The sequence below is a fragment of the Cotesia glomerata genome, linkage group LG6 (genome assembly GCF_020080835.1).
Source record: "Cotesia glomerata isolate CgM1 linkage group LG6, MPM_Cglom_v2.3, whole genome shotgun sequence".
Taxonomy (NCBI): Eukaryota; Metazoa; Arthropoda; class Insecta; order Hymenoptera; family Braconidae; genus Cotesia; species Cotesia glomerata.
Genome location: NC_058163.1, coordinates 529,007 through 643,854, shown reverse-complemented (window position 1 = coordinate 643,854; position 114,848 = coordinate 529,007). Strand labels below are relative to the sequence as shown.

Genomic DNA, 114,848 nt, shown 5'->3' with positions numbered 1-114,848 from the left:
TTTACATTCAATAAATATTTATTTGGGAGGAAAGTACATCTATTAATAATTAATAAGTATTTATTAATAGTTAACAAATATTTATTAACAGTTAATAAATATTTTGTTGAGTGAATTTGTTTGGCTTGCAATGTCATATGATATCAAGATTATTTATAAATAAAAATCATCTTTATAAATTGTTTGGATTAATTATATTACATTATAATAACGTTTATTGTTAAATAGCAAATTCTATTACAGCTCATAATTACCTTTTATATTTTTAAATGTTAAAAAGGTTAATTTATTTAATGAATTGAATTATTATCTTGAATTTCAGCTTGGGTTATAAAAAGTGTCAAAAGAAAATTGCTATTTTTGCTATTTATTTTAAATAAATATTTGTTAACAGTTAACAAATATTCATTAAACATGAATGAATATTTATTAACAGTTAATAAATTGTACTTCATAAATTATTTATTAACTGTTAATAAAGATTTATTATCATTCAACAAATCGTGTTTTAGTAAATAATTTAGTAACTGTTAATAAATCTATGTTATTAAGAGAATAAGAAAAGTTTTTTGACCAGTGCATTTATGATAAAATGGGTTTTTATGGTTAAATTTGGTATTTTTATTTATTTATTTATTTATTGTTATTTGGCCATGGAGTCTAGGCTCCTTGCGGCCATCACAGATACAATTATTTAATACAAAAAGTATATGGTATAAATTTATAATCATATATAAAATATAAAAAGTAAAAAGTAAAAAGTAAATAATAATGCACTATCATCATCACATCATTACACATTTATCAATCATTTATCAATCAATCAGTTATTCTTTTAAATTCGACAGATAGAAATTAAAGCATCAACTCCGAAATTCCTTAAAAATACATTCATTTGTACAGTCTATTGGTAGTTTATTCCACGCCCTTATTGCGCTAACAATAAACGACTTATCATATTTAACACTATTACAGTTAGAAAGTACTAATAAGTCTTGTCTATCATCGCCTCTCCGGAATCTAGGTTCAATTGTAAGTAATTCCCTATGAAATAGAGGCATCTGACGCATTTTAATTGCCTTGTAAATCAAGCAGCAATAAAAGAATTCACGTCTAGTTTTAAGTGTAAGCTAGCCTAAATCACGGTAATACGGAGTAACATGTTCGTATCTGTTTATTTTAAAAATATAGCACACACAGGAATTTAACTTTCTTTGCATTTTAAGCTGTTGTTGTGCAGTTATATCGCTATAAACTGCAGCACAGTAATCAAAGATAGGCCGTATTAAAGTGATAACAAGTTTTTTCCTTGCGCGTAAATTAAAAATGTTACCATACATTTTTAATTGTGCAAGAGTTCTCATACATCTATAACATACATCATTTACTTGTTCAGACCATGATAATCTATCATCTAAGATTACTCCTAGGTATTTTACTGATTTAGAGAAGTTAATTTCTATGGAATTTATCTTAATTTTAGGCGCTAAATTACGTAATTCATCGTCAACTTTAAATACACTTCCAAAAATTGCTGCTTTTGTTTTACAGGCATTTAATTTTAGACCATTTTTGTCACACCAATTATTAATTAATTTAATTTCATCATTGAGAGTAATAACAGAGTATGGAATTTCGTTAAGTTTACATTTCAAATATATTACTAGATCGTCCGCATAAAATAAATGATTGCATTGTTTAAGAAGTGAACCTAAATCCGATACATATAAAGAATATAATAATGGGCCAAGTACACTGCCTTGAGGTACGCCATTTAAAATATCATTCCAGTTTGATTTATCATTAGTATTATTATTAATAACAGCCTGAAGTCTGCCTTTTAAATATGACACAATCCAATTTAAGGTATTGTTGGAAATACCCAAGTAACATGTGCTTGAGCCAGATTTTGGTGCCAGCATCTTGAGCAAAACCCCTAGTTGCTAGTGTCCTTTTCTACATATGGGTCTTGCTCAAGTTTATTTAAAAAGACATGGTTCAAGATTTATATATAACTAGCTCAAGACATCTTGTGCAAGAATATGAGACAATTCTAAAGCAAGGTGCATTGAAAAACTTTCTGACGCATTTTTTGTACCAGAAACTCACAACAAAGACTTACCCATGACTTGCTCAAGATTTGCTCAAGATCCGTAATTCTCAGAAATCCACTGATTCTATAGTAAATATAGGAGGGGTAGAATGATGCGAACGGTCATTCGAAAACATTACATCTTGAGCAAATCTTGAGCAACTCTTGCACAAGTATATTTAGCATGCTTCTGGTGTCAGTCTTTCTCAAGACTTGAGCTATAATCTGGCCCAAAGTTCTTGTACAAGGCTTGTCAATTGAATTTGTTACAAGTATCTGGAGCAAGACCCATAGGTAGAAAAAGACACACTGATAGAAGGATTTGTTTATAGTTAAAAATATTTATTAATATTTAACAAATCATTTATTAGAGACCACTTTTTAGTCCTTAACAAATATTTCTTAGTATTTAAAAAGATTTATTAATATTTAATAAATGAATATCTGATTTATTAAATACAAACAAATCATTTTAAATACTAAGAAATATTTGTTTGATACTAAAAAATGGTCTCTAATAAATGATTTGTTAACTATTAACAAATATTTTTTTAATACAAATAAATCCTTCTATCAGTGCACTAACAACTATCGAAATTAAGACCAGATTTGCTCAAGCCTTGAAAAAGATTGCTATATCGTTAATGTCAGATAATATAAGAAATGCCATGCAGGTACTTAAATGAAAGGTCTCGATGAGTGTAACATCGAAATGAGTTTATATCTTGAAAAATGTCAATAGTTAAGAAATGACCTTGTACCTTGTGAACTATTGACATTTTTAAAGATATAAGCTCATCCCGATGCTACACTCATCGAGACCTTTCATTTGAGTACCTACATCAATTTTTCATATATTTATATATTTTATATATTTCACAAAAATACCATATATATAAAATATATAAAAAATACCATGTAGGTACTTAAATGAAAGGTCTCGATATGTATAACATTAAAATGCGTTTATGTCTTAAAAAATGTCAATATTCAAGAAATGACATTGTATATTGTAAAATATTGACATTTTTAAAGATATAAGCTCATCCCGACATTACACTTATCAAGACCTTTCATTTGAGTACCCACATCAATTTTTGATATATATATATAAATATATGAAAAATGTAAAAATATGAAATGTATATGAAAAATATATCAAAAATGCATGTGAGTACTCAAATTAAAGCTCTTGATGAGCGTAACATTAAAATGAGCTTATATTTTGAAAAATGTCAATAATTAAAAAATGACCTTGTATCTTGTGAACTATTGACATTTTTAAAGATATAAGCTCATCCCGACATTACACTCTTCGAGACCTTTTATTTGAGTACCCACATCAATTTTTCATATATTTTATATATTTATATATATTATATACACTGTATATATGAAAAATGTATCAAAAATGCATGTAGGTACTCAAATGAAAGCTCTTGATGAGCTTAACATTGAAATGAGCTTATATTTTGAAAAATGTCAATAATTAAAAAATGACCTTGTATTTTGTGAACTATTGACATTTTCAAAGATATAAGCTCATCCCGACATTACACTTATCGAGACCTTTCATTTGAGTACCCACATCAATTTTTCATATATTTTATATATATTATACAAATAAATATATAAAAAATATATCAAAAATGCATGTGGGTACTCAAATGAAAACTCTTGATTAGTGTAACATCAGAATGAGCTTATATCTTTAAAAACATCAATATTTAAGAGAGTACAGTGCAATTAAACAAAATTTATTTAATAAAGCAAAATTTTATTAATTAATGATACACAAGTTCTAGCAGTCACGTAGTGACTGCAAAATTCCTAGTATTTATTAAATCCTGATTGAAAAATCATTTATTAACAGTTAATAAATTTTATTAAATATAAACAAATCCTTCTATCAGTGCAATTAAATAATTATCCAGTTAAATAAGATTTTACGTGAACCTCATTCATTTCATGAACATGGTCTATCAGTTCTTGAGTAACAAAATCGACGATAATAATAGTAAGAGTCTTTGGTTCGCTGCCAGGATATAAACGATTGACCTTGTGATTAAGCGGCTCGACGCATTCATTATTAAAATCATACCCGCCGTACTTAGCCTGCGTGCTAAAGTAACGAGACTTGTCATAAATGCTCAGGTCATAAATGTAACAAGTGTACTCTTGATTAAGGCTCTTTGCAATGAACCTAAGGTACCTGATGAACTTATTGTCAATCACCGACATACTTGAGTCATACCCTGAAGAGTCTTTATCTTTGAAGTAAGAGCACCTGGAGAAAAGCTCGAAGAGACAGCTAATGAAGGATATGTCGTTGGTGGCCAGCAGAATTTTTCCTCTGACTTTGTCAAGAGTGTCTGCGAGGGTCCAGTTCCTCGTCAAGCGCCACCCGATGTTTTCCGTTAAGTACTTAGCAAGGATATCGCAATTCTGAGGGTGCAGATCGTCCAGAGGAGACATGTACTCTTGTCTCAATATCAAAATGATGAACTCTCGAGGATGCTTGGCCAGAAATTTGTTGATTAGATGGATTACGTCCATGAAGATCCAATGCAAGGATGTGCTGCCGGAGTATAGTGCGAAATAATCGAATAATGTTCTGACTCCGATATCAAAAACTCGGACTCCGGACTCCATCTGCTTCGTTAGGGGCATTTCTTGGGTCTGCGCTTCTGGGTTTGGTGTTATGGAGGACATTGAATTGTGAGTACCTTTGGTTGAAAAAAAAAAAAGTTTATATATATATATATATATATATATAATTTAGCAATTTTTTCAAGAGTTTGTTGAAGTAAAATATTATATTAAATAATCTATAAGTATTTAAAAATGATTCATCTCTAGATGGGTGATTCTCAGTAAAGACGTCTTAAATCTGTACAAAATTGTCCGACCAAATTATTTTTGATTTTATTAGAAAAAAAATTAACAAGGGCTACAAAACTATCAGCTTAATCATAATAAATAAACAGCCGAATTAATTTTTGCTTTTTCGATATTTGTGTATCTTTTTCCATATAACATCACAGGGGACTGTTTTTTTTTTTTATCAAATTGAGAAAAATCAAGCAAACTATTTCAATGCATTCAACTTTTCAAGTTCTCAATGAATGTTTACATTAATTAGAATAATATTAAGACTTATGGATCCAATTTTATAAATAAATTATAAATAAAAATAGTCGCCAGGGGACTGAGTTTTGAAGTGGCCCAGACACATATTTCCAGCACAAACGGTGCTTTGACACTAAATAAAATGCCGATAAAGCGCTAACAGCCCTATGGTTATTAACTCAAGGCTAGTTAGGTCCTTATAAACCTTACAAAGGGTAAAATAACACGCTGGATTTTTTTTTGGCTTTGAACCTCTGGCAGGGGACTGTTCTTTAAATGCCTGGGTCAAACTTTGGTTTAATGAATTTAATGAAACAAATTAATTTTCGGTACTTTTTATTGAAGAAGATTGTTAGTTAACTCATTAAGTTTATAAACATTATGGACCAAATTATATATTATGGATGAATAACTTAAAATTTAATCTTAAAGCTTTAATTTTGGGAATGAGACAGCCCAGGGGACTGTTATTTTGGTGGCTTACCAATTTATAGCAAAAAAACCAAAATTTATTCCATTTTAGTTTTCAATGCTCCAAATAGAAATGTTTTTTTACTTTCGTAATAAATTTTTTTTAGTAATAAAGTAACAATTTTTCTAATAAAAAAATGCCTGGGACAGCAAAAAACATCCTTACAGAGAATCACCCATATATAAAATATATAAAAAATTCCATGTGGGTACTTAAATGAAAGATCTCAATGAGTGTAACATTAAAAAGAGTTTATATCTTCAAAAATGTAAATAATTAAGAAATGACATTGTAAGATACAAGCTCATCCCGATGTTACAATTATTAAGAGCTTTCATTTGAGTACCCACATGTATTTTCATATATACATATATATATATATATAATATATATAAATATATGAAAAATTGATGTGGGTACTCAAATGAAAGGTCTCGATGAGTGTAATGTCGGGATGAGCTTATATCTTTAAAAATGTCATTAGTTGATAAGATAAAAGGTCATTTCTTAATTATTGACATTTTTCAAGATATAAACTCATTTTGATGTTACACCCATCAAAACCTTTCCTTTGAGTACCCACATTAATTTTTCATATATTCTATATATTTATATATTTCATAAATCCAATAAATATAAAATATATAAAAAATGCAATGTAGGTACGGAAGAAAGGGGTCAATTGAACCACTCATATTTTAAAAATCGAAAAAATGCTTCATACTCTTAGAATTAGATTCTAATATGTTAAACTCGAATATGATCAAAATTTTAAATCATTGCGATGAATAAATTTTAAAAAATTGAGATTTTTTTATTTTTAGGCATGTAAACTTTTTTTTCGGCTGGTGACAAATTGTTTAATAATATTTCAATTTTTGAATTAATTGATAAAGTTTGAATTGTAGTAGTTGTATATACTTATACTTTATAATCCTCAACTTTGTTTATAGTGATATAATAATTTTTTTATTTATTATTTACTATTAATTGTTATAAAATTATATGGGGTAAATTGAACCAGCAGTCCGGGGACGATTGAACCATACGGAGAAGCATGGGACATGCGCGCGCATCTTGACTCTACGTGAAAAATACTCAGGGAAATAACCTAACAATTTGATGAACTAAATTTATAATGAAAATTATTTTTAAATTGATTTTTAATTTATTTAATATAATATCTGTGCATTAAAAATGTCCAATAGTAATATTAGCAAGTAACAATTAATATATTATTTATTAAAAGTTAGGGTTTGAGTTTTAAATATTATTGGTTGAATTGCCCCCGAGCGGGGGTCAATTGAACCATTCGACGCGTTTGGATATTAATAATTTTTAAAAATTCACATTTTTTATCGACTAATTTATTGATAATGATAGGAGACTTAACCATTCCAAGAAATAAATTATCATTTAGTTTTAATTCGAATAATAAAAAATTGCTAAACTTTTTTTGGTTCAATTGACCGCCTTCACCCCTATATATTTCATAATTTTGCTCTCCAATAAATTTCTATATATTTCAATATTTATTTAGCTTAGCGCGTTTACATCATCAACGTACCTGTAAATGAACAGTGTCCAATTTCCATTGTATCTGGCAGATTTGTTAAAATATTCGCGCGATCTTGATGTGGAAGGTATTCATATTCGTCACATTCAGGTCTTGTGGGTCCACCACCACAAGAATTTACCCCCGATAATTCGTAATTAACAATTAAAAAAATTACAAGTAGTTTGTACATGTTGAAAAGGTGTGACTCAAATTTACTAAAAGCGTCTACAGTATCAAAAAACCGGATTTTCAAAACATTTATATACTTTTAATTACCGACATTGTTAAGATAACAACTGACACAGTTAAACATTTCTTTATTACTTTTCCTTAATGTACCTTAACCAATTAATGGTACCACTGTTGTAATTAATATTAGATTTTTTTCCTTCAAACGCACTAAAGTAATAAAAATCTATTTTTTATTAGAGCAAGTTTGGATTTATAACCAAATAATGAATTTTCTTCGTTATAGAAAAATAATTTTTTACTTAAAAAAACATCGAAATGAGTTTATATCTTTAATAATGTCAATATTTAAAAAAGTACAGTGCAATTTAACAAAATTAATTATTCAATAACGCAGAATTTTATTTATTCACAGTTAACACGGCAGTCATGTAGTGACTGCAAGGTTACTAATTAAAAAATATCTTATTTGTTCTCCTCACCAGCTATCCCTCAATCCACAAAATAATTAAATAAAATTTAATTAATCATTAGTAGCATTAATGAGAAATTAAAGATATGTGACCACTAAAACACATCTTTGACGTTAGTAGTTTAATTTTCATTAATTTATCTATAGCAAGTTACATTTAATTAACTTTTAAAAAAAACATAGTCGTTAAAAGTATCATTACAGAGATTTAATTAGATCAAATCAGTTAATGAAATACTTATTATTATCATTAACTAAAAAAAAAAATCTAAAATTACGTTTTAAATTAATTTCTAATAAATTCTATTTGTACTTTTTGAAAAAAAGTTATAAAAATATAAAAAAATTTTTCATAACACTCATTTCGAAATTTTTTTATAACGAGCTACTTTTTTAATTTCCCGCTAAGGAAATCGAAGATTTTCAAAAATCGGGAAGTTATTGTTTTCACCCCGTTTTACAAAAATCAAGTTTTCATCAGACGTTTGAAGGTCACAGGAAGCTTCCCTGACTATCTCCGCGAGGTTGTCACTATGTCTGTGTGTGTGTGTGTGTGTGTGTGTGTGTGTGTGTGTGTGTGTGTGTGTGTGTGTGTGTGTGTGTGTGTGTGTGTGTGTGACTATGTGACTCGCTTATAACTTTTGAACGACTGAACCAATCGGATAAACTAAACGGCGTTCTAAAGAGTTCCATCAAACTTAGATTTCTTGAGAATTTGAACCGATTCGGACCGATAGATTTTGAGAAATTTTGAAAAATCTCAAAAAAATAAGAAAAAAATCATTTTTGAAAGTAGTTTTTTTGGAATATCTTTTAAACGGCTCTATCGATCAACTTCAAAAACTAATCCGCCCTTAAGCTTGAAAAACCACGCCGATCGTCGCTAATTCGGTCAAAATTGGTTGATTCGTTCGAGAGATATCGTGATCGAAAGAAAACCGAAAAAAGTGTTTTTTTGACATAACTTCGTCATTTCTTTTTGAATCGTTTTTGATGATATAGAATAATTTCAGAGCTTAAAAAACCGCTTCGATCACCGCCAAAAACGTGGAAATCGGTTGATTGGTTCGAGAGATATCCTCGATAAAATATTTGGAAACAAGTGTTTTTTTAACATAACTCCGACATTTTTTGGAATAACTTTTAAACGACTGCACTGATCGATTTCAAAAACTAATCAGCTATTAGCATGAAAAAATTACGTCGATCGCTGTCAAGCCGGTCAAAATTGGTCAATTCGTTCAAGAAATATCATGAACGAAAGAAAACCAAAAAAAGTGTTTTTCTGGAATTACTCCAAATTTCCTAGTTTTATCAAATCAAACTTGAAGATTCGTCATGAAACTAAAAAAATTGCGTCAAATACTGCCAGCCGCGTGAAAATCGGTTGATTCATTTAAAAGTTAGTGCGGTTTGAAAATTTAAAAAATATTGTTCTATGATACTTCTACCAGACTTTTGAGCTCGAAGAGCTCAAAAAATCATTATTGCAGTTTTATGCACCTAGGTATGGAATTAGCGGGAAGTTGCACGGATGGCCTTCAGGGTCTACCGTTTTTCTAATTTTTAACTTCCCGCTAAGAAAATTGAAAATTTTCAAAAATCGGGAAGTTATTGGTTTCACCTCGTTTTTCGAAAATCGAGTTTTCAACGTATGTTGACGTTTTGAGGTCCTAGGAAGCCTCCCCGAATGTTTCGGCGATGATGTCCGTACGTCAGTGTGTGTGTGTGTGTGTGTGGATGTATGTAAACCTCTCATAACTTTTGAACGGCTTGACCGATTCGATCGCGGTTGGTGCCATTCGAAAGGGCTTGTCCAAACTTAAATTTTGAATGTAATGTGGAACGATTCGGACCCGTAGATTTTGAGAAATCGCAAGAAAAGTACAAAAAAAAATTTTTTTAAATGGAGTTTTTTTGGAATAATTTTTAAACGGCTTTACTGATAAATTCCAAAAACTAATCAGCTTTTAACATAAAAAAACCACGTCGATCGCCATCAGTCCGGTCAAAATCGATTGATTCGTTCGTGAGTTATCGTTGATGAAAGAAAAAAAACTGAAAAAAGTGTTTTTTCGGAATTACTCCGAAATTTTTTGTTCTATCAATTTAAACTTGAAGATTCTTTATGAAGCTTAAAAAATTACGTCGAATGATACCAATCGCGTGAAAATCGGTTTATTCATTCAAAACTTATTGCGATTTGAAAATTCAAAAAATAGTGTTCTATCAAACTTTTAAGCTCGAAGAGCTCAAAAGCATACAAAAGCTATTTTTTTGAGCTCGAAGAGCTCAAAATAACACACAAATTGTATTTATGAGCTCGAAGAGCTCAAAAACGTCATAAGTGCAATTTCAAGCGTTTAGGTATAGATTGGCGGGAAGTTTAGATTGGCGGGAAGTTGCAGGGATGGCCTTCAGGGTCAACCGTTTTCTTAATTTTTTTTTTGTTAAATTAAGGGGGGAAATACGTGTACAGGCTTAAAAAAATTCAATTTTTTTTTTCATAAACCGCTTGTAAAACTATTCAAAAATATAGATTTAAAATTTCAGGTAAAAATTCCTATTCGTTCAAAAGTTCTAAGCGATTTAGTAATTACTTTAATACTATTTTACATAAACTTTTTCTGTCACTTTTTTTTCAAACGCGTTTCTCTCGAAACGAGTCTTTTCAAAACTGTGTGCAGTCTAGCTCAAAGAGTTTTAAACCAATCATTTTGCGATATGGCTTATAATTTTCTTTATACAATTACCTTGAATATGAACCTCAATCGAAAATGATATTTTTATTTAAACTATTTTATTTTAATAAACAATGTGTGAAAAATTGTTAAAAAATCACGAATTAATTTCACAGCCCGCTAAAAAATGCAAATTTTTACTTTTTTTTTTTAAATAGAGGTTCATATGGAAGATACACATATAAATGAAGTAATTTTTCTGTGCCATTGATTTCAAATAAAAATTATGGCTTCCATACTGCACACAGACTGCTAAGTCGGATGACAACCTACGATGTGTATCAGCTGATATCTCCGCTATTTGTTAACTTATATTGTTGTTTAATACGAAAAAATACTCATAAATATATGTATAAAGTAATCTGATAGTTTCTATAAATAATATTAATTTTTTATACCTTAAAAAAATTAATGAAAATCAGCATGAAAACGGCCTACACGTATTTCCCCCCTTAATTAATGACATTAATGTCCGATTTTTTAAGCTTCTTATCACAATTGATAAAAACAATTTATTTCTCAATAGTGGGGCACTTTGATTGGAGCATATAAACAGTTAGTAGTCATTAAATATCATTTTAAAATTTATATTAAAGTTTTTAAGTTTCACTCAACATTAAACTAGTATCAAAGTAAGATTAAAAAAAAAATGGATTTTTTTCAATTTATAAAAATTTTAACAATGCTAATATTAATAACAAAACCGGAAAAAATAATTGCAACTACTCCGGAATTGAATAAAATTACTACTGCAATAATGACGTTAATTAATCACTTAGACGAAGTGATTAATCATCCACGACCAATCACAAACAACGACAGTAACCGCGAAAAAATATTGGAGTCGTTTAATAAAATTTACAAGTGGTGCAAAAATTTTGATGATTCGTCGATTAACCGTCTGGGTAATGTCTTCAAGTCGAAAATTAATTGGTATGATCAGGCCGAAAGCTTGAAAACCCAATTAAATGATGTAGATGCTAAAATGGAAAAAACAAGTGCGATTTTTTTTGACATTTTCGAGCTTATTGAAATTAAATTTCATAATCAGTTTATGAGCTATCTTATGGATTATGATGGATGCAATCCTGATATAATTGATCGGTTCATTGGGAATATTCTTGATAATAAAAATTATCAGGATATGATTGATTTGATTAAAAATTCAATTACTTTGACTTCTGGGGTTGAGAGGAATGATAATGAAAATATTTTTGGAATTATTGTCGCTCAACTGCAAAGAAACGTAAGTATTATATATTATTATTTCAAATATAATGAAAATAATAATAATTTTAAAAAATAAAATTTTTATTATTATTATTTTTAAAAGATAATAATAAATAAAATTTTTCGTTATTAAGAAGGTCCTTTCGCCATCAATGTTAAGTAAAAAATATTAGATTATGCTTAAAATTAAGTTTTATCTAATAGTTAAAGTCCTTATTTATCCACTAGTGAAGTTTAATTTATTCTTCACCGTGGAAATTTTTGAAAAAAAAAATTTCTGAAAATATTAGTATTTTTTCCGAGTCTTACGAGAAAGTCAGACCTTAACAACTTTCTCGAATTATGGCATTAACCACCGATTAGATGGGATAAAAAAAAAACTCAAAATAAGGATTTCGAAATATTCAGGTTTGATTTTTTGCAATAAAATATATAGGTTGCCGTGAAATTTATGGAGAAATTAAAATTATAAAATCACAGAAAATTTTTGAGTAACCTACATTTAAATGGCGTCAGAACATTTGGAAACGTTGTGTAGCGCTTGAGATTCAGAACATTCATGCCTGGGACAGCAAAAAACATCCTTACAGAGAATCACCCATATATGAAAAATATATCAAAAATGCATGTGGGTACTCAAATAAATGGTCTCGATGAGCATAATATCAGGATGAGCTTATATCTTCAAAAATGTCAATAATTAAAGAATGACTTTGTATTTTGTCTACTGATGATATTTTTAACGATATAAGCTCATCCTGAAGTTACACTTATCGAGACCTTGCATTTGAATACCCACACGAATTTTTTTATATATTTTATATATATATATATATATATATATATATATATATATATATATATATATATATATATATATATATATATATATATATTAGGGTGTGTCAATTTTAGGCGACTTTTTTTTTTCAACGAAAAAACAGGCTGAAAACTTGCATGAAGGTGAGAACAGAAGCCTGTTCAAAGCGGAGCTCTTAATATTAATATTTAGAGGTGTCTGTCCCGAATTTTTCATTTCCCATTTAAAAAACATAGGAAAAAAAATTCTTTTTTTTTGTTTATTTTTCTAGCTCGGCATACGCACCTCATATATATAAGTCAAAAGCATATTATTGTAGAGAATTCAACGCTCTACAAAAAAGGTCTCTTACACTTTTATCATAAAGACAGCCGTTCTAGAGTTATTCAGACGTAAACTTCTAAATGTATAAAATTTTGATTATTCAAGTATCAAACTGATACAAATTAATTTATTACTGTCTTAAAAGTTATTTTTATATGTAGAATTGGTTCTGATGCGCTAACATTTTCATAAAGCTTAAAAAAAAATTACTCATGTATCAAATTTTTTTCTTCTTTATTTCATTTACTGTAAGAAAATTATTATTATGATTATTATTAATGATATACATTATTATTAATGATTATTCGTTAATTTATTCAAGAATTATTGCACTTCGAAAGTTCAAAAAATAGTGTTTTATGAAACTTTTATCAGACTTTTGACGAAGAGCTCAAAAACCTCATAAGTGCAATTTTAAGCGCTTAGATATGGAATTAGCGGAAGTTGCAGGGATGGCCTTTAGGGTCAACCGTTTTCCAGATTTTTTTGTGATAAATGAGCGTTATGAGACGTGCACTTTTCTGATTTTCCAAACTTATCTTTTCTCTCCGTGTAGAGTAATAAATTGTTAATTCCGTGAAACTTTTCAAAAATTTAATTCATTCAACTCGGATCATGATTTTCTTACAGTAAATGAAATAAAGAAGAAAAAAATTTGATACATGAGTAATTTTTTTTTAGCTTTATGAAAATATTAGCGCATCAGAACCAATTATCCATATAAAAATAATTTTTAAGACAGTAATAAATTAATTTGTATCAGTTTAATACTTGAATAATCAAAATTTTATACATTTAGAAGTTTACGTCTGAATAACGTTAGAACGGCTGTCTTTATGATAAAAGTGTAAGAGACCTTTTTTGTAGAGCGTTAAATTCTCTACAAGAATATGCTATGGACTTATATATATGAGGTGCGTATGCCGAGCTAGAAAAATAAACAAAAAAAAGAATTTTTTTTCCTATGTTATTTAAATGGGAAATGAAAAATTAGGGACAGACACCTCTAAATATTAATATTAAGAGCTCCGCTTTGAACAGGCTTCTGTTCTCACCTTCATGCAAGTTTTCAGCCTGTTTTTTCGTTGAAAAAAAAGTCGCCTAAAATTGACACACCCTAATATATATATATATATATATATATATAAAATATATGATATATATATTTCATATATGAAAAATTTCGTGTGCATACTCAAATAAAAGGCCTCGATGAGCGTAACATCAGGATGGGCTTATATATTAAAAAATGTCAATAACTAAGAAATGATATTGTTTTTTGTCTGCTGATGATATTTTTAACGATACACGCTCATCCTAGAATTACACTTATCGAGATCTTTCATTTGAAAACCCACGCGAATTTTTTATATATTTTATACACGGAGAAAAAAGTATTGCTATTATAGTGATCCAGTGGATCGTGAACGTAGTATTGTGATTAGCTCAAAACAGTATCGTCATTTTCACGATATTATAACCTGATATACTCTATACTTCGGATTTTTATATTAACTTTCCATGGTATAGTGAATATGTCAAAACGTATTGCGATCATAAAGAAACGTTTCCTTACTACGGCGAAACGGATCGTGATTATCACGATCCACGACGCCTTCAGCGCCACCACGCATAACCAAGTCTGAAACTCTTACGATTAGATTTGTTTACAATTTTGGTGATGAAATAATGATAATTACATAAATTAGTTAATTAATATTAACAGCGATACGGATGATTGGGTTGTTGATAAATTACTCGAGTGGAATCTTGAAAAATTTGTGTCGATTTTTGAAGGCTAGTAAAGAAATAAATCTTCCTATGTTAACTGTGTTAATGTTGTGTCCGTGGTTATTGTATATAATTCTACTGCGTTGATAAGGAGAAACAATATACATTAAATATTGCATTAAATAAATAAAATTTTTGTTTTAATAAAAGTCTTTTTTAGCATAAATGATTTGATCCCATACTATTTTATACAAAAAAATATAATTGTATGGAGTACGTTAAGTAATAAAGGAGTAAAAATTCCATTAAAAAATTTTTTTCTTATGACAAAAATATTTGCTTCTTTTAAATGAATATTTCGATAATACAAATTTCTAGGCTAATAATATTTGTAAAAATAAAAAAAAAAAGTTATATAAGATAAAATCCAACTGCTGTAAGTCATTATTTAAAAATTTTTAAACCTAACTCAATTCTTGACTGTGATAATCTACACAAAAATTTTAAACTACAAACTAATCAAGCTACAATAGGAATTTTTATTTTTGTTAATAACAATAATATACCAAAAAACTAAAAAAACAATAATCTGCAATAAAATATAATTAACATTTAATTAAAGATAACTTAATCATCTATAAACCATAGAAATAATTCCGTTACGAAATGATTGAATTGAAAAAATAATTGAAAACCCAGCGTCTCTTTTTTTTTTCAATTTTATTTTTATTTATTTATTTATTTTTCAATTCTAATGTATTATTTTATTTAGTTCACAGTATATCGATTAACACATATAAATGAACACGTACATAATCTATAGATAGGAATTTGTGTTACGATGAACAAAGAAACACAACAAAAGTAAGGTGAGGACAATAGCCAGCAATAATAAACCGCTGTACCGCTGTACCAGTGCGGTTACGCACCAACCGTTGATCAAATAACTCTCATTCAGCCATTTTTTATTTATTATCCCTTACAAATGCATTTTACATTTTACAAAAATGCAAACCGAAATGTAGCGTTGTTTTCTTGATTTTCAAAATTTCAACGATTAATGCCTCATATACTATTTATTTTTTAATTTAAGGAATTTTTATAGGTTTTTTATTTTAATTTATCGACTATTGACTACTACAGTTGTTGTGACTCAACTGGAGCGGAAGGACTTACTTAAATAATGAATTTTGTTAAATTGCACTGTACTTTCTCAACTATTGAGAATTTTAAAGATTTAAACTCATCTTGACGTTAAAATCATAAAGAGCTTTCATTTGAGTACCCACATGCATTTTTTATATATTTTTCATATATACATATATATGGGTGATTCTCTGTAAGGATGTTTTTTGCTGTCCCAGTCATTTTTTTATTAGAAAAATTGTTATTTTGTTACTAAAGAAAAATTATTACGAAAGTAAAAAAACATTTCTATTTGGAGCATTGAAAACTAAAATGGAATAAATTTTGGTTTTTTTGCTATAAATTTGTAAACCACCGAAATAACAGTCCCTTGGGCTGTCCCATTCCCAACATTAAAACTTTAAGATTAAATTTTAAGTTATTCGTTCATAATATATAATTTGGTCCATAATGTTTATAAACTTAATTAGTTAACTAACAATCTTCTTCAATAAAAAGTACCGAAAATTAATTTGTTTTATTAAATTCATTAAACCAAAGTTTGTCCCAGGCATTTTAAGAACAGTCCCCTGCCAGAGGTTCAAAGCCAAAAAAAAATCCAGCGTGTTATTTTACCTTTTGTAAGGTTTATAAGGATCTAACTAGCCTTGAGTTAATAACCATAGGGCTGTTAGCGCTTTATCGGCATTTTATTTAGTGTCAAAGTATCGTTTGTGCTGGAAAAATGTGTCTGGGCCACTTGAAAACTCAGTCCCCTGGCAGCTATTTTTATTTATAACTTATTTATAAAATTGGATCCTTAAGTCTTAATATTATTCTAATTAATGTAAACATTCATTGAGAACTTGAAAAGTTGAATGCATTGAAATAGTTTGCTTGATTTTTCTCAATTTGATAAAAAAAAAACAGTCCCCTGTGATGTTATATGGAAAAAGATACACAAATATCGAAAAAGCAAAAGTAATTCGGCTGTTTATTTATTATGATTAAGCTGATAGATTTGTAGCCCCTGTTAATTTTTTTTTCTAATAAAATCAAAAATAATTTGGTCGGATAATTTTGTACAGATTTAAGACGTCCATACAGAGAATCACCCATTTATAATATATATAAATATATTAAAAATTGATGTAAGTACTCAAATGAAAGGTCCAATGAGTATAATAACGGTGTGAGTTTATATCTTTAAAAATGTCAATAGTTCAGAAGATACAAGGTTATTTCTTAATTATTGACATTTTTTCAGTTATAAACTCATTTCGATGTTCCACTCATCGAGACCTGTCATTTAAGTACCCATATGATATTTTTTTATATATTTTATATATATGGTATTTGTGAAATATATAAATATATCAAATATATGAAAAATTGATGTGGGTATTCAAATGAAAGGTCTTGATGAGTGTAATGTCAGGATGAGCTTATATCTTTAAAAATGTTAATAGTTCACAAGATACAATGTCATTTCTTAATTATTGACATTTTTTAGAATATAAACTCATCCTGATTTTACACTCATGGAGTCCTTTTATTTAAGTACCCACATGACATTTTTCATATATTTCATATAAATGGTATTTGTGAAATATATAAATATATCAAATATATGAAAAATTGATGTGGGTATTTAAATGAAAGGTCTTGATGAGTGTAATGTCAGGATGAGCTTATATCTTTAAAAATGTTAATAGTTCACAAGATACAATGTCATTTCTTAATTATTGACATTTTTTAGAATATAAACTCATCCTGATTTTACACTCATGGATTCCTTTCATTTAAGTACCCACATGACATTTTTCATATATTTCATATAAATGGTATTTGTGAAATATATAAATATATCAAATATATGAAAAATTGATGTGGGTATTCAAATGAAAGGTCTTGATGAGTGTAACATCAGGATGAAGTTATATCTTCAAAAATGTCAATAGTTCTCAAGATACAAGGCTATTTCTTAATCTGGAGAGAAAATTTTGCTCATTCTCTTTATAATATAGATAATAATAAAAATAATGTTTAATAATAATTTTTCTAGTCAAAGACATTTCTTACCTGCGATGACACACCAGCGTTCGAACAATTTTACAATTTTTACGAAAGAGTTTTGGCAACAACCAGTAAAGCATATGCAATTTTTATTTGCACTTTTAAATTCCGTGAATTAAGATCGTTTAATTTCAGTAAGTAATTAAATAATAAAATTATATTTATGTAAATATTAAAAATGTAATTATTAATTTTATTATTTTTTAGATTTATTCGAAAGAGAACAACATGTTGTTTTGGAATCTTTCAAAAGGTCACTTAAAGAAATTACTAAGTCAGCTAAATACTATTTAGAAACAATTGACAATCCTATTTACAAATCATACAAAAATTGCGATCCTGAAAGCTGGAAAGAAGGTACAATAATTAAAAGAAACTTTAAATTTAATTTAAGGTTAAACATATAAACAGTCAACGAAAATTAGGGCCTTAATTTTTTTCCTATTATTATTATTAAAAATAAAATAATAAAAAAAAAATATTTTCTCGTAGGTGAAAATTACATTCGAGTGAAAAATTATGTAACTCATTACGAACCATCAATTACATGGGATGTAAATAATGGTATGGTAAATGTGACCGATGCTGACCCGGAATATGAATGCAATACTGTTCGCGCTTATTGGGACCCTAAAAATCCAACCGGAGTTGTTTACAGTATGGCGTGTCCTTATGTGAGTATTTAAATATGTAAAAACAAAAATAATAATGACACTGAAGTTAACTGATATAAAAAGTTTTTTTATAATTTTATGGCAATTAAATTATTATAAAAAAAATTAAATAAAAAAATTTCACATGTGAAAATAAAATAAAATTGAAAGTGTAAATTTTTTAAAACATTTTTTTATTGTAATTTATTTTTTATAAAAATTAAAAAAATTAACAGCTGTCAGCTAACTTCAGTATTATAAATAATAAATTTATAAATATTAACTTACCTTTAATAAATAGGCTTTTGATCACAATTATTCGAAAGAGAAATTCTGTCCCAACGCCAACAGAGATTACGTTTTACCGGCACACAATCACATGTCTTCAGCGTGTATTGGAAACAAAGACAACAAGCTTCAAAAGTTGTGCGCATGCGGACTATCTTCAGACATTTGGGACAGTGTTAATACACTGAGTTTGAGGCAATTTTTGACAGACAGCACGAAAAATCAGTAAGTTTATAAATAATCCGAACAAAAACAGTTTCACTGTAAAAAATCGCGCCAAGTCCACGTTCATAAGACTTTGAAGAAAAAAAATTTTTTTTTCTTTACAAAAAGATATAAAATCAAAATATTAAAAAATCCAAGTAACCGATATGATTGTATATAATTTTCGGAAATTAAAAAACATTTTGTTGTAAATTTAAAAATTAAAGAAATAATTTTGGAACGTATTTAGTGTGCGTGGTTGCAAAATATTTTACTTTTTATGAAATTCGTAAAATCTATCTACTAAGACTGAAAAAAAATTTGACATACACAATGACGCACACCAAGTACGTTCCAAAATTATTTCTTTAATTTTTAAATTTACAACAAAATGTTTTTAATTTCCGAAAATTATATACAATCATATCGGTTACTTGGATTTTTAATATTTTGATTTTATATCTTTTTGTAAAGAAAAAAAATTTTTTCTTCAAAGTCTTATGAACGTGGACTTGGCGCGATTTTTACAGTGAAACTGTTTTTTGTTCGGATTTTAGTATTTTTGTAATTATAATAAAATTGACAATTCGTACCAACTTAAATCTCGCGTTGGCTGCATTTTTCATAACAAACTATCCTCTTGAAGCTACAGTTTATGTAGAAATAATTCCAGCGTACCCTGGCGAGTGTAGGTGCAAGCTGTGAAATATCTTTTTCTAACTGTAGTTTCTTATCTATAGAAGGATTACCATGGATTCTCGAATTATTTAGTCTGTGGCATGTCACTTTTTCCATAAGAAAAAAGTCAGGATCTAAAAATCTGGGTCGCTATAGTTTGTGCCAGTGAATTTAATTAATTTTAAATAGAATTTATTATTTTCAAAGACCATTATTAATTAATATCGATAATATAATATATAACGTATTATTATAGAGTATCATTGAAGAAAAAAAAGGTCTGTAGAATGAATAAAATTTTGCAACCTGAAAATATCGTTCTGCTTACGGTAAACACACTCGGTATTCTGGCGCTCCGTTTACAACGGATTTGAACGGAACTTGGCGCCAGATTCTACTGAATCTGTGGATTATTATTTTCTCCTATTTATTGAAATTGAAGTTTGATTAGTATCGAAATAACTCGAAAATATGGAACCTGATTCCTCATTGGTTCAGAATTAGAGCGCGCGCAATTTGAATTTCTAGTAATTATGAAATTAAGTTAGTCGACATCTAAAAATTCTTAGAATTTTTTCTATTAAAAAAAAATTATAAAAAAAAAAAATTTCATTTATTAAGAGCTTAAAGAACTGTAAGAATAAGGTAAAAGCCCCTATTATTGACATGTTGTTTTATTTTATTGATTATTTAATCAATTTTATGATTAAATCACAATAAACATTGCTTTTTATCAATTTTTAGAAATTTTTTAGTAGGAAAAAAGTAAAATTTTATGCCTGGGTATCAATTATAAACTGTAAAAAAATTTTATTTTTCCGAGTAGACCACTACGGCTAGTTTGTTTAAAATTTCTTAACAATGTCACTAACAGAGAGTGTATTTTAAATAGCAAATTTTTCTATATAATTCTGATATAAGCCTATCATCCAAAATTATTTTAGGTTATTTAAATTCTAAATAGTCTTAGATTTATTGTTATAAACTGATAAATCTTAATTATGATTTAAAAATAGCGGTTGTCAATAGTAGATACATAAAAATTAACATGTGTCTACTAGCGACAGCCTACAATTTTAATAATCTTAACCTTTTTAACATACATAGCGGATTTGTTTACATGTTGTCTCGCGTAATTTTATAATACAAAAAAGAATTGTCTGAATAATAGGGTTGACACCTGTCAATAATAGGTTCATGGGTGTCAATAGTTGGCTCCGATACCATTTCACCGTGTCAATAATACCTACACTTGAGTTGCTGACTTCAAATTAATATATTTGTCATTTAATTAGCGACTATTTAAGTATAAAAATTAAAATTCACAAGTTGATGAATCAAAAAAAGCGTCTAATACAAAAAAAAATTAGTCAGATTAATTTGAATACGGTTAAAAAATTCAAACGTTCGCCGTCACTCTTATAGTGTCAATAATGGGGGCTCTTACCTTAATCAAAAAAATTAGGACAACGGTTGACCCAAAAGGCCATCCCTGGAACTTCCCGCCAATTCTATATTTTTACGCTTGAAATTGCAGTTATGACGTTTTTGAGCTCTTCAAACTTAAGAATACAATTTGTATGTTATTTTGAGCTCTCCGAGTTCAAAGGGATTCCTGTTCTGTGCTTTTGAGATCTTCGAGCTCAAAAGTCTGATAAAAATTTGATAAAACACTATTTTTTGAATTTTCAAATTGCAATAACTTTTGAACGAATCAACCGATTTTCACGTGGTTGGCGAAATTCGACGCAATTTTTTTTAGCCACATAAAGAATTTTTGAGTTTGAATTGATCGAACTAGAAATTTTAGAATAATTCCGAAAAAAAAAAAAAACACTTTTTTTCGGTTTTCTTTCGTTCACGATATCTTTCAAACAAATTAACCAATTTTGACCAACTTGGCGGAAATCGACGTAGTTTTTTGATGTCCAAAGCTGAGTAGTTTTTGAAATTGATCGGCAAAGCCGTTCGAAAGTGATTTCCGAAAAACCACATTTGAAAAAAAATTTTTTTCTGGTTTTTTTGAGATTTTTCAAAATCTACTTGTCCAAATCAGTCCAAATTGTATTCAAAATCTAAATTTGGCCAAGCCCTTTCGAATAAAACCAACCACGATGAAATCGGTTAAGCCGTTCAAAAGTTATAACCGGTCGAGATCTGATGAAAACTCGATTTTTGCAAAACGGTATAAAACCAATAACTTCAATAACAAAAAATTTGATTTGTAAGAGTAGTTTTAAAAAAGTTTGGAAAATCTAAAAGTGCACGCTTCATAATCTTGTTTTTCACAACAAAATTGATTAAAGTAAAATATAAGAAGCAAGATAATAAAAAACAGAACACTTTGCTATGAATTAGTAGCGCCATAATTTTAAAATGAGAAAAAAAAATACTATAATAAAATATATAGATAGATAAACCAAAAAATACACAATCATATATTAGTTTTTTATAAATAATAATTTAACGACAGTGAATTGAACGCTTATATTAATTGAGAAAGTCCGTCGTGTGTTTTTTTATTGTTATTATTTATTGTGATAAACAAAATAATTGTTATTGAAATATATTTTCTGTGCCTGACAAATTATTTGACTTGATATAAGTGCGATAAAAATAAAAAAAAATCAATTTCAGTTTCGAGAAAACTGCTTTTTGTGAAATGTCAAAAGTAGAACACTATCTTAACGCTTCGCTTATGAGGCGTGCAAAAATATTTTATTGTTTTAGTTAAATATAAATAAAAAATGTCGGCTAATTTATAGCTCTATAATTATAAAAAATTAATAAAAATGTTTTTTTTTTAAATAGAGTAATCGTCGGAGTTAGGTTTGTTGTTAAAAACGGAATCATAACCTTAGAAATAAAACAAGGAACAATGGTTAATGGCGCTGTTGATCAAGGAACAGTATTTTGGAACACTAGTTTCGGTTTCGCAGATGAACCGCCAGATGTCGTTAGACTTGATTACGGAATGAAGGCAATTAACCTCGATACAATTGAGGTTTCCGCACATGAATTTGTTACAGGAATTAAATTTGAAGTGCTAACTGATAATCACATTACAATTGCAATTCGTGGATCGACAATGAACAAAGATGACAGAGTTTTTGCGTCAGTTCATGATGAGTGGCACTATCCTCCCGCGAAGGATTCCGAAAATGCCAGGTAACATTTTACGAAAAATTACACATTTATTTGATAATTAATGAACCTTTTTTTCAGGCACAATTTTAAATTGGATGACTTTAAAAATCCAGCTGAGTCATCATTTAGCAACAACGAATTAAGCCGATCAGGACAGCATTACGTTCGACTAACTGGTGGAGTTTACTCTAGATTATTCAATAATTTTGCAGTAATCCCTTTTATCGACTCACGAGCTGTTGTCTCGTCTCCTCCGGCGCCGTTCGGAGGATTAGGTTTGTTGTACAAAGGACAGCCAGGATACGGAGGATTTATAGCATTTAAATATATTTTGTCTAAGTACAATCTTAATGTCGACGAAAGAATTCTTTCTATTAATTGAAATATTTAATTACTGTATTCTTCCATTAGTAAACAATTAGCTTAATGATATTTTATTTAATTGTTACTAATTAAATTTAGTTATTTAATTTGCAGGTCATTTATTATTCTCTAACAAAAAAAATTATTTGTGGTACTAAACTCTTTGCTCTATTTAGAATTTTATTAAAATTTTTAATACTTCCTGAAAATTAGTAAATTCAATCTACGTAGTCTAATAATTACAAAAATTAAAAAAGAGGTTTCTGGTATTTTAATAAAATAATTAGGTATTAAAATTATAATTTTTACATGAATGGAGATTCCACCAACCGGTATTTGGTTAGGAATTTAATGCAATTAACGATTTTAAAAAAATTTTATTTTCATTGAATTTGATTGAAAAAATAATAAGCTAAAGATTAAAACAATAAAAAAAGTAGCTTTCCGAACGTATTACGGAGATATTTTATATTTTTTACGAAAAATCACTCGGAACTTGCGTTCTTCAAAGTCTTGTATTTGACTTGGCAACACCGCTTGCGCCGTTACTCATGCGCATAAGTAACCGCGGTTTTTTAAATGCTAGAACATCTTAGTAATTGTAGTTAGACAGTAAACATAAATAAATTTGAAGGTTAAGGACACTCTTTTTGTGTTGTCAAGTGTATATCGGTAATTCAGAGTGCTATATTTTTTATTAGTCTATTAAATGTTAATAATTATTTAATGAGTAAATTTATCGGAAATTTTCTCAAAAATGTTATTAGTTAATTTGAAAATTAATTTTAAGATAACAAAAGTATTTCTACGTATTATTTTTTTATAGACATTCTTTACACGAGGAGAGTACTTGGATCTCCTTATTGCACTGTACTTTCTTAATTAATTAAATATTGACGTTTTTAGAAATATAAGCTCATCTTGACGTTACACTCATCAAGAGCTTTGATTTAAGGTAGTACCTCCGCGACAATCCAGATCAAAAAATTTTGACTCATTATCCATGTTATACGTATCGACAGAGCTAAGGTTGTGAGGTTAAGATTTTTTAACGTTACTGTACTCGTCACTACTATATTCTCTATACATATACACACACTACGGTTTCCAGTGACTAGCGGCTGTTTTGTACCCCCTCTCCTAAAAATAATCCTCTAAAAGTGAAATTGATTTTAATTAATCTCGAAAACTACATGGTAAAAAATTTTCCTTTTTTTTTTAATTGTTCGAAATATCATATTCTTCAATCTACTAGTTTTTTGATAAAGCCTTGAAATTCTTTTCGATGGAAAAAATTAAAAATACTGTCATTTTTCCCCCACGCTTCTCCTATGTTACATGTACAAAAATGTCATTTTCAATTGCAATTATCTCGAGCTTGGTGTGGTAAATCGTCTTCAAATTTTAACAGCATATGTATTATGTATTTAATGACTTATATTCAAAGTTTCGAGGATTTATTGAAATATTGCTTTCATAACCGTACTACCTTAAGTACCCACATGCATTTTTGATATATTTTTCATATATACAATGCCTTTCAAGGATTCGTACCGGTCAAGAATTTTACGGAAAATGGAAACATCAAAATTTGGTCAACTCTAAATAAAGAAATCACTAAGTAAAAAATTTATATAAATATTATATTAGAAATAATAAAAAATTATTTGTCTAAATAAGGATAATTCAAAATTTCGATAATAATAATAAAGGTAGTAATGTAAAAATTTAGTTACCAAAAAAATTGGAATTATTTTCAAAAAGATAAGCATAAAATTATAAAATTTAACAATAAGATATCTATGAACTTAGACAAATCATAAAACAAACAAGTAAAATGACAGATATTTAAAAAAATGGAGAAGAATAAATTTAGACAAGTCAATAAAAAGACAATTGAAAATTTAGAAATATAAAAAAATTGACAGTTTTAATTATTCGTAAACTTAAAAAATAGCCATCTCTAAATATGGACCAGTAAATTTAGATATCTTTAATTTTGGACATCTCTAAATATTTACAAATATAAATTTTTACAATTCATAACAAAGACGATTAAAAACATAGTAATCATACAAAATAAGTACTAAGAAATTTAAAATACAAAAGATAGCTAAAAATTAATTAATTTTCCTGTGACCGCTGCTCCAGGAAGTTGTAAAGTTATTTGCGATCGATTGTCCTGTAATTTGAAAAACCGACAGAGATTTTACTCTGTCTAAAAGAGATTTTCTAAAAGACAATCGATCAAAAATAACCTACAACTTCCTGGAGCAGCGGTCACAGGAGCTGTTGGCAGTTTCGGGTCCTCGGAAATATTTTTTACTAAGATTAGAAGCAAAATCTTGGTGTGTTTTAAAAATAACAGGACAATTGATCGCAAATAACTTTATAACTTCCTGGAGCAGCGGTCACAGGAAAATTAATTAATTTTTAGCTATCTTTTGTATTTTAAATTTCTTGAGTGCTTGTATGTTTGCACAATAACTTTGTGGTAACTAAGAATGTAAGGCTATGACAGTAAGACTCTAGAGGTCCCAAATATGGTCAGAGATGGACACAGGCTGGTAAAGATTTTAGAACACTTCTCCGATTACTGTCGTGTTTGTTTTATGAACTGTCTATTTTTATAGATATGCTTAGACAAATTGTTTAATGGTACCGAACAGCTCATTAAAATGAATTACTTGACGACTACTGTACAATTGGTAATATAGAGGCCACGGTGTGCAGCCATTTTCCGTATATTTACTATAGAGCACGAATAATCGACAGAGGCCCATGTTTACATGTGACCGGTGAGCATTATATAATATATATTTTTAAAATATAAGCTCATCCCAAAGTTACACTTATCAAGGGCTTTCATTTGAGAACCCACATGCATTTTTGATATATTTTTCATATATTCATATATATATATACAGTGTATTACAGTAGTACAGTGTAGTACAGAGCGGACGTTATTTTTTCTATCCGATTGCTGGTGGCTTTTTGTCTATTATTTTGCTTATTGTCTGACTTTGGGTTGTTTATTGTTGAAGTGTGGATTATTGTGAGTATTTTGTGATATTAATCTCTACTGTGGAGAGTGTAGTTCTTCAGTTTTAATTAAAACATTTATTGCGTTTTTTTGGATTGAGGTTGTGTTTTCTGCGGGGCACGTTTTCTCTTGCTGCTTATTGACTGAATTGTGCTGCCATCTAGCGGTGTCTGTTGCAATGACTGCTTATTGTGTGATCTGTGTTCGCGGTATTACCGACGTGTCAGCTTTGATTCAAACTAAGGCTGAATGTAAGCATTATTATCATGACTCTTGTGTAAAAGTTCGTTGTAATTTGCCGAGTAAGTCGCTAGCTGCTGCGAAGATTGTAAACAAGTGTCCGGTCTGTGTTCCGGATGTCTTTGACATTTTGAATAAGATTAATGAGCGACTGAGCAGTGTTGAGAAGATTGACGTGATGAGCAAGAAGCTTGAGGGTATCAATGTTGATGAGATCAATGAGATCAGTGCTAAGCTCGAGCAAATTGATAAGATTGGCGACATCGGCATGAAAGTGGATGGGATGGTGGCTAAGGTTGATGGTTTCGTGAAGTCTATTGCGTCAGTCGAGGGAAAGATTGATCATTTGAGTCTTGAGTGTAACTCGCTGAAGATTACAGTTAAAGAGCTTCAGGAGCGCATGATTGAAGTTGAAAAGGGCCAGCCTGGTCTCTCTGCTGACCTTGCTGAAGAGATTAGGGGTGCTGCGCAGAGGGTGTGCGATGGTAGTCTTGAGTTGAGAACGCTGCAGCTTGAATCTCAATTGCTAGCTGATGAGATTACAATTGGTGGGCTTCCAAAGGGGCGCGGTGAAAGACTTGTGGACACATTTATGTCATTTACCACTGCTATTGGAGTTCAGGTTGCTGAGAGAGATGTGGTTAAACTGGAGCGGCTTGGAAGGGCTGGTGCTATGAATCGCAATGTACGCGTTAAGTTCGGCAGTCAGAGGTTTGTTGATGAGGTTATGAAGAGTGTAAGGAGTAATCCTGTGAAGCTGGGTGCTGTAATGCCTAAAGCGCAAGTTCCCTGATGCTCTTGTGTATGTTCATAGGCGTTATCCTTCTTCTCTTTACAAGATTCGTGCTGATGTGCGTAAGGTTTATCCTAGATCCAGGCTAGAGTGTCTGGATTTCTTTTGCGTGTGTTAACGTCCGGTATGCGGAAGATAAGCCTCCAGTGAAGCTGTTACCTTCAACGGGAGTAGGTCCTTTGCGGGGTCTGCTTGATTAGCAGCGAGTTGCTCCCTCGGTATCATCATCATCATCACCTGGAGGCGTGTCTGACATTGTGGTTGGCACTCTGCGACCTCTGTTTAATAAAAAGTGTTTGAGAGTGTGTCATGTTAATGCTCAATCGTTAAGGAATGAGCGTCATCTAGAGATTTTTAAAGAATATTTTCGTGGGAATAAGTATGATGTTATTGCTGTGTCTGAGACTTGGTCAAATCATTTAATATCTGATGATATGGTGTTCCTGCCGTCGTTTGTGCTTCATCGTCATGACCGGTGCCTGCGGAGCGGTGGTGGAGTTGCTCTCTATGTCAGGGATGACCTGATGTCTAAGTGTGTATAATAGGAGGAGTGATGTAAGGGAGGATTATTTACGCCTGCCTAGATCTAATTGTCGGATATTTGAGAACTCTTTTCTTATCCGCGGGATACGCATTTGGAATGCGCTACCCCCAGAAGTAACTAAAGCTGAAAATTATGAACTGTTTTGTAGTGCGTGCTATAATTGTTATTTGCTAAAGTATTAATTTATGATATTGAGCTTCGATTGTCATTATTGTATGCTGCTGTGCCTTGAGTGATATTGAATGATATTAGTTTTGCTTAACTGTGCTATTACCAGGTTTTCTGGCAACTTGTCTCATATCTACCACGATTATAATTTATAATTTATAATTCACGTTATTATTTCATTATAATATGTTATTATTTTATTATTTTCAATTTATGTAATTACATGCTCTGTATTTTACACTGATTATAATGTATAATTATGATGGTCCTGAGGGAGCTAAGGCTCTAGGGTCAATAAAGTTTATTATCTATCTATTATCTATATAAAATATATGAAAAATTGATGTGGGTACTCAAATGACAGGTCTCGGTGAGTGTAATGTCGAGATGAGCTTATATCTTAAAAAAAGTCATTAGTTGACAAAATACAATGTAATTTCTTAATTACTGACATTTTTTAAGATATAAACTCATCCCAATGTTACACTCATCGAGACCTTTCATTTAAGTTCCCACATCAATTTTTCATATATTTATATATATTATATATTCCACATATACCATATATATAAAATATATGAAAAATTGATGTGGGTACTCAAATGAAAGGTCTCGATGAGTGTAACATCAAGATGAGCTTATATCTTTAAAAATGACAATATTTCATAAGATACTTAAGCATCTGCAAGTCTATAAAGCTAACATTAATTATTAAATCAAAAAAATTTGTTGCTATATTAAAAATTTTATTACTTTAAAAGTTCAAATTTTATTTAAAGAAAAGGTCATTATTTTCATTAATAAGTAATATCCGTCAAAGGATATCATAAAAAACATCCGGTTAATTTTTTATCAAAGATAATTTACTGTCCAATAACTCCAAAAAGTGATTGATTAAAAGATAAATAAACTGTTAATTAAAATCATTAAAAAGATAATTTGGAAATTCCCTAGTGTGATAAATTTAGAAGTCGACTAATTAATTAAAAAAAAATTAGGAAAACGGTTGACCCTAAAGGCCATCCCTGCAACTTCCCGCTCATTTCGTACTTAAGCGCACAAACCTACACTCATTACATTTTTGAGCTCTTCGAGCTCAAAAATATAATTTTCGTATCATTTTGAGCTCTCCGAACTCAAAAATCTGCTAGAAGTAGTTGAATAAAACACTATTTTTTGAATGTTCATACCGCAATAACTTTTGAATGAATGAACCGATTTTTACGTGGTTGGTGGCATTTAACGCAGTTTTTGAAGCCTTGTAAAGAACTTTTAAGTTTAAATTGATCGAACAAGGAATTTCAAAGTAATTCCCAAAAAACGATTTTTTCGAATTTTTTCGTTAACGATAACTCACGAACGAATTAACCGATTTCGACCGGGCTAGCGGCAATCGATGTGTTTTTTTAATGTTAAGAGCTGATTAGTTTTTGGAATTGATCGATCAAGCCGTTTAAAAGTTATTCCAAAAAAACCACATTTGAAAAAATTTTTTTTTGCAGTTTTTTTGAGATTTCTCAAAATCTACTGGTTCGAATCGATCAAAATTATGGTCGAAATCTAAGTTTAGTCAAGCCCTTTCGAATGGTGCCAACTGCGATGAAATCGGTCAAGCCGTTCAAAAGTTATGAGAGGTTTGCATACGGCCGTACAAACACACACACACACACACACACACACACACACACACACACACACACAGACGTACGGACATCATCGCGGGAACATTCGGGGAGACTTCCTAGGACCTCAAAACGTTAACATCCGTTGAAAACTCGATTTTCGAAAAACGGGGTGAAACCAATAACTTCCCGATTTTTGAAAATTTTCAATTTTCTTAGCGGGAAGTTAAAAAATTAGAAGTGTAATTAAAGCGTTATTGCTTCATGTCTACGAACTGAAAAATAGAAGTCTGTTGCACTTTTGAGTTTCAGTTCACAAAATGAAGAATATAATAATATTAATGGTGTTAATAAAAGTTACTACAGTTTACTCTTGTTCGAGTAAATCTGCACCAACTTGTGAAGAACAAAAGTACAAGAATTACGAAGAAAGAAATACAATTTTAACAAATCTTTCTAGTTCATTAAAAATGAATCGCATTGCAATGATAGGAACTCGTCAGTCAATGTCATTTTTATGCGGAAATAGTCAAAATAAAACCCAAGAATTGGACATAATGTTTCAAATTAAACACGGAGTTCGCGTAATTGAAATAAATGTCGAGCCGCGAAATAATACTTTTGCAATTTATTCTGGATCATTATTTATTCCTCAATTATTTGATGATTTGTTGGAAAAATTGGACGCTTTTTTGAGCCGTTTCTTCAAAGAATTTTTTATTTTGATAATGAATGACGAAAATTACTACGAAAATGAAGTAGAATTTTGAAGACCCAATTGGTGTAAATCGAGGAAAAATTCTACTGGCTACCTACGGAAGATCTTTTGAAGGTTGTGCTATTAATTTGGGAACTGTGTGCATGATTGAAAACTCTAAAGCGACATCTGTGGCGGAAAAGTGGCAGAACATTGTCGATTTTCAGGAAAAATGCTACCTAGAGCACAGTAATTGCTTTATTTATGATCTAAGTGTTCAAATTGACAAAGGAATTCGCGCTAATTCCAAATACAGAGGGTGTGCTGTTGATTAACACTGTTGAGCCAATTAATTACAAAATGGCCGGGTTTTTCCATCCTACCAAAGCAGGCATGTTTGTTATAATGGCTGACTTTCCTGATCAAGAATTGATAGATCAAGTTAACGACAGCAATAATAGAACTTTGGACTCGCTTTATTATTGGGAATCTGTTAAGAGAAAGTTTTTGAACAAATATGCTGACAAAAAAAATAATTTGGTGAAGAAACATAATATAATAAAATAATTTTTATTGCATTCAGAAACCAATTGAACCAAAAAAAGTTTAGCAATTTTTTATTCGAATTAAAACTAAATATTAATTTTTTTTGGAATGGTTAAGTCTACTATCATTATCAATAAATTAGTCAATAAACAGTGTGAATTTTTAAAAATGATTAATATCCAAACGCGTCTACTGGTTCAATTGACCCCGCTCAGGGGCAATTCAACCACTGCTTGGGGTCAATTCAACCAATAATTTTTAAAAATCAAACCCTAACTTTTAATAAATAATTTATTAATTGTTACTTGCTAATATTACTATTGCACATTTTTAATGCACAGATATTATATTAAATAAATTAAAAATCAATTTAAAAATAATTTTCATTATAAATTCAGTTCATCAAATTGTTAGGTTATTCCCCTGAGTATTTTCCACGTAGAGTCAAGATGCGCGCGCATGTCCCATGCTTCTCCGTATGGTTCAATCGTCCCCGGGACTGCTGGTTCAATTGACCCCATATAATTTTATAACAATCAATAGTAAATAATAAATAAATAAACTATTATATCACGATAAACAAGGTTGAGGATTATAAAGTATAAGTATATACAACTACTACAATTCAAACTTTGTCAATTAATTCAAAAATCGAAATATTATTATTTTATTTATTTATTATTTAATTCCAATGCCAAGGCCAGTATAGCCAGATGGCAAAAGTATACAAGAAGAGTTACAATAAAAGTACACGTATGACTAATGAAAATATAAAATTTTAAAAATATAAGATATTAAGAATTGATCCTTTATCTTTACTTTACTTTGGAATACAATTATGACAAATACAAGAAAAAAAAATAAATTTGGGTATAAAAATTTAGCATTAAAAATTTAAGAGTTAAATTCAGTGGTACAAATTATACAAATTATAGAAGGTGATAATCTGAGATGATCTAGAACGATACAGTCATGTAACAGAAATGTGTAAATGAATATCAAAGGTTTGAAAATTAGGATTCATTGTCTCCTTTAAAAGTTTGAAATTAAGATTCATTATCTCGTTCACGTTTCATGAAGAATTCGAAAGTACTAGTTTTAAGAATTTAAGCTAAGTGAATTTGTGACTTCAAATGGTAATTCCCTCCAAATTCGGATCACAGAAACTACGAAGGAATGTTCAAAAGTAGTAGTTAAGAAGTTAGGCATTTTAAAAGACACATTGATTTGTTTATCAGCAATTCTTTCCGATCTTCTAATATCTGTGGATTCTTCAACGAAGAGACTTCTAAGGAACTTTGGTTCACCTGATTTTAGAAGTTTGTAGATGAAGCACGCTAACGAGTACATTCGTTTAGATTTAACCGTGAGCTAGTTTAATGAATGCCTGTAGGGAGTGATATGCTCATCTCGTCTTAAATTAAAGATGAATCTGATGGTGTTGTTTATAAGACGATGAAGTTTGTAGTCTAGACTTTTGGATAAGTCAATCAAAACTATGGAACAGTATTCAACAATTGGAATTATGGTAGTCATGACTAGTAGTTTACGCGTTGAAGTAGAGAGTATGTTTCTTCTGTGTTTAAGACAATTTAATGTACCATAGACCTTACGAGTTATGTGAGCCACATGGATATCCCAAGAGAGATTATTAGTTAGGTGTATGCACAAATGTTTGGTTGAGTTTACATAAGGTATAATATTACCGTCAATGATAATTTGAGGCAAATCCCAGTTGTTCAGATTTCTTAGTTTTTTATTACTCCCTAGTATCATAACTTTAGTTTTATGAAAATATACTTCAAAACTGACTTCCTATGCCCAGTCAACTACCGCATTACCATCAGACATAAGTTTGTTTGCTGCACCATTCAATTGAGAATGCTTAAAATGAAGATAAGCATATTTGTCGTCAGCAAAGAGTCCATGCTTCGAGTATTGTAGCCATTTAGTCACTCCATTCATAACAATTAGAAAGAGGATCGGTCCTAGGATAGATCCTTGAGGAACACCAGAGCTATTATTGATGAAATTGGATGGAGAGTTGTCCAGGTTAAGCGTTGATTGCGACCTATCAGTGAGATAAGATTGAAACCAATGAATCACCTCAATTGAGAAACCCATTTCATACCCATTATTAAACAATTTGTCACCAGCCGAAAAAAAAATTTACATGCCTAAAAATAAAGAAAATCTCTATTTTTTACAATTTATTAATCGCAATGATTTCAAATTTTGATCATATGCGAGTTTAACATTAGAATCTAATTCTAAGAGTATGAACCATTTTTCAATTTTTTCGATTTTTTAAGTCGAGTGGTTCAATTGACCTTCTTCTCCCCTATAAAAGTTGTAAACAAATTGACAAAAATCTACATTTTGAATACAACACCAACAAAAAGTCGAAATGTCGCAATCATAACATGATTTTCTCTTATTAAGTCCAATTACCTGATCTATTTCTAATTATCAAATTTTACATATAATTTTCTTTATTTACGCGATCAATCACCTCTTGCATAACATAATCCACAATTACAACATTAAGCTCCTTTGAATTACTTTTAGGATTCTTAGCTGACCTCTACTCAGCGAAAGGAATATTCCTACCTAATTTCAAGTCTTTAGGTCTTATAGATCCAGAGATATCGTGATGAGTGACTATATCTATAGAAAGTCTCCTATATATATATATATATATATATATATATATATATATATATATATATATATATATATATATATATATATATATATATATATATATTGAAACACTAAATTTTGCTTAATTTAAAATTTAATTATTTAGACCATTAAATCTCGCGGATAAGAAATAATCGCCTAAACTTCTAAAAATTAGGATTCGCTGCTCTGGGATATTCCGCTCCCGTGAACCAATGAATGTCTTTGTCTTTAGAGGATTTTATTGGTTTGAGACAGAAGTTCTCACGCGTGCCAGTCAATTTATTTTAATTACTTACAAATTTTAACTGCAACGATGACCCTTCGTCTTTGATTGACCCTTTGGCAGGTTGTAGATAGATAGTCGTAGTAAGTAGATCGGTGAATAGTGGTAGTTTAGTAATAGTGTATAGCGGTGATAACAATAAACTTAACTTTATTTCACAAAATAAGCACTTTTAATATAAACTTATGGTATTTCGGTTAGGTAACTTAACAAAATATTTATAGGGATAGAATAATTAAACTTAGTGTTATAAATGATTGAACAATAGTAATAAACGTGGTAAATAATCACCTAATGCAAAAATAGTAAAATTAATAGAAGTAATATAAAATATTAAATTAAATAGTAAACTTTTAGATAAATTGAGATTTTGGTGAGTAGTCACCTAATAGCAGTAATAGTGGTAATAGTAGTAAAAATGACTAAGAAATATTTTGCGTGGTGGTTGACACCGGGGGATAGATCGAAGTGTCGATCATCGCTCAAGTTTTGAGGTTCGTAGCTGATTTTTCCCTCCTCGTGTCGTCTTGTGACGTCACGGGGCTACACATTAATTTAGCTAGTGTCGGTAACGAAAATTTTGGGTGGTAGTTCGCCAGGCTGGTAACATCGGGACATTTTGTAGTGTCTCAATATAACTATATACACACATATATATATATATACAAATATTATATACGTGACTAAATAAAGTAGTCAGTACTTGTCTCGGATAGCTTAACTGGTAGAGCCCTTGGCGCGTAACCGAGAGATCTGGGTTCGATTCCCAGTCTGGGCTGTCTGATTATTTTTTCAATTACGGAAAAATTCCCACTGAGTAGGTCCCTCCTTTCCCCTATCCGTTCTTTCCCAACTCCCTTAAAATTTGCTTTAATATGGCATATATGCAATATAAATTTGCATAAATATATATATATATATATATATATGATATATGAAAAATTCATGTGGGTACTCAAATGAAAGCTCTTGATGAGTGTAACGTCAAAATGAGCCTATATCTTTAAAAACGTCAATATTTAAAAAAGTACAGTTCAATTTAACAAAATTAATTGTTTAATTCGGTGTGTCTCTGAATTTGTGTGTTTCCACCGTCGGTTGAAATTTATTTTATTGTTACAAATTTATCTTTAGAAAGTTACATTTAATTATCTTTGAAAAAAACAAAGTTGTTAAAAGTATCATTATAGTTTGTTAATTAAATAAGATCAGTTAATGAAATACTTATTATTATTATCATTAATTAAAAAAAAAATCTAAAATTATGTTTTCAATTAATTTCTAATAAATTTTATTTGTACTTTTTCAAAAAAAGTTTTAAAAATATAAAAAAATTTTTCATAACACTTAGTTCGAAATTTTTTTATAATGAGCTACTTGGTTTTTGTTAAATTAATTAATAACATTAATATCGGATTTCTTAAGCTTCTTATCACAATCGATAAAAAAAAATTTATTTCACAATAGTGGGGTACTTTTATTGGAGCATATAAAAAGTTATTAGTTATTAAATGTTATTTTAAAATCTATATTAAAGTTTTTAAGTTTCACTCAACATCCAACTTGTATTAAAGTAAGATTTAAAAAAAAAATGGATTTTTTTCAATTTATAAAAATTTTAACAATGCTAATATTAATAACAAAACCGGAAAAAATAATTGCAACTACTCCGGAATTGAATAAAATTACTACTGCGATAATGACGTTAATTAATCACTTAGACGAAGTGATTAATCATCCACGACCAATCACAAACAACGACAGAAACCGCGAAAAAATATTGGAGTCGTTTAATAAAATTTACAAGTGGTGCAAAAATTTGGATAATTCGACGATTAACCATCTGGGTAATGTCTTCAAGCCGCAAATTAATTGGTATGATCAGGTGGAAAGCTTGAAAGCCAAAGTAAATAATAGGGATAATAAAAAGGAAAAAGAAGATGCGATTTTTTTTGATATTTTGGAGCTTATTGAAACTAAATTTCATAGTCAATTTATGGACTATCTTATGGATTATGATGGATGCAATCCTGATACAATTGATCGGTTCATTGGAAATATTCTTGATAATAAAAATTATCAGGATATGATTGATTTGATTAATAGATTTATTACTTTGTCTTCTGGGGTTGAGAGGAATGATATTGAAAATATTTTTGGAATTATTGTCGCTCAACTGCAAAGAAACGTAAGTATTATATATTATTATTTAAAATATAATGAAAATAATAATAATTTTAAAAAATAAAATTTTTATTATTATTATTTTTAAAAGATAATAATAAATAAAATTTTTCGTTATTAAGAAGGTCCTTTCGCCATCAATGTTAAGTAAAAAATATTAGATTATGCTTAAAATTAAGTTTTATCTAATAGTTAAAGTCCTTATTTATCCACTAGTGAAGTTTAATTTATTCTTCACCGTGGAAATTTTTGAAAAAAAAAATTTCTAAAAATATTAGTATTTTTTCCGAGTCTTACGAGAAAGTCAGACCTTAACAACTTTCTCGAATTATGGCATTAACTACCGATTAGATGGGATAAAAAAAAAAACTCAAAATAAGGATTTCGAAATATTCAGGTTTGATTTTTTGCAATAAAATATGTAGGTTTCTGTGAAATTTATGGAGGAATTAAAATTATAAAATCACAGAAAATTTTTGAGTAACCTACATTTAAATGGCGTCAGAACATTTGGAAACGTTACGTAGCGCTTGAGCTTCAGACCATTCATGCCTGGGACAGCAAAAAACATCCTTACAGAGAATCACCCATATATGAAAAATATATCAAAAATGCATGTGGGTACTCAAATAAATGGTCTCGATGAGCATAATATCAAGATGAGCTTATATCTTCAAAAATGTCAATAATTAAAGAATGACTTTGTATTTTGTCTACTGATGATATTTTTAACGATATAAGCTCATCCTGAAGTTACACTTATCGAGACCTTGCATTTGAATACCTACACGAATTTTTTTATATTTATATATATATATATATATATATATATATATATATATATATATATATATACTGCTATATATAGAGCTATATATATATATATATATCTATCTATATATATATATATATATATATATATATATATATATATATATATATATATATATATAATATATATATATAAAATATATGATATATACATTTCATATATGAAAAAATTCGTGTGCATACTCAAATAAAAGGCCTCGATGTGCATAACAACTTATTAATTAATTTATTGTTAACAAATTTTCATATTCCATAATTGAAAAATAAAACAATAATTAAAAAATACTAGCATTCTTGCCATGAGACATTAGTATGGTATGGTTTTATAGCGAAAAATTTTTAATTAATTTATTTATTTACATTGACTGCAAAAACTTAAACATGGTTAAGGTTATATTGTGCAAATGCAAATGTAAACCGAAATATAGCGTTGCCAAATCACGGACTAGCCATATTAAAGCAAATTTTAAGGGAGTTGGGAAAGAACGGATAGGGGAAAGGGGGGACCTACTCAGTGGGAATTCTTCTGTAATTGAAAAAATAATCAGACAGCCCAGACTGGGAATCGAACCCAGATCTCTCGGTTACGCGCCAAGGGCTCTACCAGTTAAGCTATCCGAGACAAGTACTGACTACTTTATTCAGTCACGTGTATAGTTACTAACAGCTGATTTACAAGAGTCAAATTAATTTCTGTATTTAACTATTTTTTTTCTTGATTTTCAAAATTTCAACGATTAATGCCTCATATACTATTTATTTTGTAATTTTAGGAATTTTTTATTTTAATTTATCGAATATTGACTACTACAGTTGTTGTGACTCAACTGGAGCAAAAGGACTTCCTTAAATAATGAATTTTGTTAAATTGCACTGTACTTTCTCAACTATTGAGAATTTTAAAAATATAAACTCATCTTGACGTTAAAATTATAAAGAGCTTTCATTTGAGTAACCACATGCATTTTTTATATATTTTACCAGAATTTAATTTGCGCCTCATATTTATTGTCGTGATATATTTGTGTTGTTTATGTATATTATATTCACTTTTAACCAATCAGAATGAGAATAAATATTTTCAACCAATCACATCACGAATAAATTGGTTTCACATACATTTCATCTCAATTTTATTATGGGATATATATACATATTATAACGGGGTTTTGCCTGACTCGGGGATTTACCAAGCCCGGCTCACCGTTTTATTGAAAATTTTGGCTTACTAAAAAAAGAATTATTGTTAAAAAAGGGCGCCAGGAGAATGATCTCCAACTAATGACTACTGCGACTTCGGCTAGCTCTTACCTCTTCCTCAGGGTGGCGGGCCATGCTGAAATACTCGTCAAAAAATAGGACAGTTAAACTAAACGAAAATTCTTAAAAATTACTCGAAAAAATTTAGAAGAATTTAACAGAAAAAATAACAATTTATTTAACAAAATATACGTCGGAGGTCGATATTAACTTTTAACAAAATTATTAAAACGTCGTAACAACGTTTCTTTTAATTTTAAACCAAAGTTAAAACGTCGTCCACGTCAATTTTATTTCTCACACTCCGCATTCATACATCGGCAATCTCACTATGTAATAACAGCATTACAAAAAAAATAATCGTAAAGCGTTGAATCCTCGCGTATTATTTTGTTAATCAAAATATTTTACAAAATTACAACGTGGACTCGAAACGCTGGATGCAACACTGGACAAGAACGTCGGCTTACCAAGCAATTGAGCGTCCTTCATCGGCTAGCAGCTCGGAAAAGCTTCGTTCGGTCGACTCGATATCCCCGCGGAGGTGTCACTATGTATGTATATAGCGTATGTATGTATGTGTGTGTGTGTGTGTGTGTGTGTGTGTGTGTGTGTGTGTGTGTGTATGTAAACCTCTCATAACTTTTGAATGGCTCGACCGATTCGATCGCGGTTGGCGCCATTCGGAAGGGCTTGTCTAAACTTAGATTTTGGATATGATTTAGACCGATTTGAAACGATAGATTTCGAGAAATCTGAAAAAAACTGTAAAAAAATTTTTTCAAAAATGGTTTTTTTGAAATAACTTTCGAACGGCTTTATCGATCAACTTTAAAAACAAATCAGCTTTTAACCTCGAAAAACTTCGTCGATCATTGCTAATCCAGTCAAAATCGGTTGATTCATTCGAGAGATGTCGCGCAGAAAAGAAAAACCAAAAAAGTGTTTTTTCGGAATTACTCCGAAATTTCTCGTTTGATCAATTTAAACTTAAAGATTTTTTGAAAGGCTTAAAAAACTGCGTCGAATGCCGCCAACCGCGTAGAAATCGTTTTTTTCATTCAAAAGTTATTGTGGTTTGAACACTCAAAAAATAGTGTTTTATGAAACTTTCATTAGACTTTTGAGCTCGAAGAGCTTAAAAGCATAGAAATGTTATCTGTTTAAGCTCGAGGAGCTCAAAACAGCACATAAATGGTATTTTTAAGCTCGAAGAGCGCTCGAAAACGGCATAAGTGCAATTTTAAGCATCCAGGTATGGAATTAGCAGGAAGTTGCAGGGATGGCCTTCAGGGTCAACCGTTTTTCCTAATTTTTTCTAATAAAATCAAAAATAATTTTGTCGGATAATTTTGTACAGATTTAAGACGTCCTTACAGAGAATTACCCATGTATAATATATATATAAATAATATATATATATATTCATTTACTGTAAGAAAATTATTATTATGATTATTATTAATGATATACATTATTATTAATGATTATTCGTTAATTTATTCAAGAATTATTGCACTTTGAAAGTTCAAAAAATAGTGTTCTATGAAACTTTTATCAGACTTTTGACTTGAAGAGCTCAAAAACCTCATAAGTGCAATTTTAAGCGCTTAGATATGGAATTAGCGGAAGTTGCAGGGATGGCCTTTAGGGTCAACCGTTTTCCAGATTTTTTTGTGATAAATGAGCGTTATGAGACGTGCACTTTTCTGATTTTCCAAACTTATCTTTTCTCTCCGTGTAGAGTAATAAATTGTTAATTCCGTGAAACTTTTCAAAAATTTAATTCATTCAACTCGGATCATGATTTTCTTACAGTAAATGAAATAAAGAAGAAAAAAATTTGATACATGAGTAATTTTTTTTTAGCTTTATGAAAATATTAGCGCATCAGAACCAATTATCCATATAAAAATAATTTGTAAGACAGTAATAAATTAATTTGTATCAGTTTGATACTTGAATAATCAAAATTTTATATATTTAGAAGTTTACGTCTGAATAACTTTAGAACGGCTGTCTTTATGATAAAAGTGTAGGAGACCTTTTTTGTAGAGCGTTAAATTCTCTACAATAATATGCTATTGACTTATATATATGAGGTGCATATGCCGAGCTAGAAAAATAAACAAAAAAAAAAATTTTTTTTCCTATGTTATTTAAATGGGAAATGAAAAATTAGGGACAGACACCTCTAAATATTAATATTAAGAGCTCCGCTTTGAACAGGCTTCTGTTCTCACCTTCATGCAAGTTTTCAGCCTGTTTTTTTGTTAAAAAAAAAAGTCGCCTAAAATTGATACACCCTAATATATAAATATATGAAAAATTGATGTAGGTACTCAAATGAAAGGTCTTAATGAGTATAATAACGGTGTGAGTTTATATCTTTAAAAATGTCAATAGTTCAGAAAATACAAGGTTATTTCTTAATTATTGACATTTTTTCAGATATAAACTCATTTTGATGTTACACTCAACGAGACCTTTCATTTAAGTACCCACATGATATTTTCATATATTTCATATAAATGGTATTTGTGAAATATATAAATATATAAAATATATGAAAAATTGATGTGGGTACTCAAATGAAAGGTCTCGATGATTATAATGTCGGAGTGAGCTTATATCTTAAAAAATGTCAATAGTTCTCAAGATACAAGGTTATTTCTTAATCTGGAGATACAATTTTTCTTATTCTCTTTATAATATAGATAATAATAAAAATAATGTTTAATAAAAATTTTTCTAGTCAAATACATTTGTTACCTGCGATGACAAACCAGCGTTCGAACAATTTCACAATTTTTACGAACGAGTTTTAGTAACAACCACTAAAGCATACATAATGTTTAGTTTAACTTTTAAATTCCGTCAATTAATATTGTCAAATTTCAGTAAGCAATTAAATAATAAAATTATATTTATGTAAATATTAAAAATGTAATTACTAATTTTATTATTTTTTAGATTTATTCGAAAGAGAACAACATGTTGTTTTTGAATATTTCAAAATTTCACTTAAAGAAATTACTAAGTCAGCTAAATACTATTTAGAAACAATTGACAATCCTATTTACAAATCATACAAAAATTGCGATCCTGAAAGCTGGAAAGAAGGTACAATAATTAAAAGAAACTTTAAATTTAATTTAAGGTTAAACATATAAACATTCAACGAAAATTGGGGCCTTAATTTTTTTCCTATTATTATTATTAAAAATAAAATAATAAAAAAAAAATATTTTCTCGTAGGTGAAAATTACATTCGAGTGAAAAATTATGTAACTCATTACGAACCATCAATTACATGGGATGTAAATAATGGTATGGTAAATATGACCGATGCTGACCCGGAATATGAATGCAATACTGTTCGCGCTTATTGGGACCCTAAAAATCCAACCGGAGTTGTTTACAGTATGGCGTGTCCTTATGTGAGTATTTAAATATGTAAAAACAAAAATAATAATGACACTGAAGTTAACTGATATAAAAAGTTTTTTTATAATTTTATGGCAATTAAATTATTATAAAAACAATTAAATAAAAAAATTTCACATGTGAAAATAAAATAAAATTGAAAGTGTAAATTTTTTAAAACATTTTTTTATTGTAATTTATTTTTTATAAAAATTAAAAAAATTAACAGCTGTCAGCTAACTTCAGTATTATAAATAATAAATTTATAAATATTAACTTACCTTTAATAAACAGACTTTTGAACACAATTCTTCGAAAGAGAGATTCTGTCCCACCGCCAACAGAGACTACGTTTCACCGGCACACAATCACATGTCTTCAGCGTGTATTGGAAACAAAGACAACAAGCTTCAAAAGTTGTGCGCATGCGGACTATCTTCAGACATTTGGGACAGTGTTAATAAACTGAGTTTGAGGCCTTTTGTGACAGACAGCACGAAAAATCAGTAAGTTTATAAATAATTATTATTTTCTCCTATTTATTAAAATTGAAGTTAGGTTAGTATCGAAATAACTCGAAAATATGGAACCTGATTCCTCATTGGTTCAGAATTAGAGCGCGCGCAATTTGAATTTCTAGTAATTATGAAATTAAGTTAGCCAACATCTAAAAATTACTAGAATTTTTTCTATTGAAAAAATTATAACAAAAAAGAAAAATTTCATTTATTAAGAGCTTAAAAAACTGGAAGAATAATTTAAAAAATAATTAGGAAAACGGTTGACCCTAAAGGCCATCCTTGCAATTTCCCGCCAATTTTATAACTTTACGCTTAAAATTACACTTATGACATTTTTGAGCTCTTCGAGCTCAAAAAAATACAAATTGTGTATTATTTTGAGCTTTCCGAGCTTAAAGAAATAGCTTTTGTATACTTTTGAGCTCTTCGAGCTCGAAAATCTGATAGAAGTTTGATAAAACGATATTTTTCAAATTTTCAAATCGCAATAACTTTTGAACGAATCAACCGATTTTCACGTGGTTGGGGACATTCGACGCAGTTTTTGAGCTACATAATAAATTTTTGAGTTTAAATTGATCGAACTAAAAATTTCAGAGTAATTTAAAAAAAAAACACTTTTTTTCGGTTTTCTTTCGTTCACGATATTTCTCGAAAAAATTAACCAATTTTGACCAACTTGGCGGCAATTGACGTAGTTTTTTAATGTCCAAAGCTGAGTAGTTTTTGAAATTGATCAGCAATGCCGTTCAAAAGTGATTTCCGAAAAACCACATTTAAAAAAAAATTTTTTTCTGGTTTTTTTGAGATTTCTCAAAATCAACTCGTCCAAATCCGTACAAATTGTATTTAAAATCTAAATTTGGCCAAGCCCTTTCGAATGAAACTAATAAAAAACAGAACACTGCTATGAATTAGTAGCGCCATAATTTTAAGATGAAGAAAAAAAATACTATAATAAAATATATAGATAGATAAATCAAAAAATACACAATCATATATTAGTTTTTTATGAATAATAATTTAACGACAGTGAATTGAACGCTTATATTAATTGAGAAAGTCCGTCGTGTGTTTTTTTATTGTTATTATTTATTGTGATGAACAAAATAATTGTTATTGAAATATATTTTCTGTGCCTGACAAATTATTTGACTTGATATAAGTGCGATAAAAATAAAAAAAAATCAATTTCAGTTTCGAGAAAACTGCTTTTTGTGAAATGTCAAAAGTAGAACACTATCTTAACGCTTCGCTTATGAGGCGTGCAAAAATATTTTATTGTTTTAGTTAAATATAAATAAAAAATGTCGGCTAATTTATAGCTCTATAATTATAAAAAATTAATAAAAATGTTTTTTTTTTTAAATAGAGTAATCGTCGGAGTTAGGTTTGTTGTTAAAAACGGAATCATAGCCTTAGAAATAAAACAAGGAACAATGGTTAATGGCGCTGTTGATCAAAGTACAGTATTTTGGAAGACTAGTTTCGATTTCGCAGATGAACCGTCAGATGTCGTTAGACTTGATTACGGAATGAAGGCAATTAACCTCGATACAATTGAACTTTTCGAGAGGGATGTTGTTACAGGAATTAAATTTGAAGTGCTATCTAATAATCACATTACAATTAAAATTCGTGGATCGACAATACAAAAAGATGACAGAGTTTTTGCGTTAGGTCATGATGAGTGGCACTATCCTCCCGCGAAGAGTTCCGAAGATGACAGGTAATATTTTACGAAAAATTACACATTTATTTGATAATTAATGAATCTTTATTTCAGGTATGCATTTAAATTGGAAGATTTTAAAAATCCAACTGAGTCATCGCTTAAAAACAACGAATTAAGCCGATCAGGACAGAATTACGTTCGACTAACTGTTGGAGTTTACTCTAGATTATTCAATAATTTTGCAGTAATCCCTTTTATCGACTCACGGGCTGTTGTTTCGTCTCCTCCGGCGCCGTTCGGAGGATTAGGTTTGTTATACAAAGGACAGCCAGGATACGGAGGATTTATAGCGTTTAAATATATTTTGTCTAAGTACAATCTTAATGTCGACGAAAGAATTCTTTATATTAATTGATGATTAATTAATTAATTAATTAATATTTAGTTACTATATTCTTCCATTAATAAACAGTTAGCTTAATTATATTTTATTTAATTGTTACTAATCAAATTTAGTTATTTAATTTGCAGGTCATTTATTATTCTAACAAAAAAAATTTATTTGTCGTACTAAACTCTTTGCTCTATTTAGAATTTTATTAAAATTTTTAATAATTAGGTTTTAAAATTGTAATTTTTACATGAATGGAGATTCCACCAGCCGTCATGCGGTTAGTAATTTAATGCAATTAACGATTTTAAAAAAATTTTATTTTCATTGAATTTGATTGAAAAAATAATAAGCTAAAGATTAAAACAATAATAAAAGCAGCTTTCCGAACGTATTACGGAGATTCTTTTTTTCAATTTTTCGAGCAAACCGCCAAAAGTAGGAAGAAAAAAAGGACTGACTCATAAAAAAAAGTTATTCAACCAATATTTAATGAATTTGCAGCCATTTTTATACCGGAAAACGTAAGAAATTGATAAATACTAACTTCATTTTTTCTATTTATTACCATTATATTTCCCTACACTAAGAACTTTTTTAAAATTAGTATGATTTCTTACTCATAATGAATACAAAAACAACACATGAATTCATAAAAAAGCAACAAAAATTTAATCAAAATATACAGAAGATTAAGTTATTATGTAAAATGCTTGAAATGTGATAAACATCTAAATAGTTATAAAAAACAAGTTAATAAATTTCAAATAATTACTACTGTTATTGAAAACACATCAAGATTTTAAAGCTGAATATAGTTTTTTTGGCGCACGTTGGAAAGTCTTTTCTACATTGTTGAACCATTAATAATAAATATTGTTTCTGAAAATTAATAAATTTTTTGTTCCTTCAACTTTTACAAGTAGTCCCTCGCGGTTTTGATAATGCCGTAAAAATACCGTAATTTTTCGGCATTTATGTTCATGCCGTATATAGTTGAATATAGTTGTTTTGGCCAGTTTTTATACTGTAGTTATCCAGTATATATACTGCACTTATCCTGTACAGTTACCAAAAATATACTATACAATTACCGCATTAATGCCCAAATTTTACCCAAAAAATTCCAAATAATTACCGTAGTAATACAGTAATTTTCTGACATAATGGACAATTATTAAAGATTTAGTTTTATTTTAAGTTCACTTCTATGTTAGAAATGAATAAAATGAAAAATTTCAAATTTTGCTTTTTATTCTCCATCGCTACTTTGCAAAAACGAATACTGTTTTTGAATAAAAAATATGTAGAATATTATTTTTTAATTAGGTATTTAGCAGTAATTAATATAAAATAATACATATGTTAAGTAAATATATTCTAATTTTAATTTCAATTTTTAATTTCTCACTTAGAAAATTGCAAATTTTCTAAAATCAAAAAGTTATATTGTTTCACATATATAATTATATTATTTAATTTTAAATATGCTTATCGTAAGATGGACGGTGTGGCTTAATGTATATAGAATAAGCAAAAAAACAATATGGTATAGACCGGGTAGCTCAAATGGTAGAGTAGCCGACATGTCTTCGGAAGGTTCTGGGTTCGAATCCCAGTCCGAGCTATCTAATAATTTTTTCTCGCATATTCTATAAACTCACATTAAGATTATCCTCTCTACATTCCTTTCTCAATCCTTTCCTACCAATATCCTGTTACGTGAATGTGGAACGCTTCACGTAATAATTACCGTAACTCCTATTCTTTCCCGCTTCACAGCATTATTTATATTTGTAAAAATGCTTGCCGTAAGATGGACGGTGTGGCTTAATGTATATAGAATAAGCGAATGGAAATTTAGTATAGAGCGGATAGCTCAAATGGTAGAGTAGCCGACATGTCTTCGGAAGGTTCTGGGTTCGAATCCCAGTCCGAGCGTTATTTAATTTGACACCATTTTTTAAATATGATTTTAATACAGTCATTTTACCGCCTTATTACCGTAAATATGCCGCATTTTCAGTGTAAATGTTTCGCATTTTTACGGTAAATGTTCCGTAATTTTTCGATAAAAAAACTGACCAAAACAACCGAAAAAATTCTGAAAAAATACCGTATTAATACTGTATAATTGCGACATTTTTTCGGCATTTACAAAACCGCTAGGGATCCCAAAAAGAGTTTTTTTTTTTTTTTTATAAAGGGTTTTTTTTGCGCGGAGTACAAAGAAAATATCTATATTAATGACATTAAAGTTAGCCCACATTTTTAATTTAAAAATTTTAAATTTTAAATTAAAAATTACCGTAATAATACAGTAATTTTCTGACATAATGGACAATTATTAAAGATTTAGTTTTATTTTTAGTTCACTTCTATGTTAGAAATGAATAAAATGAAAAATTTCAAATTTTGCTTTTTATTCTCCATCGCTACTTTTCAAAAACGAATACTGTTTTTGAATAAAAAATATGTAGAATATTATTTTTTAATTAGGTATTTAGCAGTAATTAATATAAAATAATACATATGTTAAGTAAATATATTCTAATTTTAATTTCAATTTTTAATTTCTCACTTAGAAAATTGCAAATTTTCTAAAATCGAAAAGTTATATTGTTTCACATATATAATTATATTATTTAATTTTAAATATGCTTATCGTAAGATGGACGGTGTGGCTTAATGTATATAGAATAAGCAAAAAAACAATATGGTATAGACTGGGTAGCTCAAATGGTAGAGTAGCTGACATGTTCCCAGGAGGTTCTGGGTTCGAATCCCAGTCCGAGCGTTATTTACTTTGACACCATTTTTTAAATATGGTTTTAATACAGTCATTTTACCGCCTTATTACCGTAAATATGCCGCATTTTCAGCGTAAATGTTTCGCATTTTTACGGTAAATGTTCCGTAATTTTTCGATAAAAAAAAACTGACCAAAACAACCGAAAAAATGCTGAAAAAATACCTCATTAATACTGTATAATTGCGACATTTTTTCGGCATTTACAAAACCGCTAGGGGTATATTTATAAATTGAATTAAAGTTCAAATTTACCAGTATTTACACTAGTAGTGTCAAAGCACATCCCTACTATATTGTCAGTAATATTCCACTCATTTAACGCTTCAAAAATAACTTCAGCTTCATTAGCTTAGTAGATTCATCTGAAGCAGGTCCACCGAGTAATTGTTCCACATCCATTCCGGAAACAACAATAGGAAGTCTTTCGACTTTTTTTCATTGGTTGATTTGAAAGTTCCGGAAGTAACTTACCGTCCCAGTGTACGATGAGATTTTCTGCAGTTTCCTCTATCCCGTCTTTCAAATTCCCAGCAACTGTTTTTCTGAATTTTAATCGAGCATTGCGATTAGTCGTGTAACTGATATTATAATTGTCAATATCTAATCCAAGACTAGTAATGACAGCAGAAATAATATGAATTGCACTCTGATTACTGGTTTTAGTGCGATCCAGTACTGCTACTAGAACTTCCGTCATAACATCAACCTTACGTTTCCTTTTAGCTTGTGGAAGCTCATCTTCGTAATCTGACAAAGGTCGTTTTTCAGATTGATTTGATGATTGGCTTCCTTCATTAGACATTGAGAACTGCGATAATTTTTGACTCAGACCTACAAAAAAATAAATGCATATTAATTATAAAATAGTAGATTACGATCTCTTAAGAAATGATTTGTTACCATTTGTCTTACCATAACTCGAAGAGTCGATGATTATTTTTAAAAGGTTGGAACTCCCAACTGATTTTTAGTAGATTTCATAGAAATCTAACTATTGCATTGGTCCTCATGACGGAACTTTTGAAAAATTTTGATATATTTCGACTCAGCTCGTCAAGCGGATTCAGAAAATGCATATGATTCAAAAGTTTATATATGTATGTATTTATATATATATATATATATATATATATATATGCATATATATGCTATATATATATATATATATATATATATATATATATATATACGATATAATCGGCATTGTCTCTTCTCTAACTTCCGTAATTCTATACGGATCTCACTAAAACGTAACATACATATTTTTAGGACGATTTCCGAGGTTAAGTTCTAAGATGAGCCAAATCTATCGATTAGTTTAGAAATGAGAGCAATTCAAAAATTTTCAAAAATCGCAAAAAATTTTCACTTTTACCTTATTTCCGTGCAATAACAATGGAACGCGACATCCTATCGGATTTCTGCAAATTGCATTTGAAAGTTTATTTAATAAGCTTCAATTTGTGTACTTATTTATTTCTCCAAATTAAATAGTTTAGGAATAATAGCAATTCAAAAATTTTCAAAAATCGCAAAAATTTTCACTTTCACCGTATTTTTTAAATTTACATCCTGATCAGTGGATATCTGACAAAAGTTACAATACGTGCCTCAAAATTTTAAAAAATTTACACGTTGTTAATGATACTGCGGAACGGGCGGTCCAATTGATGGAGTCCTACAATAAAAGCTTAACTGCTGATGAAGAGCAGAAACAGTACTTATTGCAAGTTGTAGCTATGCACAGGAGAAAATTTCCAAATGCTAACAAGCAGACGTTAATGTTACCATTTTTAGATAAATGAAAAAATGAAATTTTTTGTAATTATAACGATTTATTAATAATAATTTGACTTAGATTATTATATTGAAACGAGTCAATACTTTAATTAAAAATTTTAATGCTCAAAAATGTACAATAAAATTAAATTATTCATGTAAGAGTAATAAATTGAGAATTAAATGGAATTTAATGTGTATATTTTTAAATGTTACCGTTTAACGGGCTATAACTTCGAAAATAGTGGTTCTACAGTCTTCGTCCAAAGAGATATTTTTGTAGAGAATTTAATTTCCTACGGAAGCCGTTAGAAGGTTTTTCGAAAAAAAAAATTTTTAATAACGAAAAGTCCACTTGGAACAAAAAAAAATTTTTCCTGTGTTATTTAAATGGGAAATCGAATTTTTTGATAAACTAAGCCGCTATTGGACTTAAAACCTTTAACTCAGCGGCATAATTTTTATTTTCTATATACTACCAGATTTTCTGGTATAGCAGTAAAAAAAAAAATATCGCCTAAAAATGACACACCCTAATATATATATTTATATATAATATATATAAATATATGAAAAATTGATGTAGGTACTCAAATGAAAGGTCTCGATGAGCGTAACATCGGAATGAGCTTATATCTTTGAAAATGTCAATAGTTCACAAGATACAATGTAATTTCTTAATTATTGACATTCTTCAAAATATAAACTCATTTCGATGTTACACTCATCGAGACCTTTCATATACTCACATGACATTTTCACATATTTTATATATATAGTATTTATGAAATATATAAATATATAAAATATATGAAAAATTGATGTGGGTACTCAAATGAAAGGTCTTGATGAGTGTAACATCGGGATGAGCTTATATCTTAAAAAAAGTCATGAGTTGACAAAATACAATGTAATTTCTTAATTATTGACATTTTTTAAGATATAAACTCATCCCGATGTTATACTCATCGAGACCTTTCATTTAAGTTCCCACATCAATTTTTCATATATTTATATATATTATATATTCCACAAATACCATATATATAAAATATATGAAAAATTGATGTGGGTACTCAAATGAAAGGTCTCGATGAGCGTAACATCGGAATGAGCTTATATCTTTGAAAATGTCAATAGTTCACAAGATACAATGTAATTTCTTAATTATTGACATTCTTCAAAATATAAACTCATTTCGATGTTACACTCATCGAGACCTTTCATATAAGTACTCACATGACATTTTTCACATATTTTATATATATAGTATTTATGAAATATATAAATATATAAAATATATGAAAAATTGATGTGGGTACTCAAATGAAAGGTCTTGATGAGTGTAACATCGGGATGAGCTTATATCTTAAAAAAAGTCATGAGTTGACAAAATACAATGTAATTTCTTAATTATTGACATTTTTTAAGATATAAACTCATCCCGATGTTACACTCATCGAGACCTTTCATTTAAGTTCCCACATCAATTTTTCATATATTTATATATATTATATATTCCACAAATACCATATATATAAAATATATGAAAAATTGATGTGGGTACTCAAATGAAAGGTCTCGATGAGCGTAACATCGGAATGAGCTTATATCTTTGAAAATGTCAATAGTTCACAAGATACAAGGTAATTTCTTAATTATTGACATTTTTCAAAATATAAACTCATTTCGATGTTACACTCATCGAGACCTTTCATATAAGTACTCACATGGCATTTTTCACATATTTTATATATATAGTATTTATGAAATATATAAATATATAAAATATATGAAAAATTGATGTGGGTACTCAAATGAAAGGTCTCGATGAGTGTAACATCAAGATGAGCTTATATCTTTAAAAATGTCAATATTTCACAAGATACTTAAGCATCTGCAGGTCTATAAAGCTATCATTAATTATTAAATCAAAAAAATTTGTTGCTCTATTAAAAATTTTATTACTTTAAAAGTTCAAATTTTATTTAAAGAAAAGGTCATTATTCTTATTAATAAGTAATATCCGTCAAAGGATATCATAAAAAGCGTCCGGTTAATTTTTTATCAAAGATAATATCCTATCGAATAACTCCAAAAAGCCATTAATTAAAAGATAAATAACTCATTAATGAAAACCATTAAAAGGATATTTTAGAAATTCCCGAGCGTAAAAAATTTAGAAATCGACTAATCAATTAAAAAATAATTAAAAGTGTAATTAAAGCAATATTGCTCTATTTATACGAAGTGGAAGTTAGAAGTCTGTTACACTTTTAAGTTTCAATTGAAAGTTTAAAAAAATGAAGAATCTAATAATATTAATGGTGTTAATGGTAAAAGTTGCAATAGTTTACTCTTGTCCGAGTAAACCTGTGAAACCTTGTGTAGAAAAAAAGTCCGAGAATTACGAAGAAAGAAATACAGTTTTTACAAATCTTTCTGGTTCATTAAAAATGAATCGCATTGCAATAATGGGAACTCGTCATTCAATGTCATTTTTATGCGGAAATGATCAAAATAAAACCCAAGAATTTGACATAACGTTTCAAATTACACACGGAATTCGCCTTATTGAAATAAATGTCGAGCCGCAAAATAATACTTTTGCAATTTATTCTGGATCATCATTTATTCCGCGATTATTTGATGATTTGATGGAAAAATTGAACGCTTATTTGATCCATTTCTTCAAAGAATTTATTATTTTGGTATTGAATGACGAAAATTACCACGAAAATGAAATAGAAGGTTATTATTGCCGGATAATTGAGTGGTATATCCAAAATAACGCAAATATCGGCTGGAGAATGATAAAAGACTGGAGTTTTGAAGACCCAATTGGTGTAAATCGAGGAAAAATTCTACTGGCTACCTACGGAAGAGCTTTTGAAGGTTGTGCTGTTAATTTGAGAACTGAGTGCATGATTGAAAACTCTAAAGCGACATCTGTGGCGGAAAAGTGGCAGAACATTGTCGATTTTCAGGAAAAATGTTACCTAAAGCACAGTAATTGCTTCATTTATGATCTAAGTGTTCAAACAGACAAAGGAATTCGCGCTAATTCAAAATACGGAGGGTATGCTGTTGATAAAAAATTTAGTATAGAACCCTGTGTAGAGCCGATTAATTACAGAATGGCCAGGTTTTTCTATCCTACCAAAGCGGGCATGTTTATTGTAATGGCTGACTTTCCTATTCAAGAATTGATAGATCGAGTTAACAACAGCAATAATAGAACTTTGGACTCGCTTTATTATTGGGAATCTGTTAAGAAAAAGTTTTTCTACAAATATGCGGACAAAAAAAAAAATTTGGTGTAGAAACATTCTTGAGCCAAGAAAAATTCAAAATTGTATACTTGATTCAAGAAAGTTTTTTGTGCATAAGTAGTAATTTTAAATTGTAATATAATAAAATAATTTTTATTGCATTCAGAAACCAATTGAACCAAAAAAAGTTTAGCAATTTTTTTTTCGAATTAAAACTAAATATTAATTTTTTTTGGAATGGTTAAGTCTACTATCATTATCAATAAATTAGTCAATAAACAATGTGAATTTTTAAAAATTATTAATATCCAAACGCGCCTACTGGTTCAATTGACCCCCGCTTGGGGGCAATTCAACCACTGCTTGAGGTCAATTCAACCAATAATATTTAAAAATCAAACCCTAACTATTAATAAATAATATATTAATTGTTACTTGCTAATATTACTATTGCAAATTTTTAATGCACAGATATTATATTAAATAAATTAAAAATCAATTTAAAAATAATTTTCATTATAAATTCAGTTCATCAAATTGTTAGGTTATTTCCCTGAGTATTTTTCACGTAGTCAAGATGCGCGCGCATGTCCCATGCTTCTCCGTATGGTTCAATCGTCCCCGGGACTGCTGGTTCAATTGACCCCATATAATTTTATAACAATTAATAGTAAATAATAAATAAATAAACTATTATATCACGATAAACAAGGTTGAGGATTATAAAGTATAAGTATATGGGGCATTCCACGCCAAATCGACCACTTTTGAACCCGACCCCTTTAGATTTTGCTGAAACTTTTCCATCCTTTTCTACCCTTTGGAAAACATTTTTGAGAATTTTTTCAAATTTTTTTGTCCAACCTCAAAAAAGTTATGAATTTTTCAAAAAAATGGCTTTTTTATTTTCAAATAGCCATAACTTTTTTAGAAATTAACTTTTGGGTACCTTTTTTTTTTAAAAAATTTTTGTTTTTGAATGAACTTTTCGAAAAAATATACGAAAAAAATTTAACATGATCAATTATATAAAATAATCGGTTTTTTTTAAGTACAATCGTCATTTTTTCGAAGTCCGCCATTTTCTTTTTTTTTTTTTTTTCTCAAAAAAAACTTCAATTTATTTGACAACTATCCCCGCTAATCCCGAGCAGGGCTGATTTTTTTTTATTTATTTAAAAAAAAATTTTGTTTAATTTTAAAAAATGAAAATTTTTTTTTCATAAATACTATTTATATAACAATAAAAATGTTATTTAATGGTTCTGAGGTATTATAATTTCTATTTATTATCTTAATCTTCGATTATAATGACTGAAATTCAAATTTTGGCGCGTCAATAGGATCGATAAACTAGGGTATGGCAATCACAGACTTACCTATAGCCAGTTTAGTAGATACACGTGATTATGTTTCGATTCAAAAATCTATAGTGTTCCTCTATATTGAAATCTAGAACATAACCTATAAATCTTTTTTGCGTTTTAGTGTCAAATAAAAAATTGTTGTCATTACATTTGATAAATAAAAAAATTTCTCAAGTTTATGAACATGTTCCTGATTCACTCTTTGTGGAAGTGTTAATTATTTTGATTTTACTAATCTCCATTTAGTGGAATAATTTCATTGAAACATCATGGCGTCGATGAAGCAATTTGATCGATGTTGTAATCCTTTTGGGCTGGAGTCTCATTGTAAAAAAATTGGTTTGCGTCCAGCGACTGACATTATGAAAGAAATGTTCGGATTGAGTAATTAATATTTATTATGCAGTTCATGTCGAAAAGAAGCTTATAAGGTAGTTAAACAACAAACAAATACTCGTGATGATCCTAATGTTGATTCAAATGATCACGAAGGCAACTCTAGTGACAGTAATGAAAACGATGATCATTTTGATAGCGATAGTAATACAACTGCCACAGATCTACCATTATCATTATCATTCCGTAAGGTTTTTAAATTATTTATACGTTTCTTAATTGAATACATTTTGAGTTATTACATGTTTTTATTATTTTTTAAGGTTCTATGTCATTTGATAACGAACCAAAAAATTCACAACCAAGCTCGGCATCTAAAGTTAGCGCTGCAACTCAGTTACCTGTAATAAATCATGCATTACAGCTGTTAAATCAATCACCAATCCCATCAAGGAAATTAAATGACAATCAATTTTTAAACAACAAAATAAATCAGATATCTGACAGCTTGAAAAAGGTTTTACTCTCTTCAACTGATGAAGACCCGGTCGATGATGATGGTGAAAATTTTCGTGCTTTAATAAAATTACTGCAAGACAAATTTAACGATAAAGAAACGGAAAAATCATTGAAAATACAGATTTTAACATTATTACCTGAACAATGGAGTGAAAGACGTATTTCTGAAACTATGAATACATCGAGACATATGTCAAGGGTAGCAAAAGCGTTGGTTGAAGAAAAAGGTCTACTTTCAGTACCTGAATCAAAATTAGGTATATATAGCATTAAATTGATGTCTTAAACACAACTGAAGACTCACTTACTCAACATCTTTTTTTATAGGGAGAAAAATTGCAGATCAAGTGAAATTGAAAGTTGAAAATTTTTATAATGATGATGAGTACAGTGCTCCGATGCCAGGTATGAAAGATTTTGTTTCAGTTCGAAATGATGATGGTAATCGAGTACCCGTCCAAAAAGACTTGTCCTGTCTAACTTAAAAGAATTATACCAATGTTTTCGGGAAATAAACGCTGCAGAGAAAATTGGATTTTCGAGATTTGCTTCTCTGCGACCTAAACATTGTGTGTTAGCAGGGGCAAGTGGAACACATACCATCTGTGTCTGTACGATCCATCAAAACGTTAAGTTAATGATGCTTGGTAATTATCAAATTCATTAACAGTTATAAATGTGTGAATTTTTATTTAACTAAATCACAAATGTTTCAGGTGCGAATATTCATTCTCTAACAAGAAATACAGATATATCCATTGCATACTGTAGTGATTGTTTGAGTTTGATTGTATGTAAATCTCCATCGTTTCTATGTTATTTGGGTAGATGTGAAAACTGTCCAGGGGTAGATGAGTTGAGTAACCTTTTACTGGCATGTTTTGAAAATCACGAAATTGAGAATATTACATATAAGTATTGGATATCTAAACCGAGAAACAGTTTAGAAACTATTATTAAGCCTATAGAAGAATTTGTTGAAGATTTTTGTACTGAATTGAAAACTCTTCTACCTCACTCATTTATTGCTAAAGAACAAGCAAAAGTTTTGGAAACATTGAGAGAAACATTAGAACCAAATGAATTTATCATTATTTGTGATTTTGCAGAAAATTACGCGTTCGTAGTGCAAAATGCGGCATCTGGTTTTCACTGGAACAATAATCAAGCAACAATTTTCCCAGTAGTGATTTATTATAAAGTAAATGGCGAACTTGAACACAAAAGTTTAGTAATTATTTCAGATTGTAATAATCATGATGCCGTTGCCGTACATGTTTTTATCAAATTAATAACTGACTATGTGAAAAGCCTTCCTGAACGTTGTAACAAAATTTATTATTTTTCTGACGGGGCTCCTCAACAATTTAAAAACTTTAAAAACTTCGTAAATTTATATTATCACGAAGAGGATTTCGACATTCCTGCTGAATGGCATTTTTTTGCGACAGCCCATGGCAAAGGTCCATGTGATGGTATTGTTGGTACCATTAAACGATATGCAGCAAGAGCAAGTCTCCAACTTGCGGTTGAAAAACAAATAACAACGCCTGAAGAACTCTTTGAATGGACTTCTGATCCGGACAACTTGCCAAACATCATAACTAAGTTTTCCCCAGAAGAGGATTATAAAACAGCAGTAAATGATTTAAATGAAAGATTTTTAAAAACAAAACCGATCACAGGAACTCAACAATTACACTGTATAATTCCAGACAAAAATGGTTGTTTGTACATTAAAAAATTTTCAAATTCCAACGAGTACAAAATTTGTAAAATATTTAAACGCCAGAGACGTAATTAATAAATTGTTGAATAATTTTTCAGTCATTGAAAATTTACTTTATTAATCATTAATCCTAGTCAAAAAAATAGAAAATTAATATAATAAATAGAAGGTTGGCAATAGCCTAATCGGCTCGGTACCTGCATTTCGAAAGAGTGGGACCAGGGTTCGATTCCGGCACGCACCAATATTTTTCAATGATTATAAACTAAGAATATGTGCGTTTCATTGCCAGCCTCTGTACCGGTCGGGTTTTCTGTGGTTTTCCCATATAGTTATGGAGGTAAAATATCATTATAGAAGTACCTCCATACTATTTAAGACCGTAATGCAAATGCAGGTACTGATTATCCGAACAAAAACAGTTTCACTGTAAAAAAATCGCGCCAAGTCCACGTTCATAAGACTATTAAGAAAAAAAAATTTGTTTTTTTCTTTACAAAAATATATAAAATAAAAAAATTAAAAAATCCAAGTAACCGATATGATTGTTTATGATTTTCGGAAATTAAAAAAAATTTTGTTACAAATTTAAAAATTAAAAAAAAAGTTTGGAACGTATTTAGTGTGCGCGGTTGCAAAATTTAAAAAAATTTTAATACACAATGACGCACACCAAGTACGTTCCAAAATTTTTTTCTTAATTTTTAAATTTATAACAAAATTTTTTTTAATTTCCGAAAATCATAAACAATCATATCGGTTACTTGGATTTTTTAATTTTTTTATTTTATATATTTTTATAAAGAAAAAAACAAATTTTTTTTTCTTAATAGTCTTATGAACGTGGACTTGGCGCGATTTTTTTTACAGTGAAACTGTTTTTGTTCGGATTTTAGTATTTTTTGTAATTATAATAAAAATTTACAATTAGTACCAACTTAATTAAATCTCGCGTTGGTTGCATTTTTTATAGCAAACTATCCCCTTGAAACTACAGTTTGTGTAAAAATAATTCCAGCGCACCCTGGCGGGTGTAGATGCAAGCTGTGAAATATCTATTTTTCACTGTAGTTTCCCATCTAATGAAGGATTACTATGCATTCTCGAATTATTTAGTCTGTGGCAGATCACTTTGCCCATCGAAAAAAAAGTCAGGATCGAAATTTTTGCGTTGCTATAGTTTGTGCTGATTAAATTTAATAATTTCAAGTAGATTAATTGTTATAAGTGAATATAATTAATTTATAACAGTAAAATAAAGTATGAATTACTGTTATAATATACAATTTAGGAAAAAAAAGTACCGTAGAATTAAATAAAATTTTGCAACCTCAAAATACCGTTCTGCTTACAGTAAACACAGTCGGTAGTCTGGCGCTCCGTTTACAGCAGATTTGAACGGAACTTGGCGCCAGATTCTACCGAATCTGTGGATAACGCGTAAGTCGGCCACAGTCGCAGCACATGTGTGTCGGGCATGAAAGAAAAAATCCCGACATGCAGGGGGGTGGGGACGAAAAAGTGGTTGAGAGTTATAATGACGGGGTTGAGAGACTATATAGCGGAGAAAAAAGTGGAGAGACAATAATTCCCCACCCTCCCTTGTAAAACACTCTACAGTGATACAAGTAAAACCATCCTCAATTATAACCTCAATTATAATAAATAGAGATTGTAATACCTCAGAACCATTAAATAACATTTTTATTGTTTTATAAATAGTATTTATGAAAAAAAAATTTTCATTTTTTAAAATTAAACAAAATTTTTTTTTTAATTAATAAATAAAATATAAAAAAAAAATCGGCCCTGCTCGGGATTAGCGGGGATAGTTGTCAAATAAATTGAAGTTTTTTTTGAGAAAAAAAAAAAAAAAGAAAATGGCGGACTTCGAAAAAATGACGACTGTACTTAAAAAAACCGATTATTTTATATAATTGATCATGTTAAATTTTTTTCGTATATTTTTTCGAAAAGTTCATTCAAAAACAAAAATTTTTAAAAAAAAAAGGTACCCAAAAGTTAATTTCTAAAAAAGTTATGGCTATTTGAAAATAAAAAAGCCATTTTTTTGAAAAATTCATAACTTTTTTGAGGTTGGACAAAAAAATTTGAAAAAATTCTCAAAAATGTTTTCCAAAGGGTAGAAAAGGATGGAAAAGTTTCAGCAAAATCTAAAGGGGTCGGGTTCAAAAGTGGTCGATTTGGCGTGGAATGCCCCATATACAACTACTACAATTCAAACTTTATCAATTAATTCAAAAATTGGAATATTATTAAACAATTTGTCACCAGCTGAAAAAAAAGTTTACATACCTAAAAATAAATAAAATCTGTATTTTGCAAAATTTATTAATCGCAATTATTTCAAATTTTTATCATATGTGAGTTTAACATTAGAATCTAATTCTAAGAGCATGAACTATTTTTTCAATTTTTTCGATTTTCTAAGTCGAGTGGTTCAATTGATCTTCTTCTCCCCTATAAAAGTTGTAAACAAATTGACATAAATCTACAATTTGAATACAACACCAACAAAAAGTCGAAATGTCGCAATCATAACATGATTTTCTCTTATTAAGTCCAATTACCTGATCTATTTCTAATTATCAAATTTTACATATAATTTTCTTTATTTACGCGATCAATCACCTCTTGCATAACATAATCCACAATTACAACATTAAGCTCCTTTGAATTACTTTTAGGATAATATTTCCAAATTTTGAAATTAATTGGTTTTACGCATTCTGCGCTATTTACAACTCCAGTATGAAACCCGCCATATTTTGATACATTTCTAACCGGAAAATGATCAGATTTAACACTCAAATCATAGATATTGCATTGATACTCATCATTGAAGCTGTTATTAACCATTTCCAGATAATCCGCCCATTCAAGATTGACATAAGTGTCTAAATTGTCGCTATTAATTTTAACATAGTTGAGATTATCGAATCTTGAGCAGGTTTTCAAGGAAAATGTACAGTTTTCTAACAATCTATCTTCGCTAGCAAGCAATATTTTTCCTCGATGCATTCCAAGAGTGTCATTCAATCCCCAATCGGTTACCAAACCGGATCCTCTGTTATTACTTTCCCGGTAATCATTTATCAAATTACACAGATTAGATTTGCTATAACTAAACATACGTTTCAATTTTATAATTACTAATTCAAGCCTATTATAGCTCAAAAATAAATTAATATCGAAGATAAATTCGCCGAAAGTCTTGTCGATAGCAATATGTCCGATAGATACCATTATTATATCAAAATTTTGGTAAAGAGTAATATCCAGGAAACGCACACCAGAATCTAGTTGAGTTTTTATATTAATCTCTTGTCTTTTGTAATTGTCATTGTTATCAATTAATAAATAAGAATTTGATTCTCGAGTGCCTACTATTGACAATTCTCCAATTCTTCTATCGTCTGGCAATTCAGACATGAAATTTCCACTTTTATTGTACTCCTTGAAGAATTTTTGAGCACATAACACTGAAGGTATAAATCCTGGAACTGCGGGTGGTCTTGGACGCTCAGGTTCTGATTTAGAACAACTTTCCACGGATATTTGGGTCAATGTTAGACAAATTAGTAATTTGATCATTTTAGTTTGACTTTAATTTGTTTAATGACTTAGGAAGTATTTACTTCACTTTTTAAATGGTTTAAAACGGAAATTGTTGATATTAAATATAATTATTAATTGTGGTATGATTTACAACGGGTTTTTATGCCGCTCAATTGGCCCCTTAAATTGAATTAATTAAAACAATAAACCAGAGTTATAAAATTTATAATCAAAAAATACTGACATTACAATATTTAATATATTTAATAATGGAGAACATTTAAAATACAATTAAATTGTATTTTTTATTTGAAGTTTATTTGCAGTAAGAATAAAAAATTTAATTGTATTTGAAATTACCCATAGATAAAAATAATCGGTATTTAATATTGTGAAAAATTTAAAGTTAAAATAAAAAGTTTCAATTTAATGATGTGATAGGAAATACAAATAAAAAATAATCGATGATCAAATTACTTTAATAAAATTATAATTTATAATTCTATTTTACAATTCGATAACGTATTAATATTTTTCATTTTTATCCATCATAATATAGGAACTATTTCCATAAAAGAATGGAATAGTTCCAATAAGTTTGTGTGAATAGTTTATACATTATTATCGAAATTATTCTTAAAAAAGTATAGGAAGATTCTTATACTATAATCTATATTATGAATAGAGAAGACCAATTTTGTATCCGGAATTTGTGCCTTTTCAAGGTTTCATGTCATTCTCAACGATAGTTGATTTCTATTAATAAGTATTGAGGCTGGACTCGAAAATGCTCTAGCTCAAGCTGCATAATTAAGAAATGACGGTGTATCTTGTGAACTATTGACACCCTTAAAGATATAAGCTCATCCCGATGTTACACTCACTAATACCTTTCACTTAAGTACCCACATCATTTTTTCATATACTAGAATTTGAATTTGCGCGCGCAAGCGCGCGCCTGACTGTAGCATTTGCATATATTTTCATGCTTATGATATATTCGACCAATCACGTTACGAATAGTTTGATGCCACATACATTTCATCTCAATTTTATATTAGGATTTATATATATTATATATATTGAGACACTGCAAAATGTCCCGATTTTATCAGCCTGGCGAACTACCACCCGAAATTTCCGTTACCGACACTAGCTAAATTAATGTGTAGCCCCCGTGACGTCACAAGACGACAGGAGGAGGGGAAAATCAGCTACGAGCCTCAAAACCTGAGCATTGATCGACACTTCGATCTATCTCCCGGTGTCAACCACCACGTTTGATATTTCTTAGTCAATTTACTACTATACCGCTATTATCACTACCTACTAAAATTCTATTAATAGTTTAATACTAATTATCAGAAATATTTTATATTACTTCTATTAATTTTATTATTCTTGCATTAGGTGATTATTCACCACGTTTATTACTATTGTTCAATTATTTATAACACTAAGTTTAATTATTCTATCCCTATAAATATTTTGTTAAATTACGTAACCGAAATGCCACAAGTTTATATTAAAAGTGCTTATTTTGTGTAATAAAGTTAAGTTTATTGTTATCACCGCTATACACTATTACTAAACTACCGCTATTCACCTATCTATTTACTACGACTATCTATCTACAACCTGCCAAAGGGTCAATCAAAGACGAAGGGTCATCGTTGCAGTTAAAATTTGTAAGTAAGTAAAATAAATTAACTGGCACGCGTGAGAACTTCTGTCTCAAACTAATAAAATCATCTAAAGACAAAGACACTCATTGGTTCACGGGAGCGGAATATCCCAGAGCAGCGTATCCTAATTTTTAGAAGTTTAGGCGATTATTTCTTATCCGCGAGGTTTAATGGTCTGAATAATTAAATTTTTAAACTAAACAAAGAAAAATTTAGTGTTTCAATATATATATATTAGGGTGTGTCAATTTTAGGCGACTTTTTTTTTTCAACAAAAAAACAGGCTGAAAACTTGCATGAAGGTGAGAACAGAAGCCCGTTCAAAGCGGAGCTCTTAATATTAATATTTAGAGGTGTCTGTCCCTAATTTTTCATTTCCCATTTAAATAACATAGGAAAAAAAATTCTTTTTTTTGTTTATTTTTCTAGCTCGGCATACGCACCTCATATATATAAGTCAATAGCATATTATTGTAGAGAATTTAACGCTCTACAAAAAAGGTCTCTTACACTTTTATCATAACGACAGCCGTTCTAAAGTTATTCAGACGTAAACTTCTAAATATATAAAATTTTGATTATTCAAGTATCAAACTGATACAAATTAATTTATTACTGTCTTACAAATTATTTTTATATGGATAATTGGTTCTGATGCGCTAATATTTTCATAAAGCTAAAAAAAAATTACTCATGTATCAAATTTTTTTCTTCTTTATTTCATTTACTGTAAGAAAATCATGATCCGAGTTGAATGAATTAAATTTTTGAAAAGTTTCACGGAATTAACAATTTATTACTCTACACGGAGAGAAAAGATAAGTTTGGAAAATCAGAAAAGTGCACGTCTCATAACGCTCATTTATCACAAAAAAATCTGGAAAACGGTTGACCCTAAAGGCCATCCCTGCAACTTCCGCTAATTCCATATCTAAGCGCTTAAAATTGCACTTATGAGGTTTTTGAGCTCTTCAAGTCAAAAGTCTGATAAAAGTTTCATAGAACACTATTTTTTGAACTTTCAAAGTGCAATAATTCTTGAATAAATTAACGAATAATCATTAATAATAATGTATATCATTAATAATAATCATAATAATAATTTTCTTACAGTAAATGAAATAAAGAAGAAAAAAATTTGATACATGAGTAATTTTTTTTTAAGCTTTATGAAAATGTTAGCGCATCAGAACCAATTCTACATATAAAAATAACTTTTAAGACAGTAATAAATTAATTTGTATCAGTTTGATACTTGAATAATCAAAATTTTATACATTTAGAAGTTTACGTCTGAATAACTTTAGAACGGCTGTCTTTATGATAAAAGTGTAAGAGACCTTTTTTGTAGAGCGTTGAATTCTCTACAATAATATGCTATTGACTTATATATATGAAGTGCGTATGCCGAGCTAGAAAAATAAACAAAAAAAAGAATTTTTTTTCCTATCCTAATATAAAATTGAGATGAAATGTATGTGGCATCAAACTATTCGTAACGTGATTGGTCGAATATATCATAAGCATGAAAATATAGACAAATGCTATACTCAGGCGCGCGCTTGCGCGCGCAAAATTCAATTCTAGTGTTATTTAAATGGGAAATGAAAAATTAGGGACAGACACCTCTAAATATTGATATTAAGAGCTCCGCTTTGAACATGCTTCTGTTCTCACCTTCATGCAAGTTTTCAGCCTGTTTTTTCGTTGAAAAAAAAAAGTCGCCTACAATTGACACACCCTAATATATATATAAAATATATCAAAAATGCATGTGGGTACTCTCATGAAGGCTCTTAATGAGTATATCATCGAGATGAGTTTATATATCTAAACATGTCAATAGTTAAGAAAGTACAGTGCAATTTAATATGTCATTATTTAATAAAGCATACTTAATTTTACTTATTTTTAAATCGCAATTTTCGGTAGTCACATAGTGACTGCAGGTTGCTAGTAAAACTATTAATTGACATAATAGAAAAGGTTTTTCTCATGATATTAAAAAACTTTTGTGAAGCTTCTGAGGCGGTAAATTTTTTTATGTACACTCAAGTATGGAGTTCTAAAAAAAAAATAAATTGAATTAAAATAAATTTCGATAACGGCTACTGATGTCAAGTATTATGAAAGCATTTTTTAAATATTTGTTTTCCTTAATTATTCAGGCCAGTAATATTTGATATTGGTAAATTCGTAAAATACAAATAAAAAGTTACTAGTATTTTATTTGTTACTAAATAAAAAATAATGTTATACTTAATAATGGCAAGAATTCTAAGTAACAATAAGATATATTTTTTATTTTTCTTTTTTTTAATTACTAATTCAAGTAATACTTAGTAATGAAGAAGGAATGCGTTAAAAAAAGTACTCAATATTTGCAACTCTGGTGTAACATCGGGATGAGCTTATATCTTTAAGGGTGTCAATATTTCACAAGATACACCGTCATTTCTTAATTATGCAGCTTGAGCTAGAGCATTTTCGAGTCCAGCCTCAATACTTATTAATAGAAATCAACTATCGTTGAGAATGACATGAAACCTTGAAAAGGCACAAATTCCGGATACAAAATTGTTCTTCTCCATTCATAATATAGATTATAGTATAAGAATCTTCCTATACTTTTTTTAAGAATAATTTCGATAATAATGTATAAACTATTCACACAAACTTATTGGAACTATTCCATTCTTTTATGGAAATAGTTCCTATATTATGATGGATAAAAATGAAAAATATTAATACGTTATCGAATTGTAAAATAGAATTATAAATTATAATTTTATTAAAGTAATTTGATCATCGATTATTTTTTATTTGTATTTCCTATCACATCATTAAATTGAAACTTTTTATTTTTACTTTAAATTTGTCTCAGTATTAAATACCGATTATTTCTATTTATGGGTAATTTCAAATACAATTAAATTTTTTATTCTTACTGCAAATAAACTTCAATTAAAAAATACAATTTAATTGTATTTTAAATGTTCTCCATTATTAAATATATTAAATATTGTTATGTCAGTATTTTTTAATTAGAAATTTTATAACTCTGTGTTACACTCACTAATACCTTTCATTTAAGTACCCACATCATTTTTTCATATATTTATATGTATTATATATATGTGTATATGAAAAATATATCAAAATGCATGTGGGTACTCAAATGAAAGCTCTTGATGAGTGTAACATCATAACGAGCTTATATCTATAAAAATGTCAATAGTTAAGAAAATACAGTGCAATTTAATTAATAAAAATAATTAAGAAATGACCTTGTATCTTGTAAACTATTGACTTTTTAAAGATATAAGCTCATCCCAACATTACACTCATCGAGACCTTTCATTTGAGTACTCACATCAATTTTTCATATATTTATATATATTATATATATATATATATATATATATATATATATATATATATATATATATATATATATATGAAAAATATATCAAAATGCATGTGGGTACTCAAATGAAAGCTCTTGATGAGTGTAACATCATAACGAGCTTATATCTATAAAAATGTCACTAGTTAAAAAAGTACAGTGTAATTTAAAAAATATCCTGTGAAATATTGCCATTTTCTAGGATATAAGCTCACCCCGACATTACACTTATCGAGACCTTTCATTTGAGTACCCACATCATTTATTTATATATATATATATATATATATATATCATTAGCTAGCAATGAAATTTTAAAATATTTTCACGACTAATAAATTTAATTCCCAAAAATTCGAACTAAAAACCGACGCCTAAATTTATTCAAAACTAATCACGAGTTTAATACTCAACATTAAATAAATTTTTAGGAACAATATCGACGCATAAATTTATTTTAATTCAACTCGTAATTTATTTCTTCAATATAAAATAATTCTTATTAAAAATCATCAATTAATTTTAACTAAAAATACCCGGACTTAATAATCCACGTTGTTAATTAAATCCTAAGAATTTTACCAACGACGATATTAAATTAGTAATTAAATTTTCCATAACTTAAGTTCAATATAAAAATGACCGCGTGGAATTTTCCGATTCAATAAATAATTAATGAACAATTATTTCAATATAAAATAAATTAACGAAAATTTATCCACGGGTAATTCAATCTTAATTGCGCCAAAATTTAATAAAAGCAATTCTCAATAAAATAATTTTAAATAATTATTTCCTTGTAACAAATAATATTAATTAATAATAATTCAATTGTTCTTAATAATTTGTCGAAAAAATTAATTGCCAGGAATTTGCGCGCTCAAAATGGACGCCGATGTTCGTTAGTGCGTAGTAGACTTTGACCTTGGGTACACGTTAACTGCTTTGTAAAATTCGACCGACGCTTGCCTGATCCGTGAGAAGACAAAGGAACTTTCTCGAAAAATTTAATTCTCGGTTTTATTTTATTAAATAAAATAGTTGCTGTAATTTTTATAAATGTATTATATTTTTCTGGTGTCTATGCACAGGTGCTACTTGCACCTCTATAGAATGTTTTACCAGAAGTAAATAAATAAAATAAATAAATAATATTTTTTTAATTATAGTAAAGGAAAATTTTCAACTAATTACATACACTGGCCACTTACACCAGGAAAATAAGCTTTAATAGTTTGTACAGATATTTTATTATCTTTTACAGGTAATTTAACTGTAGCCTTTCCATCAGAAACTCTAAAATAATTCATTTTAAAGTTAAGGTTGGCAATAGCCTAATCGGCTCGGTACCTGCATTTCGAAAGAGTGGGACCAGGGTTCGATTCCGGCGCGCACCAATATTTTTCAATGATTATAAACTAAGAATATGTGCGTTTCATTGCCAGCCTCTGTACCGGTCGGGTTTTCTGTGGTTTTCCCGTATAGTTATGGAGGTAAAATGTCATTATAGAAGTACCTCCATACTATTTAAGACCGTAATGCAAATGCAGGTACTGATTATAACGCGTAAGTCGGCCACAGTCGCAGCACATGTGTGTCGGGCATGAAAGAAAAAATCCCGACATGCAGGGGGGTGGGGACGAAAAAGTGGTTGAGAGTTATAATGACGGGGTTGAGAGATTATATTGCGGAGAAAAAAGTGGAGAGACAATAATTCCCCACCCTCCCTTGTAAAACACTCTACAGTGATACAAGTAAAAACCATCCTCCTCCTCCTCCTCATTTTAAAGTTTTTTTTATTTATTAATTAGGTGCCAATTCATTTATTATACTTTAATTGTTGATGTTTTTGTTTTGCATCTGCACACATGTACGTAATGACTGAGAAATGACGCCATTTTGTCCCTATTTTGGATCCACAAGTAACAAGTGCACAAGCTCGAAGTGCACTAGTGACTTTTTTACTAGTTACTTTTATACTTATGGGTAGTATTCATGTAAACAATAAGCGAGTGTAGCGCCACTTTCTTATAAGTCATCGATGAGCCAACCAGGCTTCCGTAGTTTTGAGCTAGTCACGATACTTCGTTCACGATCCACTGGATCGCTATAATAGGGACCGAGCATTAACTGTAGAGGCAGCACATCAGTCGGAAGTGGCGCGCCCTGGTGTTTAACAAAAGCACTAAATGGACAAAAAGTATTACAATAGCTTATGTGTTTTTTTACTTAGTAATAGAGAAAATAATAAAATAAACTTTTTGACCAATATTAATCGGTCGTATTTGAAGCAAAAATAATTCAGAAAGTTAAAAAAAAACTTTAGGCCATGTATATTAAATGTGTTAAAAGAAATTCAGCATTATTAAGTCAAATAGCTATGTAAACATAGCCTCCAAAGTTCAATTCTGCCTCTAAACACGTCATATGCCTGTCATTTTTCTCTGGAGTACCACTAGTACTGAGCGAAAAATAATAAAATTTCACAAGTTTGTCAATTTGACGGTTCTGACTTGATATATTTATATATGTCGTGATATATCAAAACTCTATAGTTGAAAAAATTTCGAACAATTTATTAATTTATTTAAATAAAAAATAAATCAACATTAAATCACATGTAAGAGTTTAAAATTTTTGCCCATTAGCTTACAATTTCTATCACCAGTTGGCGTGACAGTCTAGACGCTCGGTCCCTATAGCAATACTTTTTTCTCCGTGCATTTATCTTATAAGATTAATTTATAATAATGTAAAATCCGGAGACACGATAGTGTCTCGCGCCAAGTACACGTCCAATATATGGCGTGAGACAACGTGTCTCTATTCTCTCATCATATGTCAACATAACCTCCTCACATATTTAGCTCTATATTTTTTTATTATTGCTAAGACACTAACACTTGACATCATTGTTAATAAGTTTCTTTTTACCAATTATGCATGTATTACAAAAAATTTTTGGATCTTAACAATTATTTAATATATCGCCAGTTTGAAAACTTTTGCTTGCGCCTGTTTTCGATTCTACGAGAGATTTTACAAATTTAGGGCGAATTTTCTTATTTCCAAGTTGGCACCACTTAACCCTGTTATTCTACCATCTAAGTAGTTAATATACTAAGTACTGAACTTAGCGCCGATATAAGTAGTTGGTCTTTAGTTTAACATTTCAATATATGACAGTAGGTGGAGCCACAAAATCATTACCGCTATATTTTAGATGTCACATTGGTTAGTCACGCGCGTCATTTAAAGTATTGTAGTAATTTTGTTTGTAATTAAATTATTACAAAAATTCATGCATAAAGAATCAGCTGAATTACTTGAGAAGTACATATTTGGAATTTTAAAATATTTATAAAATATTTGATTATGTCACTTAATATACTCTTTACAAAAAAAAGATATATCCCACAAAAAACAGTTTCACTGTAAACCGCCGCGCCAAGTACACGTCCAACTATTGTTACAAACTATAATAATTCAATTTTTACAAAAAACTATTGAATCGAAAAAAAAAAAACGAAGTACAAAAAATTTTTTAGATTAAAAAAACATTAGACAGTAAATACTAAGGAAAAAAATTTAGTGTACTTGGTGTGCTATACAATTCACACTACAAGTATCAATTTTAAAAACTGTGGATAATAAAAGTATTCGAATGATGCTCACCAAATACATTTTTGTGGTTTTTTTGGAATATCTTTTAAGGTAGTACCCTCGCCAGAGTCGTTTTCTTAGGATTTTTTTTTAACTTCGGCAGATTAATATTCATATAATTCTGCGTCGATTGGCGCAATTTGAAAATTTTTGACCATTCAGTTTCAGAGATATTTAATTTCAAAGTTTGAGTTTTGAACGCTCTTTTACATTGCGGTATACGGGATATCGAAAAGTTTACCTACAAACATTTTTATATCTCAGAAACTTTTCTTAGGATTCTTTTAAAAAACTAGAGTAACGTTAACTAACAACTAAACAATTTTTTAAAAATAATTTCATTGATAATTACCACACAGTTTAAGAGATATTTATTAATAAGTAATGAAAAATTTACCAGACTTTAGCCGAGGAGGGATACGTTAATAAAACTGTGGCAACAACGCAAGTTTTGTGAGCCGCGAAAAAATATGAGACGCGCATGCGCTGAAAAATTTGAAAAGTTTAATTTACTTTAAGTGTAACATTATAGTTATTAATTTTATTTATTTAAAAAAGTAACAATGATTATTTTATGAAAATAAGTATTTTTCTATATTTATAAAAATTCAAAAGTTAATAAGTTGAATATAATAATATATATTAATCTTTCATAAGTTATAAAAATAATAGTCAGATGAAATAATAAAAAATACTAAAATTTAAAATCCGTAAATACATCAACATAAAAATTCAATTACTGATTTTTCTGAAAAACAAAACAATATTGTCAATTATTTTTTCTATTTGTTATTTGCATATTTGCTAGTGATTTCTGTCGTTATTCAAGAACTTTTTTTTATGAATCGTCCTTTATAAGTCAATTTTTCAGACATTGTAATTATATTTCCGAATAAATGTAAAACAGAGGTTAATCTACAGTTAGTCCAAAACACTACAGTATAACCACTATAAAATATCTTAACGCTCACGCAGTGTTGCCAGACTTTTCAAACGATCAGTTTCTCGTTTGTGATTGGCTAAAATAAGTACATAAACAGCAAAAAGTTTTAGGCTTGTCAATAATGACTCTAAAGTATATGTACCATACACTCTAGCACAAACTTTTGACGACGGAAGTCGCGAGGGTACTACCTTAAACGGCTTTACCGATCGATTCCAAAAACTAATTAGCTCTCAACCTTGAAAAACCACGTCGATCGCCGCCAATCCGGTCAAAATCGGTTGATTCGTTCGAGAGATCGTAAACGAAAGAAAACCGAAAAAAGTGTTTTTTCGGAGTTACTCCGAAATTTTTAGTTTGACCAATTGAAACTTAGAAATTCTTTATGAGGCTTAAAAAACTGCGTATAATGCCGCCAACCGCGTAAAAATCGGTTCATTCATTCAAAAGTTATTGCGGTTTGAAAATTCAAAAAATAGTGTTCTATGAAACTTCTATCAGACTTTTGAGCTCAAAGAGCTCAAAAGCATACAAAAAGTATCATTTTGAGCTCGAAGAGCTCAAAACAACACACAGATTGTATTTTTGAGCTCGAAGAGCTCAAAAAAAACGGCCATGTATTAACGGAATCAGTGAGAAGTTGCAGGGATGGCCTTTAGGGTCAACCGTTTTTCTAATTTTTCTTTTTTTTTTATGATCGTAAAATCTATTTTTAATAATCTTCAAAGCCATTATTTATAATAATAATTTAAAATTGTATTTTTAAAAATAAAAATGTACATCGGTTACTTGGAAATGAAAAGTATCAAGAGTCGTCGTCCTTCATCTGGTCCATTATCCGCTTGCGCTCTTCAGCTCGTTTCAAATTATTTAAAACTGAATTTTCAAAATCAGCATCTAATTTATTGAAAATATCTGGAGCTGAAGAGAAACTTAATGCGGAGCTTGGCTGAGAAGTTGGTCGCTGTCTGATAGATGAGTTTGTAGTTGATGAATCAGCTGGGGTGGAATTATTGGATTTAGACTCCCAGAGGCCACTGAGAGTCAGGGGATTTTTGGTGTATCCTGTTTCTATTTGAACTGCCATTTTAGCTGCTTCGCTGTCCTTGAACTCAGCTAGTGCGCGTCCTTTTTTTGTTAGCATCGCGATGGCAACAATGTCTCCATACTAAAAAATTTTAGAAACATAAATAAAATTTTGTTATATTGAATAATGAATTATGTTAAATTGTACTGTACTTTCTTAACTATTGACATTTTTAATGATATAAGCTCATCTTGATGTTACATTTATTAAGAGCTTTCATTTGAGTACGCACATGTGGTTTTGATATATTTTCATATATTCATATATATAATATATATTTTTTAACCATATAAGCTCTTCCCGATGTTACACTCATCAAGAGCTTTCATTTGAGTACCCACATGCATTTTTGATATATTTTTCAGATATACATATATATATATATATTTATATATATAAATATATAAATATATAAAATATATGAAAAATTGATGTGGGTACTTAAATGAAAGATCTTGGTGAGTGTAACATCGGGATGAGCTTATATCTTTAAAAATATGATCGGTTGACAAAATACAATGTGATTTCTTAATTATTGACATTTTTAATGATATAAGCTCATCTTGATGTTACACTTATCAAGAGCTTTCATTTGAGTACCCACATGCATTTTGGTATATTTTTCATATATACATATATATATACATATAAATATATGAAAAATTGATGTAGGTACTCAAATGAAAGGTCTCGATGAGTGTAATATCGGGGTGAGTTTATATCTTTAAAAATGTCAATATTTCACAAGATACAATATAATTTCTTAATGATTGACATTTTTAATGATATAAGCTCATCTTGATGTTACAGTCATCAAGAGCTTTCATTTGAATACCCTAAATACATTTATTTATTTATTTATTTTGTATAAGGTAAAAGCCCCAATATATGATCATATACTGATACATGATCATATATTGGGGCTTTTACGTTACATAGTATTTGTGAAATATATAAATATATGAAAAATTGATGTGGGTACTCAAATGAAAGGTCTTGATGAGTGTAACATCAGAATGAGCTTATATTTTAAAAAATATCAATATTTCACAAGATACAAGGTCATTTCTTAAATATTGACATTTTTTAAGATATAAACTCATTTCGATGTTATACTCATCGAGACCTTTTATTTGAGTACCCACATGCATTTTCATATATTTTTCATATATACATATATATAAATATATAAAATATATGAAAAATTGATGTGGGTACTCAAATGAAAGGTCTCAATGAATGTAACATCAGGATGAGCTTATATCATTAAAAATGTCAATATTTCACAAGATACAAGGTCATTTCTTAATTATGTATCTAGAGAAAAAATTTTTCTTATTCTCTTAATAATAAAGATTACCTTCGACAAAATTTGCTGAAGATTGCTCTCATTGTACCCTCCATTATCAGGATCATTTTTTTCAGCCTTCCACCTGATATTAACTCTAGTGTCATTGACACCCACCGGCTTACTTCCATGAACTTGCTCGTAAATTTGCTTGTTCATCAAATCAATCTCCTCCTGAACTTGTCTCGAGCCCTCTTTTTTCAATCTCTCAACTTCTGCTTTAAAAACTTCCTCATCTGTCTTGAAACTCTGCTGTTTATTCAATTGCGACAGTCGATAAGCTTCTTCACGAGCTTCTAAATCTTCTTTCAATTTTCTGCGCTTTGAATCAAGCTTTGCATTGTTTATTTTTGCTTGAATTTTTGCGTTTAATATTCTGTCATACGCTGCCTGTTAAATTAATAAATAAATAAATAAATTAATTAATTAATAAATAAATTAATAAATAAATTAATAAATAAATTATTTAATAAATTAATTAATTAAGTAATTAATAAATTAATTAATTAACTAATTAATTTATAAATTAATTAATTAACTAATTAATTTATAAATTAATTAATTAACTAATTAATTATTCAAACAATTAAAAAATTACTTAATTAATAAATAAATTAATTAATTAATTAAAAAATTAATTAATTCATTGATAAATTAACTTATTAATTAATAAATTGATTAATTTATAAATTAAGTAATTAATTAATAAATTAATTTATTTATAAATCAACTAATTAATTAATTAATTAATTTATAAATAAATTAATTAATTAATAAACAAATTAATTTATTTATAAATTGATAGATTAATTTATAAATAAATAAATTTATTTATAAATTAATTAATTACCTAATAAATTAATTAACTAATTAATTTATAAATTAATTAATTAACTAATTAATTTATAAATTAATTAATTAACTAATTAATTATTCAAACAATTAAAAAATTACTTAATTAATAAATAAATTAATTAATTAATTAACAAATTAATTAATTAATTAACAAATTAATTAATTAATTGATAAATTAACTTATTAATTAATAAATTGATTAATTTATAAATTAAGTAATTAATTAATAAATTAATTTATTTATAAATTAACTAATTAATTAATTAATTTATAAATAAATAAATAAATTAATTAATAATTAATTTTATATATTTAAATATTTACCTTCGCTGATTTGTCAATTAAAATTTCCAAAATTCTTGACAATCGATGAAATGATTTTGCTGCTGATGGATTGTTTGGATTTTTGTCCGGGTGACATGATAGCGCTTTTTTACGGTAAGCTGTTTTTATCTAAAAAAAAAATAAATTAGTTAATTTTACATGTTAATTAATTTAACAAATATATAATAATTTTTTTAACAAATAAAATTATAGTAAAAAAAATTGACATGTAAAAATTTAAAAAAATTAAAAATGCAATTTTATAAAAATAATTTATGAAAGAAAATTAAAAAATCATTAATGGATTACTCAAAAATAAATTAATTTTACAAGTTAATTAATTTAGAAGATATTTAATCATTTCTTTAACAAATAAAATTATAGCCAAAATAATTGACATGTAAAAATTTAAAAAAATTAAAAATGCAATTTTTTAAAAATTATTAAGTGATTACTAATTTTAATGTTAAAAATTAATTAAGCAGATATTGATTTAGTTTTTATTATTTTTATAAAAAATAAATGTCAAAAAAAATTGACAGAAATTTAAAAAAATGAATTTTTTTTTTAAATAATTTTTTGGAACAAATTTGTTTGTAAAAAAATTAAAAAATAATCAAGTGACTGTTAATTTTAATGTCATTAATTTAACAATTAATTATCTAACAATAAAAATAAAATTTTAGTAAATTTGAGGTTAGAAAAAACAAATAATAATAATTATTTAATTACTTACCTCTTTTTCAGTTGCAGAGGACTCAATTTCAAGCTCTCCGTACAAATCAACATTCATTAAATCCTCTTCCATTATTTAGATTAATTTTTTTACACCAATAATTTTTAATTTAATAATTATAGTTGTCGCAACAAGAGAGTGTAAATATATCACGTTTCAATAATATCAACAAACGTTTTGAAACGATAATAAATATTTACTTGCTTAATAGTTTCAGCGTAAAAACTCCAGATGGCGCAGGTGTTAAATTTTGACAGGTAATATAGATGAAAATTAAGTTAGCCGACATTTAAAAAGTTTTAGAATTTTTTTTTCATTGAAAAAAATATTACATAAAAATAAAAAAAAAAAAATTTAATTTGTAAAAAACTTGAAAAACTTTAAGTGCATTTTTTTTAAAATATTTTTTAATTTTAATTTAATAAATAAAAAAAAATTTTTAAATTAAAAATGTCGGCTAACTTTAATGTCATTAATATAGATATTTTCTTTGTACTCCGCGTGAAAAAAAAAAAAAAAAAAACTCTTTTTGGGATCCCTAGCGGTTTTGTAAATGCCGAAAAAATATCGCAATTATACAGTATTAATGCGGTATTTTTTCAGCATTTTTTCGGTTGTTTTGGTCAGTTTTTTTATCGAAAAATTACGGAACATTTACCGTAAAAATGCGAAACATTTACGCTGAAAATGCGGCATATTTACGGTAATAAGGCGGTAAAATGACTGTATTAAAATCATATTTAGAAAATGGTGTCAAATTAAATAACGCTCGGACTGGGATTCGAACCCAGAACATTCCGAAGACATGTCGGCTACTCTACCATTTGAGCTATCCGGTCTATACTAAATTTCCATTCGCTTATTCTATATACATTAAGCCACACCGTCCATCTTACGGCAAGCATTTTTACAAATGTAAATAATGCTGTGAAGCGGGAAAGAATGAGAGTTACGGTAATTATTACGTGAAGCGTTCCACATTCACGTAACAGGATATTGGTAGGAAAGGATTGAGAAAGGAATGTGGAGAGGATAATCTTAATGTGAGTTTATAGAATATGTGAGAAAAAATTATTAGATAGCTCGGACTGGGATTCGAACCCAGAACCTTCCGAAGACATGTCGGCTACTCTACCATTTGAGCTACCCGGTCTATACCATATTGTTTTTTTGCTTATTCTATATACATTAAGCCACACCGTCCATCTTACGATAAGCATATTTAAAATTAAATAATATAATTATATATGTGAAACAATATAACTTTTCGATTTTAGAAAATTTGCAATTTTCTAAGTGAGAAATTAAAAATTGAAATTAAAATTAGAATATATTTACTTAACATATGTATTATTTTATATTAATTACTGCTAAATACCTAATTAAAAAATAATATTCTACATATTTTTTATTCAAAAACAGTATTCGTTTTTGCAAAGTAGCGATGGAGAATAAAAAGCAAAATTTGAAATTTTTCATTTTATTCATTTCTAACATAGAAGTGAACTAAAAATAAAACTAAATCTTTAATAATTGTCCATTATGTCAGAAAATTACTGTATTATTACGGTAATTATTTGGAATTTTTTGGGTAAAATTTGGGCATTAATGCGGTAATTGTATAGTATATTTTTGGTAACTGTACAGCATAAGTACAGTATATGTACTGGATAACTACAGTATAAAAACTGGCCAAAACAACTATAGTTTAACCGCATCATTACCGAATTATAACGGTAAATATATGGCATGAGCATAAATGCCGAAAAATTACGGTATTTTTACGGCATTCTTAAAACCGCGAGAGATGTGTCAAAAGTGTCAAAATCCGAATTTTAAACTTTAAAACTGTTAATAAATTTATCATTTCTAATGATTATTCCTATTATATTTAGTAAAAATTTAAATTGCGCACTCTGTGATGCGCATTAATTCTAAACCAATGAGGAATCAGTTTCCATTCTTTAGATATTAGTATATCAATTTTATATACTTAATACGAATACGAATCGGCTTTGCTCACTTTCATACGCACAATTGTGTTCAAGGTCTTGTAAAATTGTAAGATTAAAATATTATTTTCACATTTTTAAATATTAAACTGATAATTATGATGTAATATAAAAATTTATACATTGATAAATTTTCTAAATGACAGTGCGCTCTTTTTACAAAAGAAATTAATAAATTTCGAGTATAAAAAACTAATGAATTATAAATTTTAGATTAAAAAGCTTGTAATTATTTCGGCAATTTTTATTGATAGGATTTATAATTCATATATTTTGAGCGGTATAATTACAATGAATTTTTAAAATTTGGATCAGTTGGTATTCATAATTGTAGTTAAAAAACAAAAAGAGTACAGTAAGTGAACAATTGTAAGTATAAATTATTTTTTTTTTTATTAATACTTATGAATGACTATAAAAATAAAAAGCCGACATCTGAAAATTTTTATTATTTTTTTTTGTTGAAAAAATTATTACAAAAAAATCAAAAGAAAAATTTTAAATGTAAAAAATTTGAAAAATTGAATTATTAAACAAAATCCAAAAATTAAATAAATATTAAATAGTAACAGTATTTTTAATCACAGGATCAAGTGTTAAGGATTACAAAATTTAAAAGAAGAAATAACTGCATATTAGAGTGGTCCAAAAAAAACATTTTTATTTTTTTTTTCAACTGCTGTCTTAAAAACTACTCTAAGGTAAAAAAAAAATTCTCTCCAAAGCGCAGCTTGATATCTCAATTCTTCATGAAGCTCAATGAATTTTTATTTTCCCATTTAAATAACAAGTAAAAAAAATTTTATTTATGTTTTCATTCGGTAAAACTACGAAAAAAAATTTTTTTTTGTATTTTTCGTCAATTATTCTTGTAGGAAATTTAATTCTCTACAAAAAAGTACTGAGGTAGTTTTTTCGTAATCCTAACAAGTAAAAAGTTATTAAGCTTTAAATACTCGCAATAAAAGAAAATTTAATCAGATATGATTTTAGAATCCACGTTGTATCACATTTTCTGTTTCAAAGTATTTGATTATGTAATTTATATTTTTTTCTTAAAAACATGGTATACAGTCTGATATCGGTAATTCAGTCTTGACCAGTGACAACAAATGACGATTGAATTTATCAGTTTGTTTATTTGAACCACATGTAAAATGCACTGAAGGAGATTACCAGACTTTGTAAATACTCTAACCACTGCTTAAAAAAATTAAACTAGATAATTTACTTTTAGCACTCTCTTGCGGCCTACATGAAGATATATAGTAAATTAAATTTTTTGTTGATAATTAGTTTTAATAATTATGTCTTATAAGTAATATAAACTAAAATAAAAAATAACCAAAAAATTAAATAAGTCTTATAGATTATATTGGTTGTATATTTATTAGCAATTTCTTTATAGTCAAGCTTATCCCATAATAAAATTGAGATGAAATGTATGTGGCATCAAACTATTCGTAACGTGATTGGTCGAATGTATCATAAGCATGAAAATATATGCAAACTCTATAGTCAGGCGCGCGCTTGCGCGCGCAAATTGAAATTCTAGTCCACTCTTATAATTTAGATGAAAAATATGAAAATATACACAATTAGACAAACTATTCGTAACGTGATTGGTCAAATATATCATAAGTATGAAAATATAGATAATTCCATAATAAATTCACACGCGCGCTTGCGCGCGCAACGTATACTAGTTTACTTAAATATGTGATGACTCCTGAGATAAGGCAGTTTTACGAACGAACTCTACCTGTTTATTTATCATTTTTCTTTCAAAGATTAAATTTAAAAATAAGAGAATCAATTCACGAAGGACTTCTATTTACGTTCTCCTGCAAAGTTTCATGATTTTTCATTCGGTCAAAAAGTGTCCCAGCATCGTGTTCAAAATTTAAATATTCACCTGTCCTACATGTTCTTAAATAAAAAAATTAAATTCAGTACACATCCGGAAGGACTAGCTTGCTCTTGATTCAGATTCCGTAATGAAATTCAAGTTCAATTTTAAAAAATCATTGCTCATAGGAAAAAATATCCAAATTGTAATGAGAAAAATTATTCATAATTCACAGTTAATACTTCACCAAAAGACATGTGTTAATTATATTAGAAACAGTCTAGTTTGATAAATTTTGAAATAAATACATGCAGTTACCAAAAAAGTTTTCGAAAAGATGCTTTGAAACTATCTTCGTTCAAATTTTCTTTTGTGCGAGTATTTAAAGCTCAATAACTTTTTACTCGTTAAGATAACGAAAAAACTACCTCAGTACTTTTTTGTAGAGAATTAAATTTCCTACAAGAATAATTGACGAAAAATGCATAAAAAAATTTTTTTCGTAATTTTACCGGATGAAAACGTAAATAAAATTTTTTTACGTGTTATTTACATGGGAAAATAAAAATTCATTGAGCTTCATGAAGAATTGAGATATCAAGCTGCGCTTTGAAGGGAATTTTTTTTATACCTTAGAAAAGCTTTTAAGATGATAGGCAAAAAACTTTTGTTTTTTGGACCACTCTACTGCATATATATTAAATGCACAAGGGATATAACAAAATTATATGATACTGAAGTTAGCGCTTATTTGATTAAAAAAAAAAAATTATTTTTAAAAACTCTTATTTATAATTTTTTAGAGTTTCTAAAGATGAAATTTTTTTAATAAATTTTTCTTGCTATAATTTATTTGTTAAAAAAATTATAAAAATTATCAGATGTTTCTCAATTTCAATATCATAAAATTATTCATCAAATTTATCCGTCAGGTCATGCTAAGCTGCCTGAATGATTAATAATAACAAATCGTCAGAGTTAAATAAAACACTTGAAATTTGTATAAACTAAACTTTTAAAAATGATTATTGCATTATCATATATCGTTACATCAATATTATTATCTGGTGTGTTATTATTGATTATCGCACACTTTTACTACCACAATCGAAATCAAGGACGTCTTTGTAATTTGATTCCTGGACCTAAATTCTATCCTATAATCGGCAATGCTTTGGACGTAACAATACATCCTGGTAAAATAAATTTTTTTTTTTATTTTATAAATATGACAATTAATTTAACAATTTTTTTAGATTTTTCTAATAAATTGTCTTAAAAAAAATTTATCAAAAATTCCGCTAGTAGAAATTTAAAAAAATTACAAAAATTTTAAGAAAATATTTTTTTATAACAATAAAAATTTAAATAATTTTATTTATTACATTTTTAGAAGATACTTGGAATTTTTTACGGCGTACATCAATTAATTTTTATCCTGTGTGGAAAGTTTGGTTCGGATTTTCGCCTGTTGTAAACATACGTCATCCCGATGATATCGAAGTAAATATCTTTATAGATAAATTTTATTAATTATTAATTTTATTTTTAAACTATTAAAGATTTTGCTATGCAGCAGTAAGCATATAGAAAAAAGTATGTTTTATGATTTACTACATCCTTGGTTGCACGATGGATTGTTGACTAGTACAGGTAAATAATAAATTAGGGGGCGTCCATAAATTACGTGAGGCATTTTTGAGAATTTTTTAACCCCCCCCCCTCCCCCCTTGATAAGATTTCGTAAGATTTTCCTCAACTCCCTCTCCCCTCCCCTAATTTCACGCGAGATTATTCAAAATTTATGTTTTGGCTGTAAACGGGTTGGATTATTGAGAAAAAAAGTGCCATTCGGCTACACCCGACATGGATAGGTAGATTTCTTATTTGAATATTGAAAAAAACACGTTATTAAAAGGCCGTAATGTCCTAAAATTTATTTTTTATTATATTTTTGCAAACAACGATATGAGACTGACTACAGCAAATAGATATTTAAAGACATCTACCTAAAAAATAGGATTTTTACACGCTTTATATTAGCTTCACTTGTATGTCAGTTTGTATGTCAGTTTGTCAGTATGTCAGTAACTCTCCGTGGGTAATCTGCGCGCCTGCGGCCTTCCTTGGTTCTGGTAGCCGTTTCTCAGGCTCGCTCTCCGAAATCGAACTCTGATTCCCCGTATTTATAATATTTATAAATAATTATTTTTTTATTAGCTTCACTTGTATGTCAGTATGTCAGTATGTCAGTATGTAACTCTCCGTGGGTAATTTGCGCGCCTGAATATTTTTGATAATCAACAAATAATAGTTTAAAAAAAGTAAAAAATCACGCTTTTATAAATAAACCAAACTAAAAAGTAAAAAATAAATAATAGTTTAAAAAAACTAAAAACACGCTTTTTATAGAAAACCAAACTAAAAAATAGAAAATAAATTTTAATTAAGAATAGTGTTAAAAATTTCAATAAATATAAATTAATAATAGTGTAAATAAAAAAAATGTATTTTATTTTAAAAAAAGCGTGGGGTGCTTTTTAAGATATTATCAAAATGATAATCACTCTACTCATATCTGTCAATAAAATATTTATAACTATTGACACCATGCACCTCACGCTTTTTTTAAAATAAAATACATTTTTTTTATTTACACTATTATTAATTTATATTTATTGAAATTTTTAACACTATTCTTAATTTAAATTTATTTTCTATTTTTTAGTTTGATTTTCTATAAAAAGCGTGTTTTTAGTTTTTTTAAACTATTATTTATTTACATATAAAAGTCATTTGATGATAAAAGCTAAAATTTAATTTATTATTGATTTTTTTTTAATTTTCTCAACTACGAAATAAATTGAAAAAAGTATTAAAAGTCGACGAACAATAGTTTAAATTGAAGATAATTAAACATATTATGACAAAATTGTATTAAAATTACGACATGAGACCGGCTACCACCGATAGATTTCTAAAGAAATCTATAACTAAAAAATTAGTGACTCCTATCGATCAATAATCAAATTAAACAATCGAGCGCTACTTTGCTGCTCTGCAGGGTTCAGACAAATACGACAAACACTATTGTATCAAATTTGGCCATATTTTATTATAGAAATACTTTTTCACGCAATTTTACACTGTTTTCTGCTAGAGAAAAAATTACGTGATATTTGTTAAGATCCCCCCCCCCTTCCCCCTAAGTGAGATTTGGTAAGATTTAGCATGATCCACTCCCCCCCCCCCTAGAACACCTCACGTAGTTAATGGACGCCCCCTTACCCAGTTAAGAATTTAAATGCTAACAAGTATGTATTTATTTTGTATCTGGGGTACCAAGGAGAAAAATGGAGAAGCCGAAGAAAAGTATTGACTCCAGCATTTCACCTGCATAATCTTAAAGAGTATATGGATTGCTTTACTAATCATACAAATCGCTTGATCAAAAATCTGAAATTAGAATCGGGTTCTGATGGAGTCATTAAAGAACTTTTACCATTAGTTACAACATTTACTCTTCATACAATAGTTGGTATGTTTATTTATAAATTAATCAGATGATTTTTAATAAGTTTGAAAATAATTTGTTTTTACTGTAATTAGAATCAACGATGGGCGTTGTAATTGAAGAAAATGACATGAATCAGTACAAAAATTCACTCTATGAATTTGGAGAAATATTAGTTTATAGGTGAAGATTTACCGTTATAATTCTGAAATAATACGATATTTCTTTGGTTATATTACCCAGTTTTTTTTATCATAGTTACGCAGCATTTCTACTGTACTTTTGCTGCAAATTTACTAGAATAATACGATGAAATTACCGTAAAACTCCAGAATTTTTACCGTAAAAAATTTTTCACGTGACGAATGCAAAAAGGGCGCATGGCAAAGTATGCGCTCTTTTAGCTTTGCAAAGCTAAAAGGGCGCATAATATTTTTTTAATCACCAATCGACTAATTGACATATTCTTCGGCGAAAAATCAAGCATTGATTTCCTAAAGCTAAAAGGGCGTATGTCTCTAATTATGCGCCCTTTTAGCTTTAGGAATTTGAAAATTTTATGACCTAAAGCTAAAAGGGCTTATAAATTTTTTTTCTAAATAATTCATTAAAATGCTCATTTTTAGCCTTAAAAAAATTAGGAAAACGGTTGACCCTGAAGGCCATCCCTGCAACTTCCCGCTAATTCCATACCTGGATGCTTAAAATTGCACTTATGCCGTTTTTGAGCGCTCTTCGAGCTCAAAAATACAGTTTATGTGTTGTTTTGAGCTCTCCGAGCTCAAATAGATAACATTTCTATGCTTTTGAGCTCTTCGAGCTTAGAAGTCTAATAAAAGTTTGATAAAACACTATTTTTTGAGTTTTTAAGCCGCAATAACTTTTGAATGAATGAACCGATTTTTACGCGGTTGGCGGCATTCGACGAAGTTCTTTAAGCTTTTTAAAAAATCTTTAAGTTAAAATTGATCAAACTAGAAATTTCGAAGTAATTCCGAAAAAACACTTTTTTGGGTTTTCTTTCCTGCACGATATCTCTCGAATGAATCAACCGATTTTGACCGGATTAGCAGCGATCGACGTGTTTTTTCAAGGTTAAGAGCTGATTAGTTTTTAGAGTTGATCGATAAAGCCGTTCGAAAGTTATTTCAAAAAAACCACTTTTGAAAAAAAATTTTTTTACAGTTTTTTTTAGATTTCTCGAAATCTATCGGTCCAAATTATTTCCAAAATCTAAGTTTGGACAAGCCCTTTTGAATGGCGCCAACCGCTATCGAATCGGTCAAGCCATTCAAAAGTTATGAGAGGTTTACATACTTACATACATACACACACACATACATACATACATACATACATACATACATACAGACATAGTGACACCCTCGCGGGGATAGTCAGGGAAGCTTCCTGTGACCTTAAAACGTCGAGATCTGATGAAAACTCGATTTTTGTAAAACGGGGTAAAACCAATAACTTCCCGATTTTTGAAAATCTGAGATTTTCTTAGCGGGAAGTTAAAAACGGTAGATTCACACGAAAGAGCCATATTAAAGCAAATTTTAAGGGAGTTGGGAAAGAACGGATAGGGGAAAGGGGGGACCTACTCAGTGGGAATTTTTCCGTCATTGAAAAAATAATCAGACAGCCCAGACTGGGAATCGAACCCAGATCTCTCGATTACGCGCCAAGGGCTCTACCAGTTAAGCTATCCGAGACAAGTACTGAATACTTTATTCAGTCACGTATATAAGACCCACCGAGCAAACAACGCCACCGTCCATCTTACGGTAAAGAGCCATATTAAAGTAGTTTAATATGGAGATTCACTATATTCTAACTCAACATACGCTCTTTCAAAATTACAATTAAAAATATTTTTAAAAAATTGCAAAATATGCGTGATTGTATTAATTTATTTTTTATTTGAAAATTATTTCAATCCCATTAGTTTTCGATTAATTTAACTATCCATTGCTTGTATAAAAACAGTTAAAAATTATTATTTTTTCAATATTGTTTAAGTACTTAAAAACAGCCGATCCCCTCTTTTTCTCGCGTCGCACTCACTGCAAGAAACGGTACTATCCTCGGTGCATTCATGATTATAAAGCTATTGAAATTTTATGTTTTTCTTTTAAACAAATGAGAATTTTGAAAAAAACACCCTGCTATACGAAATAGATAATTAAAAAATCTATTACGTAGCAGAGCGTTTTTTTCAAAATTCTTCTATGTCTAGAAGAGAAATATAAAGCTGCAATCGTACGCGAAAAGAACAAGATGACACTGGATATCATCCCGAATTATACTGAGTAAAAAAAATTTCAGATAGTAGTTAGTATAATCCAGATTACAATGAGTATAATCCAGATATCACGCAGTATAATTTGGATTTTTCTAGCTACTATCTGAAATTTTTTTTCACCACAAATAATACTGAGTATAATCTAGGATGATACCCAGTGTCATCTTGTTCTTTCCGTGTAGGGACCAGCTGTTAAGAAATTTTTTTTTCTTCATAAAACTTTTTTATTTTATGTCTTGTGAAGCTATTTATCAAAATGTTTTATAAAAACTTAAATTTTTTTTTATGTGCCCTTTTAGCTTTAGGCACTACTTTTCTAAAAGCTAAAAGGGCGCATGTCTTGAATTTACGCCCTTTTAGCTTTAGTATACTCGAATTTTTTTTTTTTACAGATCTTTGTGTTTCGAGTGATTTATTTATTTATTTATTTATTTATTACTTGAAAACATCTCAACAGCCCGAAGGCCAATTACAGAGAATTCTGATTTACAATATGTAATACAAGAGGCGCGTTAACGGTTAGCAAAATACTTAACAATTATTGAGTTATTCAATAATAACAGAAACTTACATAGAATTTCAAAGAAATTTTAATACATTAATACACTAATGCTGGATGAAATTATTACATAATATAAGATATAATTTACATTATTATTAATATAAAGATATAATTTACAAACCTAATTGTTTTAGTGATACTATTTTCATCTAGTGTTAACTACCAGTGATGCAAGGGCACTGGGACTAATTGATGAAGAAGACTCAAGCAGGTCAAAATTATTACTTTGACGTACAATAATGTTACATGCATTAATCATTTCAAGAAGAATGAGAAAAAAAAATTTTTTTTATGCGCCCTTTTAGCATGAATCCCTACTAACCTGTAGCTATGCGCCCTTTTTGCATTAGTCACGCGTTATGAATTAATTATAATATTGCTATAATTTTACAATAATAAAATCGTATTTCTACGGTAAAAATACCGAAGTTATACTGCAATTTTGCCGGGTTTATACTGATGTAATTAAAAAATTTCAAAAAATTAGTATTTTTTGTTCATTGCTGCATTGAAGTCATATCAATTAAAATGTGCAGACTATAAAATTTTCATGTTTATTCCATTAATTCTTACGTTTTTCATTCTAATCAAAGAATTATTGGAAGTAAAACGTAGAAATTGTAGGATTTTTCAAGTTCGGCGATGAGTAAATAAGTATACAGTAAATATGCGATACAATTATGGTTTTAATGCTGTTTAATATACCGTAATTTTCCTATTGTATTGTCGTAAATATTGTTAATTTATTTCGTTATTTTTTTGTAATAATTCGGCAAAAAAACTGGCTACAACTGAAGTATTACAGTAAATATACAGCATTTATATCGTATAAATATCGAACCTTTGCGACATTTCCAAAACCGCAAGGGAATCGTATTTAAAAAAAAAATTATTTTTAATAATTATTGTAATGATTCGCAGATCTTTTAGACCATGGTTACAAAATGATTTCATTTTTGGATTCACATCTAGAGGTCGAGAATATGACAGACTTTTGAAGAAACTTCATAACTTCACTAAAAAAGCATGTTTTTTTTTATAATACTGAAGTTTTTAATTTTTTTCATTAATTAAATTAGAACAAAAAAATATTTTTTAAAAATTGCACTTACAGTTTTTAAAGTTTTTTATAAATGAAAATTTTTTTTTAATTCTTAAATGTCAGTTAACTTAATTTTTATCATTCCATTTTATTTTTTTATTGAATTAGATAATTGAGGAACGTAAACAGTATCATGAAGAAACTGAAGGACAATATTTAGAAAATTTTATGACGGAAAATAAAACAGATTTTGAACCTATTCAAAAAAGTAATAAGACTAAACAAAAAAGACTTGCTTTTTTGGATCTTTTACTTTCAGTTGTAAAACAAAAAACAGGTGTTGATGAACGAGGAATTAAAGAAGAAGTTGATACTTTTGTTTTTGAGGTGAAAAAAAAAATTCATTTTTAAAATATGACAAAATGTCTTCATTTAATTAATTTAATTAATTTTTAGGGTCACGATACTACTTCAGCAGCATTATTATTTGTTATTTTGTTATTGGCTGAATATCAGGATATACAAGTTAAAAAAAAATAATTAAATATTTATAAAAATTAAGTTAGCCGACAATTAAAAATTAAAAAAATTTTTCATTTAAAAAATGATTACAAAAGTATAAAAAAAAATTTTTCATTTAATTTAAAAAAAAATTAAAAACGTCGGCTAACTTTCGTATTATTATTTTATTTTAATTAGATTTAATTATTTTTTTGTTATACAGAATCGAGTAAGAGCTGAAGTAGAAGAAGTATTAATTGAGAATAATGGAGAAGCAAATTTTAATGATCTTCAACGTTTAACTTACTTGGAATGTTGTATTAAAGAGTCATTAAGGCTTTATCCCACTGTCCCAACTATATCGAGAAAAACTCAAGAAGATTTAGTATTAAGTAAAAATCTAGTTTACAAAAAAAAATTATTAGTAATTATTTACAAGTGGGTCCTACTATTTTAATTTTTATTTTTTTGAAAATTTTGATGTTTTTTTTTTGAAAAATATATAAAAAAATGAACGGTTAAAAAAAAAATTGATTACCACAATTTTAACAAATTTTCAAAAAAATTTATAATTTTTTAGAAAATTGTGATATTCAAATTTATTTATTTAAATTTATTTTCTTTTCAAAAAAATTATATTAAAAACATAAAAAAAAGTTTGGAAAATCCAAAAGTGCACGCCTCATAACGCTCATTCATTTTTTAAGAAAAAATAAATTGTGTAACTGATAAAAAAAAGAAAATTATAATTAAGTAATTTCTTACAGAGTATTTTTTTTTTTTTTTTAATATCAGCGCCCTTTTTTCTTGTTATATGCGCACGCAGTCTAAAAAAATCTAGCTTTATCAAGTGGCGCCATAGTTTTCACGTGACAAATAAGAAAAATTCGTTTGTCTTTGTACGGTTATATCGTAAGAAATTTTAATAAAAATTCAATTTAAAAAAAAAATACGTAAACTAGGCTACTGATATGAAATACGGACCCAGTTCATCGCATTCGTAAACTAATAAAAAAAGTCCGGTCTTGAAATATCAATTTGTTCGGGAGTAATCATTGGTACATCCAAAATGGGGTGACATCCGGACGTCCACGTAAAATTTTTTTCAAAACCTTTTTTTTTCAAAATAGCTACATGAAATGATTTTAGAAAGTAAAAGATGGTTTAATTTAAGTGTTTTCTCCGTGTACATCTACTTATGTTATTGTATAAGTGTAATATGGTTGTAATAGAGGCATTTAAAGATCAAAAAATTACTTGACCTTGACGAGTCGAGTATAAAGCACAACCTCACGCGCTTCGCGCTATGAGGCGTGCAACAGATAAAATAGAAATTTTATCCAAAAACATGAGAGCCAAAATTTTTTTCAATTTTTGATGGCAAAAAGGATATCAAAATATTAATTTTAAAACAAGCAGAATAAAAAATATAATAATTATAAAACAAGCAGAATAAAAAAAATTAAAAAATGTTAATTTTTCATCTAAATATCGTGAAAAATAGTTTTGACTACTTTAAAATAATTACCAAATTATTAAGTATGAATAGTTTATTTAAAAATTTATTAATTGTTTCAGAGCACTGTATTGTACCAAAAGAAACAATTTTAAATGTCCAGATATTTGATACTCACCGTGATGCTAATTTTCGGCCACGTCCGAATGTTTTTGACCCAGATAGATTTTTGCCGGAAAATTCAGTTACCAGGCACCCTTTTTCATTTATTCCATTTAGCGCTGGTTCGCGCAATTGCATTGGTAAATTTTATTTACCCAATATCTGCTTTAAAAATATATTTAATGGTTAATTAATAAAAATGGTTTATTATTTTTTCAGGCCAAAAATTTGCAATGCTTGAATTGAAAACATTCATGGCTGGTCTACTTTACAACTTTTATTTAGAACCTCAAGAAACTACCGCGGATTTGAGATTGATTCCTGATCTTGTGATAAGACCGGCTCATCCAGTTTATGTTAAGTTTGTGCCAATAAATAGATAGTGGTTAATTAAATATTAAACGTGAATATAATCATTTTAATTATCAGATTATATTTACAGAATATATTTTTTTTAATTTTATTGTAAAAAAACAATTATTAAAATGCTATTAAAATTTACTTTTAATTTTTTTTTGTCATAATTTTTTAATGTCATTTTGAATTATGTTACAATTATCAAGACATTGAAACCAAAATTTCAATTTTTAAATTTAACTAAAAATTATAAAACTAAATTTTGACATTTAATTTGATGAATAATTAATTTTTTTTTAATTAAAAATTGTTTTTTTTAATTAAAAAAACTAAAAACACGCTTTTTATAGAAAACCAAACTAAAAAATAGAAAATAAATTTAAATTAAGAATAGTGTTAAAAATTTCAATAAATATAAATTAATAATAGTGTAAATAAAAAAAATGTATTTTATTTTAAAAAAAGCGTGAGGTGCATGGTGTCAATAGTTATAAATATTTTATTGACAGATATGAGTAGAGTGATTATCATTTTGATAATATCTTAAAAGCACCCACGCTTTTTAAAATAAAAATACATTTTATTTACACTATTATTAATTTATATTTATTGAAATTTTTAACACTATTCTTAATTTAAATTTATTTTCTATTTTTAGTTTGGTTTTCTATAAAAAGCGTGTTTTTAGTTTTTTAAACTATTATTTATTTTTACTTTTAGTTTGGTTTATTTATAAAAGCGTGATTTTTATTTTTTTAAACTATTATTTGTTGATTATCAAAAATATTCAGGCGCGCAAATTACCCACGGAGAGTTACATACTGACATACTGACATACTGACATACAAGTGAAGCTAATAAAAAATAATTATTTATAAATATTATAAATACGGGGAATCAGAGTTCGATTTCGGAGAGCGAGCCTGAGAAACGGCTACCAGAACCAAGGAAGGCCGCAGGCGCGCAGATTACCCACGGAGAGTTACTGACATACTGACAAACTGACTAACAAACAAACTGACATACAAGTGAAGCTAATATAAAGCGTGTAATTAGCGGGAAGTTGCAGGGATGGCCTTCAGGGTCAACCGTTTTTCTAATTTTTTTTTTTAATTTTCAAAATTTCAACGATTAATGCCTTATATACTATTTATTTTTTAATTTTAGGAATTTTTATGGGTTTTGTATTTTAATTTATTGAAAATTTACTACTACAGTTGTTATGACTCAACTGGAGCGAAAGGACTTCCTTAATAGTCTTATGAACGTGGACTTGGCGCGATTTTTTTACAGTGAAACTGTTTTTGCTCGGATTTTCATAACTTCAGTAGTCCACTCTTATAATTTAGATGAAAAATATGAAAATATACACAATAAGACAAACTATTCGTAACGTGATTGGTCAAATATATCATAAGCATGAAAATATATGCAAATGCTACAGTCAGGCGCGCGCTTGCGCGCGCAAATTCAAATTCTAGTATTTTCTTAAACTTGAATGAATTTAGTTAAACTAAACTCCGCAAGGCGGCAGCACTTACCGGAAAAATAAAAATAAAAAATGTACTTACATGTGTATTAATTACGTGTGTGCGTAGTAAATGTATTGACATATAGATAACGTGTATATAGAAATAGATTTTTATATTTAATAATAATAACTGACGCCTGCGCTCTAAAAAAAGTATCCCTGGCATAGGTATCTTGATGCAGATATATCTATATGTGTAACTGATCAATTTCATCAACTTCACTGAAATATCACCTGATTACATAGTAAACATTCAAACAAATTATTAAAAATGGTAATTATATTATTTATTATATTGTTTTTATTTTATTTTTGTCAATAATTTAATTCTATTCTTTTTAATTTAATTTTCAATCTGTCACTTGTAATAATCGATTGGAGCACTTAAATAAAACCACTTGATTATTATTTTTTTATTTGTTTCATAAAACTAAATATTTTACTATACTAGCTTAAGTGTTATATTTATTTTTTATTTTATTAAAATAATTTTTTTTTTTTTATTTATTTTTCAGGGAAACGAAAGTTCTTTGCCGATGGAACTTTGTTCAAATTGTAAGTATGGTTATATTTATTATTATTGTCATTATTATTATTATTATTTTTGTTTAAATTATTAGTAATTATTTAATCAAGATAAAATTTAAATTAAATAATTTTTAATACACAAAAAAAATTATTTATTTATTTTTTTAATTATTTTTATTAAAATTTAATTTAATAATTTTTTTATTTTTTTTTTTTAGTAAATAAAAATAAAAAATAAAATTAATATTGATTTTTTTTAATTGAAATAAAATTTTAATTTAATAATTTTTAATACAAAAATAAATTTTATTTATTTTGTTAAAAAATAATTTTTATCAAAAATAACTTTTTAAAAATTAAATTAAATTGAAAAAAATTTTTTTTTAGTAAATAAAAATAAAAAATAAAATTTTGATTGAATAATTTTTAATACAAAAAAAATTTTATTTATTTTGTTAAATAATTATTTTTATTAAAAATAATTTTTTTTTAATTCAATTTAATAATTTTTTTTTTTTGTAAATAAAAATAAAAAATTAAATTAATATTGATTTTTTTTTAATTGAAATAAAATTTTAATTTAATAATTTTTAATAAAAAAAAATTTTATTTATTTTTTTTTTTAAATTATTTTTATTAAAAATAATTTTTTAAAAATTTAATTTGATTATTTTTTAGTAAATGAAAATAAAAAATAGAATTAATATTGATTTTTTTTTAATTGAATAATTTTTAATACAAAAAAAATTTTATTTATTTTGTTAAAAAATAATTTTTATTAAAAATAATTTTTTTTTAATTTAATTTAATAATTCTTTAATAAATAAAATTAATATTGATTTTTTTTTTAGTTGATGCTGATGAAATCAGACGATTAGGAAAAAGATTTCGCAAATTAGATCTGGACAACAGCGGAGCGTTGAGTATTGATGAGTTTATGTCGTTACCAGAATTGCAACAAAATCCATTGGTACAAAGAGTAATTGATATTTTTGATGCTGATGGTAACGGTGAAGTTGACTTTAAAGAGTTTATTCAAGGCGTTTCACAGTTCAGTGTTAAGGTAATTTTATTTTTTTTTTTACTGGGAAAAAGCTAGGGCGAAAAGTTATTAATAACTTTGGGCGACAATAAAAATATTTGTTTTTTAATAGAAATTTATACGATGTCGATGACTACTGTTTTTTTACTGGTTGACTTTAATAAATTTATTTGTTTTGTGCCTTTGAAAAATTAATATTTTGCTTTATTAATTAAATAATGAATTTTGGTAAATTGCACTGTACTTTCTTAAATATTGATGATTTTAAAGATATAAGCTCATCTTGATGTTATACTCATCAAGAGCTTTCATTTGAGTACCCACATGCATTTTTGATATATTTTTTATATATACATATATATATAATATATATTTTAAAGATATAAGGTCGTTCTGATGTTATACTCATCAAGAGCTTTCATTTGAGTACCCACATGCATTTTTGATATATTTTTCATATATCCATATATATAATATATATAAATATATAAAATATATGAAAAATTAATGTGGGTACTCAAATGGAAGGTATCGATGAGTGTAACCTCGGGATGAGCTTATATCTTTAAAAATGTCAATAGTTCACAAGATACAAGGTCATTTCTTAATTATGTATCAAGAGACAAAGCATTTTCGAATGCAGCCTCAGTAGGCTGCATTCATAGAATTAAAGAATAATTTTAATAATTTAATTTTTTTATTAGCAACTTTGCAGTCACTACGTGACTGCCAAGTCTTGTAAACTATAAAAAAAGAAAATTTTGCGTTATTAAACAATGATTTTTGTTAAATTGCACTGTACTTTCTTAAATATTGACGCTTTTAAAGATATAAGCTCATCTTGATGTTACACTCATCAAGAGCTTTTATTTGAGTACCCACATGCATTTTTGATATATTTTTCATATATACATATATATAAATAGATAAAATATATGAAAAATTGATGTGGGTACTCAAATGAAAGGTCTCGATGAGTGTAACATTGAGATGAGCTTATATCATTAAAAATGTCAATAGTTCACAAGATACAAGGTCGTTTCTTAATTATTGACATTTTTCGAGGTATAAACTCATTTTGATGTTACACTCATTGAGACTTTTCATTTAAATACCCACGTGGCATTTTTTATATATTTTATATACATGGTATATATGAAATATATAAATGCATAAAATATATGAAAAATTGATGTGGGTACTCAAATGAAAGGTCTCGATGAGTGTAACATTGAGATGAGCTTATATCATTAAAAATGTCAATAGTTCACAAGATACAAGGTCATTTCTTAATTATTGACATTTTTCAAGATATAAACTCATTTTGATGTTACACTCATTGAGACCTTTCATTTAAGTACCCACATGACATTTTTTATATATTTTATATATATGGTATATATGAAATATATAAATGCATAAAATATATGAAAAATTGATGTGGGTACTCAAACGAAAGGTCTCGATGAGTGTAACATTGAGATGAGCTTATATCTTTAAAAATGTCAATAGTTCACAAGATACAAGGTCATTTCTTAATTATTGACATTTTTCAAGGTATAAACTCATTTTGATGTTACACTCATTGAGACCTTTCATTTAAGTACCCACATGACATTTTTTATATATTTTATATGTATGGTATATATGAAATATATAAATATATAAAATATATGAAAAATTGATGTGGGTACTCAAATGAAAGGTCTCGATGAGTGTAACATTGAGATGAGCTTATATCTTAAAAAATGTCAATAGTTCACAAGATACAAGGCCATTTCTCAATAATTCATTATAATTTAATTACTATAAAACTATAAAAAATATATGTTTGTTAAATTCAGTATCATACAATTAAATATAATTAAAATTGAAAATTTTAATAAAAATTTACTTAGCTATTTAATTTTTGAATTGTTCCTCTAAAACCACGTTTAAATTTTTAATTAAAAAAATTAATTATTTCGAAAAATGAATATAGAAAAATATTAATTTGAAATCAATTATCATAATCCTAATTATCAATTAGGCTATCGCTCCTGTAATTTATGACATTCAATAAAAATTCATGTGGGCATACAAATTTATCAAACATTGGTGTAAATTTATCTTTAATCTAAAATTTAAGTTTCAAGAAATGTATTATTTTTAATTTGATTTATAAATACCTTGCAACTAAATGAAAAGTCCTTTTTTAATGTCACGCAATATAAAGCCATAATTTTTATCGATTATTTTATAACCGATGAAATAAAAATCAGGTCAACTGCACATGCGTTTTTTTTTTTTTTTTTTTTTTTATAAAAAAAAAATGATAAATAAAATTTTTTATTTTACATATAATTAAAATAATAAAAACCAATTTATATCTTATTATAATTTCAGGGTGACAAAGAAAGTAAACTGAGATTTGCATTCAGAATTTATGACATGGATAATGATGGATTCATAAGTAATGGTGAACTGTTTCAAGTTCTCAAGATGATGGTCGGTAATAATTTAAAGGACACTCAGCTTCAGCAAATTGTTGATAAGACAATTCTGTTTGCTGATAAAGATGAAGATGGAAAAATAAGTTTTGAGGAATTTTGCTCGGTAAGATTTATTTTACGTTAAAATTTTTGTCTTCTATTTTTATAAATAATTTTTTTCCAAAAAATTATTTTACAAAAATAAATTGACTAATTATTTATATTTTTTAACAGGTTGTTGGTAATACTGATATACATAAGAAAATGGTCGTCGACGTATAATTAATTAAACTAATTTTAAAATGTAAAAAAATCTATCTTCGACATCATTATTGCATAATTACTTAAAAAAAATTTTACAATTTCACTCCATCTAATATTAATTATAAAAGGAAGCTAAGATCTTATTAAAGTAATAATTGTTCATTATTTTATGATATATATACATATATCGCGTTACTAAAACCATAAGGGCGTATAAAAAATTTTTTTTTGCTCCAATCAATGTAAAAATATTGAAAACATTAACATCTATAGAAAAAACGAAAAAAAAAAAATTTTTTTTGTGATACGCCCTTATGGTTTTAAGAAAACATTTTTCTAAAACCATAAGGGCGTATCCTGTTTTTTCGGTTTATTATCAATTATAGGTCGGAGTAAGAAAAAAAATTGCAAAGGTGATAGAAATTATCACTCCACAACTCAATTTATATCAACAAATATTTATTTGAGTGAAAAAACGAATGAAAAATTAAGAAAGAATAAATTCATAACAACTTGAGAACAATCGGTATGTCTTCAAGTTAATAAAATTAGCCTCAAAGTTTTTCAAAATTGATTTTTTTACTTCAGATCTATTTACAATTAACAAAAGAGTTTTGTAAGCCATTTAGAACTGTAATTTTAAAAAAGTCATTCAAAAAGAACTTTGTTCTTGAGAATTGTTATGATTCTTCAATACCAATATCTTGAAGCAAGTTTGATGATCTAAATCATTTTTTTTGCCCTCCGGGTGGAAAGTGGCAACTTTCGTCCCGCTGCGCTAATAGTATATTACACACCTGTGGCAAGAAAATGAGAAATGTCTCAGAACACATATATGTTGCCCGAGGCGAAGTCGAGGTCGACATATATGTGATCTGAGATATTTATTATTTTCCTGCCATAGGTTTGTATACTATTTTTTTGCCCTCCGGGCAGAAAGTGACAACTTTCGTCCCGCTGCGCTAAACTAAGTTGCCGCTTTCCGCCTTCGTCGGACAAAAAAATAGTATACACTCCTCGGGAAGTAAATAAGAAAGCCTCAGATCACATGTTTGTTGACCTCGGCTTCGCCTCGGCCAACAATTACATGTGATCTGAGACATTTCTTACTTTACTTCCCTAGGTGTGTAATATACTATTTCTGTCCGACAGAGGCGGAAAGCGGCAATTTCGTTTAGCGCAGCGGGCCGAAAGTTGCCACTTTCCGCCTGGAGGGCAGAAAACAAAGTTGCCGCTTTCCGCCTTCGTCGAGCAAAATAGTATATTACACACCTAGGGAAGTAAAGTAAGAAATGTCTCAGATCACATGTAATTGTTGTCCGAGGCGAAGCCGAGGTCAACAAACATGTGATCTGAGGCTTTCTTATTTACTTCCCGAGGAGTGTATACTATTTTTTTGTCCGACGAAGGCGGAAAGCGGCAACTTAGTTTAGCGCAGCGGGACAAAAGTTGCCACTTTCCGCCCGGAGGGCAAAAAAAATAGTATACACTCCACGGGAAGTAAATAAGAAAGCCTCAGATCACATGTTTGTTGACCTCGGCTTCGCCTCGGACAACAATTACATGTGATCTGAGACATTTCTTACTTTACTTCCCTAGGTGTGTAATATACTATTGTACATCAGGCACTGTCCCACAAAATATCATCGGTATTATCAAAGTTTAATTTTCAGCCATGGTCATAGTTTATAAATTTTTTCGTCATTATCTAGTTAAAAAAAAAATTAAGAAATCTTTTTTTTACTTTTATAATCTTAGACACAGATAATCCTGACGATGGAGATGGAATTGGAGTAATACTCTGATGAATTTATTTTTCCTTAATTTTTTATTAGTTTTCTCACTTAAATAAATATTTGTTGACATAAATCAAGTTGTGGAGTGATATTCTATTACCTTTGCAATTTTTTTTCTTACTCTGACCCATAATTGATAATAAACCGAAAAAACAGGATACGCCCTTATGGTTTTAGAAAAATGTTTTCTTAAAACCATAAGGGCGTATCACAAAAAAAAATTTTTTTTTCGTTTTTTCCATAGATGTTAATATTTTCAATATTTTTACATTGATTGGAGCAAAAAAAATTTTTTTATACGCCCTTATGGTTTTAGTAACGCGATATATTTAAATAATTTTTTTTATATCCATCAATATTATCAATCGCGTCACTTAAAATTATGAGCACAAACGAATATTAAATTTTGCTCGCTAATTCTATTAAAGTCTACCAATTTACAAATACAATTTTTTTTTTTTTTTTTTTTTTTTAATAATTTATTTTCTATATTTTTTTTTTAGAATTTAATCAGCTTTAATAATATTCTAAAAATTATTAAGTTATACAGAATTTTATTAAATTAATAATTAATTAATTATTATTGTTATTAAGGGTGTTCAGATATTTAAAAAAAATTTTTTTTTAATTAAATTAAAAAATTAATTGCATTAAAAATTAATACCTCTGTAAATTAATCTCATATATATTTATTATTTAAATTTCAATATTAATTTATTTATTTAAAATTATTTGTACACTCTTAATTATTAATTTATAAATATAATTTAATGTTCAAAAATTAAAATGTACTTTAATTGATTTTTTGTGAAATAATCCATAAATTACAATATTAGCGTTAATTCGCTATTTTCCGTAAATATAATAATATTAATATTAATAATGAAATTAATTAAAATAAATTATAAATGTCACAGTGTGTTATGGATAATAATAATATTTTCCAGTTACATGGATTTTAATAACCAATTTAAAAAATGGGTGTGTTATTATTATAATTATTACAATTTAATTTCTAATTAAATCAATTTATGTACATAAATATAATGCATACACAGTTTAAAATAAATAACAAATATAATAAAACAGCACTTAAAAATTTTATCTCAAATTGTCCAATAAAAAAAAAAATTAAATTTCACTTTTAATGTGATTTAATTATCTGATGTGTAATGTTGTTGTACCGAGATAATGTATATTCACTTACTAACATTGTTTTTATCTCTTACCAGTTGATATTTTGATCCTAAATGAATGATTATTTAAAATATATTAATAAATATTAAAATATTATAGGTTTAGTGATTTATTGTATTAACCTTTATCCTTAAAAAATTGGATTTTTTAATAATATATAATATTAAGAGAATAAGAAAAATTTTGTGTTCAGTGTATTTATATGAGAAAATGACCTTGTATCTTGTAGACTATTGACATTTTTAAAGATATAAGGTCATCCTTATATTACTCTTATCGAGACCTTTCATTTGAGTACCCACATCAATTTTTCATATATTTTATATATTTATATATTTCACAAATACCATATATATAAAATATATAAAAAATGCCATGTGGGTACTCAAATGAAAGGTCTCGATGAGTATAACATCAAAATGAGTTTATATCTTAAAAAATGTCACTAATTAAGAAATTGCATTGTATTTTGTGAACTATTGACATTTTTAAGGATATAAGCTCATCCCGATGTTGCACTCATTGAGACCTTTCATTTGAGTACCCACATCAATTTTTCATATATTTACATATATGAATAAATGAAAAATATATGAAAATGCATGTGGGTACTCAAATGAAAGCTCTTGATGAGTGTAACATGGAAATGAGTTTATATCTTAAAAAATGTCAATAATTAAGAAATGACATTGTGTCTTGTGAACAATTGACATTTTTAAGGATATAAGCTCACCCCGATGTTACACTTATCGAGACCTTTTATTTGAGTACCTACATCAATTTTTCATATATTTTATATATTTATATATTTCACAAATATATATATAAAATATATAAAAAATGCCATGTGGGTACTCAAATGAAAGGTCTCGATGAGTATAACATCAAAATGAGTTTATATCTTAAAAAATGTCACTAATTAAGAAATTGCATTGTATTTTGTGAACTATTGACATTTTTAAGGATATAAGCTCATCCCGATGTTGCACTCATTGAGACCTTTCATTTGAGTACCCACATCAATTTTTCATATATTTATATATATGTATAAATGAAAAATATATGAAAATGCATGTGGGTACTCACATGAAAGCTCTTGATGAGTGTAACATTGAAATGAGTTTATATCTTAAAAAATGTCAATAATTAAGAAATGACATTGTGTCTTGTGAACAATTGACATTTTTAAGGATATAAGCTCACCCCGATGTTACACTTATCGAGACCTTTTATTTGAGTACCTACATCAATTTTTCATATATTTTATATATTTATATATTTCACAAATATATATATAAAATATATAAAAAATGCCATGTGGGTACTCAAATGAAAGGTCTCGATGAGTATAACATCAAAATGAGTTTATATCTTAAAAAATGTCACTAATTAAGAAATTGCATTGTATTTTGTGAACTATTGACATTTTTAAGGATATAAGCTCATCCCGATGTTGCACTCATTGAGACCTTTCATTTGAGTACCCACATCAATTTTTCATATATTTACATATATGTATAAATGAAAAATATATGAAAATGCATGTGGGTACTCAAATGAAAGCTCTTGATGAGTGTAACATGGAAATGAGTTTATATCTTAAAAAATGTCAATAATTAAGAAATGACATTGTGTCTTGTGAACAATTGACATTTTTAAGGATATAAGCTCACCCCGATGTTACACTTATCGAGACCTTTTATTTGAGTACCTACATCAATTTTTCATATATTTTATATATTTATATATTTCACAAATATATATATAAAATATATAAAAAATGCCATGTGGGTACTCAAATGAAAGGTCTCGATGAGTATAACATCGAAATGAGTTTATATCTTAAAAAATGTCAATAATTAAGAAATGACATTGTGTCTTGTGAACAATTGACATTTTTAAGGATATAAGCTCACCCCGATGTTACACTTATCGAGACCTTTTATTTGAGTACCTACATCAATTTTTCATATATTTTATATATTTATATATTTCACAAATACCATATATATAAAATATATAAAAAATGCCATGTGGGTACTCAAATGAAAGGTCTCGATGAGTATAACATCGAAATGAGTTTATATCTTAAAAAATGTCAATAATTAAGAAATGACATTGTGTCTTGTGAACAATTGACATTTTTAAGGATATAAGCTCACCCCGATGTTACACTTATCGAGACCTTTTATTTGAGTACCTACATCAATTTTTCATATATTTTATATATTTATATATTTCACAAATACCATACATATAAAATATATAAAAAATGCCATGTGGGTACTCAAATGAAAGGTCTCGATGAGTATAACATCGAAATGAGTTTATATCTTAAAAAATGTCAATAATTAAGAAATGACAATGTATCTTGTGAACAATTGACATTTTTAAGGATATAAGCTCACCCCGATGTTACACTTAGCGAGACCTTTCATTTGAGTACCCACATCAATTTTTCATATCTTTTATATATTTATATATTTCACAAATAGCATATATATAAAATATATAAAAAATGCCATGTGGGTACTCAAATGAAAGGTCTCGATGAGTATAACATCGAAATGAGTTTATATCTTAAAAAATGTCAATAATTAAGAAATGACCTTGTATCTTGTCAAATAATGACATTTTTAAAGATATAAGCTCACCCCGACATTACAATCATTGAGACCTTTCATTTGAGTACCCACATTAATTTTTCATATATTTTATATATTTATATATATTATATAAATGTATATATGAAAAATATATCAAAAATGCATGTGGGTACTCAAATGAAAGCTCTTGATGAGTGTAACATCAGGATGAGCTTATATCTTTAAAATATATATTATATATGTATATATGAAAAATATATAAAAAATGCATGTGGGTACTCAAATGAAAGCTCTTGATAATTGTAACATCAGGATGAGCTTATATCTTTAAAAATGTCAATACTTAAGAAGGTAAAGTGCAATTTAACAAAAGTCATTATTTAATAGAGCAAAATTTTATTTATTTATAGTTTACAAATCACGGCAGTCACATATAGTGACTGCAAAGTTGCTAGTTAATAATTAATTTAATTTTTATCCTGCTAAAATAATTTTTTTATTAAATCTTAATAAAAAAAAATTAATTAAAAATTTTTTAAATTATAAAACTTTAAAAATAAATCACTAAAAAGTAAACATAAGCTTAAAAGTTGAAAATAAATAAAAAAAAAATTCCTCGATTATTATTGTACAGCTTATGCACCGGATCAAGGTCTAAAGTCCATTGCCCCTACCACATCTAACAGACACTCAACGCCGCACTGTATATATCAGTTTTATAACAGTTAACATTGCTCCAGTCAACAGAAAAATAAACAGCTTATCTTTTTAAAGTGTCAAGTCATAACATTGTTTAATTAAAAAAAATATATTACCACAAAAATTCTTAAGTTACAATATTTTAGTTAATAAAATAATTATTAACATTTCTTCACTATGTCTGTGCTAACTAAAGGTAATAAATAATAAAATATTTTTTTTTTCTTCTTAAAAAAATTCATTAATTTATTTATTTATTTATTTATTAAACAGGTATATACTTTGTTGCCGCTAAAAGAACACCTTTTGGTAAAATGGGTGGCATGTTTGTCAATAAATCAGCTACAGATTTGTCAGTTGTTGCTGCAACAAGTGCTATTCAATCAGCTGGAATAAAACCGGAGCATGTAGATCATGTTATCTTTGGGCATGTTTTATCCGTGAGTAATATTTAATTATAATAAAAAAAAAAAAAAAAATTTTGATATTAAATTAATAAACATTTGATAAGTTTTCTTCACTAGAAGATTATTTTTATAATAAATATTTTTATAGTAAATAAAATTATTTCTTCTCTTTAGAAAAAAATATTTATTTCTTTTTTTTTATTAAAAAAAAAAATTATTTCTTCTTTTCATAAAAAAATATTATTTCTTCTTTATAAAAAGAAGAAATAATTTTTTTTATTTAAAAATTTTTAATACAATTTTCTTCTTTAATACTTTAATAAATTTTATAAATTTAAAATTATTTTTTTTTTTTTAAATTATTTCTTCTCTTTATTAAAAGAAGAAATAATTTTTTTTATTTAAAAATTTTTAATACAATTTTCTTCTTTAATACTTTAATAAATTTTATAAATTTAAAATTATTTCTTCTTTTTTTTTTTTTTTAAATTATTTCTTCTCTTTATTAAAAGAAGAAATAATTTTTTTTATTTTAAAATTGTTAATACAATTTTCTTCTTTAACACTAATAAATTTTATAAATTTAAATTTAATTTTTATTATAAATTTTTTATTTTTTTAGTTATCTTCTTCTGATGGTGCTTTATTAGCAAGACATGTATTATTAAAATCTGGAATTCCTATTGAAAAACCTGCATTGAGTGTTAATCGGTTATGTGGATCAGGATTTCAATCAATTGTTAATGCTGCTCAAGTAAGTAAAGTTACTGAACTAATAAATCTTAATTTACAATGCCTTTCAATGATTCGTACCGGTCAAGAATTTTACGGAAAATGGAAACATCAAAATTTGGCCAACTCTAAATAAAGAAATCATTAAGTAAAAAATTTATATAAATATTATATTAGAAATAATAAAAAAATTATTTGTCTAAATAAGGATAATTCAAAATTTCGATAATAATAAAGGCAGTAATGTAAAAATTTAGTTACCAAAAAAATTGGAATTATTTTCAAAAAGATAAGCATAAAATTATAAAATTTAATAAATAATAGTTTAAAAAAACTAAAAACACGCTTTTTATAGAAAACCAAACTAAAAAATAGAAAATAAATTAAAATTAAGAATAGTGTTAAAAATTTCAATAAATATAAATTAATAATAGTGTAAATAAAAAAAATGTATTTTATTTAAAAAAGCGTGAGGCGCTTTTTAAAATATAATCAAAATGATAATCACTCTACTCATATCTGTCAATAAAATATTTATAACTATTGACACCATGCACCTCACGCTTTTTTTAAAATAAAATACATTTTTTTTATTTACACTATTATTAATTTATATTTATTGAAATTTTTAACACTATTCCCTCGCGGTTTTTGAAATACCGTAAATTTTCGGTATTAATGCGTTTACTGTAAATTTACCGTTATAATTCTGAAATAATACGGTATTTCTGTGGTCATTTTGGCCAGTTTTTTTACTATAGTTATGCAGCATTTCTACCGTACTTTTGCTGCAAAGTTCAGAAATAATACTATAAAATTACTGTAAAACTCTAGAACTTTTACCGTAAAAAATCTATGTATTAACTATAATATAACTATAATTTTAAAGTAATAAAATCGTATTTCTACGGTAAAAATACCAAAGATATACTATAATTTTGCCGCGTTTATACTGATATAATTAAAGATATAATGCTTTCTACCGTAAGATGGACGGCTGTGTTTATTACTCGGTGAGTCTTATTAGGTGACTGAGTAATTAGATATGGATAGTGTCTCTGATAGCTCAACTGGTAGAGCATTCGGCGCGTAACTAAATGATCTGAGTTCGAATCCCGGTCTAGACTAAAAAAAATTATTTATAATAATAACAATCGAGAAATTAGTTTATCAACCTCTTAAAAATAATTCACGATAATTTATAATATTATAAAAAAAAATTTCAAGCTATTGAAAAATAGTATTAAAGCAGCATATTTTTGGTATTTTGCCGATAATAGAAAGTAGGGATCTTCTTTTCCGGTTTTTTGCTGCAATAATGCCGCAGATATACAGTAAATATGCGGTATATTTACGGTTTAAATGCTGTAAATATACCGTAATTTTTCTATTGTATTGCCATAAATATTCTGAATTTATTTCGTAATTTTTTCATAATAATTCGACAAAAAAACTGAAGTATTACGGTAAAAATACAGCATTTATATCGTATAAATACCGAATCTTTACGGAATTTCCAAAACCGTGAGGGTTCTTAATTTAAATTTATTTTCTATTTTTTAGTTTGGTTTTCTATAAAAAGCGTGTTTTTAGTTTTTTTAAACTATTATTTATTTTTTACTTTTTAGTTTGGTTTATTTATAAAAGCGTGATTTTTTACTTTTTTTAAACTATTATTTGTTGATTATCAAAAATATTCAGGCGCGCAAATTACCCACGGAGAGTTACATACTGACATACTGACATACTGGAATACAAGTGAAGCTAATAAAAAAATAATTATTTATAAATATTATAAATACGGGGAATCAGAGTTCGATTTCGGAGAGCGAGCCTGAGAAACGGCTACCAGAACCAAGGAAGGCCGCAGGCGCGCAGATTACCCACGGAGAGTTACTGACATACTGACAAACTGACATACAAACTGACATACAAGTGAAGTTAATATAAAGCGTGTAAAAATAAGATATCTATGAAATTAGACAAATCATAAAACAAACAAGTGAAATGACAGATATTTAAAAAAATGGAGAAGAATAAATTTAGACAAGTCAATAAAAAGACAATTGAAAATTTAGAAATATAAAAAAATTGACAGTTTTAATTATTCGTAAACTTTAAAAATAGCCATCTCTAAATATAGACCAGTAAATTTAGATATCTTTAATTTTGGACATCTCTAAATATTTACAAATATAAATTTTTACAATTCATAACAAAGACGATTAAAAACATAGTAATCATACAAAATAAGTACTAAGAAATTTAAAATACAAAAGATAGCTAAAAATTAATTAATTTTCCTGTGACCGCTGCTCCAGGAAGTTGTAGGTTATTTTTGATCGATTGTCTTTTAGAAAATCTCTTTTAGACAGAGTAAAATCTCTGTCGGTTTTTCAAATTACAGGACAATCGATCGCAAATAACTTTACAACTTCCTGGAGCAGCGGTCACAGGAAAATTAATTCATTTTTAACTATCTTTTGTATTTTAAATTTCTTAGTACTTATTTTGTATGATTACTATGTTTTTAATCGTCTTTGTTATGAATTGTAAAAATTTATATTTGTAAATATTTAGAGATGTCCAAAATTAAAGATATCTAAATTTACTGGTCTATATTTAGAGATGGCTATTTTTTAAGTTTACGAATAATTAAAACTGTCAATTTTTTTATATTTCTAAATTTTCAATTGTCTTTTTATTGACTTGTCTAAATTTATTCTTCTCCATTTTTTTAAATATCTGTCATTTTACTTGTTTGTTTTATGATTTGTCTAAGTTCATAGATATCTTATTGTTAAATTTTATAATTTTATGCTTATCTTTTTTAAAATAATTCCAATTTTTTTGGTAACTAAATTTTTACATTACTACCCGTGTAAAAAAAAAATTTCCTGAAAAGTTCCGGAATAGTTCCTGGTCCGGAACCTTCCTATGATAAGACAATCCGGAACATCCCCGGAATACTTCTGCAATGTTCTTGAAATAGTTCTGGAACATCCGTGGAACACTTCCGGAACATTTCCGGAAAATCTCCGGCAGATTTATAGAACATCGCTGGAATACTTCCAGAATAAATTAGGAATACTTCCGGAACATCTCCGGTACACTCCTGGAATATTCCCGAAATACTTCTGGAACAAATCGGGAATAGTTACAAAATATATCAGGAATACATCGGGGATATGTTTAAAATATTCCTGGAAAAATCCTCGAATACTTCTGAAACATTTCCGGTAAACGTTTGGATCATGTTCCGGAAGTATTCCTAATTTATTCTCGAAGTATTCCAGCGATGTTTTATAAGTCTGTCGGAGATTTTCCGGAAATGTTCCGGAAGTGTTCCATGAATGATCCAGAACTATTTCGAGAACATTGCAAAAGTATTCCGGGGATGTTCCGGATTGTCTTATCATAGGAACATTCCGGACCAGGAACTATTCCGGAACTTTTCAAGAAACTTTTTTTTTACACGGGTACCTTTATTATTATCGAAATTTTGAATTATCCTTATTTAGACAAATAATTTTTTTATTATTTCTAATATAATATTTATATAAATTTTTTACTTAGTGATTTCTTTATTTAGAGTTGGCCAAATTTTGATGTTTCCATTTTCCGTAAAATTCTTGACCGGTACGAATCATTGAAAGGCATTGTATAATCTATAAATAAATAATATTATTTAAAAATGTCATTTGTTCTTTAAATAATGTTATTTTGGAAATTTTATAAAAATATTTAAAAAATGATCAATAATTATTTAATTAATTTCATAATAATTAAATTTTATAACAAAGTATATTTTTAAAAAATTTTATTTTCAATTTTTTAAAATTTCTTCCTGTCAATTTTTGTTTTTTAATTTTTTTTGCCAAAATTTATTTATTAAATAAATTAAATATCTTTTTAATTAATTAAATTTTTTTTTATATTTCAAAACAATTTTGTAAAATTTCATTTTATATGTAAGAAAAAAAAAATTTATCAATGAATTTTTAATCATAAAAATATTTCATTTAAAAATTAATTTTTAAAGCAGAAAAAAATTTTTTTTTTCTTAAAAGTTCTTGCAAAAATTATGGACCAAAAAAAAGATTAATAAAAATTTTTTAAGTGATATTTTTTAAGATTGCGCAATAATTAAAGCTTCTAAAATTTTTTTATTAAACAATTAAAATTTTTTAATCTTCAAACTAGATTAATTAGATTTCTTCTCGATTAATTTTTCATTAAAAAAAAACTTATAAAAAATTACAAAAAAAAAATTTATAAATTTTTTTTTTGTTTCTTTAATTATTTAAAAAAATTTATAATAAGAAGATATTCTATAAAATGTACTATTCTTCTTTAATTAAAGTAGTACTGTTTTTTTTTTAGAGTATAACAAGTGGAGAATCTGAAATAGTACTAGCAGGTGGTGCAGAAAATATGAGCCAGACGCCTTTTGTGGTAAGAAATGTCAGATTTGGAACAATGTTAGGCCAAAAAATAGATTTTGAAGATGCGCTGTGGGTGGGATTAGCTGACAGTTACTGTAATTTGCCAATGGGTGGCACAGCGGAGAAATTAGGAGCCAAATATGGAGTTACGAGGGAAGAAGTTGATCAGTTTGCACTACGGAGTCAGCAACGTTGGAAAGCCGCCAATGACGCGGGTTACTTCAAAGCTGAAATGGCTCCAGTTTCAATGACCATAAAGAAGAAACAAATTGAAGTGTCTGTCGACGAACACCCTCGCCCGCAAACTACAATTGAAGATTTGAAAAAACTACCCTCGATTTTCCAAAAAGATGGGCTTGTTACTGCCGGAACTTCTTCGGTAATCTATATTAATATCTATCTAGATACATAATTAAGAAATGACCTTGTATCCTGTGAACTATTGACATTTTCAAAGATATAAGCTCATCCTGATGTTACACTCATCAAGACCTTTCATTTGAATACCCACATCAATTTTTCATATATTTTATATATTTATGTATTTCACAAATACTATATATATAAAATATATGACAAATGTAATGTGGGTACTTGAATGAAAGGTCTCGATAAGTGTAACATCGAAATGAGTTTATATCTTAAAAAATGTCAATAATTAAAAAATGACATTGTATCTTGAGAACTATTGACAATTTTAAAGATATAAGCTCATCTTAATGTTACACTCATCGGGACCTTTCATTTGAGTACCCACATCAATTTTTCATATATTTTATATATTTATATATTTCACAAATACCATATATATAAAATATATAAAAAATGCCATGTGGGTATTCAAATGAAAGGTCTCCATGAGTGTAACTTAGAAATGAGTTTATATCTTAAAAAATGTCAATAATTAAAAAATGACATTGTATCTTGAGAACTATTGATAATTTTAAAGATATAAGCTCATCTTAATGTTACACTCAACAAGACCTTTCATTTGAGTACCCACATCAATTTTTCATATATTTTATATATTTATATATGAAAAATATATCAAAATGCATGTGGGTACTCAAATGAAAGCTCTTGATGAGTGTAACATCAAGATGAGCTTATATCATTAAAAATGTCAATAGTTAAGAAATAACATTGTATCTTGTGAAATATTGATATTTTTAAAGATATAAGCTCATCCCGATATTACACTCATTAAGATCTTTCATTTGAGTATCTACATCAATTTTTCATATATTTATATATATTATATATTTCACAAATACCATATATATATATATATATATATATATATATATATATATATATATATATATATATATATATATATATATATCTGTAAAATTCCATGTTGGTATTCACATGAAAGGTCTCGATGAGTGTAACTTAGAAATATGCTTATATCATAAAAAATGTCAATAATTAAAAAATGACATTGTACCTTGTGAAATATTGACATTTTTATAAATATAAGCTCATCCTGATGTTACACTCATCGAGACCTTTCATTTGAGTACCCACATCAATTTTTTTATACATTTATATATATCATATATATGTATATATCAAGAATGCGTGGGTACTCAAATGAAAGCTCTTGATAAGTATAACATCGGGATGAGCTTATATCTTTAAAATATATACTATATATATATATATATGAAAAATATATCAAAAATGCATGTGGGTACTCAAATGAAAGCTCTTGATGTGTGTAACATCAAGATGAGCTTATATCATTAAAAATGTCAATAGTTAAGAAATAACATTGTATCTTGTGAAATATTGACATTTTTAAAGATATAAGCTCATCCCGATATTACACTCATTAAGACCTTTCATTTGAGTATCTACATCAATTTTTCATATATTTATATATATTATATATTTCACAAATACCATATATATATAAAATATATAAAAAATTCTATGTTGGTATTTAAATGAAAGGTCTCGATGAGTGTAACTTAGAAATAAGCTTATATCATAAAAAATGTCAATAATTAAAAAATGACATTGTACCTTGTGAAATATTGACATTTTTATAAATATAAGCTCATCCTGATGTTACACTCATCGAGACCTTTCATTTGAGTACCCACATCAATTTTTTTTTATATATATATTATATATATGTATATATCAAAAATATATCAAAAATGCATGTGGGTACTCAAATGAAAGCTCTTGATAAGTATAACATCGGGATGAGCTTATATCTTTAAAATATATACTATATATATGTATATATGAAAAATATATCAAAAATGCATGTGGGTACTCAAATGAAAGCTCTTAACGAGTGTAACATCAAGATGAGCTTATATTTTTAAAAAAGTCAATAGTTAAGAATATACAGTGCAATTTAACAATATTCATTTTTTAATTATAAAATTTTATTTTGAGCATTTTAAAAGCAATAAATAATTTTTCAGGGAATTTGCGACGGTGCTGGAGCTCTAATTCTTGCCAGTGAAGAAGCTATTAAGAAACACAATCTGAAACCTCTTGCGCGCTTGTGCGGTTACACAACCGTCGGCGTTGATCCTAGTATCATGGGAATAGGACCAGCACCAGCGATTAAGAATCTTTTAAAGCTATCCAAAAAAACTCTCAATGATCTAGAGCTCGTTGAAATTAACGAAGCTTTTGGGGCACAAACACTGGCATGTGTCAAGGATTTAGGTCTTGATATTAACAAGCTGAATGTCAATGGAGGTGCTATTGCTCTTGGCCATCCTTTAGGTGCTTCTGGGTCTCGTATTACGGCCCACATAATTCATGAACTAAGGTAAATTTTTTACAATATTAAAATTTAATTTCAATTTTATTTAACAAACAAATTTGCTCTGAAAAATTGCATTTTTTTATTATAAAATTATAAAATTTCTACTTAATTAATTTTTATAATAAATAAATTATAATTTAAAAAATACTTATAATAATTTTTTTTATTATAATTCAATTGTAATAAAATTATAAAAAGAATTTCTCTGTTAAATTTAGTGTCGAAAAATTTAATAAAAAAATTTCATATGTAAAAATTAAAAAAAAAATTAGAAAAACGGTTGACCTTGAAGGCCATCCGTGCAACTTCCCGCTAATTTCATACCTAGGTGCATAAAACTGCACTAATGACGTTTTTGAGCTCTTCGAGCTCAAAAATACAATTTTTGAGTTTATTTTGAGCTCTTTGAGCTCAAAAGTCTGATAGAAGTATCATAGAACAATATTTTTTAAATTTTCAAACCGCACTAACTTTTAAATGAATCAACCGATTTTCACGCGGCTGGCAGTATTTGACGCAATTTTTTTAGTTTCATGACGAATCTTCAAGTTTGAATTGATAAAACTAGGAAATTTGGAGTAATTCCAAAAAAACACTTTTTTTGGTTTTCTTTCGTTCATGATATTTCTTGAACGAATTGACCAATTTTGACCGGCTTGACGGCGATCAACGTAATTTTTTCACGCTAATAGCTGATTAGTTTTTGAAATCGATCAGTGCAGCCGTTTAAAAGTTATTCCAAAAAATGTCGGAGTTATGTTAAAAAAACACTTGTTTCCAAATATTTTACCGAGGATATCTCTCGAACCAATCAACCGGTTTCCACGTTTTTGGCGGCGATCGACGCGGTTTTTAAGCTCTGAAATTATTCTATATCATCAAAAACGATCCGAGAAGAAATGACGAAGTTATGTCAAAAAAACACTTTTTTCGGTTTTCTTTCGTTCACGATATCTCTCGAACGAATCAACCGATTTTGACCGGATTAGCGACGATCGGCGTGGTTTTTCAAGCTTAAGAGCGGATTAGTTTTTGAAGTTGATCGATAAAGCCGTTTAAAAGATATTTCAAAAAAACCTCTTTCAAAAATGATTTTTTTCTTATTTTTTTTGAGATTTTTCAAAATTTCTCAAAATCTATCGGTCCGAATCGGTTCAAATTCTCAGGAAATCTAAGTTTGAGGGAACTTTTTAGAACGCCGTTTAGTACGTTCCGATCGGTTCAGTCGTTCAAAAGTTATAAGCGAGTCACATAATCACATAGTCACACACACACACACACACACACACACATACATACAGACACCGTGACAACTTCGCGGGGATAGTCAGGGAAGCTTCCTGTGACTTTAAAACGTCGAAATCTGACCCGTGTAAAAAAAAAACGTCTTACAATTGTCTTAAAATTGTCGTTTGTTTAAGATCTTAAACGTGACACAAACCAAGATAATTTTAAGACTCTTTTAAGACGCCAAAAAAAAAAATTCCGAGAGCAGATTTTTGAAATTTTGGTTCTCGAATTTTTTGTGAAAATTAATTTTTAGACATTTTTTAGACGATTTTACGACTTTCTAACCGCAATATTTTTGAGTAAGATGTTTTTAAATTGAATTTAAAATTGTTAAAAAACTATCTACCGACAATTTTAAGACTTTTTTAAGACGTTTCGTTTTAATGTTCCAGAGCTCTGTCGCTGTTAGCTCTTCTTAAAATAGTCTCAAAATTTTTTTTTAAGACTAATTTAAGATCATTTTAAGACAATTTAAAGACGCTTCTTAATAATTTTGCGTCTTTAAATAGTCTTAAAAAAATCTTAAAATAGTATTAAAAAAATCTTAAAAATGTCTTAAAAAAATTATCAAAAAATTTCCAGGCTTTTTTAAGATGATATCACAATGACAGCTCCGGAAAATTATTATGGAGCGTCTTTAAATTGTCTTAAAATAATCTTAAATTGGTCTTAAAAAAATCTTAAAAATAAATTTAGACACTATTTTAAGATGCGCTAACAGCGACAGAGCCCCGGAACATTAAAACGGAACGTCTTAAAAAAGTCTTAAAATTGCCGGATGATAATTTTTTAACAATTTTAAATTCAATTTAAAAACATCTTGCTCAAAAATATTGCGGTTAGAAAGTCGTAAAATCGTCTAAAAAATGTATAAAAATTAATTTTTACAACAAATTCGAGAAGCAAAATTTCAAAAATCTGCTCTCGGATTTTATTTTTTTTTTTTTTGGCGTCTTAAAAGAGTCTTAAAATAGTCTTGGTTTGTGTCACGTTTAAGATCTTAAACGAACGACAATTTTAAGACAATTTTTTTTTTACACGGGGATGAAAACTCGATTTTTGTAAAACGGGGTAAAACCAATAACTTCCCGATTTTTGAAAATCTTCGATTTTCTTAGCGGGAAGTTAAAAATAAGTAAAAATTCTTAAGAATTTTTTTGTTATTGTAATTTACTTTTTATAAAAATTAAAAAAATTGACAGTTGTCAAATAACTTCATTATATGAAAATTAATTTAGCCGACATCTAAAAATTTTTATAATTTTTTTTTTCATTGAAAAAAAAAATTTTTTTTCATTGAAAAAAAAAACTTGAAAAATTATAAGTGCAATTATTAAAAAATATTTTTTAGTTCTAATTTAATAAATTAAAAAAATATCAAAAACGTCGGCTAACTTTAGTATCATCATTATTATATTATTGCATTTTTTATTTTTTTTAATTTCTTTATAACAATTATTTTTTGCAACGATTTATTTGTCAAAAAAATAATAAAATATCTACTTAATTAATTTAGATTAATTTTTATAATAAATTAATTACAATTGTAAAAAATACTTCTAATAATTTTTTTTTATTATAATTTAATTGTAAAAAAAAATTTTTCTGTCAATTTTAGTGTCGAAAAATTTAATTAAAAAATTCCACACGCAAAAATTAAAAAAAAATATAAGTAAAAATTTTTGTGTTATTGTAATTGATTGTTTATAAAAATTAAAAAAATTTACAATTTATTTTTTGTCAAATAACGTCATTATTATTTTTTTTTAATTAATAAAAAATCAATCATAAAAAACATATTTTTTCACAATAATTACTTAAAAATATTTAATGCTTTTAATTTATTTTTTTTTACTTTTTTACAGACGAAGAAATGCAAGTAAATTTGCTATTGGAGCAGCTTGTATCGGTGGAGGTCAAGGAATAGCTTTATTGATAGAAGCACTTTAAATTTATTAATTACTTTTTATAATTTTTTTTGTTTTTAAATTTATGTAAGAATTTTTGTCTTGTATAATAAATATTTTTTTCACGTTTAATTTTTTTCTTTTTACAAAAAAAAAAAAAATAAAATTGGGTCAATTATGCAGCAAAGGTCAGATTTATCTTTACTATACAAATAGAAGATAGTAATAATTGATATTAAAATAATCTGCATTTAGTTAAAAGAGATAATTACTGAAGAAACTAGATATTTGCTCTTTATTGAGTATGAAGTGGTTTCAACTTATGAAATAAAATAAGTGCATAAATAATAAGATAAAAAAATTTAGTTGATAAACTTGTTCGAGTGAGCTGAGTTATTAATTTTCTCTCTCTCTCTCTTTAATTCTCTTGCAAAGTGTACTTCTCTTTATCTTTGCTGTCAACTGGTGTCAGTGTTATTTAGGACGCTGTGTGAGCAGCTCATGTAATATTGACGGATTCAGTGTTTGCTAAATATTCAATTCATTTTTTAAAATAAATATTGGAACAAATTTTATTTATTTTTTTTTTTTTTTTTTTTAGTGTTATAAGTTTAGTTAATAATTTTTGTTTTTTGTTCTTAAAAAAATTTGATTTTACAAAATATAATTAAAATTGAAAATTAAAAATTTAAAAATACTAATTTTTTAATTTTTAATTTTTAATTTATAAAGAAAAAGTTGCAATAAGGTTTGTTAATAATTGAGTGAGAAGAAATAAACTTTTTTTCAATTTTTAATATTTAAAAATGTCATTTGTTTTTTTAATATTAAAAAATGACATTTCTTCTTTCAATTTTTCTTTTAATATTTAAATATTATTTTTAAATTATTATTAAAATCATTAAAAATTATCAATTATTATTTAATAAATTTTATAACAAATTTAAAAAAAAAAATAAAAAATTCCATTAAAATAAAAATAAGAAAAATACTTTTTAATTTTAATTTTTTTTTTACTTTATTAAATCCTCAATTATATACTATATATTTATTCTTACTACAGTTTAAATATGACTTATAAATCGCGTTACTAAAACCATAAGGGCGTATAAAAAAATTTTTTGTGCTCCAATCAATGTAAAAATATTGAAAACATTAACATCTATAGAAAAAACGAAAAAAAAAATTTTTTTGTGATACGCCCTTATGGTTTTAAGAAAACATTTTTCTAAAACCATAAGGGCGTATCCTGTTTTTTCGGTTTATTATCAATTATAGGTCGGAGTAAGAAAAAAAAATTGCAAAGGTGATAGAAATTATCACTCCACAACTTAATTTATATCAACAAATATTTATTTGAGTGAAAAAACGAATGAAAAATTAAGAAAAAATAAATTCATAACAACTTGAGAACAATCGGTATGTCTTCAAGTTAATAAAATTAGCCTCAAAGTTTTTCAAAATTGATTTTTTCTTTACTTCAGATCTATTTACAATTAACAAAAGAGTTTTGTAAGCCATTTAGAACTGTAATTTTAAAAAAGTCATTCAAAAAGAACTTTGTTCTTGAGAATTGTTATGATTCTTCAATACCAATATCTTGAAGCAAGTTTGATGATCTAAATCATTTTTGTACATCAGGCACTGTCCCACAAAATATCATCGGTATTATCAAAGTTTAATTTTCAGCCATGGTCATAGTTTATAAATTTTTCTGTCATTAACTAGTTAAAAAAAAAATTTGAAAAATGGTAGACCCTGAAGGCCATCCGTGCAACTTCCCGCTAATTCCATACCCAGATGCATAAAACTGCACTAATGACGTTTTTGAGCTCTTCGAGCTCAAAAATACAATTTATGTGTTATTTTGAGCTCTTCGAGCTCAAAAGTCTGGTAGAAGTATCATAGAACAATATTTTTTAAATTTTCAAACCGCACTAACTTTTAAATGAATCAACTGATTTTCACGCGGCTTGCAGTATTTGACGCAATTTTTTTAGTTTCATAAAGAATCTTCAAGTTTGAATGGACAAAACTAGGAAATTTGGAGTAATTCCAAAAAAACACTCTTTTTGGTTTTCTTTCGTTCATGATATTTCTTGAATGAATTGACCAATTTTGACCGGCTTGACGGCGATCGACGTAATTTTTTCATGCTAATAGCTGATTAGTTTTTGAAATCGATCAGTGCAGCCGTTTAAAAGTTATTCCAAAAAATGTCGAAGTTATGTTAAAAAAGGACTTGTTTCCAAATATTTTACCGAGGATATCTCTCGAACCAATCAACCAATTTCCACGTTTTTGGCGGCGATCGACGCGGTTTTTAAGCTCTGAAATTATTCTACATCATCAAAAACGATCCGAGAAGAAATGACGAAGTTATGTCAAACAAACACTTTTTTCGGTTTTCTTTCGTTCACGATATCTCTCGAACGAATCAACCGATTTTGACCGGATTAGCGACGATCGGCGTGGTTTTTCAAGCTTAAGAGCGGATTAGTTTTTGAAGTTGATCGATAGAGCCGTTTAAAAGATATTTCAAAAAAACCTCTTTCAAAAATGATTTTTTTCTTATTTTTTTTTGAGATTTTTCAAAATCTATCGTTCCGAATCGGTTCAAATTCTCAGGAAATCTAAGTTTGAGGGAACTCTTTAGAACGCCGTTTAGTACGTTCCAATCGGTTCAGTCGTTCAAAAGTTATCAGCGAGTCACATAATCACACACACACACACACACACACACACACATATAGACATAGTGACACCCTCGCGGGGATAGTCAGGGAAGCTTCCTGTGACCTTCAAACGTCGAGATCTGATGAAAACTCGATTTTTGCAAAACGGGGTGAAAACAATAACTTCCCGATTTTTGAAAATCTTCGATTTTCTTAGCGGGAAGTTAAAAATTAAGAAATCTTTTTTTTTACTTTTATAATCTTCGACACAGATGATTCTGACGATGGAGATGGCATTGGAGTAATACTCTGATGAATTTATTTTTCCTTAATTTTTTATTATAGTTTTCTCATTTAAATAAATATTTGTTGACATAAATCAAGTTGTGGAGTGATATTCTATTACCTTTACAATTTTTAACTTCCCGCTAAGAAAATCGAAGATTTTCAAAAATCGGGAAGTTATTGTTTTCACCCCGTTTTGCAAAAATCGAGTTTTCATCAGATCTCGACGTTTGAAGGTCACAGGAAGCTTCCCTGAATATCCCCGCGAGGTTGTCACGGTGTCTGCATGTATGTGTGTGTGTGTGTGTGTGTGTGAAAGTATGTGAACCGCTTATAACTTTTGAACGGCTTGACCGATTTCATCGTGGTTGGTGCCATTCAAAAGGGCTTGACCAAACTTAGATTTTAAAAACTATTTGGACCAATTCAGATCAATAGATTTTGAGAAATCTTCAAAAAACTTAAAAAAAAATTTTTTTCAAATGTGGTTTTTTTGGAATAACTTTTAAACGGCTTGATGGTTCAATTCCAAAAACTAATCAGCTTTTAACCTCGAAAAACCACGTCGATCGCCACCAGTCCGGTCAAAATCGGTTGATTCGTTCGAGAGATATCGTGAACGAAAGAAAACCGAAAAAAGTGTTTTTTTCGGAATAACTCCGAAATTCCTAGCGCGATCAATTCAAAATTTAAGATTCTTTGTGAGGCTTGAAAAACTGCGTCGAATGCTGCTAACCCCGTGAAAATCGGTTTATTCATTCAAAAGTTATTG

At 27.9% G+C, this 114,848-nt stretch overlaps 7 protein-coding genes and 2 long non-coding RNA genes across 12 annotated transcripts; 6 read left to right on the top strand and 3 right to left on the bottom strand.

The window, feature by feature from the left end:
- Positions 1-4,018: 4,018 nt before the first annotated feature.
- On the bottom strand, positions 4,019-7,517 carry LOC123267193. Its single transcript, XM_044731737.1, has 2 exons — positions 7,261-7,517; positions 4,019-4,818 (listed from the first exon to the last, which is right to left on the bottom strand). Exons 1-2 carry the CDS (start codon positions 7,439-7,441, stop codon positions 4,019-4,021), a joined length of 981 nt encoding a protein of 326 aa, XP_044587672.1. The 5' UTR covers positions 7,442-7,517.
- A 3,893-nt stretch (positions 7,518-11,410) lies between these two features.
- Positions 11,411-23,311, top strand: LOC123267192. Its single transcript, XM_044731736.1, has 7 exons — positions 11,411-11,899; positions 17,949-18,093; positions 18,167-18,316; positions 18,452-18,633; positions 18,914-19,125; positions 22,594-22,950; positions 23,008-23,311. The coding sequence occupies exons 1-7, from the start codon at positions 11,411-11,413 to the stop codon at positions 23,309-23,311; spliced, it is 1,839 nt and encodes a 612-aa protein (XP_044587671.1).
- A 12,301-nt stretch (positions 23,312-35,612) lies between these two features.
- Positions 35,613-44,225, top strand: LOC123267191. Its single transcript, XM_044731734.1, has 7 exons — positions 35,613-36,101; positions 40,944-41,088; positions 41,162-41,311; positions 41,447-41,628; positions 41,909-42,120; positions 43,508-43,864; positions 43,922-44,225. Exons 1-7 carry the CDS (start codon positions 35,613-35,615, stop codon positions 44,223-44,225), a joined length of 1,839 nt encoding a protein of 612 aa, XP_044587669.1.
- A 10,245-nt stretch (positions 44,226-54,470) lies between these two features.
- Positions 54,471-55,046, top strand: LOC123267749. Its single transcript, XR_006510114.1, has 3 exons — positions 54,471-54,543; positions 54,614-54,933; positions 55,003-55,046. It is a non-coding gene; the product is annotated as an uncharacterized LOC123267749 (long non-coding RNA).
- A 14,979-nt stretch (positions 55,047-70,025) lies between these two features.
- LOC123267747 (dnaJ homolog subfamily C member 17) lies at positions 70,026-73,829 on the bottom strand. Of its 2 annotated transcripts, none has more exons than XM_044732568.1 (5): positions 73,786-73,829; positions 73,642-73,742; positions 72,906-73,034; positions 71,739-72,116; positions 70,026-70,459 (listed from the first exon to the last, which is right to left on the bottom strand). In XM_044732568.1, the coding sequence occupies exons 2-5, from the start codon at positions 73,711-73,713 to the stop codon at positions 70,097-70,099; spliced, it is 942 nt and encodes a 313-aa protein (XP_044588503.1). In that variant the 5' UTR covers positions 73,714-73,742; positions 73,786-73,829; the 3' UTR covers positions 70,026-70,096. The 2 variants fall into 2 exon arrangements, with proteins under 2 accessions (XP_044588503.1, XP_044588502.1); XM_044732567.1 differs by having other exon boundaries at positions 73,642-73,750; positions 73,784-73,808.
- A 2,075-nt stretch (positions 73,830-75,904) lies between these two features.
- LOC123267744 (cytochrome P450 4c3-like) lies at positions 75,905-87,439 on the top strand. Of its 2 annotated transcripts, XM_044732563.1 has the most exons (12): positions 75,905-76,022; positions 78,435-78,698; positions 78,896-79,005; positions 79,065-79,155; positions 80,849-81,040; positions 81,112-81,199; positions 84,808-84,910; positions 85,097-85,315; positions 85,385-85,453; positions 85,653-85,821; positions 87,008-87,187; positions 87,267-87,439. In XM_044732563.1, exons 2-12 carry the CDS (start codon positions 78,524-78,526, stop codon positions 87,428-87,430), a joined length of 1,560 nt encoding a protein of 519 aa, XP_044588498.1. In that variant the 5' UTR covers positions 75,905-76,022; positions 78,435-78,523; the 3' UTR covers positions 87,431-87,439. The 2 variants fall into 2 exon arrangements, with proteins under 2 accessions (XP_044588498.1, XP_044588499.1); XM_044732564.1 differs by lacking the exons at positions 85,097-85,315; positions 85,385-85,453.
- Positions 78,565-89,062, bottom strand: LOC123267750. The gene is made up of 3 exons (XR_006510115.1): positions 88,976-89,062; positions 87,064-87,209; positions 78,565-78,695 (listed from the first exon to the last, which is right to left on the bottom strand). It is a non-coding gene; the product is annotated as an uncharacterized LOC123267750 (long non-coding RNA).
- Positions 89,063-89,069: 7 nt separating this feature from the next.
- LOC123267748 (calcineurin subunit B type 2) lies at positions 89,070-93,362 on the top strand. The gene is made up of 5 exons (XM_044732569.1): positions 89,070-89,209; positions 89,451-89,490; positions 90,315-90,526; positions 92,891-93,100; positions 93,211-93,362. Exons 1-5 carry the CDS (start codon positions 89,207-89,209, stop codon positions 93,256-93,258), a joined length of 513 nt encoding a protein of 170 aa, XP_044588504.1. The 5' UTR covers positions 89,070-89,206; the 3' UTR covers positions 93,259-93,362.
- Positions 93,363-99,534: 6,172 nt separating this feature from the next.
- Positions 99,535-111,688, top strand: LOC123267746 (3-ketoacyl-CoA thiolase, mitochondrial). Of its 2 annotated transcripts, XM_044732566.1 has the most exons (8): positions 99,535-99,642; positions 99,675-99,734; positions 99,812-99,978; positions 100,568-100,699; positions 105,061-105,501; positions 107,567-107,922; positions 111,075-111,323; positions 111,369-111,688. In XM_044732566.1, exons 2-7 carry the CDS (start codon positions 99,716-99,718, stop codon positions 111,157-111,159), a joined length of 1,200 nt encoding a protein of 399 aa, XP_044588501.1. In that variant the 5' UTR covers positions 99,535-99,642; positions 99,675-99,715; the 3' UTR covers positions 111,160-111,323; positions 111,369-111,688. The 2 variants fall into 2 exon arrangements, with proteins under 2 accessions (XP_044588501.1, XP_044588500.1); XM_044732565.1 differs by having other exon boundaries at positions 99,546-99,734; positions 111,369-111,490.
- The last annotated feature ends 3,160 nt before the right edge of the window (positions 111,689-114,848 follow it).

What these genes read in the sequence shown, in the direction of transcription:
- LOC123267193 (XM_044731737.1), bottom strand. Translation starts at nt 7,441, where the DNA reads ATGTACAAACTACTTGTAATTTTTTTAATTGTTAATTACGAATTATCG. An exon ending in TGGACACTGTTCATTTACAG is followed by an intron (nt 4,819 to 7,260) that starts GTACGTTGATGA and finishes TTTCAACCAAAG; the next exon opens with GTACTCACAATTCAATGTCC.
- LOC123267192 (XM_044731736.1), top strand. Translation starts at nt 11,411, where the DNA reads ATGACGTTAATTAATCACTTAGACGAAGTGATTAATCATCCACGACCA. An exon ending in ACAGTATGGCGTGTCCTTAT is followed by an intron (nt 18,634 to 18,913) that starts GTGAGTATTTAA and finishes TTTAATAAATAG; the next exon opens with GCTTTTGATCACAATTATTC. An exon ending in ACAGACAGCACGAAAAATCA is followed by an intron (nt 19,126 to 22,593) that starts GTAAGTTTATAA and finishes TTTTTTAAATAG; the next exon opens with AGTAATCGTCGGAGTTAGGT.
- LOC123267191 (XM_044731734.1), top strand. Translation starts at nt 35,613, where the DNA reads ATGACGTTAATTAATCACTTAGACGAAGTGATTAATCATCCACGACCA. An exon ending in TCGCTCAACTGCAAAGAAAC is followed by an intron (nt 36,102 to 40,943) that starts GTAAGTATTATA and finishes AAATTTTTCTAG; the next exon opens with TCAAATACATTTGTTACCTG. An exon ending in TCCTGAAAGCTGGAAAGAAG is followed by an intron (nt 41,312 to 41,446) that starts GTACAATAATTA and finishes ATTTTCTCGTAG; the next exon opens with GTGAAAATTACATTCGAGTG.
- LOC123267747 (XM_044732568.1), bottom strand. Translation starts at nt 73,713, where the DNA reads ATGGAAGAGGATTTAATGAATGTTGATTTGTACGGAGAGCTTGAAATT. An exon ending in TAATTGACAAATCAGCGAAG is followed by an intron (nt 72,117 to 72,905) that starts GTAAATATTTAA and finishes TTAATTTAACAG; the next exon opens with GCAGCGTATGACAGAATATT. An exon ending in TTCAGCAAATTTTGTCGAAG is followed by an intron (nt 70,460 to 71,738) that starts GTAATCTTTATT and finishes AAAATTTTTTAG; the next exon opens with TATGGAGACATTGTTGCCAT.
- LOC123267744 (XM_044732563.1), top strand. Translation starts at nt 78,524, where the DNA reads ATGATTATTGCATTATCATATATCGTTACATCAATATTATTATCTGGT. An exon ending in GTCATCCCGATGATATCGAA is followed by an intron (nt 79,006 to 79,064) that starts GTAAATATCTTT and finishes AAACTATTAAAG; the next exon opens with ATTTTGCTATGCAGCAGTAA. An exon ending in TCAAGAAGATTTAGTATTAA is followed by an intron (nt 85,822 to 87,007) that starts GTAAAAATCTAG and finishes TAATTGTTTCAG; the next exon opens with AGCACTGTATTGTACCAAAA.
- LOC123267748 (XM_044732569.1), top strand. An exon ending in TTTCACAGTTCAGTGTTAAG is followed by an intron (nt 90,527 to 92,890) that starts GTAATTTTATTT and finishes TTATAATTTCAG; the next exon opens with GGTGACAAAGAAAGTAAACT. An exon ending in GTTTTGAGGAATTTTGCTCG is followed by an intron (nt 93,101 to 93,210) that starts GTAAGATTTATT and finishes ATTTTTTAACAG; the next exon opens with GTTGTTGGTAATACTGATAT.
- LOC123267746 (XM_044732566.1), top strand. An exon ending in TTACTGCCGGAACTTCTTCG is followed by an intron (nt 105,502 to 107,566) that starts GTAATCTATATT and finishes ATAATTTTTCAG; the next exon opens with GGAATTTGCGACGGTGCTGG. An exon ending in CACATAATTCATGAACTAAG is followed by an intron (nt 107,923 to 111,074) that starts GTAAATTTTTTA and finishes ACTTTTTTACAG; the next exon opens with ACGAAGAAATGCAAGTAAAT.